This window comes from Phoenix dactylifera, chromosome 3 (genome assembly GCF_009389715.1).
Source record: "Phoenix dactylifera cultivar Barhee BC4 chromosome 3, palm_55x_up_171113_PBpolish2nd_filt_p, whole genome shotgun sequence".
Lineage (NCBI taxonomy): Eukaryota > Viridiplantae > Streptophyta > Magnoliopsida > Arecales > Arecaceae > Phoenix > Phoenix dactylifera.
The window spans coordinates 16,714,736-16,828,037 of NC_052394.1; the positions used below are offsets into that span (position 1 = coordinate 16,714,736).

General features: G+C 38.0%; 10 protein-coding genes and 1 non-coding gene across 24 annotated transcripts; 7 read left to right on the top strand and 4 right to left on the bottom strand.

The window, feature by feature from the left end:
• The first annotated feature begins 5,806 nt into the window (after positions 1 to 5,806).
• Positions 5,807 to 14,239, top strand: LOC103722961 (SNF1-related protein kinase regulatory subunit beta-1-like). 6 transcript variants are annotated; one of them, XM_008813717.4, is made up of 5 exons: positions 5,807 to 5,945; positions 6,034 to 6,215; positions 13,193 to 13,374; positions 13,512 to 13,674; positions 13,777 to 14,239. In XM_008813717.4, the coding sequence occupies exons 2-5, from the start codon at positions 6,054 to 6,056 to the stop codon at positions 14,092 to 14,094; spliced, it is 825 nt and encodes a 274-aa protein (XP_008811939.1). In that variant the 5' UTR covers positions 5,807 to 5,945; positions 6,034 to 6,053; the 3' UTR covers positions 14,095 to 14,239. The 6 variants fall into 6 exon arrangements, with proteins under 6 accessions (XP_008811939.1, XP_008811940.1, XP_008811938.1 ...); XM_008813718.4 differs by having other exon boundaries at positions 5,818 to 5,966; positions 6,052 to 6,215; XM_008813716.4 differs by having other exon boundaries at positions 5,821 to 5,966.
• A 4,560-nt stretch (positions 14,240 to 18,799) lies between these two features.
• LOC103722962 (protein LEO1 homolog) lies at positions 18,800 to 32,722 on the bottom strand. Of its 3 annotated transcripts, none has more exons than XM_008813723.4 (12): positions 32,406 to 32,721; positions 29,801 to 30,162; positions 28,309 to 28,423; positions 27,259 to 27,444; positions 26,343 to 26,519; positions 23,941 to 24,072; positions 23,576 to 23,755; positions 22,404 to 22,535; positions 21,489 to 21,605; positions 21,140 to 21,388; positions 19,557 to 19,697; positions 18,800 to 19,203 (listed from the first exon to the last, which is right to left on the bottom strand). In XM_008813723.4, exons 1-11 carry the CDS (start codon positions 32,550 to 32,552, stop codon positions 19,560 to 19,562), a joined length of 1,935 nt encoding a protein of 644 aa, XP_008811945.2. In that variant the 5' UTR covers positions 32,553 to 32,721; the 3' UTR covers positions 18,800 to 19,203; positions 19,557 to 19,559. The 3 variants fall into 3 exon arrangements, with proteins under 3 accessions (XP_008811945.2, XP_008811946.2, XP_008811944.2); XM_008813724.4 differs by having other exon boundaries at positions 18,801 to 19,200; positions 28,309 to 28,420; positions 32,406 to 32,722; XM_008813722.4 differs by having other exon boundaries at positions 18,801 to 19,200.
• A 3,288-nt stretch (positions 32,723 to 36,010) lies between these two features.
• On the top strand, positions 36,011 to 36,082 carry TRNAW-CCA. The gene has a single exon. It is a non-coding gene; the product is annotated as a tRNA-Trp (tRNA).
• Positions 36,083 to 39,699: 3,617 nt separating this feature from the next.
• LOC103722963 lies at positions 39,700 to 44,577 on the top strand. Its single transcript, XM_008813725.4, has 3 exons — positions 39,700 to 40,170; positions 43,737 to 43,861; positions 43,982 to 44,577. Exons 1-3 carry the CDS (start codon positions 39,786 to 39,788, stop codon positions 44,183 to 44,185), a joined length of 714 nt encoding a protein of 237 aa, XP_008811947.2. The 5' UTR covers positions 39,700 to 39,785; the 3' UTR covers positions 44,186 to 44,577.
• A 1,908-nt stretch (positions 44,578 to 46,485) lies between these two features.
• Positions 46,486 to 48,362, top strand: LOC103722964 (metacaspase-9). The gene is made up of 2 exons (XM_008813726.4): positions 46,486 to 46,921; positions 47,421 to 48,362. Exons 1-2 carry the CDS (start codon positions 46,564 to 46,566, stop codon positions 48,014 to 48,016), a joined length of 954 nt encoding a protein of 317 aa, XP_008811948.2. The 5' UTR covers positions 46,486 to 46,563; the 3' UTR covers positions 48,017 to 48,362.
• A 664-nt stretch (positions 48,363 to 49,026) lies between these two features.
• On the bottom strand, positions 49,027 to 52,379 carry LOC120110273 (pre-mRNA-processing factor 19 homolog 2-like). The gene is made up of 6 exons (XM_039124781.1): positions 52,324 to 52,379; positions 50,787 to 50,855; positions 50,016 to 50,091; positions 49,809 to 49,860; positions 49,557 to 49,627; positions 49,027 to 49,444 (listed from the first exon to the last, which is right to left on the bottom strand). The coding sequence occupies exons 3-6, from the start codon at positions 50,074 to 50,076 to the stop codon at positions 49,317 to 49,319; spliced, it is 312 nt and encodes a 103-aa protein (XP_038980709.1). The 5' UTR covers positions 50,077 to 50,091; positions 50,787 to 50,855; positions 52,324 to 52,379; the 3' UTR covers positions 49,027 to 49,316.
• Positions 52,380 to 55,236: 2,857 nt separating this feature from the next.
• LOC103722965 (calmodulin-7) lies at positions 55,237 to 62,022 on the top strand. Its single transcript, XM_008813727.3, has 3 exons — positions 55,237 to 55,466; positions 59,656 to 60,025; positions 61,753 to 62,022. Exons 1-3 carry the CDS (start codon positions 55,391 to 55,393, stop codon positions 61,865 to 61,867), a joined length of 561 nt encoding a protein of 186 aa, XP_008811949.2. The 5' UTR covers positions 55,237 to 55,390; the 3' UTR covers positions 61,868 to 62,022.
• A 1,076-nt stretch (positions 62,023 to 63,098) lies between these two features.
• On the bottom strand, positions 63,099 to 73,157 carry LOC103722966 (CBL-interacting protein kinase 32). 5 transcript variants are annotated; one of them, XM_026799917.2, is made up of 15 exons: positions 72,943 to 73,157; positions 70,665 to 70,851; positions 69,750 to 69,812; positions 68,106 to 68,177; positions 67,778 to 67,885; positions 67,591 to 67,671; positions 66,678 to 66,731; positions 66,457 to 66,582; positions 66,280 to 66,369; positions 65,767 to 65,889; positions 65,532 to 65,642; positions 65,110 to 65,223; positions 64,893 to 64,949; positions 64,734 to 64,808; positions 63,099 to 63,505 (listed from the first exon to the last, which is right to left on the bottom strand). In XM_026799917.2, exons 1-15 carry the CDS (start codon positions 73,140 to 73,142, stop codon positions 63,425 to 63,427), a joined length of 1,542 nt encoding a protein of 513 aa, XP_026655718.2. In that variant the 5' UTR covers positions 73,143 to 73,157; the 3' UTR covers positions 63,099 to 63,424. The 5 variants fall into 5 exon arrangements, with proteins under 5 accessions (XP_026655718.2, XP_008811951.3, XP_026655719.2 ...); XM_008813729.4 differs by having other exon boundaries at positions 70,665 to 70,896; XM_026799918.2 differs by having other exon boundaries at positions 70,665 to 70,896; positions 72,834 to 73,128.
• Positions 73,158 to 77,898: 4,741 nt separating this feature from the next.
• Positions 77,899 to 80,109, top strand: LOC103722973 (ABC transporter G family member 20-like). Its single transcript, XM_017846627.2, has one exon. It carries the CDS (start codon positions 77,902 to 77,904, stop codon positions 80,092 to 80,094), a length of 2,193 nt encoding a protein of 730 aa, XP_017702116.2. The 5' UTR covers positions 77,899 to 77,901; the 3' UTR covers positions 80,095 to 80,109.
• A 2,089-nt stretch (positions 80,110 to 82,198) lies between these two features.
• Positions 82,199 to 92,485, bottom strand: LOC103722974 (COP9 signalosome complex subunit 2-like). 2 transcript variants are annotated; one of them, XM_039124783.1, is made up of 7 exons: positions 92,265 to 92,485; positions 91,843 to 91,935; positions 89,318 to 89,396; positions 88,567 to 88,795; positions 88,352 to 88,426; positions 88,132 to 88,266; positions 82,199 to 82,579 (listed from the first exon to the last, which is right to left on the bottom strand). In XM_039124783.1, exons 1-7 carry the CDS (start codon positions 92,272 to 92,274, stop codon positions 82,544 to 82,546), a joined length of 657 nt encoding a protein of 218 aa, XP_038980711.1. In that variant the 5' UTR covers positions 92,275 to 92,485; the 3' UTR covers positions 82,199 to 82,543. The 2 variants fall into 2 exon arrangements, with proteins under 2 accessions (XP_038980711.1, XP_038980712.1); XM_039124784.1 differs by lacking the exon at positions 91,843 to 91,935.
• Positions 92,486 to 95,309: 2,824 nt separating this feature from the next.
• LOC103722968 (dnaJ homolog subfamily C member 2-like) lies at positions 95,310 to 102,306 on the top strand. 2 transcript variants are annotated; one of them, XM_039124785.1, is made up of 3 exons: positions 95,346 to 95,430; positions 96,665 to 96,761; positions 99,753 to 102,306. In XM_039124785.1, the coding sequence occupies exon 3, from the start codon at positions 99,902 to 99,904 to the stop codon at positions 101,882 to 101,884; it is 1,983 nt and encodes a 660-aa protein (XP_038980713.1). In that variant the 5' UTR covers positions 95,346 to 95,430; positions 96,665 to 96,761; positions 99,753 to 99,901; the 3' UTR covers positions 101,885 to 102,306. The 2 variants fall into 2 exon arrangements, with proteins under 2 accessions (XP_008811954.2, XP_038980713.1); XM_008813732.4 differs by lacking the exon at positions 96,665 to 96,761 and having other exon boundaries at positions 95,310 to 95,430.
• The last annotated feature ends 10,996 nt before the right edge of the window (positions 102,307 to 113,302 follow it).

Sequence of the window (113,302 nt, forward strand, 5' to 3'; positions counted from 1 at the left end):
ACTTTTTCACTCATTGAAAATTAGAGTAACTTTTTTTTCGAAAGTGACCTTAAACTTTTAGATAGAATAGAGTAAGATCTTGCTCTTCATTAGGGTATAATTTTTCACTCTGGAATGTGCTACGTAAAAATAACTTTCCTAGACATCAAATACACAAGCATCAACTTCTCTGGAAAAACATTTCAATAAGAAAAAATTCTTTCGATAAACCAGAAAAGTCCTAGAGGAGAAGAAAACCTACTATCATGGCTAATAAAAAGGAAGTTTTATGACTTTCCCTAGTTCACAATTTTCACAAATGGAGCCAATCTTCATTCCAACCATAAACAGTGATGCAATTTCATTCATTCAAGAAGGAAATTATTCTTCTATCTACAACCTAAGTTTTCGGTGCCATATGTCCTCCTTCGCCTTTAGATCCCTCTCCAAGAGAGTAGATTCCCGGATCTCTAGTTCTTGAAGCTACTACTTTACCCATTATTTGGTCCTTGAGCACAATATATTTACATGAGAACTCAAAAGTACAAGAGTTGTCACCAATAAGTTATCCTATTTGTAATAGATTCTTTTCTATTTCAAGAACTAATAAAATATCATTAATATGCATGTTTTTTACACCACTTGATATGGCATCACCAATATGAGCAATATCTAGAAATTCTCTATTGCCCTTACCTCTTCCAGAATAAGTCCTCAAAGGCCGAAACATACCTGTATTATTTGCCATATGAAAGCTTACACCTGTATCTGGAATCGATTCCGAATCTTGGGGATCTGTAATGGTCATAGCTGCAAGTGCTGCAGAAATTTCTTCTACTTGATAGGCTATATTTGGAGCAATAAGTTTTGATCACTACTGATGAGGGCGAAATGGATCGTCCAGCCCACAACAAAAAGGCTGCCCAATTTTGGTCCGATATACGCCAACGCCGACCGGTTGAATCCTCGGCCCGGCCAAGAATCAGCCCGACCTCGGATTCCACCAAAAGCTCCATCAGCCTGGCCTCGGCCCGGCCTCCGACCCGCCCAACCAAGCTCGGGGCGACCAACTTCAGTAGTACGCCCCGACCCTCGAACTCGGAGCGTTCCACCAAATACACCTCGGAACCTGGAGAGCCGAGCTATCCTCAGCACCTGTCTAGCCGACCTCGCCAAACGCACCGAATACTATTCTCTTAGTATATTGAGGTAAAAAAAAACAGTATGCAATGATGTAAAGAGAAATAATTCAAATTCTTGCAACCGTTTTTACTTATGAATTAGATAAAATCTCTTGTTTGACTATTCTTTTCCATATCGGATAAGCTGAATACTATATCACGCCGATTCTTATCAAGACTATCTTTTTTACAATTCTTTTCCACTTTGGATGAGCTGGATGCCATAAACAGCCGATTCATGTCAAGAATATCTCCTCATCAATTCTTCTTGTCGAAATTTTCAATATCAAGTTGACTATTTAAATCAAGTGAATATTTTGATTATCTCGATAAACCTGACTCTCAATGTAATAGTTAAATACATCTTGCAGCCACATAGACCAAATTGCATGACTTAGGTGCGAAGCCCACCAAATAAATCTCTACCAAATGATATAAGCTTTGGAGACCACAGAATAATTTACGCTGCACATCATATACAATTGTTTACGATATACCACGGTCATAACAATAGAGAGAGGAAGCCGGATGACTGCTTGTGACCTTAAAAAGATCTAATCTTTTTTGATTTTGTTGATTGTACCTATATCCGGTGCGTGTAAGTTGCCGTTGCACCAAAAAACAAAAAAAAAAAAAAGGTCTAACAAAGCAGTATCTATTGCTGCGGCGGCGAGAGGATGAGGGAGCGGTGGCGGCGACCGTGGCCCCTCAGGCATCAGCCTTGTCCCCCAAACAGAAGGATTTAATTATGTGGAATCAAATTAGGAAGAAGACGAACAAGGGCTTATCCAATTCCTCTTTGAAAACACCGGGTCAATTTGACATCAACTTTGGATATAATAGCTTGTTATTATATTTTGTAGGAGAGATTTTTTATGCCTATGCACTGACGTGACAGCATACGAACATAACTTATCAAGTGTGAAGCATGCTTGGGCCATTCGCCAAGCATGAGATGCAAAGCTGTGAGCATCTTGGAATAGTCTCTCCGTCCCTGAGGTGCAAGCCAGTCAAATATTTTATGTTAACTTCCATTGATCTTCTTGATCATCATATCTATCTTCGATGTCGAATCTATGTACAGATATACATAGATGTAATTGGGTATGGAATCATACCTAATTGCATGAAAGGAAACATCTTATTATATTTTACGCTTGGGTTAACTTAGATCCTGATTCGATATCCTCTACAAATTATTATGTAGATGGCACATCCATCATCGCTGTCGAAATTGAAGCAATTGGCTATAGAGGAATTTTGTCGCGAGAAGCAAGGTAGCTTGGCCTAGCATTGTTTAATCAAAGCCTCCGAAGGCGGACAACACGGTAGCTTGAGGTTCTAGAGTCCTATTGAAAACAACTTTATTAGTGGAATTAGGTATGACAAGACTATTATTATTATTATTATTATTATCATTATTTTGATTAAATGGTATATGTGGATTTTTAGCTCAGATTTTTTTTTTAATCGAGACTTGGTCAGTGAGATATAAACGGATCTAACCGCAAAATACTTGGCCTAATTATAAACAGGCCGGGTCAGATGGGATTGCCTTGTTTTCTGATTTGGTCCTTGATTAGTCCAATCTTTTTATCATTTAAAATATTTTTTTGTTAAATTAAAATATACTGTTCTAATGTAAATATATTTATAAAAATTAAAAAAATAAAATATCTAAAAATTGAGACGGCTCTAAAATTTTATATATGGTTTTAGTATGATTGGCTTCTACTGTTATCTTTTTTATAGAATAAATCCAAAACAATCAAATTTTGTTAGGTCTCCACCTACGAGCTTTCTGAAGGTCAACTTCGACGGATCGGTGCTGGATGGAGGTACGTGGGGCGGTGCGGGCTTTGTTATACAGGGCCCGTACTCCATGGTGATGGCAGCGGGTGGTTGTCAGTTATTTGGCACGTCGATTTTCGAGACGGAGTTGCAAGCTGTCTAGGCAGGTCTTCGACATGCGCGGCAGGTGCTGCAGGCTAGTTCAATCATCCTGGAGGGCGATTCGGCCACAGTCATCGAGTGGATTCAGGGAGGGAGGGGGCGAGTGGAGAAAGCACAAAGCACCTCCTCATCCGGAACATAGGGATGATGATGAAAAATGGGGTAGCCTTTGATGCTAAGCATGTATTCAGAAAAGCCAACAGAACGGCTAACTGGGTGGCTGCCTACGCAGCCCATCACTCAGGATGCATTCTGTGGTTAAGAGAGGGAAGCTGCCACAGGCACTCCGTAAACTTGTAGTTTTTGATTTTATTGAATGTATTCGTACACGCATTGTATAAAAAATCCGTCAGAAAAAAAAAAAAAAAAAAAACTTATTCTACTTGGTTTACTATGCTCTACCCTTTCTCTCAAGGGTTCTCTGAATTATAATTAGCAAGTAGCTCCTTAGATTGCTTAATTTTAGGCTGGTACCTTTGATGAGATTTATGACACGAAATAATCCAAAGATAAGGTGGAGGGGATAAGGATGACCCCACTTACAATTCCTGTCCCTATCCTCCTTTAATTTCTATGGGATTTTAATAAAGAACCAAGGCTCCATTTCGGAATGCCGACGCCGGACGGTACCGTTCTAGATAGAGCTGCCCTCCTTATACTTATCCGGAATTATGAGATAGCATACGAAATCTTATCCTATTGGCACATGGGCGCCCTCGGGTAACGTTTAAAGCGGTTTGCTGCGATCTGAAACTTTACTTTTAACCTGTTAGACCATTGCCCAGATTTAACTGAAGAACATAAAAAAAAAAAAAAAGGCAAGAAGTCAGGGAGGTCAGTCTTACTCCCTTAGCATGATAGCTTCCAACTATGTGGCCATTGTCCTCCCTTGCTTGGTAGAACTAAGTTAATGGCCACTTTAAGTCTCTTGGTAGATCAATTTGATATTAGTGCTCTTATCACCTTGTTAACTAGTCAATGAATTATAAATTTTATAACATGGAACATGATTAATTATAAGAAACATTAATTAATACTTCGACAATATCCTTAATTTTATGATTTCTTCCAAGTTTAACCAGTGATTATGTTTTATTTCTTTGGTCACTAACTATAACAAATTATATTGCTATGCCTGCTGCAATAAGATCTTTATTACACTTTCCATCCCAATCACTTGTGAACTCATTATTGCACTTATTCTTTTTTATGTCACCATATTAATTTTTAAGGTTCATCATAGTAAAGTACAGATTAGCAGAATGAAACAGTCAGTATTAGGAAACAAAGGATATTGCAAAAAAAAAAAAAGGGGGAGATTTAATGCCCTGACAAAAATTGAACCCCTAGTCAAACATTGACATGTTATTGAAGATAATGATGCACATAGATAAGATCAAAAATATTAACTGTCCTTTTCATATAAGCAGATGTACTTGATATAGAAAAGAAAACATATACAAGTAAAAGTTGCCTCTACTTTCCTATATGTCACCCAATAGATAGAATTAGTTATTCTTGGAATATAAATAGTCATTGTCGCTAAACATGGTTTTCATTAGAAGGTCTCAGCTATTAAATTCTTCTTCTAATCTTAAATCAATTACATGAACATAGGAGTCATCTGTTGAAAATAATGTCTTGGACAATAGATCGATCAGAGTAAAACCATTGTCCTTTCGGTCTACTTTGGCGGTGGCTTTTAATACAGCCTACATCTCAAAGTTTATGAATAGTCTAATCTATACAGCCATGTTCGAAAGAAATCGAATCTCAAATTAAGGAAGCAGCCTCCCCTAGATGAGGCTACCTAACCTAGAAAATTAAAAATATGCACACTCTATCTATGTTAATAGTAATGTTCGCTAACCATGAACTATGTAACCATTACCAACTTCACATGAGAGATTAGTAGGTAGAGCTCCAACTTGCTCTAATTGAAACACAAACATGAGAGTTTTGGTTTCAATCACTGGCAATTCGTGTGCTGCAAAACAGCGCAGCTGATGAGTGGAAGTAGATGATAATTTTTTTCCTTAAAAACTAAGAAAATATAAAATATATATATATTTTTACAACGGTGGCTTGCATGCAGTGGGCATGAGTGCAACCAACAAAATCAGAAAAGAAAAGATAATACAAAGGATAAGGCACCGACACATCCAAGGTTAAAGGGCCGCGAAGAAGGTAGGAGAATGTTTGATGTGGGCGGATAAGTTTTATTCATACTTTTTCCATCCAAAGGTGAGTACGTCACACCTGGCACCACTAAAGCTACCAACAGACCAATAAACGCTTCTAGACCCCATGTCCAAACAGTGTCACCACATTTTAATCGACGCATAGGATAATTCAAACTTGGAATCATGCGGTTAGAAGACAACGCCTAGTTCCACTGGGCACCAGGCTCAGAGATGTATATTAAAATCAAAGTAGGATTGCAGGTACCACTGCAAGTAATACTTGCAAATCCTCCTGCCCATTTTTGTCCTTCCACCAGCATACCACCGAAAGCGGTTGCACGGGAAGGCCACCTCGCACCCCCAGTCCGGCTGCCATCAGGTGCCATCCATGCAACTCCCCAGTACGCCAACGTCCCACCTCGGGGGACCACCGCATCCAACGGCGTTCCATCTTCCACGTGTATCAGTTCCACGTCATCACCGTCCGTTTCTTCTCTTCCCTCTCCTTTAAAAAAAAAAAACTCTCCACCTTTTCCTCCTCCTCCCCACTCTCCCTCTCCGGCGCCACTCCGGCGGCATTTCCACAGCCACCCCTGGCCACCTCCGGCGTTTTTCCAAGCTATCGCCGGAGTGGCTCTCTCGTAAATAAGTACGATCACCGGTGGTAATGGTATTCTCTTGACCATTTCTTTTTTAAAAATTTATTTTGTTTATTTTGTGAATTTGATTTTTTTAAGATCTAAATTTGGAAACGGAGATGGGAAACGCGAGCGGGAAGGAGGGAGAGAACGGGCCGGGCGGGCCGTCGGCGAGATCGGACGGCTGTGATCAGGCGGACTACCGCATGGTGGGCGGCATGGGGAGCTCGCCGCCGGAGAGTCCCGGACGATCCCGTTCCCCGTTCATGTTCACTCCTCAGGTCTTTGATTTGTCTCTTGGTCGAGCTTCCTCTTTTGGTGATTTCTTTCTGGATTTTGTTTTGTTTGTGCTGTTTTTGTGGTTAGTTGTGCTGAAAGTGCTCACTTTTTTTTGCTCATGGTTTGATTTAAGATGCTTTGCCGTAGTTCTTGATGGGTATTTGTGTGTCTGTTTGTGATTTACTTGTTCTCCGGTTTCTTTGCGTTTGATTTGATATTAATTTTGTTGTAATGGGAGTTATGTTTGGTGTGATGTTATTTGGATCTTCGGTTATGCGAACAATGCCTCTTGTGATTGATTGCAGCATGGTTGGTTGTTGTTTGTGTGTTTTTGAATTAGTTCTTCTTTGATGATTATTGGTGATAATTTACTGAATAATATGGATCTTGTTGGATCAAGAGTTTCTTGAAATTTTGTCAATTATTTTTGTTTTGAACTTGGTGAACTCTTGAGCTTCATGATATTGTTTGCTAGCGTTTGGAGTGTGATTTATACTTAATGACTTAGCAATGAACTGCGGAAAGCGATGTGCTGGCGTCCCTGTCAATTCGTTGTCACGGGCAATTGCTTTTGGAAGCTCTTTATCTGGCATTAGTTTTGACAGTGCTACATGAGATATTAGAAAATGAGGATCTCCAAATGCTGTCATTAACGACAACTGGTCAGATATGAGACCCTGTTTTTGCTGCGAGACATCTTGGCGACAAGCAGAAGAGTTCTATGTGTTCCTTGAGGTACTGAATAATTAGATTAGTTTGTCTTGAATTTGTTATGTGCATTCTTTATTGAAGCTCCTTATCTGGCTTTAATTTTAGCGGGTACTACTTTTATGGTGAGATATTAGTAAAAGCAATGTCAGAATGCGGTTGTTGGCGATAGCCAGTTGGATCTGAGGCCCTGTTTTTGCCGTGCAATGACAAGTTGATCACAAACAGAAGAGTGCTGCATGTTTCTTGAATATCTAGTAATTAGATATGTTTGTTTTTTTTAGAATTGTCGGATATGTGGATGACCATGATAACGGCAATTGGGAATGACTGGAATATTATTTGGGCAATAATTGGTTGGCCATTGGGCCATCCATTTGCCATGAAAGCCATCAGCAACACGTCGAGAGATGGTGAAAGTGGTGGTTTAGGATCTGAGCTAGTGACTGTGAATCTCTTCAATCTTCTGGCTCTTGGAGTGTGGTACATGTGGAGACATGTTGATGGTACTCAAGAGATAGGACATCTCAAAAACTATCCTTATTCAACTAATAGTCATTTATGCTTTAATATGTCAATTCTTTATGTACCAGTCGTATGTGAAACACCTGAGAATATAGTGAAAAGATGAAGCCGAAGATTCTAAATCTAGCAACTGTATTTTGCTTGAGCTTCAATCCTTAATGGAGTTGCATGTGGAACTAAGCATAAGGATTGGCTATCCTATGATGATGTTCTTATCAATGAAGACTAATTACTTTAATACACTAATATCTAGCTATATCGAGAAGAAAATGTGAAGGCAGTGTGTATTTGATTCAAATATTGAAGCCAGATATCATGTTGATTCATTTTTGATTTCCCAAAGATATATCTGCAAGTTATTTGGCATGAAAGTACTTAATAATAGAAAGCAGATTAGATGGACGTTACCCCCCTGCCCCCTCGGGGGGATATCCGGTCCTCAACTGGACTGCACCATATGTAATCATTAAGTTGAGCACTAGATGGAAAGAATTAGAAGATGACCGTGATCCGTTAATGAAATTAAGATTTGAAGTTAAAAGACTTGCATTCAAGAAAGTGGAACATGATGGCCGCTGATTGAACTACATTAGTTCATGGCATGTTAATGTGATCGGGTATCACACAACAAATCCCTTAATTTTAAGCTTGAGGAGGAGATTAATTTTATAAGTTGGCTTTGATTCTTGACACAAATCAGATGCATTAGGTAGTTATGTTAACCTTGCACATATATGGGAGCTAATATTTGGTGTTTCATGTTTTCCTCCTCAAGAGTTTTATTAGGTTTAGACTTATTCATTCAAACATGTATATTTTCATAGATAATGGTTTTGTTAACTCTCAAGACACCATTTATTTGAAAACTTTTGGCCTTTCTCTTCTTCTTTATACACGTTGAGTTATTTAGAATCTTCAAAATGCCTCACTGATCATTATGTTACTGCTTGATTAAACACCATGATTTGTGGTGAATGATCAAATTGTAGCATGGTTTAGTAATACTAATTCTAGTTCTATGATAATCCATCTCTAGTGTTAAGCCTATTAGATATTGTTGACACATTCCTATCAGCTTCAAGTGGTTTATTTGACATGGTATCAAAGTGCCAAGTTTGCTGGAGGTCATGTGTTCGAAACCCCTGAAGTCAATTATTTATTTAATCAACCCCAAGGGTTTAAATCTTAGTACTAGGCCCGGATCCTAATTTGCTTCTAGGACAGTATGGTAATGGCTTAGGATGCTACAATAGGACATACCAAAACAGCCAAGAACAAGAAAAGAAACAAAAAAAATGTGTCCTGGTCGATCCCAGCCCTTCTTGGCTGCCCCATTTCTGTTCGCAAGTGTTAGGATGAAACTAGGATGATTGGGATAGATCAGGATGTGGGGAAATCCCGGTTCCAAAGAAATGGTGTCGTGTCCTAGGTACCAGTTTTCTGTCGAAATGGTACAATGGTGACTATACTATCCTATTTTGATGGGGCCTAATTCCTTGATCAACTAAGTTGGTACCTTGACTCATCTTAATTGTCTTGACTCCCTCCACATGCTTGATCTGGTTTGCACATGAATAGAGATGTTAAGCATGATATATGTTATCAACATGGTATGTTGAACTGGCCCGTACAGGTTGGTTTAGTGCGTACCGAACCAGTCCGGTCTCTAACTGGTCCGATTCGGTATTAAAAATCGGTACTGGCTCGTATCGGTCCGATACCGGCCCGTACCGGTCCCGTACCGCTAGGCCAATTTTTTTTTGGCTTTCGGATGCATAAACAGTGGCACCGGTTCGGTACCAATTCAAACCGGTCCGAATCGGTACCGAACTGGTCCGGTGGCCGACTGGTACGCCTACCGGTACCGGTTCGGTGATCCTTAGTTGTTAGCCCATTAGCTTTTGGGCCAAGTGGTTAGTTAACGTGGAGTCCATCCTATTGAAACTGAAATACATGATAGTCGTTGGTTTCCTGGCAACCATAAAATTTGTTGTAGTCCAACAAATGCTTACCATTTCAAGCTTCTTTTATCATTCATGTCTCATTTATTTCTTCATGTGCTTATGTTCCTTCCCATCTATGTTTCTAACCTGATAACGTGCACTAACACATCATGGGAGGAAGAAATGAACGTTACCATTTGTGACAATGGATTTATTTGCCAACTCCAATAGTTGGGACTTGGCTTGATGGTTTTAGCTGTATCTTAGTCTCAATTTCTTCATTGGCATAACTTTTTCTTCATTATCATGATGAATCCGTGGTTCTTAAAAATTGATCTGACTCATTAAATGATTTGCAATAGCTTTAATTGTTCAAAATGCGGATGAGCGATTTGTGTAATTTGGGACTTGCATATTGAAGCCATTGAGGATGATCTAGTATGGATTAGGATCATAATTACACTTATCATTTATTATAGATTTGATATAGACTCATGATTTTTCTGCCCTACATCTTATTGTCTATGTTTCATATTTCTGTTTTCCTTTTTGGTGATGTATATGGTCCAAGCACAGAAATTGATTCACAAGTTCCATAATGTTTGCACTGTGCATTAGCCATTGTTTAATAGTTCTTGTTGCTCAACTTTGTGATACATCAAATCGCTTCTTATCCTCAACTCAAGGATCTGCACAGATAATTCCCCCAAGTTATTGATGATATTGAGTCTAGTGAATTTTTTATTTTGCTTTTCACCTCAACTCTAATAGCCATGATGGCCCTTTTTTGATAATTACGGAGGGGAAGACACCACCAGGATTCAAAACATGGGCCTCTCCCATGTGGAGAGGGATGCCAACCAGCTGAGATAAGGATGGTTGGCGGCCTGAAATGACCTTGAAACTTCATATTTTGTTCAAAATCTGGAGAATATCTTTAGTTTCATGTTTCTGATGTTTTCAGATCTATCTAATAATTGCTTCACAGATCCATATTATATGTTTACCCAGCCAAATGCATGATCTTGGCACATCTGAGCACTAATCTCTCTCTTACTGGATGTGGTCATAGGGAGTAGCTGTTAAATGGTTAAGTAGCACCAGCAAAACCGTGTAGTTTGCATTGCTCTTTCTAGTATGTCTCCATCTAAGGATGTCTAAAAATTTTCATTTGAGAATATCTTTTGTGTTGCATGGGTAAGTTCATTAATATCCAATTTTTTATCTAAATAATTTTTCTGCTAAATAATAATACGATCTAATCAAATTGATGTTACAGAAGCAGTACTTCTAGTGGACATAATTTATTGGGCTCCTATATTTTAATAAGCTGTCCTTATATTATCTCTGGGGAGGGATTTTTTTTGCTACCTTTCTGATATTTCTCTATATATTGTCACTTGTTGGTAGCGATTTTGTGATTTAGTTTGAAAAGGAAGAAAATCAAGAGTTCCCATTCTCTGTGTCTGGTTTTTCAATTGCTGAGAGATACATTTTAAAACAGAAGGAAAATCTTCAACCAATTGTTGGGAGGATTTCATATTCTTCTAAGAGATGTTTGGGAAGTTCTGATGAAGATCTAAATTTGAGCAATATATTTGCAATCAAATATAGCTGATTGGAGGGTCGACAATAATCTAGGGGAGCTAAAATTTCTAACTTTATTTGGTCAGTAATTAAATGGTAATACATATTAAGTGATCTACCATAACACTATCCTACATTTGAGGCTTCTGGTTTTTAATCCTTAACTGCCATTTTGCCCTCTCTCGTGTTTCTACTCTTTCGTAAACTTGCCTTTTGTCATCCTTTGGAGGCTTGTTTCTTTGAAATAATATCCCAAAATTGCATATGAGCTCGAGTCCCATAGTGGCAAATGCAACTCTCCCCAATCTCCTGATTTGACACCTAAAATGTGATTATTCATATATTCTTGAATTGTATGAAAAACAAGAGTTTGCTTATGAACAATTCAAAGTGTTGGAGGCAATGGATTATGTAGTTCTTTAGGAAGGGTTTTCACACCATGGATTAGAGATCCTTCCTTTGAGGATTCATACCATATTATCATCTAGTGCAGACATCCTTCGAGATTATATGTGCTCACCATTTCTGCATGTTTGAGTTCATGGTAGATTATGCAATCATGATCTTAACATTATTTTATTGTGAGTGTGCTTGTTGAAGTTATATGTTACAACTTCTAATTTAAAATGTTTTATGTCCTTAGCAAATCAGGTGCTTGTTTGCGTAAATGTTATGCTGAGCGCTTTGGCATTATTCTTATATGATAGATTTCTCCAATTTGCTCACCCTAGCACTTAACATTTTTAGCAAATTTGTTTATTAAAACCAACACAGTCAAACTGGGTGATAGCCTAGTGGTTGCATCCCTCCTTTATTGGAGGTTCCAGGTTTGCAGTCCAAACTTTGGCAGGTGGTTCACCTTGTGTTTGGCCTGGGTAATTCACATAATTTCTTTGAAGTGGTTGGTGATGCCCCCACCACCATTCTCAACTAGGAGAGACTTTTGAGTTCAGTCAGCTAGATGATGCAACCACAATCATAACATTGTTTTATGTGAGTGCGCTTGTTGAAGTTATATGTTACAACTCAATTTAAGATGTTGATGTCCCTAGCAAACTAAGTGTTTTCTTAGGTCAACTTTGTGCTTAGCACTTTGGCATTGTTTTTACATGATAGAAGATTCCTCCAACTTGCTCGCCCTGGCACTTTGAACTCACAATTTCTTTGAAAAGATTGGTGATGTCCCATCATTATTCTCAACTTGGACAGCCTTTGAAATCCTTTACATGCTTTCCATTTTGTAGACAAAGTCCATACATCTATGCATACTTTGTTTGTTCTGCAGTATTTAATTATGCATATTTCTAGTTATCAAGGTTTTAGATGCCAGTACTAAACTCCATGCTGTTTTTCTATGTATTGTGCCAAACTGGTACTTAACTTAGACAGGAAGATGGACAGCTTTTGAAATGTTTTGCATGCTTTCCATTTTGCAGCCAAAGTTCATACATCTCTGCATACTATGTCCATTCTGCAGTATTTAGTTACACAGATTTCTAAATTATCAAGGTTTTAAATACCGGTACTGAAGTTCATTCTATTTTCCTGGGTATTGTACCATACCACTACCAGCTGTATGTACCGAAGCTGTCAGCTTTCAAAAAATTGAAAAACCATTGATATTAACCAATACGATTGTATGGTACTGCTAATACTGAGCAGTATGGCCAGTATGTACTGGTATGTCTATTTCGATATCCCGACACCCATACCGGTGCCAGTTTTGTGCCAGAAAGGTATGGTACTGGTTTTTTGAAACCACATAGTTATGATAGGTAGGATATGTATATCTAATGCATTATGAGTTTTCATTTGACCATGATTGCAATATGCTTTTGAAGGAAGACTACAAGTAGATGCACAAAAAAAATGTTCTATCATAAGTTTTCGGTTTACTTTGCCTTATTTTTTTTTAAGAAAAGACAGCATATTTTGTAGTCCAAATACTATATTCTAGGTCACAGCTGGTGTAGCATCATACTAGTGAGGTATCACTAATTGTAGATTTTGATGGATACTTATTGATATGATATAAGATGACAAGAATCAAATCAAATCTGTTAGATGGAAAAAAGAATTCATGGAATAGATGGCAATTAATGTAGGCTTACCAAAGTTGGAGCCTGCCTTTTCAAATATCAGTTTCAAGTGCTTGGAGCTTACTTAACTAGTAATAGCTGTTCTGAAACAAATTAAAAGGTGAGTTTATGTTTCAGATTCCAATTGCTCCGCTGCAGAGAGGTGCTGAGATCCCTCCAGTTTTCAATTATACGAGGATGAACTCCTCTCATGGGCATTTGGATGCTCCCCTTGAAAAGGGAATTCCCACATTGATTACATGGAACTATGGTGGAAATGATGTTGCTGTGGAAGGGTCATGGGATAACTGGAGCTCAAGGTAAATGCTGTTAGAGAAGTAACGGTCTGTGCTCATCATCACTTCCATTTATTTTTCCAGAGTAATCTGGTGTGTGAATAATCAGAAAGAACAGAAATTCCAAGACCTACTGTATTTTACATGCGAGAATTTCTCAGGAAGGTGTTACAGAGGTCAGGCAAAGATCACTGCATCCTGTTGGTCCTCCCATCTGGGGTCTATCAGTACAAGTTCATTGTTGATGGTGAATGGAGGCACATTCCTGATCTTCCTTGCATGACTGATGACATGGGGCAAACGGTTAATCTTCTTGATGTCCATGTCAGCATTCATCGTTTTTTTTTTCATGTGCTCTTATAAGCAAGGACGAACATATTGGTAAATTGACCAGCATCTCATCAACCTTTGTCCTTCTTATTCCAGGACTATGTTCCAGAAAATCTGGAAAGTGTTTCTGAATTCGAGGCACCACCATCACCAAACTCCAGCTATGGTTGGTCATTTCCTGTGGATGAGGACTTTGCAAAAGAGCCACCAGCCCTTCCCCCCCAGATGCATGTTACAGTCCTTGGCCCCCAGAGCAACGAGGATTCTCCAAAAAAGCCCCAGCATGTTCTTCTCGACCACCTCTTCATCGAGAAAGGATGGGCTTCGCAGTCGCTGGTTTCCCTTGGCCTGACCCACAGGTTTCACTCCAAGTATGTGACTGTCGTCCTCTACAAACCTATGAGAAGGCAGTAGAAACATCAGCAAAAAATTTCTGAGGTTACAGAAACAGCTGCCACCCTCCCCTCTGTAAATAAGGGTGCTGCAGCTGCTGTAGGTTTAAGGTGCTTCTGTGCTAGTGCTGTGAACCCTTTACTTTTATAATAAGCTCGTCTCAGGATTATGTTATATTTTTTGAGCTTTTTATCACTCGGCAAGTTCCCGTTTACTATATAACCTTTCTAAGTTCTAACATGACGAGTTCATGTTGGATTGTAGATGGCCGCATGGAATTGCTCGTCTCTCATTGTGTCTGCCTAGCAATGGCAAGGTACTCGCTCTGTCTATATGGAAGTTGGCCTTGTTGCATATCTGTGGCTCTGTAATGATTAATGGTAGAATGAGCTAAGAGGCATGACAGTAGTCGTTGTTCACTGCTAATCGCTATCGCGTCCCATAAGCTTAGATGGGAAGAAGATGGTTTTAGCAACACAGTTGTAGCCACATGAAGCCATTGATATTATTAAATAGGTTTCCATTCCTTTGTGTACTTCTTCCACCATTTGCAAACCAAAGCCTTGAGAAGGAAGAAATGGATCCGAGTTGTGCATGGCCAATTAATCAATTGCAGGAATGTTGAGGTCTTGAGCATTGCTGGATCTGAGAGATTGTTGTGATAATTTTTCCTTCATCCAAAGTCTATTTGCTTTTTACATGCTGGTGGGGGCTTCGATCCCATCTCAGATAGCTCTAGCTTCAGCCACTTGGTCTGTTTGTAGGATGGTGCAACCCAGAACCTCCCCATTATTCCCATATGTTGGTCATCAATATTTATTATTTTCGAGCAGAACTATGCAATCATGGATCCTGGATAGGTTCCAAGCCACTCCTCCTTACTCAAAACACACAGAGACTTTAATGTTAACAGTTCAGAGCATTATCATGAAGCTGGGAGAGAGCCCCAAAAAAGAGAACTCGAAGAAGAAGGCCAGACCTTTCCACGGGCACGAGACTCCCATTATTTAGGAACCTATGGAAGCTTTTAACCGAGAACACTCCGGTTGAATCCCATCTCCCCTGCGGCAAAGGTTTCCATGGCACCTCCTCTACCCTAAGCATTGCCAGAAGTTGTTCTACCTCAGCTAGGCTGCTAGAGTCCGAAGGCACTGTGAACATGGGAGTACGTTTCACTTAAAATGTTGTCATCGACTCTCCCTTCCTTCTTCACCTTTCGGCAAAATAAAAGCTTCCAGCTCAATGGTCAAGCCAGAATTGAGCTTATTTTCTCCTCTTTAAACTTTTTTTCGGAAGGCTGGAGCCACCTAGAGGACTCCTTTCCGGGTATTTGGAGTTCTCATGGCTGAGCAGGCCCAGTGAAATAACATTCCAAGTATTTGTGTCCAACATTGTTATCCCTTTATCTTCCCTGAGGTTAGTAGAGCAGCTCATAAGGGATTTCATCTGGGGGAGGAGTGGGAGCCACCTAGTGGCATAGGAGGTGGTTTGTCAGCCGATTCGGCACGGTGGCTTGGGGGTGCCTTCGTTGGTGGCGAAACGGGAGGCGTCTGTTATGCAGCTGGCAGCTAGTTTCATGTTGGAGCCCGAGAACTTATGGTCCTCCTTGATGAGGGCTAAGTATGGTGCACTGACGGTTGGTGGTAGGGCAGGGCGGCTCCATTCTCCTATCTGGAAGGAGATTTGTGCTAGAGCTCCATTGGTGCTTCCGGTAATCCGGTGGGCCATAGGGGACGGGCTGTCGGTGGATGTCCTCAAGGATAGCTGGGCGACTGATCTACCGAATAGCAGACTACCAACCATCGTGGATTCGGGCAGACTGTCGGGGCACAGGGTCTGTGGCTTGCTTATCCCAGGAGAGGGGAGATGGGATGTGGATCTGATACGGAAGGCCTTTGGGGAGCAGTTGGTGGAGAGGATTTTGGCTTTACCGATACCGACCCAGGAAGAGCCAGATAGATTGGTATGGTTGCCGACAGGTCGGACGAGGGTACGGGCCAGAGATATTCACGCTTGGGCCAGTAGGGAGCCCGATAGGCGGATTGACGGTGGTTGGATATGGAGGATGAGGGTGCATCCCAGGGTGGCGCTCTTTCTTTGGAAGGTGGCCTGGGGCTACCTTCCGACCAGGAGTGTGTTGGCTAGGCGGGAGATGAGGTTGGATCTACTTTGCGAGAGATGCCTGGATGCTGAGGAGACTATTAGCCATGTACTGCTTCGATGCCCTATTGATGTGCAGTGTTGGAGACGTGCATCTGCGCTGCTCCCTCCGCTGTGGGAGACGCTGGAGGATATGCTTCGGTACCTGCGTGAGTCTACTAGGAGGCCGAGTTCTGCTGAGACAGGTACTATAGTGACTTACTTAGCCTATCATATTTGGCTGGACAGGAACGATCGCGTGTTCGAGGGCGGACGATCGTTCCCTCGAGTTGTGATTGAGAGAGCCCTACGGCAGGCGGCGGAGGTATCTATGATGGCCTCATCGAATCCACCCGAGAGGGCCAGGGATATCTGGGGTACCTGTATTGCTGTTTCAGCATTCAGATTTAGCTACTTTTCTTGGGTACCCCCACCCCCTGGTTATCTTAAGGTGAATTTCGATGGTGGCATGGCAGAGAATGGCGCCTCTGGGGGCGTGGGCTTTGTGATTAGGGATCATGTAGGCGGTCTTGTGGCTGCTGGAGGACGGAGTACACCTGGTACGACTGTCGTGGGAGCGGAGGTGCGGGCAGCCTGGGAGGGCATTTTGTATGCGAGACGGGTGTTGGGGGCCGATTGCCTCTGCCTTGAGGGTGACTCTTCCACGGTGATTGATTGGATACGAGGTGTCAATACATATGGAGATGGCCATCCCCTGATACGGGACATGCGTAGATTGGTGCGGGAGCTGACTTTCTATCAGATATCTCATGTATATCGGAAGGCGAACAGTGCAGCAGACTGGGTCCTATGTTGCCCGGCACTCTGGGGAGTTTCTTTGGACTAGCTTAGAGTGCATCCCACACTCCTTATTTTGTTTAGTTTCTTTTGATATGTCAGGTTGTATTCACGTTAGAGGTACTTGAAATGAAATACCGCTTTGACCAAAAAAAAAAAAAAACATTCCAAGTTGAGAACCCACAAACCACCCAATTCTCGAGATTCACAAAGCTCTTCCCAAGAGATTAAGGGACTCATTTGGTTTGTAGAAAAAAAAAATCTACTTAAATATTTTTTCTAGAAAAGTGGTTTTTACATGTTTAGTTGATCATAAGAAGATGACACATTTTAAAATGGCTTATATTTAGTTGAGCATTTACTTTTTCTGAAAAAATTATGTAAATATCTGTTGTCTTAAAGCAAACATCGATACCCATCTTCTAAAGTCTCTCCTGATAGTCTACATCTTGATAAAACCCTTTTTCGGTAGTATAAAGAATGACATGAAATACATTAGCAAAAGAAGTGGAACTACTTAAAGAAGGGCCAATAAACCCTAAAAGTTCTAACCTCTGATCTATGCACTCTACAAGGAGATCTCAATCAGCTTTTCTTAACTATCCATCCATCAAAACAAATCTCCTACCGACATCATGCCCTCTATCGAGATAAAACCATGGGAATAGTAAGATTCACCTTCAGCCCTACGATACACCTCAAAAAACTAGATTCACAATCCTACACCTTTAGTTTAATAGAACAATAGTGTATGAGAATCTGGATACTGCAGATTGGTAACTCCTGCAATCAATTATCCATTTCTATTTCAGAGTCCAACTCCTCCCAACAAAACATGTTGTTGCTTCTTTTACCTTCAATGGCATCTAGTTGACATCTGACAACAAAAAACAAGCTGCCCTATACAGAGGATGGCAGTTCCCACATTGCCATTCACCAGGATGGAAGATATAGCAGAGCTACATAACTGTTCTATTTTGGTCTCCATCACCTCCTTCTCAAATGGTAGTTTGGTTTTAGCATTCTAGTTTCAAAGTGCTGATTTTGTTGAATTCCATTGCTGCTTGCCTCAATCACCCTTACTTGGTTACGAACTGATGGTTCATGTCAGGGCACTTCGGATGTGATAGTGTTTTAGTGTACATGATAATCCCATATTACGATGTATTTTCTGTGGACAACTCATCAGTCATCATAATCAATGTGCTTTTGACCTGCATGGAGGGGATGAAAGCTGGCAAATAATACATGGATGTAGCTCTGTCACTGATAATACAAAGCAGTAAAACATGCTTATTAGTACTCCCTTGTCCATCCATTCATGGATAATCTTAATGGAGATATATACGAGATTATGATAACAGAGGGAGTTGTGGCAGGTAAATGTTCATACGAAGGGCTGCAAGCATTTTTCAAAAATAGAAGAATAAATTGAAAGAACCCCTCTTCTCATCCAATAGAAGTGTTAAGAAAAAATGTGCTGAGTTCACGATTGAAGTGTACCCACACTTAAGCCCAGCTCAAGACTGTATCTGCAATCATCAAGACTTGAATACGTTTTTGTGGGGAGAAGAACTAGAAATAGTTAGGGTTGTGTGTTTTTGCATGTGATATTATGGAAATTTCATGAACTTCTGGTGTAAATCATGGACTTCCATAACCTTATGTTGCATGCCTACTATCAAGACAATATGCCTGAATTTGTATGCTATTCTAGCTAAGGGTCAATCTGCACTAATATCTGAAAGAAACGTTTGATTCAAATGCTTAGACCCCTGTGCACTGCATAGCATCATTAAATCCGGGCTCCACCTTACTAGAAATCATTACAGGACGAATCTCATGAATCTCCCAAAGGCTGACATTGGGCTTAGAGTATACAGTGATCATCATAATTATAAGTAGACTGGGCTTAGAATACACAATGATCATCATGATTATAAGTAGAAAAACAACTTGTTCAACCATTATATCTGGTGTATTGATTCAAGGCCCCCAAGTTCCTCAAGGTGACGAGCACCAGTTCTTTCTAGCTTAAAAAACGAAACAAAGTAAAAATGGTGCAGAAGGTGAAATATACGCTTCATTGTGCAACAAGTCCGGATGGAGTTGTCATCTCAGACAATGCAGAGGTGCCCTCCCACCAGCGCCTAGAGCACCTCCATCAATTAGCGGCGCCAGTGCCAACTCCTGCTGAACATGACACCACAACAAGAAAAATACATCAAAATTGAGACAGAGATGGACTTTTCCAGATCTCATATCATGTATTAACCTACTAAGGTGGTGGTGTGTTCTTAAGTGTAGTTTGATGATGGATGGAATATACGTTTGTCTGCCTGATTTGTAATTGGACAGTCATGGGGGCACAATATGATCATTTAACTAGTAAGCTACTGAAAACAAGCAGATCAGACTCATCAATTTTAACTCATAATGTATCAGTTGTCTTTGCTTAAATGTATGCGGGTGAAATGCAGTCTATCTATGCAAATCTTTGTGCCATGGAGGATATCAGAAAAACGAGTCAAAAGTTCCTTTTTTACCGCTCACTCTTCATCACTGTCAAAGACAACTGCCTTTCTACGATGCATTGTTGTCTTTCGTGGAGGAGACTCTCCATCTAATTCTATCTCCTTGCGTTTCAGACTGCTGCTTCCAGTTTCCTTGATCTTTCTCCTTGGCTCCTGTAGCAGGTAGAAGGTTGACAATAGAACATCAATAATACGCTATGGTTCATAAGACCTCTCAATTGGAAGTTCATACATATTGTAGCCAATTCTCATAAATGCTTTGCAAAAGAACACTTCAAGTTACACACACTTAACATAGGACTGACCCACTGGCACATTGCTTGCACACAAGGACCACTTACGGCCCATATATGAAAATTTTGGATGGGAATGACATGCTCTGCTTAAAATCAGTGATATCGCAATTAGAGATATTTCATATGTAACCTACTAGTTAAGCAAAAGTATTTAATACTTAAAGTGGCACTAAATATATTCAAAAAAAATTAAGCTCATATCTGAATCGAGTTCTACTCAGATTAAAAAAAATGAACACCGGGGTGGTAAATTAAAAGCACCTTCATGTTACTGGTCAGAATGCATCTGTCAAATTCACATCCAACTTCCTGCCAAATTCAGTAAAATTACAGTATGGCACATGGCCGTGGAAAAGCGGAATGCAGAACTTCATGAATTCTCCACTCTAGAGTTTGGGTAATATAGTGAAAAAAATAATATCAATGTTAACTGCAGTAGTTAACAAACACTTTCTTGCTACTAATGTCATCAAACCCAAATCCAGCAACAACATAAGCTGTTTATGCCCTTCCTCACAACATCTGTCCATGATATCTTAGAAGTATGATCATAAGAATGACTTACAATTTCATGTTGAAAGTCACAAAAATATCTAAAACTGACAAGTCTGCCCCAAAATTTGTCAAGACCTCTAAGTAATATGTTATGATCCGACAATATGAGAAAAATGAAACATTATAGGTGCACTGAATATGTGTTCCATAGGTTTTTGCAACTGAATATCACTGCAATAAAAACATCAAATTGAATAACAAATGTTTCATCAAAATGTTTGATAACAAAGAGAGCACTTATTAAAAGAGATAAAATGATCTTTTGAAATTTTAAATGCTAAGGGCATAAACCAGCTTTGTGCGATCAATATACTGCTTTCATGCAGTTCCATTTATTCTCAGAACTCAAATTCCTGATCATGACTTCAATCCAAGTCCTTTTAAGCCATTTGTGCTTTTCAGAACCTTTGGCTAAATCTGAGCCCATCCTAATACATGGTAAACCATCAAATGCTGCTCCATCACTTCATGCTCTGCTAATACAATTCTAAGCATCCTGCAATTTGTCCATCTCATAACACTGACCTTCATAACTATATGATAAATCCTTGCCCACACAATTAATATAAATATAATATACTTAATAGTGTGATCTAGCAGGAACTTTTTTACTCCAATTAAGTTAAACTTGCTGACAAGCATGCAGACCATGCATTGTATGTAGGTTGTTCCATAAATAAATCCAAAGTTATTAGAAATAGAAACCGAAACAATAAAGCAAGATTAGGTAGGGATATATATTACCTCATCTTCATCTTCTTCGGATGCAGAATTTGCACCTAGGGATTCTTCATCTGCCTCATCCTCCTCATATTCATCTTCATGGTCTGCCTCATCCTCCCTTGTATGTGCCGGTGACCTCTCAATATCCTCACCATCACTTTCATATTCAGATTCCTCCCTGTCACTCTCTGAATATTCCTCTACCTGGCGCCTTGCTGGACGAGCTGTGGGCAAGGATGGTTTGCGAGGGACATTTTTGTGTATATTTGACTGATAATCCATAAAATTGAGCACACATGTTTTAGGAAGTTGAACAAAGAACTGGCAAATTAAATGTGTACGGAAATAAGGAAAGCAAATGCAAACTCACTCTCTTTGCATTCATTATGCGCTTCTCAGCCTGTGCTTCTGCTTCCATATCTTCCTCAAAACGATAACGAGCTGAAGCTGCCCGGTGAGAACTGTAATAGTCTTCAGGCTCATCTTCCTGCACTCAAGAATGATGATAACAAGGAATCAGAAAAATGTTCCATTACCATCCACAACTTTGTAATGCCAAAAGGTCACGCACTCAACATATTTAAGCCATGAAAGGACCATGAAAGGAAATGAGCATCAGTTAGCAAACATTAGTAAAACCAAGGAGCTAATAAAGTGCAAATGATTGCCAATGAATAAACATGCAACATAATTTGCCAATCTAGGAGAAAAGGTGATCCGACAATCTAATAGGCATCTCAGTTTAACTGGTTATACTGAACCAATAACAATCCTTTGAGCATGAGCATACCAGTGCATGCACATAAAATGCACATGACAAAAACACAAGCGGCCAGGATAAAGAATTAGAAACCATGGCACATATGAGAACGAAGATTAAAAGAATAGAAACAGTAGAAGAAACCAACAATAACATAAGCTTGCTAATGATGTTTAATAAATTATCAAATGATCAACTGCATTGTCAAGAGCATTTCTTTGGAGAAAAACTTGTTGGTTTTGAACCATTCCACCTCTTGAAGTTAAGAAGATTTTTTATATTATATGTACATTATAAGAAAATAATAAATGTGAGCATATGATAAAAAGAGGAAACCAAAATTAAAAATGACAAGTTTATGATGTAATTCAAAATTTAGATGGATACGAAAGCATCTTTCTCAATCTTCCAAGGGTACAAACAAGAAGTTTGTCAATAACCTTAAAACAGCTTCATATTATTACAGTCAACTTCGATATTAGTAATTAATCAGATGTCAAATCATAAGTATCATAAAAAGTAGACCTCATCTAGTGCCTCCTCCAAAAACCCTGGAGAAAGCTGCCGTCCTCTGCTCACAGTTTGTGTGTACTTGCGGTTTACTTTTTCACGTTTCCTCTGAAGAAGTACATTAGCTCTAATTGTTTGGCCTTCAACCTGCAAGAGACTTCCCCCCTTAGTATAAAATGATATCACATCTAAAATTACGAACATTTATAAAATATATTTATTTAAGAGGTGAAAATAAAGTCACACAAGCTTGCTCATATTTGGATGTTAGATTAGGACTTAATAAGCAAAATGTCTAGTTCATCGAATGGTCCTCAACAAGTCTGAAACACAATTAGCTCAACTTTCTATCAAATTCAAGCTACAAACAGTCTAAAAGCTACTAATTGACCATCGATCAAAGAGGATGAATCAAGGTCCGCAATCTCGGTACTGGGTACCATATCGGTACCTTAGCGGTATGGTACAGTACGGTATATCTCTGCGCCGAAATAGCTCTCTAGCTATTTTTCTCAATTTTTATCTCAGTATTCCTCAATACGGACCGGTGCACACCTCAACGCCTCGGTACATGCCATACGGGGCTTCTACCAACTTAAAGGTATGTTTCGTACTGATTTTCTTTTGATACGGTATGGTATGTCCCGTATCGGACAGTATAGGATGGTACGGCAGACCTTGATGAACTACTAAAAAGGAAAATATGAACACTTGTAAATAATCAATTAAATGGTAGTTATCAAAAATGCTCCATTTATTGAGACTAATTTTAATTGGATGAGAGTCAAAGATGCAGAAACTTTGTCTAGAGAATATAATATTGAAAGATCAAAAAGCAATTCAATTCAAGCAGCTAGCAGAAGTGATGTGCAAGTGCAGAAAAATAATTTGAATTGTAAGAGCAAAACTGATGAAATGGGTGTTGAATCCAATGTGACTGTTAAGGTGCTGGCCAGGTCGAGTTGTAAATATTGGATAGGTAAAGCAACTTCTTGAATAATTGATAGAACGCAGATTACCATACCGACAACTAATAGGTAACAACTCATTTACAAGGTGTCAGCAATCAGGAGCATACATTAAATTATAAAATTGTGGTTTCTTAAATTACAGGACACATCTGGATGAAATATTTGCCAAGTTTGCCTACAGTGAACATGAAATGACTGGATGCCAGCATCTCTTACCCTTTCCTTCTTTTCTTTTTCTCTCTCTGGATCAATGTCAGTAATACAATTTTTCACTTTGTAAACCTTCTTATGACGTGAATCAACGAGAGCGGTCAGTAAACGGTGAGACTTTGATGATAAAGAAGATGGCATAAATCTCATCTTCCGTAAAAGCCTTCCTTGGGACTGCAAGATTCCCTGCATTAACACAAATATCAAAGGAATTAATTTAACCATATTGTCATGAAGTGTTGCAAATAAACCCAAATTATCAAAGGATGGAACCAGAGTACAATTATCAACCAATCATCCGGATGCTGAGATATAAAATGCTCGAGTCTCAGAGCATGATTATCTCGCAACAGTAAAGACATGAGTACCACCTTTCCATGCCGAAGAAATAGGTGGCTTTGATCGTGATCTGCCTCATGCACAGATATGTTAAGAACTTCATTACCAATCAGCAATTGCAGACTTCCATCTTCCCACCTTACAAAACGTGCATTGCTTTCATACTGCAGCAAAGATATGCATAAAAATGTTAGACACAGAGATGATAATAAAGAATTCAGCTGAATACTTAATTTGAACTGGAAAGTACATCTATGTATGTAATCCTGTCTGCGAATCTATTAGCAGAACCATATCTAAACGAGAATACAATCAACTCAGCCACAAACTGTGTATATACCCCACCCCCCCTTCAAAAAAAAAAACGCATGCAGAGTGCCTGCGGTTGGCTCAGAAAGGGATATACAGTCAAGTGAGGCCAATCAAGCAGCTGGCACCCAAGAACTGACTGCTACAAGACAAACTGTGAAGAGTAAGACAAGCTTAACAAGCTACTGCTTCAGTCTTAAGTACACATGCTGTCATATGTTTATAACAAATGATGTTTATGCACTCTAAAGGCTTAAATAGGAATGTTGGAACCATGGAAGCCTGGCAGGACATCATATGCATTCTGCTATGACCAGTGCTTGCCACTCATTGGCACAAATGGGTCTGGCACAAATGTAAGCTAAGCAGCACAAACCAGCACAGCTGGTATCTAAAACCATGTGCATCTTCAAATTATCTCAGGTTGCAAAACATAAGAAAAACAGAATCTTGAAGAAGCATAACACATGATTTTTACTAACAAAGAAAACTAGCTAATACAACCAAGCAACTAAACACCTAAGGTGATAGAAAAGGTAAATCACGCCTTCGCCTTAACCAGAAATGGCAAGGAACTCAAAATCGGGAATTTGGGGGAGGGGGGAAGGCAGGCAGAATACGTACACATGGTCATTGAATCGGCATGAAGGAATTTGATAAGTAAAAACACAAACCAGACAAAAACAACCACACTAAACAACCAGAATTAAGAGATGACAATAGCTATATTAGAAGGAATATTAGAAATAACTATTTTAACTCCATCTATGTTTTGTACAATAACCGGTCCCAAGCCCGGATAAGGGAATAAAACTACAGTTACATCCTATGAACATAAATCCATATACTGAGTTGAGTTTACAATAAAATTATGAAGGGAATAAAAATCTGAGAAGACCATCCACCAGTTGGCGGCTAGTACACAGGTAGGGGATACATGATGTCATGATCCTTAGCTCTCTTCTCCATAAAAGAAAGTCAGACCATTACCTACATACAAAGCCTTCTCCTCATTCATCGATGAGCAGGCAAAATTTCAGAAACAACCAACAAACTCGACTCTAGGCATAATTTTCTTTCAGTTGCCCATAGCTATATTCACACATCTAGAGATGACAAAAGCCTTATACTAGATGGGTACTAAGAATATACCACTAGATAATAATTTATAGATTGCACTATTGCTTTGCTGCAGTTTCATCATGAAGTTTGACAACCTACTTTGCATATCCATTTTTTGTTGGTTTTTGAGAAACTCAGGTCCATAAGTTCAAAATAAAAAATCTCCCCATCCATTGGATGCCCTTTGAAAGATGGGACATGGATCCCCTTGAACCCTTTTGCTTACCAAACCAAGTCTTCCAGCTCAGATTTTTCTCATAATCAATGGAAAAATGAAGAAAAAGAGGAAATCACAAAAACACCATGCATGCATTATGGGTCCATCCAGAATTTACTTCTGTTTCAGTTGCCAACTTTAAAGCTAAGACCTTAGTTATATTTCCTGAACTCTTGCTTATGCATCCCAAGCTTTGTCCACCACAGGACCTCAGCAATGCTGATCAAAGTTTCCCACAAAACAATAAGCCAGAGTAAGGCCAACCATAGTTGTCCATCAAGACTCTAGCCAGCACAAGCTTTAACTTTCCCAATGTCCGAAACAATTCGATAATGTTGATTTTGCAAAAACTTACCTTTATATAGTTCACATCCTTAATATAATTTTATCACAATACCTTGCCTAGTAGATAACTAGTGTAAGTAGAATTTGCCAATCAAATACTGAGCACAGGTCAACTTGCTAGCCACAAAGAAAAAAGAAAAGGACAAATAAGAAAATAATAGCCTGAAAAGAGGGAAAAAAATTGTTAACTTGTTCAGCAACTGTCCAACAAAAAAAATTGGTACTTCCATTGAATCCCCAAGAAACATCATTAAATCATACTTCAAACTCTTGCAACCAAATTTGGATAGAGATATCAACGACCTAAACCATAAAGAAAATCAAATGCATTGACCAAAAAAAGGTTATGGATAACAAAATAAAAGTTAACATACAAAAAGATAATTGCGATAAAATTTATCTGGTGTATGATATATTGTGATTCAGCAGGCCTTCACTTACAGAGGTTGTGCCATCACGGTTCTTGACAGCTCTCCAACGCACGATATTGTCCTCTAGGCGTATACGTTTCTTAGCTCCAGATTCATCTGTCACAAACACATCCTCTTCTACGTATGTTTTAGGATCAAAAGGTTTTGGTTCAATGCCCATGATGTTAGATACCTTGATCATGTTCATCTGCAAGAGAGGAGTATTTCTTAAAAGCAAGATCTGTGCCGGTCAATAGTCAAAGTCAAAGATTTGATAAGGACCATCAAGCTCATAAACAGATCAAACTGCATGTTCTGCATCAAAGGAGTCCTATAGAATAGAACAAAGAGGCAGAAGTGCTGTTGGGTTCTGCAGAATGACAATTCAGTAAATTTCAAGTACACAATGAGACTGAAATAGAAGCAAAATCATCAATGCCACCCATCCATTCTGCAGGCATTGGAAATGTGGGACCGGACAATAATACCTCTCAGAACATGCATTGAATAAAGAAGTCATCTTAAAAGAAACCGAAAAATGAATGACAAAAAATCAATGACCTTGCAAGAGACAAGTGATTAGACAGGAAAAATCACACAGAACTACCAAATGGCCATATAGACATGCTTCTTGAGCTTTGATAAGATCGCTTAGAACAGGAACAGACACATAAAAGTTAGGAGGGTTAGGTATACATCTAATATAAAATACTTGGCGAACATGGACCCACAAAGCCAACCCCAAATAGCTGAGAAAAGGCTAAATGATTATGATTATGATTAAGGATGATTCGTGTTAAGATTGAATTAACACTTCCGCCATATATTTAATATGGAGTTAAATAATCCCTTATATAGTAGTACGAACCCTATATAACCTTGAAGAAGATGATGCATAGCAAAAGTGGACTCTGTCAGTGAGAGGAAGCCAGAAGATAAAGACTCACTCTTTCAGGTCGACCTGGTGGAGGATGCAGTGGAATATCCAATTCCAATGGTGGGCCAACTGGTTTCTCCTTTGGTTTCTTTTCAAGATTCTCATCTTCCCACTCATACTGGCCATCATCATCGGGCACTATGTCCTCCGGTCTCAAACCTTTCTCATAGCTACCTTCCTCCTCCATAGGAGATCTCTGAACAAGATAAAATATTGAAATGTTTTTGTTAGAAAACAAAACTTAGCCAAAAAAAGCAAACAAATTTGCATGCAAAACAAAACAGGACAGTGAATGTTAAATGCCAGCGTGGAGAAAAGGCCAGCACTGAGAGATGATTCAACGAAATTGATCTTCATAAGCATTCATAAATTCCCTGCAGATCTCATTTTTAAAGCTTTTTCTTAGAAAGTAAATTTTGAATAGTTCGGTTAAGCTACCTTACAGTCCTACAATGAACTTATTTTAACACATAAGTATCCATCACCCTCTACTGATTCCACCGGGAAATAATATAATGTCCTTGTTCTTTAATTTGCCTAGATAATAAAATCATAAAACAGCAAGCATCTAACAGTTCCTATCAAATATGAGGTCACTTGGATCATTCCTATGTAAGCATTGCTTCATGTACGCCAATTCTTCTAAGTAGAGAATTTCTTCAAGTCTTTTCTCATAGATTCCATGTACTCTTTCTAGCTCCAGGCTGCAATATACTAGTATCCTACTCTATCTTTTCTAGTTCTATTGGCTGGCTAAATTTATAATGTTTTAATCCTTTGTAAACCAATATATGAATAGCACGGCATTTTCCATTGTCAGCACAGTTGCAAACACAAGCCAGATAAAAAGCATTTGAGAAATCTATGTTTAGCAATCTAATATATGCTGACACTGGAACACATTTCGCCTAGCTATGTTGACCAAAAACAAGAATCCTATAGAACAACCAATTTTCATCTAGTAAACGCAAATAAAGAGCATCATAACAAGTGCAAATGAGAAAACAGAATTCCTTTTATGAGAAAAACACTACGAGTGTTCAATATTTCTCGGTCTCACATGTGAATCTTGCTCGATTTCATCTTGAGCACCAAACTCAGCAGGCTCTTCCTCATCAGAGTCCCCAAAAACATCACGAACAACTTCATGATCTTTTTGCTCATCAATTGACCTGCTGGAGAATTGAGAAAGAAAATGCTTTTAACTCTAAAGATTGAAGTTTCAATAAGGAATCAACAATTAAATGATTAAAAATATATATAAACTCTCCAAGCAAATTTATAATAGAAGTTTTTAGCTAATATCATCCTAGCAATACATAGTCATGATTAAAATAAAGGAAATAATTCATGAACCTCCAAGCTATCCCTTAGGGCCTAAAACTGAACAAAATCAGGGCCCCTGCAAGGGGGGGACAGGGTACCTGTACTAATGTTGGAATCTAAATCTATATAAGATTCAAATTTGGAGGGAAGTCCTCCATCTTGTGGCTGAGTAAGACAAGTCCATAACTCCTCTCACACTTGGCTGAGTAAGGGGGGGACAGGGTACCTGTACTCATGTACTCGTTGTCGCTGAGTAAGCCAAGTCCATAACTCCTCTCACACTTGGTTGTTAGTTTTTAAAAATATTGAACCTTATCTATTCAAAGACTTTCAAACTTAATCAAATACTTCAAGCCTATTCCACGTTATACGACCAGGTCTTTGGTTTTGGTATCCATTTATGGGCACAGGGAACGTCCTCGTGTGGTTACGGAATGTGCCCAAACCACATGACCAGATGGTTCCAAGATGAGCATGAGGCTTGTTTCTTTTTATTGCGACCTTCCTTGAGAGACAGAATATGTGGAAAAAAGATCTCACAACTCTGCTCACTTTCTCTCTTATTAGCTTCTTCAAAGTTTTCGATTTTTCTTTATTTGCAAGGCTTTGAGATCACAGAGAAGGTCCAGATCCATTGCTGCATGCATAGCAAGGAGGGCCATTAGTGAGAGGTTCCACCGTGTCTTAAGGGTAGATCACAGGGAGCCTGGCTGCACATTTGGGGGCAGAATGTCTATCCTAATGACAGCATCTGAGTAACATGCCTGGGATTCCCTTCTCTCTTAGTTTCTCTATTATTTAATCCTATATTTGCTTTCCTATAAATTTTGCCATAGTTATCTAACAAACAAAACATTACAACAGCCATAAGGCCTATGCATATCTTCAATGTCCAAAAACAAAATCTTAGAGCACCTCACTAAGATTCAGACCCAGGACTTCCACCAAAAACTAGAGCTTAACAACTGCTTGGACTTTGAACTTGAACACAAATTTAATTTGCCCTTGTTAATGCTTACAATTTCTAACTTGGCACCCCAAATGAATTAGTATGGATATGCTCTACAAAGCTGGTAAGTAATTTGAGAAAATGACAACAACCATTAGATTTTCATAGCAAGTATGTAGCTTTTTTTTCATTCAATCATGACATCAGTCTAAGCATGCATGCAAAAAGATATATATTTGTCTGCACTAGGAGAAATGCATGACTAAAAAAAAATTACCTGGGCTTCCTTGCATAAGCAACCTCCACATCTTCATTATCATGATCAGCATAATGATTACCCTCAGATCCCTCTGATTCACTAGCGACTACTTCTCGTCTCCTGCTTGTTACTACTCTTTGCCCATAGCCTTCTTCTTCACTTTCAGCATCTTTTGCCTCACTCTCCATCCTTTGGTCACTAATTTCTCTTTCTGGAGAACTCTGAACCCTTTCCGCTTCACTCTCTCCCATGTCAAGATCTATGTCATGTGCTTCAGCTTCGCTTTCCACTTCAACTTCACCTTGCCCCTCAACTTCACCTTCCCCTTCACCTTCACCTTCTCCTTCACCATCGATCTCAGCCTCGCCCTCCCCCTCATCCTAAATAAAGAACAAGAACAAGATCCTGGTGAGATAACGTAAAAGAAGTCTAGCTTTACCCTATTAAATTACATTAGTAAATATCATAATCATTGAAGAGGTAGTAAAATTCATGCATAAATGTAATGGTAGTATAAAAAGTTCCAACATTGGTGAAATCACAATTACTAGAAAAAGTAACCAAGCTCCCAATGCAAATTAATACAGTTTGCATATACTACAGCATGGTCAAATTTCAACCCAAAGTATCCCAGACTTATTTGGCCTTTAAGAATTCCTCTTGAAGGGACATAAGCATGCTTGTAGAGATTGTTTCAAAAATTTATAGCATGTGTTTTATTAAAAATCATTATCAAAAGTCACTAAATTGCACAAACTTGTTAGTCTATGTATGCATGCAATGTGTACTAAGCTAAAATATGATTGACCTGCATCAAAGTGACTTAAAATGTTTAGGCATATGCTAATGGTAACTATCTGTAATGTATACTTGCCTCAAAAATGATATAGACACTGCAAACAAAAACCCATGAACTCACTGTTGATTCATTTCAAGAAATGCCTTTTTTCTCTGTTAATTAAAGAAAACCCATTACTTGGTTCAGACCTCCATTTAGTTTCACCCGGTACTTAAATTATGTCAATACTAATCGCAACTATTGGAGTCATTTGAAACCTAAACCTAAGAGCCTGTATGGAATCACTTTTATTGCTTATTTTTTATTTTAAAAACAAAATCATAGAAACTAAGGTAAAAATATCTTTAGTGTTATTATTTTTATTTTCTATTTTTAAAATATATTTTCATTGTTTCTAGAAAAAAATGAAAGAAATTCTTATTTTGATCTTTTTTCAAAAACAAGAAACTCATGTCTTTTACCACTACCATTGATACTATCTCCATCGCTATCAACATTGCTACCACGACTGCCACTATTGTCACCACCATTATCATCGTCATTGCCATAGTCACTGTTGCCGTCTCCGCCGCCACCACCATTGCCACTAGAGCTGCCACTGCCATTATTTCTACCACCACCACCATCGCTGCAGCCACTACAACCACTGTCATCTCTAACACCACCACCACAGCTGTCGTCGCTATCATTGTTTCCACCACCACCGCCATCGCTGATGCTGCCACCCACACCACCTTCGCACGCCGCCACCACCACCACCACAAACTTTGCCACGACTCTACCACATCACCATCATCGCCGCCGCCGCCATATTATTAGTGGCCCCACCATCACTATCACCACTGCCACCACTCTCATGCCACCATATCACTAGCACCTCCACCCTTGCTACCATCGCCGCCACCACTACTACCTCCACTGCTTCCGCCACTACTATCATTATCATGTTTTTGTTTTTTTTAAAAAAAAAAGCTATACCAAACATATTAATATTTTTTAAAATTTAGAAATAAAATGGAAACAATTTTTTATTTTTAAAAATAAAAAGATGAAAGCGATGCTGGACAGCACCTAAGTTCTGCAACTTTTCTGATGCTCTGCCTCATATGATACCTAAAAATTGTAGCTTTCATGCACAAGGACATCAAAACTTGTTTCCCGTTAATTTACCATACCACCCCCCCCCCCCCCCCCCCCCAAAAAAAAAAAAAAGAAACTAGACCTAGATTTTCCAACATTTCTACCGTTCTGCTTCAGATAATGCCTAAAAATTGTAACTTTCACGCACAATAACAACAAAACTAATTTTCACGTAATTAAAAAAAAAATAAAACCTAACCTAAATTTTGCAACTTTTCTGCTGTTCTTCTTCGGATAATGCCTAAAAATTGGAACTTTCACGCACAAGAACAACAAAACTAGTTTTCCATTAATTTTTAAAAATAAAACCTAATCCAAATTGTGCAACTTTTGTTCTGTCCTGCATCACATAATGCGTCAAAATTTTAACTTCTGCACAACAACAACAAAATTATTTTCAATTTTCATTTGAAGATTTAGAAAGAGGTTCAAGAGATCCATATCCAGGTGATTGACATAAGTAGCAAAACAAATATAAATGCTAACTCATCGCTGAAATAATTAACAGCACGATTCACTCTATTTCCTAAAACCCTAAATCAGATACAAAAGTAAAAAAATTTCATGAACAAGGGGAAGATCCGGCTCGTTCTTCCGGATCAAATAACCAAACTGGAGTCCAAAACATCAAGAAATCGGACAAAATCCCCAAAAATCCAGATCAATAGGAGTTCAGTTCCATACCGAGGGGTAATCGGAATGGTTGGCGGCGGCCTCGTGCTCGGAATCGACCTCCTCCGCCTCCTCCTCCTCCTCTTCGGATTGATCGCCGAAGAGGTTCTGCATCATCTGATTCCTCGTTTTCTCCTCCATATCTCTCTCCCCTACCATCCGCCGCCCCCTCAATCGCTCTCTTTCCTCCCCCCTCCCTCTCCCCCTCTTGTTCTCTCTCGTCTCGCTTGGGGCTCCAAGAAGCGAACCCTCTCTCGTCTCGCTTCGGGCTCCAGGAAGCGAACCCTCTCTCTTCCTCCGCTTCGCCAAGAAACGGAGCTTCTCGGACTCGGATTTTTTTTATTACGATGGAGATTGTGCTTCCTTTAGCGTCCCTAGTCCCTACGCTTTATAAGGCGGAGCGGGTAAGTTTAGCCCATGGGAACCGGATCCGACACCCAGTGGTTTAATAACGACGTTATTTCATGATTACATATGGAATAAGTTAATATTAAAATATCTCTTATAACTTTTAACAACCATTGTAATAGGCGTTATAATGAATAATAATACGCAAAACCGAAAAATCACATCCAAAACACATTCCATCCAATTAAAAAAACATTTTTCTTTCTAAGTGGTGCAAACCCTTTTGGAGGAAAAATTGGTGCATACATTTAAATTTTGGATAAAATTTACTCAAATAAATATCATAAAAATGCAAATATTCACCTTCTATGACAGCCTACTTCTATTGTCTAATGGATGTTATAAAGGAATAAATGAATGATAGTCAAATACCATATGTTCTTTAAATACCATTATCATAATTTATCCAAAAAATATATCATTATCATTAAGCTTAACGTAATGGACCTCCTCTAAGATCATTATAAGGCCATTATTTTAAATCATGATTTGGAATGTGATAACCGATGATTATTGGAAAATTAGCAATTATTTTTTACATAAAATCCTTCTTTTATATATTAATTGGATTCTAAGATCTTTCTTTTGCATAGTTGCATGCAAATGTTTTGCTAGGTCAAAACTTTTTAGTTGGACCTTAAGTCAAACCTTTCCAAAGCTCGCCAAACACAACATTGATTTTAAAGTTTTGGTATTTTTAGAGGGCTAAAAAGTATTTCTCAAAACACCATAAGCTATTTTGATGATTTTTTTCATAAAAATTTTAAAATATCTTTATAGCTCCTTGAAAAGCTAAAAATAGTCTCCAAGGAAAAAAGCTTTTGGTTTTTTGATATTAAACAGTTCGACAATTAAAAGCACTACATAATGTCCTTTATTATCATTTTTTGATACTAAAAGTATTTTCTTAATTTGGTTACTAAAGTGATATTAAGGTTCTACATTACTTCAAAAATATAATTAGCAAATAGCAAACAACTTTTATTTGAAGCTTTACTAGCCAAAGCTCTACTACTCAATATTCCACTATATATAGTGATGCTAAATGAAGCCTAAGTGTAACTGGATCCATTTCTCCCCATTAAAATTTCTTTTTCATGCTAACTATCAAAAATATAATCTTAAAATTATTTAACATTCTTTTCTTTTTATAAAATAATGGTGGGAATATTTTACAAGAAATGATGTACTATATATGAATCAGGGGTGGCAATCTACTCCACTTAATTGAGTACCCAGGTTTTACCTAACTCGCAACGGATCTGGGGCAGGTGCCAAGAATCGTCTTGAACCCAACTTAAGTATATATAACTCTTTATAAATTCTCTCCTCATCATTTGCCCTAGTTGCTCCACTCATGAGAAAGATTGAACATGTAAAAAATGACATGCCATGATGCTTCAATGTTTATTTTTGAGTTGATAGATTTTTCTCAGTTTAAAGAATATTTGACTTCTTAAACAATAATATCTTGTTTGTTATGTTTTTATTATTATTAAAAATTTAGTTTGTCATGTTCTATATCTTTGACTCTTATTTTGTTTAATGTATGTTATATGCAAAAGTTTATTTTTATAATCCTTTTTATTTTTTGATTCGTATGCTAAAAAATTAATTTTTTACAACTTTTTTTGATCCAACCTATTCCATCCAATTTGTCCCATCTAACTATACTCATTTCCCACTGTTCTAAGATAAGTATAAGATGAGCACAAATAATAGCCTACTTGACTTATATTTGATCTGTTGCTATCTCTATTTGTGATCTTCTATAATTGACCTAGAAACTCTCCCCACAAGGAGACAAGAACCAACAAAGGTCCAGTTGACTTGTATAATCATATTTTCTCTATCCATAGACTTTTAACCATAGTTTATCTCTATCAAAAAAATATATTTTATTTAATAATTTTGTTTTTATTAAAAAATTATAGAAATATTTTAAGATAAATGATGGCACTGTACACTACCATCTATTGAACCCAGAAACTTTACCAATCGCGAACCAGGAGCCAACCGAGGCTAGTGGAGTTGATTTTGATAATCTTATTTTCTCTGTCCATGGACTTTTAACCATGGCTTAGCTCTATCAGGCCCCAAACCAAAAAAAAAAAAAAAATCTTTAACCTCTTTCTTTTCCCCTGCACTTTGGAAAGCATCATTGGCCATATTGGCCCCAGCTGCCCTAGCTACATAATTTCTAGTGTTATGATGATGATGGTTGTATGGACATTTAGCTATTTCATTTTTCTTGCCTAAACCTCACCTTATCTCGTATCGAGCTTTATGTTTGACATATCCCTCTTTAACTCTAATTGCCCATGAATGTGTTATAACTCCACTATAATCATATGTAATTGAACCTCACTATGTATCTCACGTTTGCAATTTATCTTTTTTCCCTTCATGTGAAAATTAGTGACATCTCATCTATGTAATATATCAAGCCAGTAACCATAGACTCTTGCAGCTGCTGATATCAAATGAAATTATTTATTGACTCTTTGGACAAGGTTTAATTCAAACCAAAAATACTCATGGACCGTGAAATCGTACTGCTCATCAATTTTGTTGCTGTTGGATTCTGCGCTGTTGTTTTCGCTCAAGAGGTCGGCGAAAATTGAGGATAATTGGGGTTGATCGAGCTCGAGGTGAATTGAGACTGGTTGAAGCCTAAATCGATCTGTAACACAATCCGCTTGTCGGAAGATTTTCAGTATAAAACCCTCCGATACTTAAGTCATAAAACTAAAGGAACAGTGGAAGGAAGAAAATATGTTGAGAGGAGTCTCTGTGTGAGCTTATCCGAGGATTCCCATATTACCCTTTTATGTAGAGTAAAGTATGCATCCGTTTTCTGATTTAGCACGATGTACCTTAACTGTGTGGTAATAATCCATTGCATATTAACAACATGGCAATCGTCCCGCACGAGCAGCGTGCAGTGGCAATCATGCCGATCATACATTAACTGCAGTTTTGGCATAACTACCGATCTTTATTATTTCGAACAAAGTGGCACATTGATCTTCATCAAAGTCATTCACCTTGGTTATGACCCGAGTCAAAAAGGTCGGCCCAGCAAACAATATTCTCTCCACCAAGTTTCATGCACAGCATGATTAATTAATGTAGGGAAGAACAACACCTTTGAACGAAAGTTTTTGATTATGTGTTGAATATCAAGATAACGCCCCACATATCACCAAGGATCCGTGGCGCAATGGTAGCGCGTCTGACTCCAGATCAGAAGGTTGCGTGTTCGATTCACGTCGGGTTCAAATCCCGAACTTTTTTAATTTTATATATTATTTCCCTATTCTACCCTGTGCGGCCAAAGTCCAGCCCGCCTTACATCATGTCATACTTACATATATTGTTTTCGAAAGTCCCAAAATTTTCCCAATATTGAAATAGTAAATAATCTAAATTTATATATTAATTCCTAGAAACTAAGTTTCGAAAGTCCCTCCACTGGTCCCTGCAATCTTTCACATTTTTGTGTCTATTCTGCTATTTTTTAGTTTAGGTCTTTTATATATTTAAAGAGTTTTTGCATATAAATCTCTAAAATCTATCATATTTTTATATTAACTTCTTTAATATTTCAATTTTATATTGAAATCCCTAAAGTATGCTCCATTGTGCATAAAAATCCTCACGCTAGTTATTTTTAACCAGACTATGTTTAGGATTTATTAGATATGCTAATGCCCAAAAAGACCAGGGATAGACCCAATGTCTTCTTTTCTCCCTCTCATTTTACCCATTACTCTTTATCCACCATCAATTACTTATAGAGAATATAGAAGAAGAAATAATTTCTAACCTTGCAATTATTAATAGAGTATCTAGAAGAAGAAATTCCAATAAAATTGCAAAACCCAAATAATAAAACTTTGAATGTAAACAAATTCTTTTTTCTAACTACAAATGAATTGCACTTCAAGAGAACTACAAGTAAATAGACGAGCCCTAGATTTTAAGCAATAAAAAAAACACACATAATATAGCAAAATCCAAAAAAAAAGTGAAAACCCAAAGAATAAAAACTATGGACAAAATAAAAATCTACCTATTCTCAAGCTCCGTAACTGCAAATAGAGAAGGGGATGGTCGTATTTACATAATTATGTGGTGGATTTTGATTTATCATTGTCGAATTTGATCAAGCATCCACTTTATTGAGAATTTCAACAAAAGAGATGGAGCTATTTTTTCCCCTTAAATATGACTATTGCCCTCTAATAATCGACCAATGGATTGCTGAGAGAGGTTTGGGAGATTAAATCACTTGCAGTTGTCAAATTTTGATGGTAGATAAGATTTTTTAGACTTTAGAGAGAAATGGATCAAGTTATAAGATGGATGATGATAAGAAGGCTACTAAAGTCTCCTTTAAAAGCAAAAAAGTCAGTATAACGGAAAGTGTAAGTAAATAAATATTATTAAATGAATGGACCAAGAATATATACACCATGTTTGGTTAAGTAAATCCAAGGAAGTTATGTGCAAAGAGTTATGTAATTCCAAGGATTAATAGACAAAATTAAAGTTCGGAGGAATTAAGAGGCAGTATGAAAGACTAGAGGGATTAATGTGCAAAATAAATAAATAAATAAATAAATAACCTCTCATTTTTTATGTTTGATTCACCTTTAACAAGCTAGTCCGTATCCATCAATCTTTTCTCCTTGGCAGTTTATATAATAAATATTTCCCTTCCTTATTTGTTTTTTTTTTTTATCAAATCCATGGTAGAATTTCACCTTAAATGGCCCATCAAACATTGATCAACCTTTTTGTCTTTCTTATTTACCATATGATTTTACTCCATTATATATACTATCTATCTAGTGTAATAGCATCTCAATTTAAAAACCAACACACGAATCAGAGATGCGATAGCGAACTACCCTCTTGGTGAATTTTTTTTTTTTTCATTCTATAAGGATGCTGTTTACTATAGCTCTTGAAAATATTGGTTCGTTTAAGGAGAGTCCGTGACACGAGGTAGATTAGACAGTCAAGAAAAACGATGGATAAAATCATCGCCAAAGAGTATAAAATTGGGCATTATCTATCTAAATTATTTAATTAATTACCATGGTGCATGATTCATTGTTATCATCCTATTTAATTTAATAATATATATTTTGACAAGGGAAGGAGTTAATTTCTTGAGTATGTTTACATGGTGTGTCCAACATATTATTATAAACTTAATTAAGAGGCTTCATATATATGATAATCAAAAGTCCAAGTAGAGTCCATTCTGGAGTTGAAAATAATACCTCTACTATTATGATGCAATTTGCCATGAACTTTCATCCATTGCTCCTATATCTATGTTTCATGAAGTACAAAAAGTTTGCAACCTGTAACCTATCCTTCAGTGGTAGTTTCTCATCCCTGTTTTTGATAAAATTGTACTTAATTTGAATAACTTTTGCTAAAAGTATAGATACAATGGACAAGTAGAAAATGGAAGTGGATTTATGAGATAGTAACCAAAAAAAAATTAATGCAGCATTTCTTGCGATCACAAACAACATGAGCCATCCCTCATGTACATGGTATGTCTATAATACTGACACTGTATCAACTTTCTTGGTTGCTCTCAATTTCACCATTGGAATTGAGAAAATGAAGTATCGCCTGCCATTTGAAAGAGATCCATTAAAGTATCTAAAATTAGAGCCATCAAAGCTGTGATTTCTCTAAGCTACCAACTTTGAAAATTGCTTTTCTATACATGAGACTTAAAGAGGTTACCATATGTCAGCTATAAGCTGAAAATAAAAATCTAAATATTTTTCAAGAAAGAACAATTTATTTTGATATAAAAGATTTAATACGTGTGTTGTAAAAAGAAGAACCATGTGTTCTAGATACCTCAAACCCATGAACCGTGACATCCTAAAGTCGATCACTAAATTATATTTTTAGGATGACCTAGTGTATGGACAAAAAGTTTTAAAATATAATATACGTAATTATATTTCTAATCTTGGGGTTGACATCCAATATCCATATTGCAAGGTTGGATTGCATATAATATCCTCTATTTACATCTTTAAAATGCTCTCGTGAGCATTAAGTTTTAAATGCTTTCTAATTCGATAATAATCCTCTCAAACGGGTTAATTATCGTCCATATTGTTTAAGGTAACTGGAAACGGAAACAATATATTGTGAACCTCACGTCCTCACCTACTTATTTTAAATCTAAAAATAAATTATAAATTGAACTAATAAGTTAATAAAAATAAAAAATCATTCTATCTCAAATAAAGTTTATTCATATCTCAAATAACTTTTTTATATAAAATAATAAAAAAATGACTTAGCTACTTGATTAGATTAAAGGAATACAGAGCACATACTGAGAGAGTGTCGTGCTGCCCAGATCAGACACGTCTTTCGGAAGGCAAACAAAGCTGCGAATTGGGTCGCTTCATTTGTTGCCTCTGTTCCTTCTAATTTATGTAGTCTTCTTGATAGTGATGCAACTGGCTGTGTTCATGCGAGAGCAGTGTGAGCAGCCGAGTACCAAAAAAAAAAAGCGATCGGCACCCATTGTTTCAGGACATCTATAGGCTCTCGAAAAGGTTCAACTCTTTTCAAGCCACTCATATTTATGGAAAGGCAAATAATGCTGCTGGGTTGCCTCCTACGTTGCGCATCATTCGAAAGAAATTTTTTAGGAGTATCATAGGTCTGATCCTTTTTTTTTTCTCTATTTTATTTTGATCTTTTTTTAATGTCGCCGTTGTATAATAATAATATATTATAATTATTATTATTATACAATTTTTTCCATAAGGATTTTATTTTTATTATACATTTACATCCTATTTTTAACCAGGAAAAACTACTTGCAAGTTGTAACACAGAAAAAAGACTCTCCCCGGCATCTTCTGCTAGTCTGCTACAGCTCGAGAGGAGAGTGGCCAAGTGGGAGATGTCCCTCCGCTCTCCACCATGGCAAACCCTAGAAGGACCAGCCTCCAGCTCCACCAGCAAAACCCCACCCTCCCTTTCTCCGACCTTCCGCCGTCGCCGTCGCCGCCCTGCTCCTCCGTCCTATCCGCCGTCGCCGTCTTCCTGAAGCGGCCGCAGGCCTTCCCCATCCTCCTCTCCGTCTTCGTCCTCCTCACCTGGCTCTCCCTCCGTCTCCAAAGCCCCGGCGCCGCCGCCGTCCGCCTTCGCTCCCCTACCTCTCCCTCCCAGGCCCAGGGGCAGGGGGCCGATATCGATGCCAATCTGGTGAGGTTCAGTGCCGTGGAGTTCCCTTCTCAGATCGCCAAGGACTGGAGGGGGTGGCTTCTCAACCCCGTCGTCGCGGCCCGGGAGGCCGGGATCCATGGTAAGTGCTCCCCGAATCAGATTTTTCTGCGTTTTTTTTGGTGCCTTCTGTTGTTTCATTCGAATTGTGGTCGTTTGATGCGTGTTTTGTCCTTATCTGAATGTATTATGGTGTATTCTCGTCCAAATGTTCATTTTTTGGATATCTTTCTTTTTGAATATTTATTATTGCTAGGTTGTGGATGGATTTTATGGTTAGTTAATGTGATCTTTGGCTCATTATTGACCAAAAAAAAAAGATTTTTCATTATCGTCAAATCTTTCATGGCTTGTGAGCTTTAGGGCATCTGTGAAGTTAGACCTCTGATGTAATGGAGTTGCTTGATGAGTTCAGTTGATGATGAAGACTGGTTTGCTTTTCTTTGAACACTAGATAAAAAATAGCAAGTAACCATAGAGATTTGATAGTGTCTCAGTTCTTGGAAATTGGAAATGCCAAAAATTGTGTAAATTAGAAAAGGCATTTGCAACAAATGGAAGAAAAAATAGCTAGAGATTTTGGGTTGAAGACATCTAGGTTTGGTTGGTTAATTGAGAAATTGGGACCATAGGATCAAGCCAGATTATTAAAAAGGAGATACATGTTTTAGCATGATAATATCCATCTCATCCTAGGAATTACTATATGATTACCTATCCAGCTCAAGCAATATGATTAATTCCAATCGCTTCTGCACCTATCATTTGCCCTCGTGATAAACCAAGCCACTTTGAGTAGCAAAGAGCAAAGTTTGTTATTTGTTGATCATGTTCATCTTTTAGGTTACATTGTCCTAGGAAACTTTTGGACATTTCCTCAAGTTGAATACCTCATGAGTTATCCATCAAGCCTTCTCTATGCTCTTGAATTAAACTTTTAATGCATTTTGAACATTAACTGATGCCTGGTGCTATCATTGTTCCATGCGTAGTGCTTGTCAATGTTGTAAGGAATGGTATTAGTGATGAATTAGTGTCTAGAAACAGAACTCTTACCCATAGCGACTTCCTTAGAAGCCATCTAAGTAGGCACTGCTTGTTACATGCATATGTTTATCCTAATAATTTTGAACAAGAGAAATAAGTTCAGGAGAAAAATGGAGTGAACAAGTTTGTCCGACCATTTATAGTTTTATTTTGGTTGAGAATAATAAGTCATTTATAAGGGTGCCTATCAGCTTTTCTGAAATCCCTCTTTTTACTCTTCCTTAACCTTTTTTGTTCTGGTGCCAAAAAGATTGTTTAGTGGACTAAAGTGGGATAAATGGGTTTTATTCAAGTCTCATCTAGGTTATTCATGAACCAATTTAGGCCTTGAGTTTTTCTTAACTGAATATTGGAAAGACTAATCATCCATCATTCACTGCATGCTCTTCATTGGATTTTTCTTCGAAACTAGGAAGAACTTGTCCTTTTCTTTCCCAAATATATGTACTGCAGAAAGTTTTAGAGAAGATGATGGGCTAGACAAACATTAAGTTTCACCTCCTCATCGTCTTCCTCCTGGATTCCTCAATTGTGTAGATAGATGTCTGAGCTGCAAAATGAAGAGAACTATCCAATTCTATGATCATTTTTCAATTCTTTGTAAAAAATGTTGAGTCTGATTTTTTCTTTCATTTCTCCACACCCCCACGGTCACCCTGACCCCCAATAGAGGGAGTCAGAATTATTAATTGGACTACAGCAGGTCCATGGAGTCCTGGAAATGCAAATATTGTGCCAATACATGATGACCATGTCATCATCATCATTATTCAAGTGTTTTCCCATTAACTATGGGAACGGAAGTATTGAACGGATTTTGTGACTGGCTGCCAAATTCACTTCAATCCAATAGCAATGGCATTGGATTCTCGGCCAAGCATATTTGGACAATAGAGAGACTGCCATGAAATATATACAGCTAGTTGGTAGATAGAGAGATCTACCTCAGTTTATGCTCATGCAACCAAGGAACAATCCTTCAAAATTTTTCTAGATTTTTGAAAGTCTAGAAGGGGGTGGGTAAGATGGATTACTTTTGATATGGCTGCCTTCAAGGCGGATTAAGCCAAACAAGACACAATGCCATAAATGACAAGTGAAATAGTTAAAAAGATAAAACAATGGCTGGCAGTATGAGATATGGAAGGATTTGACATGACAGGTTCGATGGACACCACAGCACATTATTCTTCCCAAATTTTCATATGTTTTATTCAATTTTGCAGTATCTATTTTGGAAAATGCATCAAAAGGCAATATGAAAATTAAGAAAGAAGTGGAAAGATTTTCACAAGTGCAAAGGAGAAAATGCTTTTAAATCTATTTATCAAGCTGATGAGAGGCAGGAAAAGATCTAAAATCCAGATGCAAAAGAAAAAGTCCTGAACAAAAGAAATATTTAAATAAGTGGTTTTTGGATTTCCTAAAGGGGTGACCTTTAGATAAAGCCATTCTACTTGCTTCCACCTCTCTTTCTCTCTCTCTCTCTCTTCTTTGTGTGTCTGTGTGCACAGGTGTGTGCATTGCACAAGCTGTGAATACCCATATGCTTGGGCTGTCTGATTTCAATTTGATTTCTTTCCTTATTGTATATTTTATGTTGCTGATGCTGCTGACATCAATAGGTGGGTGCTAGAGTATAAATATAAAACTGGCAGATTGCACCATATCATTAGCCCATTATGGCTAGGTAAATTTTTGAGCTGTCTCAAGCATAGTTGTCACTTTGGGAAATAGGTGCAGGAAACTATGCAATAAGGGGAATTGAGAAACAAAGGCTAGAGAAGTCCCAAGAAATGATGTCAGAAAATCGGCCTAAAAATTATGAGGAGTGCTTGGGGAACCATGACAAAACAATAGCAATATCTTTAAGAAACTATTCAACAGTTCTCTGATTTTCCCCCCTTTTTTTTGAATGTCTGATGAAATTTATAATTTCTTTCCCTTCCATTTATGGGAAAATGAATCAACTTTGTTTCCCAAACACATTTGTTAGAAGCTCAAAGTCCATTAGAATGTGTTTCATAGTGTACCCCTTCAACTTCAGAGACAGAAATGCAGGTAACTTGCTGGTAACTTGGAGTCAATTCATAGACCTCATGTACATAACCAGTTGAGTTGCATCTTGATTATGGATACATAAATAAATTGACTGTGCATGTGAGTTACAGTGATATAATTATACATTACAAAAAACATGCATATGTTAATAGCATCCAAATATGCGTATCTTGTATAACTAGGTGATTATTTTTAAATATTGTTAATTAGTAAGTATATATTATGTAGATTATACATCTAAGTTGGCGGTTGGACACTTGATCCATGAGCCATTAAAAAGCAGTTCTAGAAATCCATGCAGATGACTAGGAATACACCTTTCGAGCTAGTCTAGCAGGATTCACTAGATGATGAACCCTTCCCTAGTGCTTAGCAGGCATCCTCGATGCCTTATGACCACACATGACAAGAAGGCAACATGTTAACTTGGTTGATAACTTTTCTTGTTTCCCCTTCACCAACAAGGATCCAAATATATCAAAGATTCATCGTGCATGCTATATCCATATCTTGCTGATAGAGATATCTATCTATCTACAGGGGGTGCATTAGATTGTGCTTTGGTGCATGTGGGACAGATCCGACCTGGTGGTATGAGGGGCAACCACCGGCATAACAGCTGCAATGAGACCTTTATAATTTGGGGAGCTGAGACTGTGTTTCGAGTAAGCTACATTTTTATCACATACCTTCTGATTCACATATTCAATTAGAAAGGAAATTGAAACAGCTTTTTTGTTGAAAAATTTGAAATACTTCTGTTAACAGCATTTTTTGTCTCACAGCTGGAAAATGCTCACGTAAAAGATAAGGGCTATGCAGAAGTTAGTATTGGGGTTGATGAGGTTGCCGTTGCTGCGAGTCCCAGTGGAACTGCTCATGCTCTTATTAACGTAGACCGTGTGCAGTCTACCTTTATCTTGGGCTGTCAGGACTGTTTGATCAACAACACCTCGACTACTGATTATAATGTTTGGAAAGATCTTTGATGGAGCATTGACATTGTGAAGTATGAGATACCACAAACAGGACCTCAATTGGAAGGGCTGAATTGAAGGAATTGTTCTCTCCAAGCATGTGATTGCTTATACCATCTTCTTGTGGTGGTCAATGCATTTGATGGGAACATGGTTTTTTCCATCTCTTGCACATAACTGAAATATCACCATGATGGTCTCCAGGTCATCATTACATGTACAGTTGTAGAGCTACTTAGAGGTTCCATTAATAGTTTTGTGATCTTTTATACTTGATTTATGTAACAAGACCCTGGTGTTGAAAACAGTCACCACACCTGCGTGCAGTTGTCTCTATTTACTTCTACAAGGAAAACAGTTTTTTCCTTGCGTGAATTAACCTTATCAAGATGGCATTCATTGTATTTGATTTGAGTCATAACACATCATTTTGGATGGACACGTCCCCATATTTTTCCATACCTGAAATTTTTTGCTTTCATATAAGATGATCTGTAGCAGAATTAGATTCAGGCCAACCTTAAGCAACTGGACCTAAGACGTTTGTGAAGCGGCCACGATGATCACAAGGTTTCAATGAGTGAACTGACAGAAGACAGCAAGACAGATCTCGATATTTCTCTATTGCTATAAGTTGTGCATCTTTCTACCCTCACTTGATTGACAAATGCTATACTTGCCAAACTCTTCTTGCTCCACTCTTATCACATTAACTAGCGTAGGATGGTGGCTAACATTAATCATAAGGAATATAAGGAACACACTTAATTCGGAAATGGTACGCAAACGAACACAAGGGTATGATTTCTCATACTGCTCCCTCTTTTAAGCCCAAGAATGCTTTGATTATCTCCGTCCTAGACGTGAAAGCAAAGATGATTCAACCCATACCTTCCAATAGAAGTGGATTCCTTCTCTTTGAGACTTGGTTCATCAAAACCATCCAATATAGGAGCTCTAGTCCAGTTTGCTTGTGTCTCGCTTAGGCGTGGAAGCAAAGATTGGGAGCAACATTCGTAGCAGAATTACCTAAGAAGAAAACTTATTCATTACTTCCACGCAAGACATCCATCCAAATAAACATATAGAACAACGACTACCAACCAAAAAAAAACAGATAGATCGACAGATACCTACTTAAAGGTTAGACCGTTGCTTCGTACGCAATTACTGGAGTGCCATCTGAGGGGCTTGAGTTTCTAGGAACTGGTCTTTTTTGTTTTTATGAATTCTAGGGACTGGTCTTGAATTTGGTCTAGAATCAGCTCAATTTTATTTCATTTTGGTTTGACCATGCCAAGATTTATATCTCGTATTGATATTGAGATTCGAATAGGCTTCTGATCCTTCCGTGAAAGGAGATAAATTTCATGAGTCTTTTATCCAATTTAATAACAATTAACCATTATGACCAAGTCCAGCTGTAGCTTAATCTTGGCTTGTTCAGGCCAAGTATTCCTAGTGTACACTGCACCACAGCTAGCTTATAAGTGGTAATCTGGGAAAAACGAGAAAAGTTCAGGGGATCTTGCATTGGATTGTGTGACCAAAAGAAAAAGAAAAAGAAAAAGGGTAAATGCGTTGCTTTATCTTAAAATTCATACTTAATTGTGATCTATGTATGCAGTAATATCAATAGGCAAAATTTAAGCTACCATGATACAATGCGAAATAGAGTCTACTCCATTCAAGACATATTTCATATATAAATATATGTCTTTTTTTTTGGGGTACATCGGCGGCTCACACCCAACGAGTGTGAAGACGGTCAACAAAATCAGAAAACAAAATGCTGCGCAAAGGCATAGGCACAGCTCCATGGTCTATTCAGAAAAAGCCTTCCGAATGATGAGCCACGAAGAAAGCAATCCAATCTGCAGCATCTTTCGCCTTCCGATATACGTACGTGGCTTGGTAGGAGTCGGCCTCCCCCAAAGCCCTGCGGATATCGTAGAGCAGCAGCCGGTTCTCAATTGAGCACCCTTCTTCCCGGATCCATTCGATCACCGTGGTCAAGTTTTTCTCGAGAAGAATGCGATTCGCATGTAGTACCCACCTCGTATAGGAGACACTCTTCCAGGCCGCTCGCGGGGGAGGGCTAAAAAGGCTCTTGACTTCGAACCCACTTAGTTTCAGATTTAACTCTTGGGTACGGGTCAGAGCCGAACCAAATGGCTTACATGAAAATTTTCAATCCCACGAGGACAGACTTGGATATGCCCATTAACAAAGCCACGTAATTGAGAAACTACAAGCAACTGTCCACCTCTATAAAACTCTCCTTCTCCCAAGCCTGCGAGCTTGTCTTGCACCACTCAAAACAAATTTAAAGAGTCTCATAACCTTCTCCAGCTAGCGTGTGTGAGATTCAATTCAATTCTTCAAGGAGAATGCAGGAGGGAAAGAAGAGGTTGGCAACATTGGTGGGGTGCAACTACCCCAATACTCAGCATGAGCTCCATGGCTGCATCAACGACGTCCATGCTATGAGCGACGTCCTCGTTGCCCGCTTCGGCTTCCACCGCAACGACATACTCATCCTCACCGATGCCTCCGGCTCGCCGCTGCTCCCCACCGGTGCCAACATCAAGAGCGCAGTCGCTGCCATGATTGCCCGAGCTGAGCCCGGGGATGTCCTCTTCTTCCACTACAGCGGCCATGGCACCCTCATCCCCCCCGTCAAGCCGCACCATAGCCGGCATGCTCATGACGAGGCCATCGTCCCTTGCGACTTCAATCTCATCACCGGTACGTATCACCACCAACCCCCACCTTTTCTTTTTAGCCAAGGTTTTTTCTTACCACCTAATAATATACGTCTCTATTAACCCGACACACAAAAAAAAAAAACCTGCTAATTACTTGAGATAGAACAGTAAAAATATCAGCTATTATTTGTATTGGATAATAATCGTCTTAAGGAGTGGTGAGCCTAGCTATGATCTTGTGCATGTAGGTGAGAGCCACCTACAAGCGACGTGAGGCATGCACTCCACTCTTTTGCAGTGGAGTCATGTGAGTTTTAGAAAGCGAGATCCATATATAGTGCATGGAGGCTGGTTTTGCATGTATGCATATATATATTGGTGATAGGCAGGTGCCTCTTAAATTGTTCATTATAACATTTTTACAATGCGTAGCTTCCATTCATGATCATTTCTAACCAAGTTTGTCAATAGTTGGTGTATTACAAAACGCAACTCTTCCAAATGTAAGCATTATAATCACATGCAAGCTGATTTCATAGATGTCGACTTCCGGCAACTGATCGACCGCCTGCCGGCAGGAGCGAGCTTCACCATGATCTCCGACTCGTGCCACAGTGGTGGCCTCATCGACAAAGAGAAAGAACAAATCGGCCCGTCGACCACCATCGGCCTCACTGTTCTTCCACAGCGTCCAAGAATCATCCCATTCGACTCCATTCTCGACCACCTCAGCTCTCTCTCCGGCATCGACTCGCCGCACGTCGGCGACCACCTCTCGACCCTCTTCGGTGCTGAGGCCAGCGCCAAATACTCGGAAATATCCAACCTCTTGGAGCCTCTAAAACCAGACGACGGGATCCTTCTGAGTGGGTGCCAAGCCAATGAAACATCAGCTGACATGAGCCCGGAGTGTGGATCAGGAGAAGACAAGGCTTATGGGGCTTTCAGTAACTCTATTCAAATGGTGTTGAAGGGGCATGAGGGAGTTCTTAGCAATAGAGAGCTGGTGACGCGTGCACGGGCTTTGCTACGTTCGCAAGGGTTTCTTCAGCACCCGTGTTTGTATTGCAGTGATAAGAACGCGGATGCACCCTTTCTGTGGCAGCCGGAGGGGCCGCTGCGGTCAAGTATGTGAGGTGCTGTGGGTGACACAGAGAGAGTGGGATTGGATCATTGATGGGTTGATTTGTTTGAGAGCGTAAAAAACTCTTCCTGTAAGTGTGAATAAGAAATGTAGTGAAGACTATCTGATTAGATACCATACCTCATTTGAGATTTACTGCAACAGAGTTGTTGGGTTTATTGAAAACTAATGAATAGACTCAAAACTGAAGCTTGGATGGTTCGCTTGACCTAAATAGCAGGGATTTCTGAAAAAACATTGAGTGAATGCTAGAATAAAGAATAGCCCAGCATCCAAACAATTCTTCACACAGCACAATTCCCATTTCAAGTCATAGAAGCATATGATGTTCTCCAACTTGAAGATATCCTGCCAAATATATTTTCTCAAGAAAATTTCAATATACTAATGAGTGCATTTTCTTACAAAAAATCCTATATATTGAATATTATAAAGCATTAAAAAAAAACATTGATAGCATAAAATATAATTAAGCACGGCTTTGGTACGTAATGGGCTATGTTGCAAGGAGATTATTTATCTTCATTGGCTTACAAAAATTTGTACCAAAATTGCATAAGTAATATAATTATTATTTGAAGCTCGTGCACTACAAAAGAAAGGGTATCTCCCGACGCTTTTTTTGGTCTCTCCCGACGCGTATAAGCGTCGGTGAATTGTGGTCTATCCCGACGCTTTTAAGCGTCGTTGTTTTTTAATAATCCGATGGGTCTATCCGTGTTTTTTTAATATTCCGACGCTTAAAAGCGTCGGAATAGACCCATGTTCCCAATATCAATGCCTGTCGACGATACATTTTCGCATGGCTTGTCAGTTGCCCCAGTCACCCACCCGCACCACTATTTTATCATGGTCGCATGCTTCCCTGTCGGACGACGGGCCGCTGAGACATCCGGTTGCATCAAGCATTTGTACTTTTCCCCTTTCTTTGAACCTTTGTTTGAAAGCCTTTCACAAATGAAACTAGAACATAGATTGTTCCCAAGCAATCAAGACAATCGGACAAGCAACAATGTCAAGAATCACAGATAGAATAAGTTTATGCGCTTTTGCGCTTTTTCACCGGTGACTCAAAACTACGAATACAACATGTTTTACGGGACATCATCAAAATAAAATGCCATATTCAGGGCTTCCATCCAGGATCTTGGTTGCACTTAAATTACAAGGGGGGGCATCCAACAGTTAACTGCTGATCTCGAGCCCAGGGGCGTGCAGCGTCCCCATGAGCAGCAAAGGATTAAGTGATAACGCAAAGAATCTCGACTCTGGCTTCTCTGTAAGTTTGAAATCAGTGATCTGGTGATCTGGGTTCCTCTGGGCCATCCCCTGGGAGCCCAAAGATTCGGAGATTACGGTCCATAGAACCAACAGCCATGTATTTTGCATCCGCTCCAAACTTAACGCATGTCACTTTTCCTGGCCATGGAAGACAGCCGATAAAACGTGAGACCGAGCAAAAGAATATATATCGATTGTTAAAATGATTGGCAAAATTTATGATAATAAAAAGCGTATAACGTATCTAGACCTGTGCCTGATAAATCAGCGAGTGTCTTAATCTGATTCCATTCCATCTTTACACTGGCAACTTGGTAGACCCTGCACCAATCCATTTGAAAATAAACCTGATCAATCACCAGAAAGAATTGGATAGAAAAGGCTTTTTGGCAAGTGTGCCCCAGACTCCCATGTTGTGGAAGCATCTGATCATCATCCCTTACATGTAACATAATTCTGAGACAAATTATTCTACAAAGGAGTTTTCCTGAGAAGCATATACCTTACATCCGAACCCGCAATTGCAAGATAGTTTCCACTATAGTCGAATTCCACTGCAAATAACAGCATACTTTCTATGCATTAGTAAAAATGCTTAAACTAATTAGCCCGGGAAGAACTAACATATAGACAAGAGTTCCACATACTACTAAGACAGGAATATGAACACCAGAAATTTAGAATACCATTATCATGTAATTTAGAATACCATTATCATGTAATGCCGGCGGTGAGAGTCCCTCCCACACTCCCTCGTAGCTCTCCAACATCCATACAGGAGCACTCTACCAGAAACATAGATTCAGGGAACTTCAGATTGTACCAGCAATACAACTAGAGAAGCAGAGGGAAGATCCAAAGGAGCAAATGGAAGGTCCAAAATAAGAAATCTTATGAAAATGCAGTACGTATACGATTATAATACAGAATTGTCTTAACCATCCAAACGCCATCAAACTGATGAATCACCAGAAACAATTTTATACAAGATAGCAGCATCAGATATAACAGCCATCTACCACCAGCTTTGGTGCCTTTCTTTCCAAGTGAGAGATGTCGGGTTCAAACCTGAGTGATGGTGAATAACCGCTATATTCTCAAAAGGAATAAAAAAAAAATACAAGCCATCTATCTGAGAAAAGTTAGAAACAAGTTATATATACACACTTCCCCCGCAAGATTAGCTAAATTTCTATTAAAGCTCATGGAACATCCTGCACAAATGCAAGCCATGATAGCTAATGTTACATTGGTGGATGTCCAAACGCATAAAGAATTATCCATGCATAAGATGCTGATGCTGAAGTAAACACTGTAAGTATGAAAACTAAGAAAATCAACAGACGAGCATTTCAATACTCACACTATACAAAAGTCACATTTGGCAAAGCTGTTCAATGTGTAAAGAAATTAGATAAACACATAAAAACCGAAAATATGTAATAAGAAATTAGTCTATGAGCTATGGCATCTGAAGTACCTCAAGAATCCAGCCAACGTATTTGACATTGTTCACATGCTGATTTACATCCAAATCATTCCAATGAGGCTGTAATATTTTAAAAACCAAGGAAATTATATATCATTGCTGAAGAGATACAGCAGATAACATGACAAATAAACTTATTACCATACCCTTAACACCATTCTTAAACTTATTACCATACAGAAATTAATGCATAGGGTCTTTAAAGGATCAAGTTATTGCCAAATAACATTGAAAAGTAGCCAAACTCAGGGATCCGAAGAGCCCTTCTAATGTGATGATCACAAGCCAACAGCCCTTCATGCTGTCATTTGATGGTAATTCTTAAAATTAACAGTCATATGGAATGAAGACTCAAATATCAAACTTGTGGCATCGACCTCTTCTCCCCAAAGACGGAATAGGAGAACCATGAGGGGCAGAAGAGGACGTGGAAGAGCCAAAGGTGCATTCTAAGGAGGCCTTTTCCATAGAAGACCCTTTGGAGCAACAATCTCCCAGTTTCCATGTCGATCCTATCTCAATGTTCTCACCGGAGAGAACGCAATTCCTCTGGGTTAAAAGGAATCATTCCAGCCAATGGACCACCAGGCCCCTCCATGAGGGCATCTCATCCTTTGCCCTAGTAACTACATCAGGAGTGGTAAACCCTCCGTAGAGATTCCCCTTCAATTCGACCTCGGTTCCCCCTACACCCACTTCAATTCGAGTCATATGGACTCGGACCGCTCCTTCTCTCTCCCAAAATGCTTCAGAAATTCGCACTAGCCTTCAAAACCAAAACCATCGAGTTCTTTGCTGAGGAGGAGGAGGAGAGGGAGAGCATCTCCGCCGCCGTCGATCTCGACCCCGCCCCCGAAGAGATCATCACCGGCCAGCGCGTCGTCGTCCTCAAGCCCGATTCTCTCCCCCAAACCCCGAAGCCTGACCCCGAAACCCTAATCCCCGCCCTCTTCGCCACCCTCTCCTCCTTCCAGGCCGCCTACCTCCACCTCCAGACCGCCCACTCCCCCCTCCTGCCTGACGTTGTCCACTCTGCCGACCGCGCCGCGGTCTCCCACCTCCGCCGCCTATCCGACTTGAAGCACTGCTACTTCCAGAACCCTGGCCCTAGCCCTAGGCCGGTTCTTCCCCTCAAATGTCCCATTTGCAGGCTCAGGTGCAGGAGAACCAGAACCTCCTCCGCACCTTCGACGCCGTCGTCAACGAGCTCCAATACGACATCGACAGGAAGGACGCTGAGGCGGAGGAGAATCTTAATCCTATAGGATTTGGTTGACAAGAAGAAAACAAAGAGGAGGAGGAGGAGGAGGAGGAGGAAGAGAAGGAGAATGGGAGGCTTACCTCAGACGGCGGCGAGGTCGACGGCGGCGGAGAAGCGGAATCGTCGATCGCCGATCGGGGCTAGGGATGGGGCTCAACCGAGAGAGGATGACGAGAGGGGGCCGGGCGAGCGTTAAAAACAAGAAGAAAACAAAGAGGAGGAGGAGGAGGAGGAGGAGGAGGAGGAGGAGGAGAATGGGAGGCTTACCTCAGACGGCGGCGAGGTCGACGGCGGCGGAGAAGCGGAATCGGGGCTAGGGATGGGGCTCAACCGAGAGAGTATGAGGAGAGGGGGCCGAGCGAGCGTTAAAAACAAAGAGGAGGAGGAGGAGGTCGACGGCGCGGAGCTAGGGATGTTTTATAACGACGCTTAAAAGCGTCGTTGTTTCTCAATGTTGTAACGACGCTTTAAAGCGTCGTTATTGTTCCAGATCTACCGACGCTAAATCAAAGCGTCGGCAAAGGTTGGCGCTAACCTTTCCCGACGCTTTCCCCTAGCGTCGGGAAAATATGGTCGGCAAAACCCACATTTTCTGTAGTGGTGGTTGGTACAATAGTGTATGATTATGTTTGAAGAGAAATAGTTAGGAGAGAAGAAGAATGTGCCGACATTGGGATTACGCTTATCAAACGATAAATATTAATAAATTAGGAAGGAAGCCATAAGATGATATGGAACCTCTTTTTGTTAACCTTCCTCTTAATTGTCATAACCTGTCTTAAACCCATTTTTAAGCATCTCCTTCAAGACATATATAATTCTCTTCTTTTTAATTTGATCCTTGAAATTAATCACAGTAATCAAGTCTTTTCTTTCTTGACTCTAGTATATATAATTGGTGGCGTGAAAAATTTAGCAACTAAGATTAGGTGGCAAGCCAAAGGAGCATCGTGGAACATGGTGGAGCCTTTATATGTGTGTGATTCACGTTAGGGATGTGTACTGGAGACGATTGACATCACCTACTAAGATTCAATGATGTCACAACATATGTTGAAAGATATATGTTTGGAAGTTTTACTCTTTTTCATCCATCAATCAATTCACGAGTTTCATGCTGAAAGGCATGTGGTTGAAATTCTTATCTTTTATCTCTATCAATCATTTCATGAACTCTATATTCTTTCAATTTTGATAAATAAATCAAGAAATTGCAAATCCTACTAAATTATCCTAGATTTCTGTGTTAGAAATGCCTCAAAAGACTCACACAAGTGAGAAAAAGAAACTATTTATAGTTGGAGTGACCGACACCATCCTGCAATTGGACTTCCTCTCTCCCCTACTCTTTGAAAAACAAACATCACATCATTTGCATATGTAATGTTTTTCCTATAATAAAAGACTTCATTATGTCCCGGAGGCTAGAATTTAGGCTGGAATTGGACAGATTCTTAGAAAATACAAGATAGATGGACCGATAGACCTAATTCCTATATAATTTTCAGCTTAATCTTATGGAAATATCTAAACAGATCCTAAAAAAAAGTTGCATCAGCACTTTTATTTTTATTTTTTGAAGTAGCAAGCACAAATTCCTTATTTCTTTTTCATATTTGTTTTTTGGTTTATCGTAGACAGGTCCATAGACAAGCACAAATAGATAATGCAACGGGAGGAAGAATAGGTTTAAAATTGCCACTACTTATTAGCATGGAGTGTAGCATACAAATGCTTTCGAGCTTCTTGGGTTGACTAACTTCTTTCAAGTAACAACCATTGAACTAAGTTATCAAATATTAATTGTAGAGAGATGTCACATAGCCGAGCATGAATTCTTTATAATGCATAGATTCATAAAACATTGTATTGCACCATGCTCGATGGCCGTTATTAGAAGATAGATGGCTATCATAGATTTTATATATCATATATACATATTGCTGCTAATATCTATTTATTTTTTAATGATAGCTATTTGAGTGCTTGTATCGAAACGGCTAGTTTGAGCTCTAAGCATGGGCTCCTGAGGTCATTATCAAAAAGTGGAGGGGTTTTGGGTACAATGAAGGGGGCCGATGGCTTTTCTGTTCACGAACGAACCTCACGCGGAGAGGCCAAAGCATAGACTACTGAGGTCATTGTCAAAAAGTGGAGGGGTTTTGGGTAAAATGAAGGGGGCCAACGGCTCTTCTGTTCACGAACGAACCCCACGCGGTGTGGGGCTCTCCGCGTGGGAATCGCGTCTTGTGGGACCCACACCGGATTAATTAATTCAATTAATTACATGACTGTTAATGGAAATTAAATCGATAGAATCAAGTTATTAAACTTTAATATGTCGGACGGGGAGTAACGAGCGGACCACCGGTGCGGAATCCCGACACTAAAGTTACCGCGAATAATTAGATCATTGCCGCTTTCTTTTTCGCCCCGTCTCCACTCTGTTTTCTCTTCGCTAAATTACGATATTATCCCTGATTCGTCTTTATTTGCCCGACACCTATCAAAAGCAATGTCATCGAATTTTTAAATGACAAGAATGCCCAAAGAGCACGACAGTCGACCTTAAACTATTAAAATTATTACTAAAGAATTAAAAATTTGTTCCTATTTGAACAAGGCAATATCCCAGCAATCACATTTTTATTTTTTAATATTCAAGCTTTGCATGATGCATCTCCATGCTTCTAGTACTTGAATTTCAGTTATTTATCTTAAATTAAGTATAGAAATTAAGGATTTATTCAATTAATTTTTAGATTTTTTTTTGATTTAATTTCTCTTCCATAAAAAGTGATGTTTATATACTTAATTTATCTTATATATGCATAGATAATATATCATTGAACTCTACTCAACTTGTTAGCATATATTTATGAACTACGAAGGTCATATATAAACTACATATTTAGTGCATTTTATACATTAATTTTTAAAAATTAAGAAAAATTGAGTATTCATGAATACTACATACAACCATTTAAACGAGGAAACCATTTTAAAACTAGATTTAATTGGTAAGTTGATTGATTGGAGTTTTAAATCGGCCAAAAATTAATTAATTAGTTTTAAGAATAAATAACTAGATAATTTTGTGGTAGGGAGCGAAAAATAAACATTTAAGGGGGGGTAATTTCGTCATAACATATTTATCGCATTGAACAACGTCATCACGTCCGGGTGGAGAGCATCAGATGCCGAGCGCGTCCTCGCCGCTATAAAAGCCACCACTAATTTCCCCGAACCAAAAGCCACAAAACGCTCTTCGCCTTCTCTCCACATCTTTAACGCCTAATCTCTCTCGATCTCGATCTCTCGTAGAAGAAGAACGATGGCCGATCAGCTCACCGACGACCAGATCTCCGAGTTCAAGGAGGCCTTCAGCTTGTTCGACAAGGATGGAGACGGTCAGATTCCTTCGATCCTCGTTTGTTTTATCTACTCTCATCATCTTGATTTCTTTTGTGGTTTTGATCTCGTTTTGCTTGAGACCAGGGGTTTTCTTTGGCCAGATCGGGGATCGGTTAGGTTCGAATCGAAATCGTCATAGAGGGCTTCGCTGTTAGATTATTTTGTGGAATCGGATGCTTTTTTTTGGGTGGGGTGGGGTGGGGGGGATAAATAGTCATTGATTTTTTATTCGTTAGTTTGCTTTTTGGATTTTTTTTTTTTGATTGAGTTTTCAATGATCATGATCGGTATTGATCTCTAATTCTTGTATAAATGAATCTGTATTTGGATAATGAGCTTCCAAGTTCATTGAGTATTTGCTAATTGATTGATTTCCATCTTGTTATGATGCGGCAATTATGATGTTTTTTTTCTGATTCTTAGGCTTTATATTGTTGATATTTTATGCGGTCCCGATGATTCAACGAATAGAGCATCATATTGAAAGATTATCACATGTACTTGCTGTTGATTTTATATCTCCGAAGTTTTTTAGACGCGGAAGTTTGTTTCTCCTCTCTGTTAGTGGACGCAAACATTAGCTAGTTCATACGATTTAAAAGCACAAGTTTTTCGACATTCATGTTTCAGTAATTGTGTGCTTCATGCTAGGTAGGCAAGCTAAGGTTTTGTGGTCCTCGATACTTGGAAAGCTATGCAATTGTTTGAATTCATCCTTTTCTTTTCTTTGTTTTTGTGGAAAAAGTTGGGCCACGTCCAACCAATTCATTAAGATAATAAAACAGGAAACCAATTCATTCTTTTTTATTGGATTTATATACAAAAAATATGTCTGTTTCTGAGTAGATATACAACCTTTTGAATCCTTCTAGTTACAGGACTCTGAATGAATGATAATGTGATTGCTGTTACACGATATCAATCTTTAACAGTCAGTTCTGGAGTGATTTGTTCTCATCGTGACTACAGTATCTAAGAGTTGTTTGAAATACAATGAGTTTGATCTAGCCTGTTTGACATGTCTTGGCATGTGTTGGTCAGAAGTGCACCTTCCAGCTCAAATTTGTTCTATCTGTCTTATTTTTATTACCCACTATTTGCGAAACTTGTAAATTGTAGCTTTAGTTTCCATAGCATATTTTTGGTTGTTAAGGTTATTTTGGGAGTACTTGCTACCATCTTATTATATTAAAAGGGAAAGCAGAATTTGCAATGCAAGGTGCAGGATTGAGCACATCGTTGTCCTGAAACTTAGACATCTTGTGAAAAATATACTTTGATGGGGCCATAAACTTTTAAGAAGGTTTTCCTATATTAATAAATGTATAGTCAAAAAGTAATTTGAGTTCTTAGTGGAAGCAATAACGGAAAAAAATTAACAGTTCCCGCTCTTTAGTGGTTGGTGGAGTGTGTTCATGCTAGTTTCTTGCCTCTTACTGGAGATAGATAGTGGGAGTTTGCCTTGAAATGCAGCCCTAAATTTAACCATAGTTTCTCAAAAATTGTTATATCCAATCACCCTATAGGATACATTGACTAATGAAAAGTAGCTTTGATGATATAATAGGGCAAAGCAAAATAAAATGTATTTTTCGTTGCTGACTTACATGCTATGTTTCAATCAATGGAAGCATTGATAATTGATTGGTCATTATATCTATTGTAAATGTTGCATTACTTTTCAAGGATTTAGCGTGTTGACGCGGATCATTTACACTTGTACGCCTAGTAGTTCATTATAAGGAAATTAAGAATATGAAAATAAATGTGTCATATATGTGAGTACACGTATATTAGCTATATTTTTGAAAGTAATTAGGCTGAAAAAGCTCTCATTCTACATTGATTACTTTGTGCATGATTTTATTGCATAGGCAAGGTTCTCTAAAACGTTAAAAGATGTATTTTGCCCAAACATTTAGTTGTTCAATATGTTTTTACTTTTTGGTTTTTAAATTTCTTCAGCTTGGAGTTACTCTGCAAAAAGTAGTTGAAGTCTAAGGCTACATCATTTTGAGTATTAAAACAATTTAGCATTTGGTGTTGTATAATTGAATCTGACTTATGATAGTTCATGTGGTAAGTAGTAGGCTTGGCTATCTTTTGAGGCTTTTGGTGTAGTTCTTTGTATGCATTTACAAATGTTAAGGTACCTGGATTTTACACTCAAATAATTCTTTTTACAATTCTCTCTCTTTCTTTTTTGATTCTCTGCTTTTCCCCCTAATATCTCTATTTTATTTGTGCCATTCCGTGGATCCTCAATGTCGACCATTTGTTAGTTTATGAGCTGGTTTTCTATATGTCTGTGTAGCAGACGGTGCAAGCATATCCTTCTTGAAAGATCATCTTTTCAGCATCCAATTTAGCTTAGGGTGTGCTCTCTGAAAGTAAACTGTAGCAGAAAGTAATCGCATAAACATTAGCTACTTGAACATGGAGTGTGGGATGCTGCTTTTTGCTTTTAAACACTGACTCCATGATCACAAATTTTCTAGTTGGCTCCATGGTTCATCCAAAGTGAAAGCAAGCATGCAGGCGAAGGAAGCCACTATTACACCCAAATTATATTTATTGTGTGGGATCTCAGTATTGCAAATTTATTCTCTTCAAAGAGATATCTGTTTTCAAGATATTTTTTGACACGAAAGTTCAAGATGCAATATTCGGATTACTTCACGAGGTTTAATGCATGATGTTTCAGATGAAGTGTCACTAAAATTGTCATGGAATTTGCTGCCATGTTAATGTAATACTTTTGGGGCATTTGAAGAAGATCTATGCAATTTATTTACATACATCCAACTGTTCGGGATTGCTATTATTTTGATTAATATAGACAAAATAGCATTAGGTTAGACATTCTTGGTTTTTCATTGAATAATTTATTGGACCGTGTTTTCTTTTTCAAATATTTGACATGAAGAGCTCGTAGCAGTCAGATTGGATAAGAAATATGATTATGATTATTTGGTGTCTTGCTCAATTTTAAATATGATTATGCAACCCGAGAATGCGGAATCTGATAATGATTAATTACATTAGCATTTGGAGCTTTATCTTGTTGGTTGTCTATTTACATATGCTTGATGTGTTGTGGCAACGGTAAAGTATATGATCAAGCATATTGTCAATTTTGCGTATGCGGGTACTTGGGTCTGATGTTTTTTCATGCAACTGATTGTGATTCATCATTTTAAAAGCGAGATGAACTATCCAGAGCTTTTTCTCCTAGTGCAACCAGCACATGCAGATTATAGCAATGCGGCTTAGTGCCACACCTTCTTGTTAGATACTTGAAGCTTAACAAACTTGTTGGTTTCTTTATCTTGCATATACTCCCTTTCTCATCATTGATTATTGAAGTAGGTGGTGGTTGCTAATAAGAATCTGCAATTTATGATATAGGAAGATTAGGCAATGACCATCCTCCAACTCCAGAATATTATGCTTATAAATGCTGAAATAAATTTGCAAAGCTGTGAACTTTGCAAGAGTTGGATTTGAGGATTCAATAAGGCGTTGTCAAAGATTTTATATTTGATGCACATTAGAAATATGTTTCTATATTTGATAGATTTTGGTTTAAATTTTGTTTTTGGATCAAGCATCTGCATTGAGTGTGTCTGATTTCATTCTACTTTATTGGATGCTGCTCTATGTGGTCTCTTTCTGCCCTCTGATGGGTATCTTCAAAGCAGAACTTAGGTCAGGTCACCTAAATGTTACAAAAACCATATTTTAGGATGCTAGTAAGTGGTCCAGCCTGATAATAGTATTTGAGTTCTGCTACTGATAGATGATTCATGCCTTGCTCTCTGAGCTGGTATTATTCGCCTGAAAATGCACCAGAAAATGCAGTCCTTTTGTCAGCATCCACACAGTTCTATTTTTTTAGACTTTGCAGCATCATATGTCTTGCTCCATTTTTTAACATTTGCTTGTTTGTCAATTTTAACTGATAATCGTTATTTGGTCATTTGCTGGTTCATCAATTTACATTTGTGCTACATGCTTTTATTTGTTTATTTGTTTACGATGTAGACATGCTGCAAAAATTTCATTTTAGCAATGCTACATTAACTTCTGTTAAAGTTAAGAAAACTGACATGCTTTTGAATATTAGTTGTGCTACGTGCTATTTTGATGTGTTGAATATTGCTGATGGGTATTGAAATTCTACAGGCTGCATCACAACCAAGGAGCTGGGAACTGTTATGAGATCACTGGGGCAGAATCCTACCGAGGCAGAGCTTCAAGACATGATCAACGAGGTAGATGCAGATGGAAATGGTACAATAGACTTCCCAGAGTTCCTTAACCTGATGGCTCGCAAGATGAAGGACACCGATTCAGAGGAGGAGCTAAAGGAGGCGTTCCGAGTTTTTGACAAGGACCAAAATGGGTTCATCTCAGCTGCTGAGCTTCGCCATGTCATGACCAACCTCGGGGAGAAGCTTACTGATGAGGAGGTCGATGAGATGATCCGCGAGGCTGATGTTGATGGTGATGGCCAGATCAACTACGAAGAGTTTGTCAAAGTCATGATGGCCAAGTGAGAAATCCCCACTAAAAACCTTTTTTATGAAAAAGCAGAACATTCATGGCAGATAAGTAGTATTATGTGATTCCCTTCATTCCCTGTTTTGTAGGTAGTAGTATTTATTTGGTTTAGTTGTAGTTGTGGAAAGTAAAAAGAACCTGGGGTACCGTCTTCTGGCTTGGGTGGTTTGTCTTGCACTGTGTGTGTTTCTGTGAATTTCTGTTTCCTCTTCGTGTCATCGTCTTCAGAGCTTGGGCTTGGATCTTGATGCAGGATCCCCTTTTTTTTCTATTTTTCAAGTTATTGCAAAACTAGCTACATGGTGCCATCTTCAATGACTCAAATTTCATTGAAATCATTTTTTAACCCTTGTACCGTTTGCGTCCTTCTTTTCAATTGATGCATGGCTTTTATCATTTGATCCTGGAAACTGTTGCATGGATTAGTTACAGTGTCTGTCTAAACTTAAATGACGATGTTTCTTCCCCCACTGCCTTATATCCTGCATGGATGATCTTAGCCATGCTTCTTGGCCTCATGCCCTAAACCTCTAAGGGTCCATCCCATCCATATTCTAAATTGACTTCTCTTTCACACTTCAGAGCAAGCCAAACTCAAACGGGTTCGCCGGTTCATCTCTTAGGCCTATAAGCACGCGGATACCAAGGTTTCCGTTCGATAGTTGCTCCATTCAGAGCCTACTGAGTTAGGCTTGTCATTTTTATTTGAGCATCCTTAGTATCTGGATTTAATAGTCTGTAGCTGTTTGCATTCAAGTCTGGCGTGAGTGTGGAAGTTTCTGTTGTCCTGTTGCTTGATGTTCTATGGATGTTATATTTCTGATAAATATTGGTTGGATGCCCTGCTATGTATGTCTAATCCCAAATTCGGCTTTACGCTTCCTCTTTAATTTAAATGAACGGTATTGGGAATCTCTGGATAATTTCGCCCTTTTTCTAAACCAGCGCAAGAGAATAAAATTCGAGAGCCCAAGTTTGCTCATCTCTGATTCCTTAAACCTCCTTTTGGATGAGAGATTATAAGGATAGAATTTGATACGTCTATATCCCCTATCTGGTCCAAAATGAAGTGTCCCGTCGCATCACAATCTTGATGGCTTGGATGAGTCGTGTCCGCCTAATGGAGAAATTGATGCTTGGAAAAGGCGTCAGACCTGCCCAAGATAAATAATGCATGAAAAAGACGGTACCATCTCATATTAGTCTCATACATACCCAATAAAAAGTGATGCCCCGGTAAGTCACATTAACTAGGGTAGGGTGGAAATAGAGGTCTATGCTGTGCGCTACGTGGACCTTTTTAGGGCCCATCCGCTGTGCTGGTGTGGTCCTGGCTCGACGAGTAGGGCCTCTCGGCGCTTGCTGAGATTTTTTATGGATGTGCCCTTAAAAGGTCCGAGATTGTGATGGGCCGATGCACCCAAAAAAAAAGGTCCGAAATTCCAAAAGGTCCAATTGTCATGGAGTCCAATATGGGAGGATTCTCTGTCGTCACTAGCACTATATGGAAGAATATTAGGTAGACCAAATCTGCCTTCGGTCTAGAATAAAATCATCGATATATATATATGTCACGTCATGCGCTAGGCGGTGACAAGGAGATTCACAGAGAAGCCACTCTCCAGATTAATGGTGGACTTGCACGGTTACACTCTGCATGCACAAAGACGTTAGAGGATTCAAAAGAAGGCTCGATAAACCATTTGGAAACTTTTGCAGGAAGCGGCAAAAGAGGATACAAGAGAAGAGGAGTGGAAGCAAGTCCGAGCCAAGCTCTTCTCCAGAGAAGAAGCGCGGTGGTGGCCGTCGCTCAAAGAACTGCGCCATCCTTTGATAATAATATGATGGGATCTATGTACTGTTGGAGAAACAAGCTTGTAATAACTGGAGGCTTAGTCAAACTACCATAATACAAGGAGAAGCTAAAACTACGGCATGTACACCTTATGTTATTTGTGCATGAAAAAGCTAGCGATGGGTTTATATGCAGTCCTCTTAGCCTTTTTATTTTGGTCCAATGGCATTGGTTCATGTAGGCCTGGCCTCTATAATCTGCCCCATCTACTCGGGTGGGCTGTGTGCCTATACTCATAGCAACAATGCTACTTCCTTATGGTGGAATTTGGAGAAGCAAAAGGTTTAAAATTTGAAAAGGAGTTGCAACCTGGATGAAGTGCCAATTTTGTTTCCGTATGACTGTAATTATCCATGCAATTGAGAATCGTATTCATAACAAAAGAACCAGACGCAGACATTTGCGTTGTGGCCGTAAATCAAAGTTCGTGTAGAGGCTTGGGGAAGATAGAGGGAGTCTTAGTAGTATGATCGTTTTAAAATATCTATTAAAAAAATGCCATTGTTTTGCTGTAAAAAGTTCTCTTCAAATCGATTGATCTCATCTTTCTCGGATGGTATTACTCCTTGTCACTCGGGCAAGAAGGTGGGGGTGGAGAGGCGAGATGGTTTTATCAGTAGAAAGTGAGGATTGGCCTCCTAATCTTATTTAAAAAACAACAACAAGAAGAAGTCTTTCTTAAAAATATTAAAACTCTTTTCCAGCATAGGATTTACAAAAATTTTACTACTTCCAAGAGTATAGGCCAGCAACTTGTTTCTGCATTAAAGTGTCAAATAGGAGAAAGCAATCAGGTGATTAAAATGGTAATGTCCAGATAATCTATAGGGAGTTATTAAGTAGTTTCTCTAGAAAAGAGTTGCTAAATCAAGTTCTCGTGCAGACGAAGAAAGTATGACGGCTATACCAATGGTTGAGACACAATCTAGAGACATTTCAGCTTATATTCTTAAAAATTGAATTTCCTTTACAGATGGAGAGCCTCTTTTACACTTGGTTATGGCAGATTGTAAGAATGGCAACGTACGTCCAATGAGGGATCAAATAAGTCAACAGTTCAGTATTCATACTCACATTTTACAACTAAGAAAATGAAATCAATGAAACAGAAGAGCTGCAGAAAAAGCCGAACAGCTGATTGTAAATGGAGTAATCTCTGGAAATAGAAAGCCTGGGCTCATTTGTTGAAGCAGACTAAAGGTCGTAGACATACACGCCAGCGCCAGAAAAGAGATCTCTTCATATATAAGATCAAACAGTACTCTACATGTATATCAAACTCACGCCTACTTTATGATCTCCACCAACAATACAGAAAAAAAAACAACAAATAAAACAATCAAGCAAGATTTCCCCAAGGCCCAAGATTTACAGTGGCAAAGCGTTTAACAGGAAAAAATTATGCAGGGACACATCAGCCAATTTGAGGACTAGCTGCTGAGAACCTGCTCCAAAAATAAAATAAAATAACCAAGGTGACTAGAAGGTAATGTCTTTTGTTAAGAAAAGGAGCTCTCTCTTTATCTTGGAACTGCCTCATTCAGCAACATTTTCTTGCATATCCTCTTCAGATTTCCAAACAACATCCTTGAGGCTGTTGTAGAGATTCTTATAAAACTGCAGGCACAGAAGGAATTGCAATCAGCCAAACTGCTAAAGAAATTATGCCTAAGAATTTTCTCAAAGTAGTTTTATAGTAAGGACAAGAAAATGTTAGAACTCATATGTAGTGCTTCTAGCTGGAAAAATAGGAGCTCAAATGGAAGTGGAGGGGAATAAGAAAAGACTGAAGGTCCACAAAGTACATGCAGTTTCACAGATTGGAGTGCAGGACATGGGAACAGGTTGAAAATGCTATCAGATAATCCCTGCTTCTAGGCCTTTAGTTCATGACTGATGATTTTGGGGTAATACCACAGTGCGCATGGCAGCCTACGATCTTTTGCTATATTATATCAAATACCATATGATATCTGTTGCATCGCATTTCTCAAGCTAGCCAGTTAGTGCACGTGAAGACAAGAGAGTGTTCATGATACAAGAGTTTATATGTTTAGTAAATCACAATGTTATCCAGGTCAGCTAACCAATCATCAATATTTGATGGTTTAAAATCAAGTCTTTTCTTTAAATTGTTTGATGGAGCACACATGATGGTTCCTTAAATACAAGATGTACTTGTATATATTTCAGAGCGTTAGACCCCTGGAAGCAAACATCACACTAATTTGGCAGCCATGCAATGAATGGGTTGATTCGAGAAAGTCATGTCAGTGTTTACAGATCACTAATTTAAGTTATAAAAAAATCTCTTCATATGTGTTTGAATTTATCAAGTAAAAGACAAGCGACACAAGTGTATGCTAGATTATTAGCATCAGTTTCATGGGTTACTCAGACATTAGCTAGCTCAAAAGTCTGTACTTCTAAGCAGCAACATTGTAACATTGTGGGAAAACATTAACATGAGAAACTGGATAAGAAAAATATAAAAGGTTAACAAATCAAAACTCAGTCACTAAGTTTCAGAGAATGGCATGAATCATGATCTGCTTAAAGGTGTCTATCCATAACCAGACAGCAGCACTGACATCTTACAAATTAGTGCTCTCTAGAACTTTTAGCATGTAAAATCAATCAACATGGGGTGAACTTGATATAAGAAGCATGCTAATCATGCTGTCAAACTGATGATCTAGGATGGAAAAATCCAGTTCTTCCAGCCAATTAGAAGATTCAATCAAACGTCTAGATATTTGTCATAGAAATACAAATGTCTATAATCTTCCTGTTCACCCAGTCAACTACAATAAATCATCTTATCAGTCAAATTTTATGAAAGTACCTTGTGGAATTCTAGAGTATCTCCTTTTGCTTTCCGTACTTCAACCATATGAAGAGAGGGAGCTACTTGAAATACCTGAAATTCATAACACAAGTCTCAGAACAAAAAAATCAACTTACTGCATTTTATCAATTAAATGAAGTATGAATTCAATGATACCTCAGTAGCAACATTGAGATTCCCCTTTCTTCCAGCTTTCACATTTTGCAGCCTCATCTGAAAATAGAAGAGTTACTTAATGAAAAAATTGAGAGGTAAATCTATAATGTTGCCTCTAGGTCCTCTACCAAGAAGGTTGCCACAGACCATCTAATATGTTTATAAGAGTGGTCTAGGATTTAAAAGTTATAGCACTCCACAATCCTGCACGACCTACCTTGTAATTTTTCTTGTGAACATCAAAGCCCAGTGGTTTTGCAGCTTCTTCAATCTTCTTAATGATTTCATTGGCTGGGCACTTCGATGTAAATCTGGTTTCTCTCTTGAATTCCTGTCACAGGTGAGTGGATAATTTAGGATCCTAAAGTATAACCATGATGACCAGCAAAACTGATCCCACTTGTAGTAATAATCTGAACCATTCCATACAGGAAAGATGCAATATAAGCATATTAGAGGAAAATTCGCATTTGGATTAAAGTAAAATAAAAATGTTCATAAATAAGCTAAAACACTAGAAACTAATAATATCATATTTTGCATCATATAATTCAAAGAAAAATGGAACAGCATTATTTTATCCCTTGCCTAAACATAGAAATGATAAGACAAACCACAAAAAGTATACAATATTTCAACCTGTTCTATGTCAAACAAATTTCCAAGATTTAGCCCCTTGGACATTGAAATCAGCTCAAATGCATTCATAGTTGTTGGCTGGTCTTCCTTCTCCTCTGTTACATGGTGTTCCTGAAATAACAGTTATCACATGAAGCAAATATCATTTGCACTATAATCACCAAAAGAGATGCTTTTGCTGAAAGAAGAAAAGATCTTTTACTATAACTGCCACTAGAGGTTGTCTGTGACTCACTTCAGAGTCCTTGAAAACAGCATCCACATCATCCAGATTCGCATCATATTTCTCCTCAAAGACTGGTGGCTTATAGCCTTTCTTGAACCATTCGTCCTCCAATATTTCAGGGATTGTTATTCGCTACCATCAGACACAAAAAGTCAAGGTCAACCAAGACGTAATAAATCAAGGTACATTTAACAAATTTTGCTCTTAGAAATTTCAAAGACACAATTTTCTCTCCCAGTATATCACTAAAGTGATCTGCCTACCTTTTTATTTTTGCTTCTTTTATTTTTCTCTGAGCAATCTCAAATGCAACATCATGATTAATAAGAAACAAATTCAAAATAGTCAATCCAGCTCCTGTTGTTCTATCTATTATTTGACATTGTTTGTGATTCTTATCAATTATAAATTAGAAATAGCTTGTTACACTAGTTTATGAATTGAATCACAAAATATCCTCTACTCCATTGAAGGATATCTAAAAGAAATAATTTCTGAATTTGATTCAGAAAAGTAACTTACTGTCATGGGGTTTGGATTGAGGATTCTTGTTAACAGTCTCATGGCACCAAAAGAAAGCCAAGACGGGCATGTAAATTCAGCAGCCGAAATCTGCATGTGTAAAGAACATTTCTTAAAAAAGGATGAGAATGTAAGAGTACATGGAACCCTAAATCCTAAATATAGTGTAATGCTCACTTTCTTATACAAGGTCATAAGATTAGAATCCTCAAAAGGCAAATACCCTGCTAGCAATACAAAAAGAATGACTCCACATGACCATAAGTCTGCAGTTGCCCCATCATAGCCTCTGTCATTGAGGACCTAAACAGATGGAAAACAAATTGTACTTGACATGATTTTAAAAAGAAAAGAAGGTATATTTGCCAATGTTATAATCATAAAACTGCCATTTGCACCTCTGGAGCAACATAGTTTGGAGTTCCACAAGTAGTGTGAAGCAAGCCATCATCCTGAAGGAAACAACATCGACAGTTGAAACTTGATTAATTTCTGAGAAGTGATGATTAATTACAAGTTAATTATATGCATATTTTCTAATTGGTAAAAGGCAAAAAAGAATATCGATCAGAGTTCTAGCATCCTGTTTTGATGGAGTGAGGAATTCAACAATTTTTTTATTGATGCTTAAAGCCACCAAAAATTAGCTACTAGCTCTAGCAATTAGTAAACCTAAAACTTACTTTAGATTTATTAAGTACTAGGATATCAGTCAAATTTTAATTTTAAAAGTTTACGGGAACATAAATAAAGGAAACATTAGGACCTCTTGAGGACTTCTGTTCAGTTGAAATTGTACTCATAGACTTTACGGTAGGTGCTTTAGTGGGGTCAATAATAGTTTAGAGTTCCTTTATTCAAGAAACAATAAACCCATCACAACATTGTCCATGATAATTTCTCAAAAAAAAAAAACATTGTCCGTGATAAACTTTGTGAAAAGGAGCATTATTTGCACGAAAGAGAAATTTCTTTTGTCATTATATAAAGTTTTTTTCAATAAATGCAGGATGGCTGTCTTCAAAAGACATTTGTACACCATGTTAGATAGAGAGAAAAATGTTAAACCTTGGTCCAATGAAATTGTTCATTGGTCCAAGATAAATTTCTTATATACAAAAATTAATTGATAGTGTACAAAAAAGTTTTAGCAGGTTTGCCAAAAAATGCTATATTAATGCCTTGAATCAAGAAGCTTCTGAAATTGTTCATTGCAATACAAACTCATAGAAACATTGGTCAAGAAGCTGTAAAGAACTATTACTATCAAGAACCAATTCCAGAACAAGAACTTTGAGCATGTATAGTTACCCTGACTTGTTGGGATAACGCACTCAATCCAAAATCAGAAACTTTGAGGTTCCCATTGGCATCGAGTAGTAAATTTTCTGGCTGCACAAACATGTTGGAGGATATCAAGATTTAGTTTTCAGCATAAAGGCCTGATGAACTTAAAATAAGAAGGATGTTTAAGGCATCTAAGAATCAAGTAGTTTACCTTTAAGTCACGGTGATACACCCCCCTGCTATGGCAATAATCCACAGCATTAATTAGTTGTTGAAAATACCTTCGTGCTTCATCCTCCCTCATTCGCCCATGGTTAACCTTCAAATTTGAAGTTTTAAGCACTATAAACACTGGAGCTAATAGCAGGAAACATGTCACGATGCACAATAAGAAAGTTTTACATATGCATGAAGGCTTAATGCACATTTCTGTCAGCATGCTAGGACATATTACAACTTCTGAATCAACAAATTCACCCCACATATAATTTCTTTTCAATCAAACATAAATATAGTATGCAGTAAATTTTCACACTTACAATTTTGTCAAAAAGCTCTCCCCCTGTAACATATTCAAGTACAAGGAATATCTTTGTTTTGCTTCCCATAACCTGAACAAAGAAATGAAACTATTGAAGGAAAAAAAGAGCGATGGAAGACAGATATGAACAGAAACTTGTCTTAGTTCTACCTTATTCTTTGATTTTAGAGTTCTAGGTTGTATTTGTCATCAGCTAAAGAATGTGCATGACTAACAAGGCCTCCATTACCATATAGAGTCTATATACAATATTAGCACCAAAATCAGATCTACGTGAATGGATGCACGCATAAAATCTCAATCAGCAATAAGCCGGATCACCACATGGACTGGAAACAACCCACTTTCCTAGTGACTGGATGGCTCTAAACCTATTATCAGATTGACTTTTTTTGAGACTGAACTATTGCTGGAGCACTAATCCTCTTTTCATATTCATTCTTTAATTCAGTCAAGAAGAACTTTAAGCTACTGTTCTGAATTCTGTGCCTCATCGACTTATAATTGTTGTCTTTCTGCATGAAATAGTAGAATTAGTACACTATATTATATCAGTCATCTTTCAATATAGTAGGTTTAGCATAATTTAAAGTTGGGGTGCTTGACATGCTAGACAACAACCATTAGAGTGATAATGATGACAAAATTGCAAATTTGTTAGAAATGTAGATTGTTTGTTGAGGCAGGGTGGTGGATTTTTAATGGACTGATAAGGACATTTCTTTTTAATGAACGCACTTCCTTGGACCTATCTCATTCTAGAAATAATTGTGTATGTATGCGCATATGGCTCAAACTTGTTTTGTCATATGTAATAACGAAATGCTGGCATGCATACATGAACGACTTGCACTTGATACACCTAACTTAAATAGTTTTTCCCCTTCTCCCTTTTGTGGCATTAATCGTAACCTGTTTGCTTCGCTCATGTGATGATATGAGACTGCCAAACTTTAGGTGATCCAAGCGGATCATCAAACTTGATGTGGTCCATTCTGACCACTATGGAGAGGACTGGAAGCAGTCCAGGAGCGAGATCCACTGCATCGGAAAGCTGAAACAAGACCTAATTCAACCGAGTTTACTTTTCTTGTGTGTGAAATTGGATAACTTTTCAAGCTTTTCAACGTGGCGCTATCCTATAAAGCTGTGGCGCATCGAGTGATCAAGGCCAAATTCCATCATTTGGATCTCGAAATAGGCCGATCATGGCACAAATTTCAAAAGATTTTGACTGCGTATTTCTCCCATTCTAGGAAGAATTAGATGAAGGGTCTAAAAAACAAAATCGATGCAGGAGTCAAGATATACCTCCTTTAGAATTTTGGCCTTTTTCATGATGATTTCTATTAATCAAGCCTATTTTGGAAAAGCTATAATCTCTTTTAACTAGAAAAGAGGAATTCAACCCAAATTGTGTAAGGGCAGATTTCATTAGCATAAATAGAGGCTTTGTAACTAAGCTTTATAATTAATTAATTAAAAAAAAAGGAGATCTAAACTCTACTTTCATCATTTTTTTCTATTTTCTATATTTTTTAAAGATTTGAATTGAGTGGGTTGAAGAAATTTCTTCCTTCTCCCTAATTGGATCATTAGGCACCAAAAGAACACCATGGATGCCAAAGGTTTTGAAGATTACCTCATATAGCCGAACAACATTAGGATGCTTTATTAACTTCATGGTGGCAATTTCTCGCTTAATCTGCAAGTAGTTATAAAATTATCCCTTAGTAATTGAGACGGCTTGAGATATATGAAAAGAAAGACATATTTTCAAATCAAATTACCCTTAAAATAATATTTCTACAGATTATAACAAGCCATGAAGAAATTACTATGTGCTTTAGGCAACATTACACTAGGACTCATCTAAAGCCATTGTTAACATGAAAACTTGTATCAGCTAAAGATATTATTCCATGACTTATGTTCTTATCAATATGAGAATGCAAAAATATTTAAAAAATAGCAGAAAGAAAGAGCAAAGCTTAAGGAGAATTCTTATGTGTGTGGATCAAAAGAAAGATGACTCTTGGACTTGGATGATTCAGTTCAAGAAAAATATTGTTTATCAAGTCAAAAATACCCCATTGATAGACAAAGTAACAGTATTGCTGCACATCATAAGCATTGAATATCTATTCTTGCAATATTGCTACATCAATTGCAAACCTAATTTTCCTATAAACTTTAAACATCCATTATTTACAGCATTAAGGTATCATCTTCTTTTCTTTTCTATTTCTCCTTTTTCTTATTTTTATTTTACATTGTAGGGGAGTGTGGTGTGCATGTGCCTGTGAGTGAGGAAAAGCAATTAAGTTTACTTATAGCAGGACAACAAGATTCACTAAGTCATGCAAGTGTACAATTATAAACAAAATGTGGCATCTACACAACCTAATAGCATTCAGTCTCCCTCAATGCATCATTAATTCTAACTTAGGCTTCACTAAAGTGACATAGAATGCACTCAATATGCATATAAGAAACTAGGAAAACAAAACATAAACACAAAGCCTAAATGGAGTGCCAATAATGCTGCAAGAATTACCTGCTCAACCAATTTGTGCTTGAGAACCTTTTCCTTATAGAGAATCTTGATGGCAGCAGGTTCCCCTGTTTCGGAGTTCCTTGCAAACCTGACCTTTGCAAATGTCCCTTCCCCAATTGTCCGCCCGAGTTCATACTTGCCCACACGACGCTTCACTTTGGCTGTACTCATTTTCTGTCTTGTATTTCTGATGTGTTCTCCAGAGAAATCAATAAGTGATCTCAAAATATGCCTTTTCAAATTTATGTGGATACCAGATCTTTTAAGCAAAAGCCACAACACTCAGGCCACAAGAATTTGACCAGATATGATATTTACAAGTGAAATTCCAGATCAAGTCCGAAGAGATTTTTCTTGTCGTAAAATCAGATCTTAGGCTAGCATAACTAGATCAAGTCAATAATTAGGAAATAAACTTGTAACAAAGATCAAAAGAGTCATCTTTCACCAGAGATGCAATATATGAGGAAAAAATTCCATGCAGAAGTGAAATGCCAAAAAAAGAAGAGGCGAAGAAAACGGAATGTCAAAGGACATGAAAGCTCAACAAAACTAAATTTATTAAATTAATGCCTGTGTGATCTGGACCAAGAAAACCCCATTATTATGGTAATCAACAGATGGCAAGTGCAGGTAGTACGAGAAATATGTAAAATTTCCTAGATGTATGCACAAACAAACAAGCAAAGAAACTGCTAATGAAATTGAAATATGACCATACAAATGTTAACTTTACATATATTGATTTTATATATTGACAGAAACCTGTTACAGATTTGTTTTGGGAACTCAAAAGATTTTCCTTTATCACTTCGATAAAATGAGAATTTTAAATGCCAGTAAGCAACATCAGGAACTGAAGTCCAATATATTGCAGTATAATTTTTTTTTAAAAAAAAATGTCTTAAACAACATAACATTGACAACAAAATTGAATTACAAACCACATTGCAAAAACAGAAATAAGAAGAGAAATCAACACAGCACATACAAACAACTAAGCTTGTAGCTGGCACCTGAGACCATAAAAAAAAAAGCCACGATCTCAGACCCCAAAATATAAAGATCAAAAACCTCCGTATAAGTATTTCTAAGCATTCATATCACCGAACAAACAAAGGAAAATCTACGTAACTAGACCTATAGAATGTTCGTAGATAACAAAGACCATGAACCTGAACTATCAAAAAAGAAAAAAAAAGGACTAAATACTTGAATAAAGTATTACGCGATAGAGGATCAAAACAAAATTCAAGAAAGCAGTGAGAACCTTGCATTTCCAAATCTGCCAAATTCACCTCATCACAGAACCTACCTCCAAACTAAAATATATATAAAGAAAAATCAGGATTTTGAGTAAATCACAAACCACAGTCCCTTTAAAAGTGGCAGATATGACTTGTAGATTAAGCTAAAAGCAAGGAATGGAAAATCCACCAGTAACCGAAATAAAAAAGAAGAAGAAGCTGGAGAAAGATACTTCTTTCTGGATATAACAAAAGACCATTAAATAGAAGGACTCAAAGTTTCAGAAACATACTAAACAGTCAAGTCAGAGAGAAGCCTGCAACTTGCAGTACACCAACTGCAACTGACTGCAAGCTCCTAGAAGCTTCCACGCTCAAGGAGGACGACTTGTGATTTAAAAAAAGAAAAAAAGGATAAAACCAACCATCTATTATATTATAATAGAAGAAGTTCATGACCATGACCATAGAGGGCCAGATTCTCAATCACAGTAATCAAAATTCAAAGAAAAAATCCAAAAAAGGGCGGAAAAAGCAATTCAATCCAAACAAAGCTATTCAAATATAAGGAGAAGGTTGTGGCTTACATTACAACAAGCACAAAAGGATAGATTAAAGGTCTCTCTAGCATGAACACGCCATACAAATAACAGTTAGGTAATCAAATCTTCTAACACAGAAGAAACGGAAATTTTCAAACCTTGCAGCTATAATTGACACCCAAAACACTATTTCCCTTTCTTGATGTGCAAAATTCCAAATTTTCAGATCCCACCTTGAAAATCCCTCTAACAACAAAATTCATATGCTAATTACCAAGAAAAAAAATCAAGTTATTGTTCGAAAAAAAAAAAAAGAATCAAGTAAAGCAATATCCAATATATGAGTAAAGGAGCTCAAAAAAAAGAGATCAAGAACCCAACTTTGCAAACCAATCCAGAAGATCTGATCACAAACTGCTCAGAATTCAATTGAAAACAAGAAAAACAAAGAAAAAATTTTAATTTGGTGGCTCCAGGGAAACAACTAACTGATATTTTCTTCCACCTTTTGGCTCTTGGAAGCTGGAGGGGGCCAAAACAGTAAAGCTAGGAGAAGGAAAAGAAGCTGAACATGGGACTGTAAAAAGGATGAGAGTAAGGACTGCATGTGAGGCCAAGACCGTGCAGTGGCCACAAGTAGTTATAGACGCAGAGGAGAAGAGGAGAAGGCTTTGGTGATCTAACCCCATGCAGCTATTTCTCGAGGCCCCACAGCCCCCAAAACTCCACCTCTGCCTCTGCTTAGATAGTGACAAAATGTCTAAACACCCTCTTCTCCTTATCTTCTCTCTGATTTTTACATGGATTTTTACCCAGATTTGGTTTGTAGAGTAACTCTGTAAGTTTCTATATTACATCCTACTTTTTCATTTTTTCGATGCCCTAACTTGGCGTTGGATGGAAAAATATGCAGTCTTCTTCGGATCTATCAGAAGGCTGGCGAAATTGATTTGGATGTTGAAGAGAGAGACAAATGAAAAGAGAGACAACTGAAAAAAGAGACAAATGAAATAAATTTCCATATCTGGTGGACTACAAGTCTTTGTAGTACCAAAGAAACTTCTCTTATTAACTCTGAACCTCAAAGGAGCTTGGAAAGCTTCTATATATATATATATATATATATATATATATATATATATATATATATATATATATATATTCTACCAAAAAAAAAAAGCTTAAGAAGGCAATGGATCAAGATTTCCAAAATACACAAACTTTAACTTGGATCAAGCAGTTGATGATGCCGTTAGGCTTGGAGTAGATTTTGCGCGAGAGCAAGAAAGAGGTGATGTGATCTACTCTTTCCAAAGAGTAAAAAGATTTCTAGTTGGATCATATATGGCAAAACCGATCACAATAAAGCTACCAATGATCGAAAGATCTGATATATTGCCCTTATCAAAAAAAAAAAAAAAAAAAAACTGGCAGTCAAAACATGCGGTGGATGTTAAAAAGAAAACTATATTGTTTAATCTAATAGGAAGATTGAAGAAATAACAACTATTTCATTGATAAAGTAATAATTTAAAGGATCAATTATATAACTTTTTTTAAAGATGTCAGGAAAAAGTACCGGTGGACGGTTTTACCCCTCCGCCTCGGGCCCGAGATGGGGGGGGGGGGGGGGGGAGGGAGAGATCGAAGCCACGCCGAGCCGATATTGCCGCCTTCGCTGGTCCTCCGCCGCCGTGGCCTCCTTTTTTTCTTGCGACGTTCAGCCGGAGTCCTATCGCCGCCGGTTCCCTCCGGCCATCTCAGCCGGCGACATCTTCTTCCCTTGCCGTGGCTTCAAGAAACAAATGCCTTCTTCTCCCCCAACGGCAATGGCGCCGCCCATCTTCTTTTCCATCTCCAACGACGGCGGCGGCGGCGGCGGCGGCGGCCATCGTCCAACATTGGATATAAATTGCCCGGAATTCAACAAAATGGCATTTTCATGAATTTTTTATAAAAATAATTCTTCAACTAATAAATGGTGATTAAAGCTTGCAAGTTTTAACAATAAGATAGAACGGGTATTCGTTATGGTAAACACCTTGCTCATCTTACTCATGTGTGAAATATTAATAAGCGAGCAAGGTAGATCCATCCACCGTATAATATATAACTCTTTCTTGTATATTATACTCGATAAATTTTTTAATCTCCCTTCAAACCTTCCAGGACCAGGATCGTAGATTTTGTCTCATGCTATCTTCATTAGATTCGCTACTCTCTAGGGTCAAGTTGACAAGACAATATAAAGTTTCGGGCACTTGTCGTACCAACAAATACACTCGGATTGGTGTGGGTGATGAAAGCTGTAGCATTCAACAAGATCTTCGTGAACATGGACTTAGCTTGCAAACCAGACAACCTAGTTACTTAAAAACTGTTGGGATCGTTGGAGCTTTTTTTTTTGTTAGGATAATGATTATTATAAGAAACACGCAAAGCATGTCAAACCCGGTAGCTGACAAATTTCATCAAATATTAAATTTTGATTTTTTTTTTTTTTGAATTTACGGTATGCATCATGATATATGTTCTTTTTAATATCATTTTTAATGAGAAAAAATCTTGAGAAGTTTTAGCGAATATGTTAGGTAGCACCTCACTGTTTTTTTTTTTAGTAAATCAGATTTATTAAAATAATCTAGAGTACATATATGCATGTGTATCCAAAAATAAAATATCTAACAATTTGTCACAACCATCCATAAAGTAGATCCCGCATTATTAGCAATATATGCTGTCATCCTATCTATAGCATTGCTAGCTTCTCTATAGACATACTTCGCTTCATAAAATCAAAGAATTGCTCTCATTCTCCAATAATCCTGTCTCAAGGATGGATGCTGATCTCTGAAGACGTTGAATCAGAAAGCCATCTAATAACCATCATGAAGTCTCCCTCTAGGATGATATAATAAGCCTTTAAAATTTTAGTTGCATGTGGCATACTTTTCATGCAGCATGCAATTGTGTCATAGGAACTTAGTATCAAACAATCTTACACCTCTTGTAGTTGCTAACACACTACTCTGCACTTCTAATAATAAAACTTGCTTCACCAAAATCATCTATGTTTATAACACTACCATCAAAAGTTAATCTTAAGAAAACTAAGGGTGGCAGCTCCTAAGTGAAATAGAACATTTGTGGGATCACAAAATCTGCAAAAGGAGGGCTACAATTTTTCAGCTATCAAGGATACCTCCAGAACAGTTGCATTAATATACTCCTGAACATATATACATGTATGTATATACATGCATGGATCCTATTTTTTCATCCTTATCCCCATCTCACCCCATTGGAGGATAGGAATGAGAAGGCCTACGTGGTTAATAGCTGATCAATCCTGGGTATACGTCCTTTTCCCAATTCGCATTGGATACCGTTGTTTTGGCCCCTGCATGCAAGTCCAGGTAGCTGGCTCTATTATTATCTAAGCCGGGTCAAATAAGCAACAAAGGAATAAGTCGGTTTGGATCTCCTGCTCCAAATGGCGTAGGAATATCCTACTTTGATGAATGTTATATATGAAAACAACCCGGGTAGGTGGTGCAATAGGTTTTCGACAGAGACAGCAGAACCATCGTATGTTACACTCCTATTATCAGTCAAATCTGAGGTGAAAATTCTTGGTTCAGTCGTAGTCTCAGGATGCTTCGAGTTAATGATTTGATTAGTATATTTTGATTTGTTTCGTTTCGCAAACATTAGAGCAAATTAATAGACCGATGTTGTGATTCAATTCTTCTTTTTAAGACTTAAGGCGAAGATACCATCAGCATGGTTTGAATCCTGCATATTTATCAAGTGGAGAGAAAATGATTTGATGTTTCCAATTTAACTGAATCAATATATGATGCACAATTGGCCTCGAACTTATTTCAGCTTAATTACGAGCTAGAAATATGAGATCAAGCGGAGACAATATATATATATATATATATATATATATATATATATATATATATATATATATATATATATATATATATATATATATATATATAGGGCATGCCATCAGAACCGCTCAAAATTGGACCACGCCACATGAACGTGTCGATCGCAACATCGATGGGTTGTAGTAGATATTGTACATGTCTTATGTAGGAATTGCATGCATTCCTGCATGGCTACATGTAGATGATTTTATCGAAAAAGATCAAACCAAAAGCTTGATTTATTTGCACTCCATTGATGGATCCAAAGTGTGGTCCCAAAACGTTCCTTTCTAGGAGCAGGTGGCTCTCAAGCTCAATCCTAACTTTGGTCGGTATGTTTTGATCAGTTCTCAGTAGGCTGCATCATACCGACAAAGGATGGAGACGTAGATGATATGTGGCCTCATATGTGACTCTCTTGTTTCTTCTTAATTATAGCTATGGGCAGCGTTGGTCCTACTACCAAAATTTGATGAGAAGTGAGTGTGAATTCATTGCTCTCAGAGTGCACGTCCAAGCTCAAAGCCTCAAACACATGGAAACATCACATCCTAAGGATTCTCGCATCGTCATGAGACAAGATGGAAACATGGCTCACGGTGGTGCGATTGAAATGAGAAAAATAGTCTATTTATTGCTCACACCTGCATTGTGCATGTATTCTCATGTGGGAAACAAATAATTCAAATCTATCAACCAAAAACACAAACAATGAGGGTTATAAGAGGTCATGCAAATTATGTCACTGATTTGCTTTGATTTAAAAACGTTGGGAGGTTATGGTTATTGTTCATGTAGCTCCTTCTTTATAGGTTTTTCCGGATGGCTTCGAAAGTTTTTTGAGCAAAATAATGGCAAGCCACCTCACATTTCATTGATAAGTAAAATGAGTCCGAGTTTGATGTCATTAGGGTTGGCAGCGAATGAGTAGTAGTATTTAACAAGGAAAAATAATGACATCTTGGCCTTTCGTCTAACTAAATTTGAGCGTTGTTGTTGCTTGACTCAATTATATCAAACTGTTTTATGGTTTTTATATTTTTATGAGTAGACTTTAAGCTGTACTAATTTTCAAAAACAAACCGTAAGGCAATGTGCATTAAAATTAGCCATCCATTCTTCCACTCTTCCATTCTTCCTCACTGCTTTCCAATATCCTTCCGTAATGTCGAGTCATTTACTATAAAGGGACCGATCAAACCCTATGTCACGGTTCGTAGTGAAGCAATTGGATATGGAGAGCCGATCGACACGGAGACGGTCACCTACTGAAAAATGAGACTCGCACACTGGTAAGGAATTTGGCTTCTTTTCAAGCAGTGCACATGTATCGGAAGACAAACAGAGTTGCAGACTGAGTCGCTTTCTACATGGCTCGCCATTTTGAAGAGATTTTTTAGACCAGTGTCATTGACTTGGCAGGCTGTAGAGCTATATGAATGTCGTTCTTACCAAAAAAAAAAAAAAAGCAAACAAGCTTCCCTACTTCGACCGGCGGTCACCACCGATGGAAGAAGCCGAGGACATCGCCCGCAGCGGGCTCTTCGTCCACCACTCCCGCCCCTCCTACGCCCTGGGCGAGCGCGTCGGCGAGAGCACCGACCGCTCCCCTCCCCACCGCGTGCTCGAGCTTGGCGACAGGGGAAGCTCTCCCAGCGGCGGTAACCTCAGGCCCTGTCCCCTCCCCTACTTCATCCTCTCCTTCACCGACCTCACTTACAGCGTCAAGAACCCCAGGAAGGTCTCCTTCTTCCCTCCGTTCCTCCGCGGGAACCGCCTCGCCACGGACCTGGTCACTGCTGGCGAGGGACCCGAGGCCTTCTCCCGGACCAAGACTCTCCTAGACTCGATCTCCGGCGAGGCAAGAGAGGGGGAGATCTTGGCCGTCCTGGGGGCGAGCGGGTCCGGCAAGTCTACCCTCATCGACGCTCTGGCAAACAGGATCGGCAGGGAGAGCTTGAAAGGCTCTATCACTCTCAACGGAGAAAACCTCGACGGCCGGCTTTTGAAGGTGATATCGGCCTACGTGATGCAAGAAGACCTCCTGTTCCCGATGCTGACGGTGGAGGAGACGTTGATGTTCTCGGCGGAGTTCCGGCTGCCACGCACGCTCTCCGCTGCCCAGAAGCGGGCGCGGGTGCAGGCGCTCATCGACCAGCTAGGCCTCCAGCAGGCGGCCAACACCATCATCGGCGACGAAGGCCACCGCGGCGTCTCCGGCGGGGAGCGCCGCCGTGTATCCATCGGCATAGACATCGTCCACGACCCTATCGTCCTCTTCCTCGACGAGCCCACCTCCGGCCTCGACTCCACCAGCGCGTTCATGGTCGTCAAAGTCCTCCAACGCATCGCCCACGGTGGCAGCATCGTCATCATGTCCATCCACCAGCCCAGCTACCGCATCCTTGGCCTTCTCGACCGCCTGATCTTTCTCGCCCGTGGCCAGACCGTCTACAGTGGGCCCCCCGACGGGCTCCCCTCCTTCTTCTCCGACTTCGGCCACCCGATACCGGAGAACGGCCAAAACGCGACCGAGTTCGCCCTCGACCTCATCCGCGAGCTTGAAAGCACCCCCGCCGGCGCCAGGTCCCTCGTCGAGTTCAACAAATCCCGGCAAGCTGCGAATTCTTCCATAGCCGCCGCCGCCACCGAGAAGCCGTCGCTCTCCCTGAAAGATGCCATCAGCGCCAGCATCTCACGTGGCAAGCTCGTCTCCGGCGCCACCAACGGCACCGACCCGGCCTCGTCCGTGCCGACGTTCGCCAACCCGTTCTGGATCGAGATGGCGGTGCTGACCAAGCGGTCGGCCACCAACACCCGTCGCATGCCGGAATTATTCGGCATCAGACTCGGCGCTGTGATGCTGACCGGATTCATTTCGGCCACCATCTTCTGGCGGCTCGACAACTCCCCAAAGGGAGTGCAAGAACGTCTCGGCTTCTTCGCCATCGCCATGTCGACCATGTTCTACACCTGCGCCGACGCGCTCCCCGTCTTCCTCCAAGAACGCTACATCTTCATGCGAGAGACGGCGTATAATGCCTATCGCCGCTCGTCCTACGTCCTCTCCAACGCCATCGTCGGCTTCCCGCCACTGGTCGTCCTCTCCATCGCCTTCGCCCTCACCACATTCTTCGCAGTCGGGCTTGCAGGCGGTGCAGCAGGGTTCTTCTTCTTCTTCTTGATAATTTTAGCTTCCTTCTGGGCCGGGAGTGGCTTCGTGACGTTTCTCTCCGGCGTCATATCGCACGTCATCGTCGGATACATTGTGGTGATGGCCATTCTGGCCTACTTCCTTATCTTCAGTGGCTTCTTTATAAACCGAGACCGGATTCCGGACTACTGGATTTGGTTCCACTATCTATCCTTAGTGATGTATCCCTATGAAGCAGTGCTGCAGAATGAGTTTGATGATCCGACGAAGTGTTTCGTTAGAGGAGTTCAGATCTTCGACAACACGCCGGCGGGGAGCTTGCCGACGGCCACGAAACTGAACGTCCTGAAGGCTATGAGCAACGCTCTGGGAGCGAACTTGACCGGCAATACATGCATCACGACGGGCCCCGATATATTGAAGCAGCAGGGGATTACTGATATCAGTAAGTGGAACTGTCTGTGGGTAACCGTAGCCTGGGGGTTCTTCTTTAGAGCGCTCTTCTACTTCACACTGCTTGTGGGGAGCAAAAACAAGAGGAGGTAGATACACATTGAAAGCTGAAACAATTAAGGAAGGAATAACAATAGTTACTTAAGAGGGATCAAGCATTTCTTTTTCTTTTCCTGTTTTTTTTTTGTATATATATTTATGTATGATGAAGTAAATTTCAACATGTGATCTAAGGCCGCATGCAGTTTTCTTTCATTTTGTTTACTACTTTACACATATGAATATAATATAATAATGTATTCATGCAATGTGATATTTAGAAACAGTGAAACACTAAGCAAGCTTTTATTAGCTAAACATTGAATATAGTTACCATCTTTACACTAATAATATATGGTTGGACCTCGCATGCAGTCGATCATTAATAATCTTTGTATTTCAGTGTAGCAAATGATCGAGAGCGCTGATTACAAGTGGAAGAGGAGGAGTTAAAGGTGGTGGTTGGATCTTGCTTAGGCATGCACGTATGTCGCATACTGAATCCTTCTTGGGACCAGTGGAATTAGTGGATCAATTGTTCCCATGTAATTTGATATCAAATTGATGGAGAACTAGGATTAGGATGAAAATGTTTGTTCTTCGGAGAGGAAAAGAAAGCCATGGGATGCTTTTGGTTCAAATGTCAAGCTCCTCCAAAAATTTAGGACGACCTTATGCTACGTCTCGTTCAAGAAAGAGCGTTCAATTGGGTACCATTTTTTTTGGGCAATCTCCTCCAAGCAAACCTAAATAACCACCAATCTTTAATGGTTGCTTGCTGGAGCAATTCTTAGAATCTATACAGGTATATATTTAATTCCACATCGGGCTATGTACTAAATAGACCTTAGACATTTATACAGGGTCAAAAAATTCAAACAATATCTTTAATATAGTATTTTTGAATAAGATCTTGAGTTGTACACAATTTTTTGAGAATCGCCTCTGCAAGCTACTTAGCCGATTGGGTTTCTGAAAATTAAGACACCACCAAACCTAAATAAATAAATGGTGGGAGGTTGTGGGCTGGTTTGGAGTAGTTTTGACCTACCTTCTCTTAATCACCTCAATTAAACCAAGCACACTAACAAAGCTATGTTGTGACACTGAGTAATGCAGTCGTATGTTGGAAGTTGACAAATAAAGTACATTGGATTTAGACTTCCGATTTGTATACATATATAATTTGTTGGCAGTAGTTCAGCTATCAACTTCCAGAAAACAGTATGATGGTTGGCCGGAGGTTTTCCATGCAATTTTAAAGAACCGTTCACCAACTGGGACTGAAGAGTTTGTAAGGTGTAAGCGTTCTCTTCCCTCGGACTTGTATCCATCCAGCAGCTTACAAGGATTAACGAAGACAAAACCATGAGAGGTGCTTCGGTACAGCACACATAAATTGACATTGTTCGTGATGTCCAATCTTTAATGGCATTATTGCACCGGGTGTTGCTAGCAGGAGCAATTCTCTCTTTCTATGTGAGGATCTATATATAGCCGTTTGTTTTAATCCCACATCGAACTATGCACTAGATAAATCTTAGATATTTATATAAAATTAATAAATCCAAATAATATCTTTAAGCTAGTCTTTTTTTTTTATAACAAATGATACACAGAGCGGATTCGGCACATGGCCTATGAAGTTGACCACGAATCAATTGTGATGCTTGTGATTAAATTTGAATGAATTTGAACTCTTAGCCTGACTGCAGAGCCAAAGAACCTAAATAATACCTTCCGATTAGTTTGTTAGTTTTTTTTGGGTGATGACGACACATCTCTCTCCCACATGGTGAACAAAAGCCGAGTTTACACATCCTAGGCCTTCCAAACTGCTTCGAGGAATCGGGCCAAGCTTGGAGTGCGAGAGTACACACAACAACCCAACAGTGAAACCACCATACTCTTCTCCAAATCCAAAAAAAGCTGCATTCCTAGCGGTGAAACCAGCCATAATCGATGTGGCAGATCAACTAACAAGAGCCCATCACGAAGCTACAAGTCTACCAATAAAAACTCACCACATGGCCAATGTTAGAGGTGTTCAAAGAAATTTTTTGAAGTGCAGACTCTCCCCCAACCTCGACCACGACTGTGAATGGTTTCCAAAACCGTGTGATTAGCTAGCGATCCACATGGACGAGATGCGTGGGCATGATCTTCAAGTGAGGCACGGAATCTATTACCAAAAATAGTTGATGCATGTGCCCGATTTGTTCGGCGACAAGTGTCAGCCATCACCCATATAAACCACACCCAAGAGAGCCTCCAAATAAGTTTTCTAAGTGCTCTTATGTTCTCTTATGCTGCCGCTTGCTTCGTAAGAGTTGAGTCTAACTTAGGTATGAAAGGATCCCCTATCAGATACTCTCCAACAAATGGGCATTCTTTGTCTGGGGTGTTTCAAGTTGGATCTGAAGTTAGAGCCACCATTTGAACACAACCATCTCCACCCTTGCCTCGGAGATGTACCACAAACTCTCCAACAATCCCGTTAGTTCTACACCTGGGTCGGGCCAGATCTTAGTGGCAACACCTGGTATAAATAATAACCAGGAAAAAAAATAAATCAACACATACAATAAAAATGCAGAAAAGAAAATTGGAGAGACAATACAATCCTAGATATAAGAAGAAAAATCTCTACCACCCTTAATCCATCAATCCTGGATAGCATGTCAGACAATACAATCACCATAATCCACCTCAAATTTATCCCTGCTCAATCCTCCCTACACTTAAATCTCTACTTCTAGAAAACACAAAGATGTGCACCATTCTAAACAGAAAACATGTCCAGTGACTGTAATAGAACACCACAGATGTTCAGAGAACCATGTAGCAAACATCATGCTCTGAAAAAAAAAAAAAAAAAAATCCCGGCAAGGCCAGAATGAAGAAGATGTGATGCAAGCAGGGCCGGCCCGAGCCTTAGGCGACTGAGGCGGTCGCCTAAGGCCCCGGGCCAAAGGAAGGCCCCGGGAGGCTGACTAAAAGGAAGCAAAGGCCCCATATAAACGGGATCAGGAGCTGGCTAAGAATCTTCTCCCCTCCATCGGTGGAGAGTTTCCTGGCCTGCAGAAGGGCAATTTGGAAGTTGGGGACAGTAGTTTTGTTTTGGGTTGGGGGGGGGGGGAGAGAGAGAGAGAGAGGAGGGATTTGGTTGGCTTGATAGACGCCTGAAGCCACTCTTACCTTTCATCCCTTCTCTTTTTTGGTTTTGGTCTTGGTTTTCCTTCCCTCACACTACTCCTCATCCAGCTGGGCCATCCGGAAGAAAGATAGGGGGATTGGAGATGGACGTCTTGGAGGGTGGAGATTCTTTTAGTTTTCTCCTCTCGGTTTCTTCTCCCCTCTTGGGTGGTAGAGAGAGAAAAGGAGGGAGGGGGTTGAATGGCTGCTGTGCCGTGATGTTGCAGTTGCTGCTTGGGTACTCACTTGAAGGGGAGATGGTGGGATGGGATTTTTATTAATTTGATGGAGTGAATTTCCCATAATGACCCTACTTTCTCTTATTGAGAGATTTCTTTATGGACAAATTCTTTCCTTACCTTGACCATGAAGTGCCATGGGATGACCTTTTCCTATCCGGCTCTTGCTTGACATGGTAAACAGTATTTCCAAGTATTATCTCAGTTATTTAATCAGTTTCATGGCCCTTCATTTAGAATAATTACTTTTATGTGCTTCCATTCAAGAATTATATTAAATTGAAAAGGCTTCTTGTCTATCTTTGTTAGATTCATGGTTGAAATAGTGTACTTGATAGCTATCTATTTTCATATATTTTTTTAAGTATTTTATATTTATTAAAAAAATATTATTAAAAAAATTATTATTAAAAACAAAAGGCCTCATTCATTGGATTCGCCTTGGGCCCCAGAATGTATTGAGCCGCCCCTGGATGCAAGTGTAAAATACCATAAATTTTCAAGCATAATAATATATAACATAATAATATAACATAATGTGATATTATATAACATAACATATCAATGTAGTATGATATAATATAATATAATATTATATTTATAGTATAATATAATAATAAAAATATAAAATATTATTATTATTATATATTAATATTTTATTAATATAATATTTTTAGAAACTAATTTTTGAGTTTTTTGTTTTCTTTGTTGGAACTCCTACAGATTTCTACAATGTAAAGGGACATTTTCTGTAATTATAATATTTTATCATGGATATCTTAGTTGAAAAAGAAAAAAAATTATAAATCAAAACAGCTTCTTGACGTATGCTAAAGGTGCTTTTCCGGAGCTACAGAAAGCTATTTTAACTTTCTGGCAAAGCTAAAACAGCTTCTCGATTTTTTACCAAACACTTCTATTTCATCCAAAAGTACTTTTGGAGGGTCAGAAAGTATTTTTTAGCCCACAAAAAGCTCTGCCAAACCGGCCCAAGGCCCCGTTTGGAAGAGTTGTTAGCAGTAAAGCTTTTGAAAGTAGAGCTTTTATAAAAAGCTGTTTGCCGTTTGATAACTACATTTCTAAAGTATTGTAGAACTTTAACATGTGTTTGATAAACAAACTGAGAAAGTACTTTTCGTATCACAAAACGACTATAAAAAAATATTAGATAGTATTCTACAATAGAGCATAATAAAATATAATATGTATTAATACATAAATATATGATAAAGTATAATATTAATATAATGTAATATAATATTATTATAATATAGTAATAGAATATTGTATACTATAGCATAATAATTTAATATAATATTAAATTATTTAATACAACATATCAATGTATTATGATATAATGTAATATAATATTATATCTATAGTATGATACAATAATAAAGGTATAAAATATTACAATTATTAGTGTAAATTAATTTTTTATCCTCTCGATGACTGTGATATAATATAACATAATATTAAATTATTTAATATAACATATTAATATATTATGATATAATATAATATAATATAATATAATATTTATAATATACTACAATAATAAAGATATAAAATATTATAACTATTAGTGTAAATTAATTTTCCACTCTCTCAATGACCAGTTATCTCTCTGTGTAATTATTATATTTTATTATGGATATTTTGGTCCAAAAAAGAAAAATATTATAACTCAAAATAGCTTTCCGACAATTTTTAAAAGTGTTTTTCAAATGGAACTTCTTCCAAAAAGCTGTTTTAGCTTTTTGGAAAAGTTAAAACAGCTTTTCCGAAAATTTTACCAAACACCCCTATTTTATCTAAAAGTGCTTTTTGGCCCTCCAAAAGATTCCCCAAACAAGGCCCAAAACTCCAAACTACCACATTATCATTGTTTAAAAGTAGACTGGAAAAAAATTGAAGTCCCAGCTCCCAAGAGCAGTAGCCAAACTATATTTGAAAATATCTCGCTTGATAAAACTGTAGAAGGACATAAGCAACAAGTTGTTTAAGTCCAAGTTCATGTACTCGGGTTGGGATTTCGGAGTTCTCTAACCTCATACGACACAACACAATCGACCTTACTGGGTAACCAAACAATGATCTAAACACATGTTAAGATTAAAAATAGCTAGTTTTCTCTCCCATGGGATGAAAATCTGGATTACCCTTTTCGATTAGACAAGACATAAAGTATAGTTGTTCAGAAAGAACCTAAACATGCTAGAAATCAAGGTTCATCAAATTAGTGCATAACTGCATACTACATGTACCAAGCATACCATACCATACCAATACTAAACCTATACTAGTACAAGGGTATACAGAGTGTTAATATATTGAACCTACTCGTACTGACACTATACCAATATGGAACCAGTACGAGTACCAAAACCAATATTGGGGACCTTGCTAGAAATTGTCTAAAACTAGATAAGACAGAAAATGACAAAAAATAGAGAGATTCACTGTAACTGAGAAATTGCATATGCAAGAATGAAGGCTGGACGCATATTGATTATTTAAGAATCAATACATAACAAACCAAGAATTTAAATCTCATTCTATAATGTAAAGGATTAAGGGTTGATCATAATCACACCATTCCATAAAATATGTTCTTTGACACAGTTATCATCATTTTACATTGCAAGAAGAGCTCATCATGTACAATATTATATAGGTTACTAGCTAGCGTATCACTTTATGTTGTGTCAGAATAGTCACAATACAAGTCAGTACCACTTGGTATCCTATATGACAAGGCTTGTGTTCAACTAAAACCTTCCAAAACTACATTATTTCACTTGGACGAGTTAGATTTCCAATACTTGTCAAAAATTTTAGTCAAGATTTGAAGTGGCTAGCCTTTTGGGGAAAGGTTCTAGGTTGTTACTGGTATCAAAACGGGGCCAACCCAAGCCCATGCAGACTAAGGGCATTCCAGCATGGGCCAATTTGGAGTCCATAATGAGCTGATCATAGTGTTTGTAATTAGATCTAGTAATAACAACGAGACACCAAGAGGAAGCATGTAAGGACCTGTGCAGGTGTGTGCTTTAGTTATACACTGAGAAGATCTTGATTCTTGGGTATTCATATAGAGCCATAGAATCCAAAATAATATTTTCCGGCTAGCCTTTTGCGTAGGATCTTAGATGGTACTAGTTAAAAAAAAAATTGAAGAAATTTTTTTTTAAAATCAACGTGTAGTCTAAGAGTCATGCCCAATTGCTTTGTTATAACAGAGATGCTCAAAACTACCGGTGCGCCTTAAGACAAGCGTCAGATTAATCTCTGTAAAACCATTATTGGCATTCGATATTAGATCTCACACTTATCATATTTTGCATCATTTATCTTATATCTTACCCTCTAACAAAATCATAGCATTTAGAGGAACTTATATTTTATGGCTTTAGCTTTGGAATTGAGTTTATCGTCGGTCATCAATTATTTAACTTAATTTTATGCTAGTTCAGTTATGAGAAGATTCTTTAGATAGTGGATTGCATATATACAAGTTTTGTAACCAATGCCCACTTGGTATTGCTCTTGGTTTATGTTTTTGTCTCTAAAACTCAAGAAGAAAAATGAACTAGAGTGAACAACATGCGTGATGAAACCATTACATTTTTTTTTTCAAATTGTTTGTAAAATATTTAGAACGAAGATCTATTGATTTCAAAAAAGAGTGAGAATCAAAATAAGGGATAGCAGAAGTTTCGTGCAAATGCTATTTTCAACATCAATCTCTATGCAATATTCACTAATTTGCCGAGATAAAACACAAACAACAACAATGCCAAACAGGCCTTAAGATGCTAGATTTGCATTGGAGCAAAGGTTCTGCTATGTAACAATTAAAGTTTGTTTGTCACTATAATGCAATCAGAAGAGGTCTTGAGCTTAAAAATGGGTGTTCCTGATGTATCTTAGACTTTCCTGATGTAGCCTAGACGTTAGCATATCTTTAGGCATATATTTCTACACTTTGTGCTTGTTGGTTTCGAACAGAATACGTTATATTTTGATAGCATTTGGTTGCATGCGTACTATTTGGAGACCATCATGCTTGCTCCAAATGCAATACATTAGGTGCTTTTCTGCATAACAAGTCATATTAGAGGGATTTGAATTTCATTAGCGCTGGCATTTTCACTGCAACTCTCCCATCATTACACGAAAAAGTTTGAGGAGCTACCAAATCCTTTGTTTCTCAAAAAATGTAACTAAGCTAGCATGATGAACATTCCATATAAAGACGCAATGGTATATAATGATAAAGATGAATTGATTAAAAGAAAAATTTTGTTAAGATATCAAATTGCAGTACCAAAATTCAGAAGTAATCATATGATGAAATTGCATCACTTCAATTCTGAAGAAATCAAAATCTTATATGAATCAGTGGCTCAGAATATTTAGCTAAGATACCAAGAACAAGATTTAGTATCCGTTAAATAGCATCTTCTATTCAAGCTGATATCTAGGAACTAAAACTTACATCTCATAGAGAAGACATCATGTAACAAAAGATAATCTAGGCATTATGAAACAATTGCAGTCTAGAACAGTAACAACCAAGGATATGGTCTTTAAGTGAACTGCAAAATTAAAGGGAAAAATAAGAAATTTGAGTGGCACTACTGTACTATCTTACCTTGAGTTTTTCATTGTTTTTTGTTTCAGTGTACATCTGAATCTCAATAGCATAGACTTCCAGAAGCTGAGTTCCTTTCTTCTGATCATCAGTGCCATCCTCTTTTTGACAAGATTTGTGAAGTTCTTTCAATAACTAGGAGTTCCCAAGTAACAATTACTCCAACTTATACTATGCAATACTGAGAAAGATACTGAAGATATTAAACCTATATTAGTACCATGCTCATCCATCCATATTCACCCATATCAAACCAAATCTTGCAAAGTTTCAGATTCATCTTAAACCATAATCTCTGCACAGAATTCAGGTGCAAACAACAAATACAATAAACCTTGGTAAGAGATGTGCATAAAAGAGGCTCTTTATATGCATTTGTGTGAGAGGTAAAAGCTTTTGGAAACTACCAGAATGACTCCTAACGTCATTATTTACCTCTTCAAGAGCCTTCAATGTAGTCTGATAGAACTCCTGTAGAAGACTCAAATTCTGGCTTGCTGAGCCAGAAACAAAATCCATTATGTTGTTTATGCATTTTTCACTGTAGTTACGTGTAACAGCTGATTTGATGTACATCAACATCACGCTGTATGCTTCCATCATCTCTTTATACCCCCCCAGTCGATAGTAGAGCTTAACAGTCTGCTTTAGAGCTTTGAATTCCCTGATTAATAAGGGTAAAACGGTTGTCAACAAAGCAAACAACTGCTAATAATGCATTGAAATTTTGCTGAGCAAAAAAAAAAAAGATCTTTGCAACATCAACATTTTATTACCAAAAAAGGTAACAATGTTAATCTTAACCATAAAATCATCAGCATACTATTGACAAAAGCAATATGCCATGGCAGTTTAAAGTAGCAGAATGTGAACCCAGTTAGAATCTAAATTTCTAGATGAAATGCAAGAGAAGCACATATCCAAATAGAGGCAAATTTATAAAGAAAAGAAAGCTGCCCTTCATGTAAAGTTTGTGCTGCACCAAACTGCACCCCTTTTATATATGCACGCATGCATGCAAATGTGATAATAAGAATTTTTGATTCAGACAAGGCATCACACGTATGCCATTGCTGAAGCAAGATGGTAAGTCCAAATAAGATCTTAAGCATACTTCCATCTTTGCAGTTGATCTTATATCAGTTAAAAAATATGGAGTTCAGGAATAACATTCTACAATGCCCACCATTCTGCTTGCTCAGGTTCCATGTGAACTACTTCAGCAAAACCAGCAAGTGCTCCCTCTGGATCTGTTACTACTAAACCTGTAGAAAAATTGTTAGATATGTAAAATAGATAAAGATAAATGTGGACACAAAAATCTGACATTATTTAAAAAAGGCCAAATGTGTAAACAATGAAGCACTACATCATTTTATGTAATTTGTTCCATAATCTTTACATGCTCTTCATCCATTATAGATAAATAAATGGCAAAATGATTTTGTAATAAATATGTAATGTCAAGAGGCATCAGATATGCCTACAGAAACAACAATAATGAAAATGACTTAGCTCCATCTATAACACTTTGAGGTAGATGACAAGAAACCAACATACGGCCAAGGTAGATGGAAGAAAAGTTATTGTTTTAAACTCATGAAAATACAAGTCAATGGAACCAACAAAAGACGTATGTTGGTGTGCAACTACTTTTAACTATTCACCTAAGAGATGAAGTCTTATGCAATTTGTCAATCCTCAGGAATTTTTGGTAGGGGGTTAGACATGGTCACACAGAAGAGCAATGACTGCAACCTTAGTTGTCTTCTTGCTGTTCCTGATAAAATGAACCACTCAACAAAATCTGAATATTGATTAATTCAACAACTCAAAGCAACTTGGATCAACCCCTTTATGTTATATGTTGAAAGAAGGCCCCATAAATTATGAATTGTCATGGAACCGCAGTTGAGAACTAAGTTCAAAGCTGAAAAATCAAATCTTTTCAAGATGTTGGAGTTGGCAGCAAGGGACCCTATTACTGTGAGCCAACTACACCTTTTGCAAGGGAGAGGATAATAAATTTCTCTGGTGTAACTTATGAGAGCTTCCCAAAAGAAAACATTTGCTTGCTATTGATCAAAACTCAGGGTTTGAGGCGGCTTATTTAACAACCTGCTTATTATTGAACATAACCCTAACCATCATATATTAGAACCGATTCAAATCAGCAAAGACCAAGCCAAATTGCGCCCATCTCACCAACTAGCCCTGGAGATTTACCCTTAGCATGGCATAAATCAACACACCAATTTATAGTTCTCACGGACCAGATGGCCCCGACAAACTTCCCCTGGAAGAGAGATATAATTGGAGGAAGGAGAGTTGTAAAGATTTTGACAAGACCATATGCAACCTTCCATGTTTTTTTTTGGAAACATATTTTCTATTTATTTGTTTCAGCACTATAATCTTTTTGCATTTTATTCGTCTTCCTTTGTTTAACTTATAATTAGCTTGAATCAGCTATTTGACCTAAGATAGAAGACCAACAGAGGTAAATTCACTAAGGAGGGCAAGTATGCTGAAAAGCAAGTTTATTAATAAAGGCAAACTTCACTGCATGATGGAAAACATCCAGCAGCACAAGTAAGGATGCACATGGAGAACAATTTCTATAACTAAATAGTAAATCCCGGGATTTCAGTACATGGTACCACACAGCAAGACAAATGTTATTTTGTGTCATAGCAGAAGAGACCAGTTCATTGTGTTAAATTTATGAAATTGATCGTTCTTAGCTTTAATTACTGATTTTTCCCCTCAAACATGAAACACATATTACTATTTTTTTTGAGAAACATGATGGTGACACCACCACCAGGGTTTGAACCCTAGACCTCTCCCTAGTGGATAGGGATGCCAACTAGCTGAAATAAGGATGTATATCGCCCACCTGCCCAATGTATTAGAAAACTAGATTACACCATAACATTTAAGCATGTGAACATATCAAAATCATGTATGCAGACTCATTTTGTATTCCATTAAGAGCAAGTAAAAATTGCTAGCTTTTGGATATTCGAGAGAAACTAAAAGAAGCAGACTCAAAATGATGACAAACAGGAAAGTCAATTTCAGCCAGTACGTTAAAATAGAATCTGTGCAATAATTTATGGTAAAGTCAGACTTTAGGGTTAATCCACCAAGGGCAAAACTTCCACTGAAAGTATAAGTAAACAAGCAAAACGATGGAAAAAATATATATATAATAAACTGTAGAAAAACAAATTAAAAAATATCGACATGTTGATGAAAAAGAAGTATTCAACAAAATGCAGAACTGGTTCCGAGGAAACCAATCACCAAATACTTCAAAATGTATCAATGCATTAAGCTGGAACTATAATCAGGAGAAAAGAGAGCGGGGGCATTTATAATAAAGAGCAGGAGTAGGTGTACTTCGAGGGATTTTGGTTATTCAGATATTTCACGGAACGCGGACAAGCACATAAAACACCCTCGATGAAACTTTAATTGCAAAAAAAAAAAGGAAAGGAAAAACTTTCTAAAAACCTTCTCTGGAACAATAACATGTAATCACTCTCCAGCAACAAAAACAGAGGGAAAAGGAAGCTGGTCTCGGAACGGAAAGGCATTAAATATCAGAGGACCAAGACAACAAGGAAAAATATAATGTGGCGCAGGGAACAAGGTCGAAGTGAAAAAGGAAGCTCGGACACCATGATAAGCACAAGATATAACAACCTTTAGAGTTGTAATACTGGTTCTCTATATCGACGTCCTGCTCCTCGGGTTCATCATCCGAGTACTCGAACCCATAATCCTCCATGTCCGCGTCTACAATAACAACCCACACAAAAGGCCACAACGATCGCCACATTAAATTTCAAAAAAAAAAAAGTCTTTCTTTTTGCAAGAGAAACAGTCACTGAGATATTAGGGTTTTACATAAACGCCGCTATTATTATTATAAGCGCCGATTTCTCTAATAAAAACTCCAAGAAAAAAATGAAAGAAAACGCTAGAAAATCCCTAACCAACGAAAAAAAGTGGAATCGAGAGAGATTTCTACTTGATGAACGGATTCCAGTGATGCGAATAGGATCGAACACCATAGGGTTTCGCGAAATAACTGTGGAGATGTTACCGAGGATAAGATCGCTTACCGGAACCCATGATTGGCTAGGGATTCGGGAAAGAGCGATATCCAGAACTCTGGCGTTCTTCCAGGATTTGGAGACGCGAGAGCGAGCGAGCGAGAGAGAGAGAGAGAGAGAGAGAGGGGCCAGAGTGTTAGAGAGTGGCCGGAGAGGTGGAGGAAGAGCCGGAGTCGGAAAGGTGCCATGAAGGCTGTGAAGAGGAGAGACGCTGCCAAACACGTGCGTGAGTCAAGCTTTGAATGTTGTGAATATCTGTCGTCTCCCTCGTTAAGTCTAGTAAAACTTGTGCTTGTAACAAATATAGCCGTGAACTAAAATAATATTTGCAGTTCATAAGCAATTCATGGACCTGACAGGCTACCAATTGGAGATGCAATCGAGCCAAGTGAACCTCAAAATACTCATATTTGAATTTAAGTCTTAATATTCAAGCTCGAACTAAATTCGATAAAAAAATACTTGAGATCGACTTGATTCGACTCGAATATCAATTGACGCATATTTGAACTCAAGTTCGAGCTTAAATTTATCCTTAGTTATAATTAAAAAATATTATTAAAATAAATATAATCTTTATATTATATTTAAAAATATTAAATTATTAGTATATATTAGACTCACGAGCTTTCAAGTTAAGTATTTTGCTACTCGAGCTCGAGTCAAAAAAAAATATTCGAGCGACTGGAGCTCGACTCGAGTCCGGTAATAGAGTTGAGTCAAACTTGGACCTAAGTGGAGCTCAAGTAACTTGGGAGCTGCTCAGCTCATTTGCACCCCTATAATGTGCACTATTTTTTCTAAATAAAATTAATATATAAAAGAGACATTTCATCAACCAAGTTGGTTGAACCATTTCAGGTTGCTTTTAGGTGTAAATCGAGATTAGAAAATTTAGAGCACCATTTATACTTAGCTCGCCCTAATTTATTCTATGGTTACGAGCTGACCTATTTTTGGTTGCTAACAACCTTGGTTAGGACTTCGACCTAGCCCTTTGTAATGCAAAGATACTTGAACCCATTTTAATACAATGAGTAACACACACTATTACATTTTTGTGGGTTGTGGTGTTGTTCCCCTTGAGAAGATACATCATTTTATACACGTCATGTATCTACATACTTAGTGAGTTCAGCCAGTAAATGCTAGTGGTCAATTGATTTGCTGAGATACTGTATCCCATGTTTTCTAAAACTCTAAAAAAGATGACTTCCAATTTATAGTAGATAGTAAATTATCCTTAAATAATAAAAAAAATATGTTATTGGAAAAAAGATAAAACGTGCAAGAACAAATGTCTTTGGTGATAAATAGTTCAAACATAAACCTTGCAAAATATTGTATCCGAACACAAGATATTTTTTTAGTTCATTGTATAATGTGCAACATCTAAAATGGAGTCTCGGTTTGTATAGAATTCTCCATGCATTATGTAAATATCATATTAATATTTTATATACACAAACATACATATATACTAATATACATAGATATATATATATATATATATATATATATATATATATATATATATATATATATATATATATATATATATATATATATATATATATATACATAACATATATATATATACACACATATACATATATATTTACAATACATATATATCTATGTATATTATATACATAATGGAAACTGAGCTTGTGTGTTTCTCCATTCACCATATGAACATCGCTGTTAATATCAGTGATATTGATGTGATTGTCATAAATTAAAGTTTATTACTTATGCACAACGAATATTAATGATTTCGATATTAATCTATCCGGCTATCATTAAATCATTGCTTAATGTGCAATATATACAATGGAAGCTTAGCCCGTGCAAAAGTTTTTCATTGGCCATATGGATGCTAGTATTATTGTGTCCGGCTATCATTAATATTCGTTGCTTAACGTACAATAGATATTAATGTGCATTAAAGTTAATTACTTGATATGCAATAAAAATTTAGCAATTGGAGCCCTTTTTTAATTATAATTTATTTTATTGTTATATTTATAATTCAAAAATGGTTGAAAAGAAAAAAAATATTATACCTAAGCATCATGTGGAGATATTATTAACGACAAGAATTTTTGACTGGAGGCTTTTATATAGAGTTTTCAGTCTACATAGATGTTGATATTAATATCGCTATATAGATATTGTTAAGCCATCAGTAAAGTTCATTGCTTAATATGGTTCAGCTTACATAGAGTTTTATGTTCACTAAGTCGGCACTAGTATTAATAATAAAAGTTTATACATGAAAACTCTACCTATATAGAGTTCTCTATTTATTGTGTGGATATTGATAACAATGATGAGAGTTTCTACTGAGATCATCATTAAAACTCAATACTTAAGTTGCAACAAAAGTTTGGCTAAATCATTGTTTTATGTGCAACAAAATTAGTTATTGTATCATTTTATTTATTATAATTTATTATATTTTTATGATGCGTATTGAGAATAATTGGAAAAAAAATTGTTCTCCGTGCGACGTGTATGTTATATATTAGTATTATTTGGTAGGTCATCAAGCTCATGTTTCTTGCCATATGTTATGATTACAGTGCATCAGCCGTGTTCTGGAGTAAATGCTTAGCAACTTACATATTGCAAAAAAAAAAAAAAGAAAAAAAAAGGATATACGCGAAATATAGCCTCTCACAACTCATGAGCAAAATCACGGTTTCATTGTTTGAGAACAACCTGGCTGGGTGCAAAGTTTTTTAAAATAATCGAAAGGTGAAGTAGATCTTAGACTATTTGAATGCTCGGTGATTGATGCATAAATTCTGATGCGGATGAGATCACACTGTACCATCAATTTTTTTCCCCTACTTCAAGCTTGTTTGACAATCGACGGCCAATAGTCCTCCCAGCGCGAATCTTTAATTAATGTCAATACCGCCCGACATAATATCCAACCTCGCCGACCTACTGGACCAAAAAGGCCGCACCAATCGGACGATTCCCAACCTTTCTCGCTGGCCGAACAACTTGATCACGGAACCCACATGATATAAGCCGCCTCCTGCCTCCGCCGATAAAACGCTCGCCACGCCTCCCTCTCTCTCTCGGCTTCTTGCTCCCCGCCTCATCCTCCCTCGCCTCCTCTTCTCTCGCTCCTCTGATCCGTGGCTCTCCGATCATCTTGCAGGTAAGCGTTTTCTTCTCCTCTCTCGCTCGTCGATTTTTGCCCCTTCCGGTTTATGTGGAGTTTGATGCTTTTTTTTTTTCCTTCCGACTTTCCGATCTTATCCTATGGGCGCTTAAAATTATATTTTTGATGCGTTTTTAGGATGCGTTGCGGGAATTTAATGGTTCTGCTTGTTGTTTGATGGGGACGTAAATGGGATTTTCTCAAGATTTGGATTCATGGCTAGTGTTCGGGGTACTGGGCTTAGGGTTTTATCTTTTTGATAAGTAGATGCCGTTGTTTGTGAGGTTTTTTGTTTTTTATTTGAATTAGATATCTATAATTATGATATTGAAACGATTGAGGTAAACTTTGGAGTTTGATTCCATGTTTCAGTGCTGAAAACAACTAAAATATTTTTATGGATTCAACCATATATTCTTTTTTAATATCAGTCAGGTTCATCTCTTTCTGCGTAAGTGTATATGTTGTTTTCCCTTTTTTTTTTTGAGTAAGTTTACTAAAATATTTTTTTTTAATTCTTTTTTTTTTTTGAGTAACTAAAATATTTTTTTTTGTTTTCTGCGTAAGTTTCATCTCTTTGGTTGGTACCTCTGTTTAGGAGAGTGCTTCTTCCAAATGGTTGTTTACCCTTTTTTAAAATAATTTTTACCAAAGAGTTTGTTGCTTGATTATGATGCTCTTTTTTGAATTTTTTTGGGTGCTATTGGATATTGATCAGCCTGATCAAGAGAAATTAGAGTCAGGATAAATCTTAGTCCATCTTTCACGGTTGAATTTAGGGTATATGAACAATATTCCTGTTACAAAGTTGCTGCAAAGATGTTGATCTTAGAATAATGATTGCTACAGTGTTCCTTCACATTCGCAATCAGAGATTCACCAATTTGCATCTCTTCCTTCTCAAAACAATATGCAAATAATGTGTTGCTTGTATCAAGATGTTCCTTCATGATAGATGTTGTATTCTTTTTTATTACTCATTCACTTTTCTGTTATTGGCTACTTTTAATGTCGCCTTTTTGATTAATTTTATCCTTGTATGCTATTTCTTTTTTGCTATTGTCATCTTGCTTTTGCAGTTTGAACCCCTTGAGCTATTTACAGAAAAGAAAAAAGAAAAAAAGTTGGGCATCTTTGTGTTATTGAGGTTTATATGGTTTCAAAGTTTGCCGTCTCGGTACCGGAGCCATATCGGTACCACACTGATACAGTATTGGTATGACTAGTACAGGGGCCAGCTTGTTCCCTCTGCTCCCATATCAAGTCTTGGTTCGATTCCAGTACGGTACGGTATGCCCGGTTCGAGACAATATGGCGAACCATGTATGGTACTGTGATTTACCTCTCAGTTATGTAATGAGATGATAGTCTTTCATTCTGTCATGTAGGAATAGTTTTAGAAATGGGCAGTGTAAATTGCTTAGGCAAAGATTCTATGCTCCAAACAGTTGGAAAGGCCAAATAATGTATCTAGATAGAAGAATGACCTAGTTAAACTCTATGCCATTTATTTTTCATGGATGACAAAGACATTCTTTAGCAAGTTTCTGCCATCATTCTAGAGTCTAGCAAGTAAATATTGCTTATTAATGAACATGAGCATGGTATTTTTCTTATGCTTCTTTGAACTAAAGCAAGGACAAGTGTGATGATTAAGGCAAGCGACAGTAATTCATGTTATTTTGCTGATCATCAGCTTAGCATTTGGAGTTTTGGAATTCTTGACATTGCATTTTTTGAGTTAGGGACTGCAATAGATGACAGAGAAAGTGTAGTAAATTTTGCTACTTTCAAGATAAATGATCTAGTAAGTTTTAAAATTTGGGTCTCTTGGCTCATCTTTAATGCAATATTCAAATTTCAACTAAAGGCCAACCAAACCACTCTTCTAGAAAGTTTTCAGGTTTTGGCTGGTTTTCTTTGATTTTTGGTTGGAAAGCTTCATTCTCAGTCCGTACCAATTTCTTCCAAAATGGAGTCAGCTGCTGCTAGTTTCAGTGGGTTTCCCTTGAGGACACTTCTGTGTTAAGCTGCAAGGTTGCGGCGGGTTATGAAGTGACTTGGAACCTCTCTTTGTTCTACCCCCTCTTCTCTTTCCCTCTTTACGGTCTTTGTTCGTGGCAGCTATTATGCGGTTTGGCTTTTGTCCAAGATAAATTAGATTTTTTTGCTAAATCTTAAGAAGGAGAGGATGGTTCTATGTTGGGGAATAGCTACTGTATTTAGATCATTGAAGGGTATCAACAGCCTTATTGGGAGTTATTGTCCTTAACGGCAATCAAGGAATTGGCCTAAATAGAAATAGGGATGCTGGAGTTAAATGTTAAATTGATTCGGCATATGTATAGGGAGGTTTTAGGCAGCGAACAGATAAATGGAGAAATGCATGACTTTTACCTTTTCGTTTTATTCTGTGATATGTAAAATCATATATGATCTTGGGCTATTTTTCTTCTTTCGATGTTAATTCTTCCTTTAACTCTCATTCCCCCACCTCTCCTATTCAATTATGTAACACTTGCAATTAATTATTACTGTAAATTCGGGAAGTCTTGATTTACATTACTCACATTACTAAGATCCCATATCCTGAGGAGGAGGCCATCCGCGCCAAAGATTTAGGAGTGATCTGCGGTTTGGAATTTAGGAGAGATTTAGGAAAAAGAGAATGAAGCTAGCAATTTAACATTGATCGAGAAATCCACGGCTTGTATTAGATTTGATGTTAAAAATTCCAGAAAAGTGGGAATTATTGCATCAAGAGAGCTCACCTATTCGTTTGTACATCAAAATCTTAGAAATGATTCATTGTTTGGGATATATGAGGAAAAGGCCTCGTCGATGAATGCCTTGGGAGCACTTGTTAAAATCTATGTCATTATTATCTTAAATGGCATGCCAACATTCATTTGGATGTTAAGTTTTCTATGACAATCTGCATTTCCTAGTGTAAACTGCTCATAATATTGTTTCTTTAACATCAACAATTCCATATCTATATGGATCTAACAACCCATGCAATGACAACAAGGAATGAGTGTAGTAGACTGGAGGGTTGGTGATTAAGATGGAGATATATTAAGAAACTTTGATGAGAAAATTTGAGAAGAACATTGATGAGTAAAATAATGTATTTAGTTGCAATTAACTAATGGCAAGATAGGTTTTCAGTGGTTAGTGGGGCAAGACACCTAATAAGGCATACACTAATGTTTCCATGAGGAAATTAGGAAGCCTTGTGAGAAGCAAGCAAGGAAAGCAGGAATGATTGTGAAAAGCTTATTTCTTTCCCCTTTTTTATGACACCAAAGGGGAAAAAATATCCGTGTTGAAAATGTTTAATACGAGTAGTGATTTAGGAGAAATTTAGTACAATTTAGGAGGGAGAAGTAAGCAAACAAATTAGGAATGACCAAATCAACGAGTTCACAGTTTGGGATGAATATAGTTAATCAAAAAGGGTAATGCTAGGGGCACCTGTTTCATGCACATAAAAAGTTCCTTCTACCAAATGGCATGATGGGATTGGTGTGACCCATTCATGTTATACACAGGGAGTGGTTGAATTTTGAGTTGCAAAGCCAACATTAAGTGGGTCCAAGGAACTTTTCGTGTGTATTAGCAGGCACCTGTAAGTATTTTCCTATCAAAGTCATAGAAAAGTATGAAAACTTACAAGAAAAGGCGAATGACAATTTTGGAATAAAATTTGAATGAGATTTCTTAAGAGTATCATGGGGATAACTGATATCCTTTAGGAGTATTTTAGGGATCAAAGTTGATAGATGGGACCTTTGAAGGAATATGCTAAAATTCAATGCTCCTTTTTTCTAAGAAAAAAACTATAGTATATATTTTTACTTGACATCTAATAAGTTGACTTTTGTTGAGAAGAGAAAAAGGCCATATGTAATTGGAATAGCTTTTGTATGAATGCCTGCTTAAATGTTCTTCTTTCTGCTTAGTGTTAGAGAGGTAGAGCTTTTGTAATGGTTACTTGGGGCCACTATGGAATTATTATGTTAATGATGTGACATCCAGATTTTGAGGAAACTTAATTAACCTATGAAATATTGATTAATTTCTTTGGTACGAGCTTAAACCATGCATCTGGATAAGCCATGCTAGCATATGATTTTAATAAAAGTGAAAAATTCAAAATTTTGTGTTGTAACTTAACTTAATATCTTGCAAAGGCTAGTTCTTATGTTTTGTTCTGTTTCCTTCTTTTCTTCCTCTTACTCTTCCCACTTTTACTTCATTACGTCAACGAATCATTAATAATTTGATTGCTCTTCCTAATTGTGAACAATATGCAGTTGGAGGCCTGAGGAGCATCAGTTGAGTTTAGTAAGCCCTTCATTCAGGGTTAATCATTAGAGGGTGTTTTTGTTCTCATTGAGACATTTGGAATTCAAGCCACTCATTCTCAATCTCGAAGGTCAGTGCTCATCCTTCTTCGAGTGCTATGGATGCCCGTGAGAGCCCTCTGCTGATTACCCATTCGCCTGAGATTCTTAATGGAGAGCCAATTTTAATCTCTTCAAATTGCCTTCCTGTGAAAGCCTTCAATTTTGAACCTGCGGGGCATGCCTTCCATTCAGCTGCACTTAAATTTTTTGGTTTTTGTGAGGAAGAGGACACAGATACAGATGATCAAAGCGTATTATCAGATGATAGAGGTCAAGCCTATATTCCATCTTCTGATTTCTATAGTAGTAGAGGAAAAAAGAAGTCTGTGGATGGAAGCAAACAGCAAGACCATTATGCGCTATTAGGTTTGAGCCATCTGCGATTTCTAGCTACTGAAGAACAGATAAGAAAGAGTTACCGTGAGACAGCCTTGAAGCATCATCCTGACAAGCAGGCTGCTCTTCTTCTTGCTGAAGAAACAGAAGAGGCAAAACAAACAAAAAAAGATGAGATCGAAAGCCATTTTAAAGCAATTCAAGAAGCATATGAGATTCTAATAGATCCTGTGAAGAGAAGGATTTATGACTCCACTGATGAGTTTGATGATGATATACCAACAGACTGTGCTCCACAAGACTTCTTTAAGGTCTTTGGTCCAGCATTTATGAGAAATGGGAGATGGTCTGTTAATCAACCAGTTCCTTCTTTAGGAGATGAGAATGCTCCTTTGAATGAAGTAGACAGTTTCTATAACTTCTGGTATACATTTAAAAGTTGGAGAGAGTTCCCGCATGCAGATGATTTTGATCTTGAGCAAGCTGAGTCACGTGATCATAAGAGATGGATGGAGAGGCAGAATGCGAAGCTAAGGGAGAAGGCCAGGAAGGAAGAATATGCTCGGATTCGGGCTCTTGTTGACAATGCTTATAAGAGAGATCCAAGAATCCTCAAGAGGAAGGAAGAGGAGAAGGCTGAAAAGCGGAGGAAAAAGGAGGCAAAGTTTCTTGCTAGAAAGCTACAGGAGGAAGAGGCAGCTAGGGCTGCAGAAGAGGAAAGAAGAAGGAAAGAGGAAGAGGAGAAAAGAGCTGCGGAAGCTGCTCTAAACCAGAAAAAGTTGAAGGAAAAGGAGAAGAAGCTCTTGCGCAAAGAAAGGACCCGTTTGCGAACTCTTTCTGCACCAGTGGTGTCAAAGAATCTGCTTGATCTAGAAGAAGAGGATGTGGAAAAAGTGTGCATGACACTCGAAACGGAGCAGCTGAGGCATCTGTGTGATGATATGGAAAGGAAGGAGGGAATTGGGAGGGCTCAACTGCTAAAAGATGCACTGGGCAGAGGCAATTCAAATGCTATGAAACAAGAAGCAAAGAGCATGCAGCCCAATGGCTCTCAAGACTCTGGTGCAAAATCCAACCGGGTTATAGCACAAGTCAAGTCGGACATCACGTTAAGCAATTATGAGAAGAAAGAGAAACCTTGGGAAAAGGAAGAAATTGAAATGCTTAGAAAAGGCATGCAGAAGTATCCCAAGGGGACATCTCGGAGGTGGGAGGTTATTTCGGACTATATTGGCACTGGGAGATCGGTTGAAGAGATTCTCAAAGCAACAAAGACTATCCTGCTTCAGAAGCCTGATTCTTTCAAAGCTTTTGACTCGTTTCTTGAGAAGAGAAAGCCAGCACTGGCCATTTCTTCACCTCTGACCACAAGAATTGAACCAGATGGGTTGCCTGTTGAGGGAACTCAGGATTCATCATCTAAAATGACAACAAAGCAGTCAACAAGTACTACAAATAACCAGGAGCCTGTAGATGGAGTTGTTTTGGCTTTAAATGGAGTTTCTTCTGGTACAGAACAAGATGCTTGGTCTGAAACTCAAGAAAGAGCTCTTATCCAGGCTCTGAAAACATTCCCAAAGGACATAAACCAACGCTGGGAGCGTGTTGCTGCAGCAGTTCCTGGGAAAACTGTGATACAGTGCAGAAAGAAGTTTGCTCTGATGAAGGAGAACTTCAGAAGCAAGAAAAATGCAGAGCAGTAGTTTCCACTTGTAGGGCCACCATTCTTTTTAGCAGTAAATTTTAGCTACATTCATAAAGGAGAGAACTGTTTTCATATGACGGCTTTAAGAGATGCTGCTACATTAAAAAGAGGGCTTTTTTCTTTTTTTGTTTGATGAGCTGATGCAGTAGTTACTTTACTCCACTTGCAGTCAAGGCATCTTGTTTATCTTCTTGGAATTGCTTCATCATGCTGAGGGATGCGTTGTTGTAAATGGAGATATATATTTGCCTGCTTTGTACGAGTGAAATTGACATAGATCTCTTTGTAGCTAAAGCTTTTAAGATATGGTTCTGAACATTCTTCTTCTTTTTCTGACAAGAATGAGCAAGGTGTAGAATGGAATATAAACTTCATGCCATACTAATCAACTTGTCAAGAATTATGTTTTGGTTAACTTAAGTACATGGCATCTGGTTCAGTGTTGGCTTGACGTAGTTCTTATTTTACTGCTGAACTCTCACGGATGTGGTAGGGGCATCAGTACTAAAAATCCTATTCTGGTTGGTTATTAGCACTTTATTGAGGTACACGTCTATAATATTTCTGTTATGCGTTGCACAAATATTTCACAGGTAATCTGTTGTGTGTGATTAGCAAATCACATTATCAGCATCTTGGGACTGCACGACAATTTGTTGACTTGTGGCATCTTCTTCAGTGCTGGCTTGGCATGGTTCCTGTTTTATTGCCAAACTCCTTGACAGATAAGGTTATGTCATCACTCATCAGTACTAAAAGTGATCTTTCTGACTGATTATTAGCATTATATTGAGGCACATATCTATAATGTTTCGGTTACGCATTACACTAATGTATTTCACTGGTAGTTTGTTTTTAGCAAGTCGTGATAATCTTCTTGACTTCATTTTCTCTTGCACAATAGTTGATGCCCATGGCAGGTTGAATGGTTAAGTCTAGTTGTTCCTTCAGTCTGCATATCATAAATGTTTTGATATTTCTATACCCCTGATATGTAACCTTGATTGTTTTGGTGAACTGGTTTTTTCTGTTGTTGGTTTTGTATTGCTCTTTCGTATTTTATGGGTAATCTGCTGTATGGGGCCAGGACAGGTTGAATAATTGTGATAGTCACTTCAGTCCACATAGCATAAATGTTTTGATATTTTTATACCCCTCATATGTAACCTTGATTATTTTAGGTGGACCAGTTTGTTCTATCGTATGCCATGCTTTACTTTAAGTATTTCACGGGTAGATTGTCGTGTGGGATTAGGAAGTCATGTTAATCCTATTGACTTCTCTTGCACAACTGATGCCGAGGGGCCAAGACAGGTTGAATAATGAGTTGCGATCGTCACTTAGTCTGCATAGCCTGAATGTTTTTATATTTTTATACCCCTGATATGCAACCTTGATTATTTTAGGTGGACTGGTTTGTTCATTGTAGGTTATGCATTACTCTTACATATTTTGTGGCTAAATTGTTGGGTGGGTTAGCAAGTCATGAGATATCCTACTGACTTCATTTTCTCTTGCACAACAGTTAATACCCTGGAGCCAAGACAGGTTGAATTATGAGCTGTGATTGTCACTTCAGTCTGCATAGCCTGAAGTTTTGATATTTTATGTGCCTGATTTGTAACCTTGATTGTTTTAGAAGAATTGGTTTGTTCTGTTATAGGTTATGCATCACTTCTATGCATTTTGCAGGTAAATTGTTCTTTGGGATTGGCAAATCATGATAATCCTATTTTAGAAAAATTGATATTATAGGCGAGAATGGTATCTGTGGGTTGGAGAAAGAAAGTTATCTAAAGCGCTTCGAAATTTGTTGTTTTTTGAATTTATTAGATGTATCTGAATAGGATGAAAAAAAGAATTGCTTAACTACTTTTTAGATAAATCATGCCGGAAACAAGCATAAAGAGTTATCCTTTCATTCAAATGTTCATTATGAAAATTATTTTGGTACTTGAAATACAACAAGAATTTGCTGTTTAAAATAATTTTGTATAAATTGAATATATACTTAAACAAGAATTTTACTTCTACTCGACATGTACAGTGTTGCCTTGTCATTCTTGTTTGTTGCGCAGAATCCATTAAAGAATAACCGGAATTGATGACATCTATATTACTATTTCAAGTTTTAGGAGGACATTAATTTCGACCAACTTTGTCATTTGCTACCGCTGGCATCCGGCACGTACGGGAACGAATTTAACTGCGCTACGGATCCGTAAGGCTTGGCAAGCATGCGAATGGATTTGGTGGATGTTACGTGTTACAGTCGGCCGAGTCTGTCGAATAGCAAGATGCCAAGTGTGCAAACGGTGAATGCCCGTGTTTCCGTTCCAATGAGAGGAGGGGGAAAAAAAATCCTCTTATTAGATCCTTCGCCTTCCCCATTTTCTCCGGCGATTCACTCCACCTCTCGCCACCTTTTCCACGCATTTCTCCGGCCATCACCCTTTCTTCTACCATCACCTGACGTGGAAGAGGGCTACGTGGCATCTTGTTATTCCATGAACTCGGTGGACTGCAAGCCAGGCAGTCCACAGAATCCGCACCCAGATAAAGCACGAATCTCGAACTCCACTTCCGTGCGTTTAGCATCATCAGCCAAAGCACGAATTTCATGCAGTGGATACAGAACCCATCTTCCGATTTCCCAGTTCCAAGCGCCCAAAACTCCCCCACAAAGGAGACTATTCCTAATCTTTGGACGCAGAGAGAGGAAAAAAAAATGCTGGATGATATGAAGCTGTGATGACAAAGTAAGGTAAGCCCTGCCCATCCCATTCCTCTTTTTTTTTTTTTTTCCGTTTTCTTTTTTACCGTCATCTCTCTTTGCTTGGTGAAATGTGAATGAATTGGTGCAATTTTTTACTTGTCTCATGAAACTTGCATGGACTTGAGTCATCTGAAAATGGTATTTTCATGTCATATCTTCCAAATTTTGAGTCATCTAATAGGACATTGGGTTAGGCTGGATTTGGGTGCTAAATTTGGATGGTTAGATAATACTTAGCTTGGTTTGGTGATTTTTTATGTGGGTCTGAACCCGAAGAAGGAAATGATGCATTATCATAGAAGACCGTTCTTTTGTACTACAAATCATGGCTTTCTAGCTGGATATGTTTTGTTTATTTTACTTTGTCGTTTGATTAATAAGTTAGTATAGATATATCCGCCAACCTGTATGGTACCCCTCAGCAACAGCTACTATGCTTTAGAGAATTATGGAGGAAATGAGGAATCTTCAAATAGACAAAAAAAATGATGATCTGGAGTTTTGTGATCGTTGATGGATGAAAGAAATAATCTTTGAATAAGAAAAAATGATTTAAAGTTTTTTGATTGTTGCTTATTGGAGAATTGGTGTACGCCATGCTAATGTGGCAAGCTTTTTGACTTATTATATATTGCCTTTTCTGAGATTAATGCTAAGTTTAAAGGGAATCATTAATTTATTATTTTAGATTGCATCTCCAGATAATTTCAATGCAAAAAAACAAAAAAAAAAAGCATTTATTTGCATATAGGGTGAAGACCTGTCGCTAGCCCTTATATATGTGGCTATTGACATATTCGCCATAGATCTAAAATGTTTTAGTTTAGACACTGACTTGAGTTGAACTGAGCTCAATTGTATTAGTTTAAATCCATATGTAGGCACAGCCACATAGATGCAGGCTTGTGACCAAGTTAGCTGCATTTGTGGCCAATCCATTTTTCTATAGTCTGTTTCTGTGTTTCATACTTCCTATCTTTGTGTAAGTTACCAGACCATGATGCATTGAGATATACAGTTGGTATCCTATTATTATGGACCATTTAGGTCTATTTCATGCGAATAGTGTCAGGATTCTCCATATATGTCTTGCTTGTTAGCCTGTTATATGAGCCTAGGACTGAAAAATCTAATACATATAAAAGAAAATCAACAATAAAAGATTTCCTTACTCTATAATATTGTATCCTTTAATCTTGTGCTTTTCTCTGAATGACAGAATTGAAACTTCAGTAGTTTTTGCAGGAGATAACATGCTAAATAATGTGCTAGAAGACGAATCTACATCGGAGATATCAAATTCTCACTGCCTGATATTATATCTTAAGCTTACTCTTTTTTGCAGCTCTTTCCAATGGTGCAGTAGCTGCAACATGTCAATTATTGTCTAATCCATATTTCCCGCTTACAATTTCTAGAAAGGTTGATATAATAGGGTTTTAAAATCACTTGCATGCACACAATATTTCCCTGCATGAATGTTTTTTGCCTCTTTAAACTAGATAAGATTTAATAAATTTGATAGATCAATGCAATTAGGATGCTTTATTCTGTCCTTTGTGGTTTAACAGATCTGCTTATCACCCTATTCACACGCTTATTGTTAAATACATTTCCCAAGCAACTTATCATCTCCCTATAAGCCTGATCATGAACTTATGCATTGGTCCACAAGTTTCACACAAAAATTGATCCTAAGGACCTCAAAGCATAGTCTTCTAGTCATCAAATGAAGGAGGCATGTGGTAGTCGTTGGAGAAGATGCAAACAACAATAAGAAAGAACAAGAATAATTAGTAGTGCTAGTGATTTTCTTTCTTTAATTTCTTAACCAGCCCTTAGCTCTTATAGATACCTAGAAGGACTTTTTTCAGTGCTGTAGACAACCAATGTCATAATGAACAGTATATTAGAATTAAAATTCCTAGTATTGTACATATTGCATGTGACTTTGAAAATAATTAGAAGTGTGGAAGGTGCATGATGGGCTTGCAATAGCGAGGAAAATATTAAAAAATAGAGACAAAACAGGGTAGAGTCAATATGGAGAGTTTCGATTACAAAATTATGGTTGTGATTCATTAATACCTTTCCACAACATACCGAAGGGCTGGATTACATATAGAGCACATAATACTAAGTACATAGACAGGATAGACAGAACAAAATGAGATAAACAATGAGTTAGGAAGATGGCTAAAACCCCAACAACAATTGGCTAAAATTGTTGCTCAAGCCCAGAAAAAGCAACTGAGCCGCACTTATTATGAAGATATGGTAGACTGATAGCTTCCTCAATCTTTGCGTCCACTAAAAAGCCAAGTGCGCACATCCACATTGATATATAAAAGGCGGAAAGAAATGTTCTAGTCTACTGAAGGGCAAACCGTGTCAAACTAGTGAATTTGTTTAAAAGCAATTGAAATCTATAACTTGCCTTAGTTCTGGAAAGGTCAGAAAAGGACATAAGAAGGTCAAAGTGTTGTTGGGTTGCAAGAAGGACATGCGAAGCTTGCTGATTTGTCTCCAGCTGCTCCACTCTCAAATTAACACCATCTGCAGTGGAGATGGGTATGAGCATGATGGTAGTTCTCATGACTTGTTCTATATATTTAGATTGCTCTCCATTGCTTAGACCTTGATCTGCAGGATGGGGTTTAGCAACAGCAATGTTGTACTTATGCATAATCTTCTTTGCAGCCTTAAGCTACAGCTTAAAGTCATCGAAATAAGAGCAGCAGCAAAATGCTGATGACCACACTGGTTTCCCTGTGCACTTCTAGTGTTTTTACTTTAAGAAATAAAAATACTCATAGGTACATCGGATTGAGGCCAATAATTCAACTCAGATCGTCTCCTCTTATCTCTTATTCATACAAGAAGCCGGGGTCATCTTGGTCAGCAATGAGGTGTACTGCTATGTAGGCTTGCTGTCTTGTCTATTACTGAAGGTTCTACAAAGTCAAGCCAATCTGATGAAAATATTCCTTCTTGGGCTAGATCTGATTCTGACAAACTCCTCCTTGGCCTCGAGATGAAGGCAATGACAGCACTTCTCACCAAACAATAGAGATACCCTTTTATGTTTATTTACTTGCATCAGCTGTAACAGCTATAGCAGCAGTATACTTTCTACCTCATTTTGTTTCCTCTTTTCCACTAATCACTTATATTCTAGTTGCTAACAGTACATCTTTTGTTTTTTAACAATAGGTTCTCTTTTTGGATACGTTAATCAGAGACCTGTTTTTGGTGTCCTGAGTTCTGACAGTGTGTTATATGCACCATTGCTTGGGTTTTTTGCTTTTACTGGGATACCCACATCAGTAAGTAATGATATTTTTTTCCACTTGCATTTATCTTTTGTTTTTACTATGTGCGAATGAAATTTTAGGATTGATTTATGTTTATTTGATTGAAATTTTGGTTCCAGGCCTTCTTGTGGTTTAAATCTGTTCAAGCTGCCAATAAAGCATCTGAGGAGCAGGACCGCCAATATGGCTATATTTAAAAGTAATGATGCACCGTTTCCATGATCTGTACATCACCATGCATCCATTAATAATTTTTTGTTAAATGTCCTTGTGTACTCTGATCTTTTTCTAAAATGACTTTTCAGCATGTTTATTTTGCCATTTAACTTGTGCTAAATATTATTAATCCTCTTAATAGTGCATTTTGTAGTCAAAAGGGTTGCCGTTTGAGGTTTTCCAATGTTCTTCTATAAGATTTTCAAGGAGAGGAAGATCAAGTATAACTTATCTACAAGCCGTTCAATGGATGTTTCAAAAGCTCTTTCCTGAATGTTTGCTTACTGAACCCTGAAGTATTCTATTCCTTGATAGATTTCTTTTAACCTAACTGCATATGGGCCTTTAATTGGAAACACAAGTTGGAGGAACCATGATGAGGATAGTTGATGTAACACTACCAATGATCAAATTGAGACTAGAAAGTTTTTATAGATGGCTGTGTTCTTGCTGAATTTGCTGGGAAAGGAAAAAAAACATAGGTCAGTTCTGATTATTGGGGTTTATTGGAAATTTATGGGCTTCTTGTTTGTGGTTGTTAATGGGAAGGATGCAACACTTAATTGAACAATGTGGACCTCCCAGTTGTGGGCTGGCTATGTGACTAGCCCCCTAGTAGTTTGGCTGCTGATATTTCAACTCAAGTGGCAGCATTTTCAGTATTGAGTGTTGTTAACCTGTTATGTAGCATGATCTTGAGTTCCGTTGCCAAAAATGAGCAGGAACTTCATTTGTTTTCAGACTTTTCTCTTAAATTATTTAATCACGTGTTAGAGTTCCACTACTTATGTTTTACTACGTCATAGGTGGTTTACTAGAGTTTGATTAGGAAGATTTCTTGTTTATACTTAAATGGGAAATCATAAAGAGAGCATAGGAAGTGTTACTGGCCGATACTCTGTATGGAATTGTTAACTTTTTGTTATCTAATCATTTAGATCTTTCTGACTTTTCTTGTCTAAGATTTCTTGATTTATTTGGATAGATCCTAGGTCCATGTAACACCACTCATGTAAGGGAGAAAACTCCAAGAAATGTGTTTGCTAATCTTGTGATTCATGAAGCTCCAAAGTATGAACACATCTTTATCCCATGATCGTGTTTCTTGCTTCCACTTCACGTTCTTCATTCATACCTCCTTTTTCAAATATATGAGTTATTTGTTGCATAGGTCATCATGTATAAAAAAAAAAATATTGAGCGATATGCAAGTGTGATGATCAAATGAATCAAGACCATTGGGCATTGTTGATTAAGTCAACATTGTTGCAATATTTTACTTAATCCTTGGTTCAGACAGAAAATAAATATACGTGGTCTGTGCAAATCCTAGCGGCATATGATGCAATGAGAATCTGTAAGATATTAAGATCAATCTGTGTTATTTTGTAAAATTTTTTTAGCTAGTAAATTTGATGGGCTAAACTCATAGGTGCCATGTGAAAACTAGGTAAAGAGATGTACTGCAACATTTTCATCTGCATGCCTCTTAAGTCTTAACCCTGTCATTGAGATGGAAGAAGAAAGATTATTGATATTCTCCTTGTTGATGCTTATAATTTTCAAGTCTTCTCCGGAGTTGTTTGAATTCTGATGATGATCGGGGGTTTCTTTTCAAATTCAGGAATCAATCAGGCTATATATGTTTTCACAGTAAATCTGCCTTCACTGCCTTGATTATCTTGTTTGCTTTGATATTTTATGTTATTTGTGGCTATAAATTTGTTAATGTCTCCTTTAATCATCAACAGATTATCCAAACTACATCTCAAAAGCATAGCAGAGACATCTCCATCCTATGGTGGAGGGATGTATTCAGTTACAAAAGTTTTTGTTGAAAGTTGAGGTTTCAGTTCCTTTAGGAAGTAACCATATATTTAGGAGTTGGACCAGCTTCATTTCTGTATGAACTCACAAATGCATCAACTTGTGCTCTTAACATAGGCTTCTTCAATATCTCATCTTCCTCCTAGCCCCTTAATTTTGACAGCTCCATATGCTTATCGTCCACCTTTCTTTTTTCTTCCCATATCAACTGATTTTAGCTCTTTCTGCTAGGAATATTTGATCATGCAACTTGTACAGAAGTTAATTTATTACTTATTGTGGACTCTACATCATTATATCTTCTTACATAAGACATCATATGGTATGTGCAGCTGTTCACCGTGTGCAAGAACTTTCCAAACAATCAAATTATCTAAGTATTCCCGTCAATTTAGATCTGGTGATTCAGAAATGGTTCTGAAATTCGCCTTTTGTTTTCCATCACTCTGGACAATTGAAACCTAGAAACTTACTGCCTTGTTCACTGGAAAGAAAAGGCTATGCCTGCAAGAATTTTTTTTATTTAATGAAAGAAGAGCAATTCTTTCTCCAAAGCTGCATTAGATGTTACTACTTTCTCTTCGCCCTTTTACATGACCTCCTGACTTGTGTGATATTTCACTATAATACCGACTCCATGTTACATGGATTGCTGAAACTACAATCTAGCATCTGCCCATCATTGATCAGGCTGGTCAATTTAAAAGTAATCTCATTCTAAAAAAAGGCTAATTGCTACACAAAATAACCATATATTATTAGCCTTATTTGTCAGGTCAGTTAATTTACTGCTTTATTTAGCACTCTCCTAATTGATGTCCTTTTCACTGATTCTTCTCTGTTACACATTCTTTTATAGATTTACTTATTATGATTGAAAATTATCTGATATTCTTCCATCAAATCTCTTCGGCATAGAGTATTTCTCCCTGTACCATTTCAGGTGTACTAGCAGATAATATCAGTCACCTCCATATCCTACCTCAATGAAGCATCCATTAATTTCATTTTGGAACTTCCACCAGCCAACGCTTACACAGGCAAACTAGGTTATCTTATATATTTTTAGCAGATTCCAAAACAATTTATGTTGTTTTGCGAGGCGTAAAATGATGCATATACTATAACATCTAAAAAATACATGCACTAAAGAGGTCCTTTCAAATGCTTCTGAAAAAACATTTCAGCCTTAGAAGTGTCAATCAGGTCTCCTTATAGTTTTTTCTACTGCCATTGCCTCCCCATAGGAAAACATGGCAGATGTCTAGCATGCAGTTTCTCCTCTCCTTGTAGCCCCAAGAAACATAGACAAAAGTGTAAATATGGATTAGCCTTGAACTCTTTTGGCTCTTTACTCAGAAGAGGTCCTTGTAAATCCCAAGCAACCCGAGGGGGAAGATGTAAAAACGAGAAGATTGGATTTAAAAATCAGGTGAATCTATTGTAATGAAAGAATTAGCCACTGTGGTGGCATCTTTGACAAACCATTGAACTTAGCCGATCAATCAAACACTAAAGTCAATACCCATCTTTTCCTCACATCTTGCTGAGTTTAGCTTCTCCTTTTGAAAAATCAAGTCGTTACAAAGACTTCCATAAGGAATGTGTAGAAATTGAGGAAGATTTTTTTTATCGGGTCTAATGGTTGGCATTCTCAAAAGCAATTTTTTTTCCCAAGGAGTCCTTTTATTCTTTGGACAACTTTTTTGGTGGTTTGAACTGCCTACTGCAAGCTTTTGTGGGTTGGTCTGGGTGCCATCATATCTAGCAACCAAGTAAAACTAGGAGGGATTGGTCAGTCTTCTTAGGAGAAAAAACCTTGTACTGCCAAAGCTTTTGCCAATTGTCAAAGGAAAAATCTCAAGAACCGAATGAAGTCTCATCCCTCAGTCTCCTTAATGCTATCGATTCTCCTCAGAGGGAACTAAGGACCACAACTCTTTTTTTCTGGTCAACCTTTCACCAATGTCCTGTCTCAATCCAACGACTATTAAGATGACTTCTTTTCTAAACCTCAAGATTTTTGCTTTGTTGGAGCCACTGTCCAATGAACTTTGAAGAGTTGTCTGATTTCTTGTTTCTATCTTTGAGTCATCGATTACTTCAAAACAAATCTTTTGAGTCACCGATCAAATTTGTTTTTGCAGCTGATTTCCATTCTGGTTATGCATGTATCTTGATATCATCTAGACGGTTGGTGTTTCGATGTTAAGGTAGTTCATCGAAGTTTGATCAAGTTTGTTGCTGGTCTAATGCCAAGTCTACCTCTAAATTGGTGTCATCAATAAGATTTGGGTCCCTTGGTTGGTCTTTCCTATCCTTAGTGCATGTGAAAGGTGGCATCTCGGCGCTTTTCTAAAATAATCCCCTATAAGTTGGTGACATTCTCATCCCCTTTAAACACTGCTTGAACTGTATGAAACAAGACAATTCTTGGCTTTGTTTCATCCACAGCTTTTCAAATACAGCTTCTCTTCTGAGGCCCCTGGTTCAAACTTTAAATAATGCCCTTTCTCTAGTGTTAATTAGCCAGCACGACGCATGCGAATTACTTAATCCAGCACTGCCTACTCGCATCTCAAACATCATTTCATCTGCACCCTACAAGACCAGCATCATCGAGATCATCGAGCACTTCGAGTACTCAGAGATGTGCTGCATTTGGGATTATCAATGGCATCAACAACTCATTAGCTGTATCTTTATTTCGATGTTTCTTCTCATGCATCGTCATCGGTCGATGTTTAAGGGGTCCAGTCCAATTTGATATGAATGGCACGTATGAGAACTTTCAGGCAACAAATCCCTCCTTTCTCTTTCTATATGGGTCTTGGATCAGACAATGCCCTAAGAAAGTAGAACATATAACATGTGCAATGCTGCCCACATTGAAATGGACAGCCAGCTTCATGAATTTGAGTTAGTAGAATATTAAAGTGTGTCTTAATCTTTAGAATTGGGGGTCATGAAACTTGTTCTCTCTTTTTCCCTTCATCATCGGATGGGCACATGATATGATAACAACCCTAGCAATGTCATTGGACTAACAAAGGAGGATGATGGGTGGAACAGAGACCTCTCTGATCTCATGATGGTCCCAACAACATGGAATGAAGCAGTTGTTCATAGGTGTCTTGTAGCTTTTTGGAGGATCCCCACATTACCTACTCAAAAGCATAGCAAGCATTGAATGTCCTTCAACTTTCTTTATGGAGTGGCATGCACAAGATAGAGCTTCTTCCTGTCCATGCATCTGAGCTTTGACTAATGTTTTCCAATAAAA

Bases quoted from the DNA above. Each gene is read 5' to 3' on its own strand.
- LOC103722961 (XM_008813717.4), top strand. From the start codon at position 6,054: ATGGGAAACGCGAGCGGGAAGGAGGGAGAGAACGGGCCGGGCGGGCCG. The intron at 13,375-13,511 runs GTAAATGCTGTT...AGAATTTCTCAG, and splicing joins TGGGATAACTGGAGCTCAAG to GAAGGTGTTACAGAGGTCAG. The intron at 13,675-13,776 runs GTCAGCATTCAT...TTCTTATTCCAG, and splicing joins TTAATCTTCTTGATGTCCAT to GACTATGTTCCAGAAAATCT.
- LOC103722962 (XM_008813723.4), bottom strand. From the start codon at position 32,552: ATGGTAGGGGAGAGAGATATGGAGGAGAAAACGAGGAATCAGATGATG. The intron at 21,606-22,403 runs GTCTACTTTTTA...TCTTGAGTGCAG, and splicing joins TGGAGGAGGCACTAGATGAG to GAAGATGAGCCTGAAGACTA. The intron at 19,698-21,139 runs GTAATATATATC...TACCTGCTACAG, and splicing joins CCGAAGAAGATGAAGATGAG to GAGCCAAGGAGAAAGATCAA.
- LOC103722963 (XM_008813725.4), top strand. From the start codon at position 39,786: ATGGCAAACCCTAGAAGGACCAGCCTCCAGCTCCACCAGCAAAACCCC. The intron at 40,171-43,736 runs GTAAGTGCTCCC...ATCTATCTACAG, and splicing joins CCGGGAGGCCGGGATCCATG to GGGGTGCATTAGATTGTGCT. The intron at 43,862-43,981 runs GTAAGCTACATT...TTTGTCTCACAG, and splicing joins GAGCTGAGACTGTGTTTCGA to CTGGAAAATGCTCACGTAAA.
- LOC103722964 (XM_008813726.4), top strand. From the start codon at position 46,564: ATGCAGGAGGGAAAGAAGAGGTTGGCAACATTGGTGGGGTGCAACTAC. The intron at 46,922-47,420 runs GTACGTATCACC...CTGATTTCATAG, and splicing joins CGACTTCAATCTCATCACCG to ATGTCGACTTCCGGCAACTG.
- LOC120110273 (XM_039124781.1), bottom strand. From the start codon at position 50,076: ATGTTGGAGAGCTACGAGGGAGTGTGGGAGGGACTCTCACCGCCGGCA. The intron at 49,861-50,015 runs GTATTCTAAATT...TGTTATTTGCAG, and splicing joins GCCGGCATTACATGATAATG to TGGAATTCGACTATAGTGGA. The intron at 49,628-49,808 runs GTATATGCTTCT...GGATTGGTGCAG, and splicing joins ATTGCGGGTTCGGATGTAAG to GGTCTACCAAGTTGCCAGTG.
- LOC103722965 (XM_008813727.3), top strand. From the start codon at position 55,391: ATGGCCGATCAGCTCACCGACGACCAGATCTCCGAGTTCAAGGAGGCC. The intron at 55,467-59,655 runs GTCAGATTCCTT...GAAATTCTACAG, and splicing joins GTTCGACAAGGATGGAGACG to GCTGCATCACAACCAAGGAG. The intron at 60,026-61,752 runs GTGAGAAATCCC...AAACTTTTGCAG, and splicing joins GTCAAAGTCATGATGGCCAA to GAAGCGGCAAAAGAGGATAC.
- LOC103722966 (XM_008813729.4), bottom strand. From the start codon at position 73,142: ATGGGGTTAGATCACCAAAGCCTTCTCCTCTTCTCCTCTGCGTCTATA. The intron at 67,886-68,105 runs GTAAGTGTGAAA...TCAAATTTGAAG, and splicing joins GAGAGCTTTTTGACAAAATT to GTTAACCATGGGCGAATGAG. The intron at 65,890-66,279 runs GTAAGTTACTTT...GTCTGATGGTAG, and splicing joins TCAATCCAAACCCCATGACA to CGAATAACAATCCCTGAAAT.
- LOC103722973 (XM_017846627.2), top strand. From the start codon at position 77,902: ATGGAAGAAGCCGAGGACATCGCCCGCAGCGGGCTCTTCGTCCACCAC.
- LOC103722974 (XM_039124783.1), bottom strand. The intron at 89,397-91,842 runs GTTGTTATATCT...ATTTTTCTACAG, and splicing joins CCAGTATTACAACTCTAAAG to GTTTAGTAGTAACAGATCCA. The intron at 88,267-88,351 runs GTACTAATATAG...GGGAACTCCTAG, and splicing joins AATATGGATGGATGAGCATG to TTATTGAAAGAACTTCACAA.
- LOC103722968 (XM_008813732.4), top strand. From the start codon at position 99,902: ATGGATGCCCGTGAGAGCCCTCTGCTGATTACCCATTCGCCTGAGATT.